Consider the following 142,928-nt stretch of genomic DNA (forward strand, 5'->3'; position numbering starts at 1 on the left):
TTTGGTTACGATTGTTTGTTAATCAAGATATAGATCGAAAAAAAGTAAGATATTAATTTTTTTTAAATCAAGTGTTTTTTATTATATCTGTTAAATTTATATGCCAACTCACTAAAATAAAGTCATGTAACTTCTTATATGAAATTTTACATATAAAGTTATCTCTTTTTATCTCCAGATAAATTTATCTGAGATTTTATAGGTAGAAAATTACCCATATGTCCCCTCTTATAAAATCTTCACCCATATCTTTTTATTTCACCTGTTCATTTTATTTTCTTTCATCTTATTTCTCACTCATTTTCTTTCTTGTTATTTTTCCTAGTTTTTGTGTCGTTCTCGACCGCTGTTGCATCCATCGCAACCTATTTATTCTTTGGTCATCGCCTCCACCACAGCCTACTTTGCTTATTGTTGTCGCCTTCGTCAGCACCTTCTTCGTCTCCGTCAACACCTACTTTGCTTTCATATCAAGCTGCTATTAAAGTATTTTTTTTTTGTGTGTGTGAATAAGAATTGTTGCCCAAAAAAATACCTAAGAGGGGATGAATTAGGTTTTTAAAATAAATTAATAATTTTAACTGTAATAACCCAAAATTTGGAGACAAGTAAGAATAATTAATTTGGGTGTTTGAGGATATTTTGGAGTACTTAAAAATTTTGGAAAAATATTTATTTGTGGTATATTTGAGGAATTAAGTGAAAATATTTAATTATGTTATTTTGAAGAAATAGAAAATTAAGGTGATTAATTAAATTAATTGAAAGTATTTATAAAAATAATAATGTTAATAAAATAGTTAATAAAATCAAATTAAATTAATTAATTAATATATATATATATATATTTATATGTGTGTGTGCGTGTCCCATCCCTGGCCATTTCAATTTGTGGCTTAAAAGTCACTTAAGTTGATATATATTAGGGAGGCTTGGGCAGCAAGTATTTGAAGGCCAATTTTGGCCATTTCAATGGCCAATTCGGCCACTTCTACTGCTAAAATAGAGAGGAGAATTGAGGAGAAGAAATGGGAGAAAAAGGGCACGCGATCAGCAGTTGGGAAGAAAGAAAGTTAGAGAAAAATTAAGAGATTTTGAAGATTCAACGGTGTTTAAAGTGATCAGGTAACTGGGTAATATTAGTATAAATATTATATGTTTAAATTATGTATTTTTCACAGTTAGATTATGTGTTTTATGCCATAGATTTAATTAATTTGAGCCGTAATCTTGTTATCTCCTATAGAACATTTTACTTCGCATCGGGAGCACAAAAGAGGCAAGAATCGGCCAAATAAAGGCAAGCTCCTAACCCCTCTCTCATGTTATTCATTTCCTGTAAGAGTTTTCGTGGTTTCTCATATTTTAAACCCTCCCTCACCTCAATTCGATTCCATGGATTAATTATGCAAATACGCGTGGTGACCATTTTATAATATGCGAGTTGATGTTGAAACTATATACGTGACTCATGGAGATATTTATTTCTAACCGTCACGGGGTTTTGTATCGCCCCTACTTTCCTTGGGAATGATGCCGAACCCTTTGGGGGCTAAGTTCTTAGAGAGTTGGGGAGATTCAATGTAATTGTGGCAGTTAATTGATTAGCTTCCATCTAATATTTAATATTATCAAATAAGTGAGATCAACTAATAATGTGAGTAGCAAAGTGCGTTACCCATAATCTCGAAAGTAAAGTGGTATAAATACTTACGTTGTATAGGGGTTCATACCTTGACCCCGGAATCGTATGAAATATCAATATGTCTGCCTGCAAATATTGGGGCTAATATCTTATGCAGTAAATGGGTTGGGAACGTACCAATATGGTTTCAAAAATGTAATTTACATAATGTGGAAAATATGAGCTTTTGCCTGGACCTATCAGAATAAATATTTCCATAACCACCGTGTAAAGTCCCTAGCATAAACATGGTGGTGTGAGTTGCATATGATCATGCATGATATTTTATATATGTTTATCAAGTGAAGTTTATTCGTCCCCTCGGCCTCTGAGTGAGGGCACTGCTATCGCTGTGCCAGCGACGTCTGGGCAGGTTAGGCGTGTGCTGCCATGCCAAAGAGGGTGACGTATGGTTAATGAATAGTATAAGCTTTGATGTTATACATGATATTGTTGAGCATATTAAGCCTAAGGGCTATTTGTATTTTATTAAGCATGTGCATGATATAAAAGGTAATGTGAACATGAACGTGCATGTCGATGCACGACACACAATATGAACTCGACCTGATTGGCCATTCCCATAATTATGAATATGATGCCCATTTATTTCAGATATGCTTGCTGAGCCTCGTAGTTCACGTTGTTTTTAACATCATTCCAGATTAAGGAAGTGAAAGTTCGAGACCAAGTTTAGTTGTATCAAATCCTTGCAGATAGTTATGTGTGCAGGGCTCTCCCGACCTAAAAGATCCTTGGAGGTGAGTGTGGACAGGGGCTCATATGGAGCGTTTTGTTAGCCTTGTGTAGCTTATGCTATGATTTGTAAGTAAGAGCCCCTAAAATATGAAATTTTGTCAATGTGCTTCTGCTGTTGTAAATAAATATCGATGTGAAAATTTATGGCCGTCACATTAATTTTTTTGAAAATTCTTAAATTTGTGATCTTAATATGTGATGATTGCAGTAAGATTAATAACAATAAAATCACACAACCATAAGGAACAAGATAAATTTACAGAGGTTCGACTCTAAAGAGTCTATTCCTCTCTCTCAAGACTTAGTTTAAGGTTCCACTAGAGAGAATCAACATTATTTTTTAATTGGAGTTAGAATCAACATACAATCCCTTGCCAAGTCAGAACCATTAGCATATTATTAGCGAATACAATCTTCTTACACAACAAGTGAGTAAAAATAATAAACTTACAACCAAAGACAATTACAAGCAAATCACCAACGGTTGAGAATTCCTCCAATCAGCACACTTTCAGCACTTCGAACCTTCTTACTCTTGTTTGAAGGCTCTATCAATTTTGTTATCTCTTGAGCCTCCATACTCACCTTATATATATATATATATATACATCTTCCAAACACACTAGTCATTAAAAAAATGGTTAATATGAAGTTTGAAATTTAAAAAATGTTTAAGTTTTCTCAAACAATAAGAAAACATGTCTCACATTTAATTCAAAATAAATTTATTTTTACATGAAAAATCAAGATTTGAAAATTCAAATATAAGTTTTTGAGACATGAATGATTAAAAGAAGAAAACATGTCTAAAAGTAATTTTCTTTAATTCAAAATAAATTTACTTTTTGTATGAGTAAGAAAAAAGATATCTAAAAATAATTCTCATTTGATACAAAATTTGAAAATTTAAATATAAAGTTTTGAGATATAAATGATTAAAATAAGAAAACATGTATAAAAAAAATTATCTTTTAATTCAAAATAAATTTATTTTTTGCATGAGTAAGAGAAAACATTTATATCATAAAAATATTTTTGTTAATCATCAAAACTTAATTAATACGATCAAGTTGGCTCAACAATAATTTTTTTTTGTGTGTAAATATTAGTATTAAGTATTGATTTTATTTGTGAAATTTTTTTTGGAATATTGATATTTTGGTAAAAAAAATCATCATTTCAGTGCTTATCATATGTATTTTAACAAATAGATAAAAAGAAAAAGTACAATACTCGGTGCATGTCAAAAAATTTAACAAACAATCTAATAGAAATTTTGAAATGTTTCATAAGATTATCTTGATCATTTCATAACTTAGTTGGAAACGTATTCCAATCTTATTTTGTTCATTTTAATAAATACTACCTAAACAAATTATCTTACTAATAAGCACTAAATAGTATTTTGATTAATTATAATTAAAAATAATTATCAAATCAAACTTAGATGAATTTATCAAACAAATATTCGTAATTCAATCTAATTCACCACGACTCCTTCTTTTGTAACTCATTCTTTTTATATTTTATAGTAGAGTAGAGTAACGGTGACCATTATGTTTAGGAAAGTAATAATTTTAAAAATATATATTTATTATATTCTATATTTTATATTTAAATGATTTTATTAACTAATAATAATTACATCATATTTTAAATTATTTAATTATTTAATATTTTTTTAAATTATTAAAATAAAATATAATAAATACCCCTCTCATAAAAAAAGATATATTTATTCTTGCTTTTAACGTCATCTTCTATGATATTGACATATAAAAATCAATGAGACTGATGAATGGCATTAACTAAGGCCATCTATCAACGTTGGCCATGGCCCGTTACTGAGGTCAATATCTGAAGGATTTGAGGGCAATACAATAGACCATTCTTTGCGTCAGGCGCTGTCTCAAAACTGTGAACAGACCAACCAAAGCATTCATTACGTCCATTACATAATAATACCATCATCCCCTCCACCTAAGGCCTCAAGGCCTAAGATTTTTCCATTCCCACAACCCAATTGAAGCAAAGCACAGATACCCAATAGCTTATTGCCTAACTAAGAGACTAACACAAAATACTACTTCAAGCATTGAGGCCACATATGTTGCCTGCACAGTTCTCCAAGCACCTCTCCATGTTTGCCCCATCTGCAATATTCATTCAAAGCAAACCCAATTAATTTCATATAATACACAACATTTAAACTCGATATATATATAAATATATATAGTAGTAAAATCTCAATAATGCAATGCTTTACAGGGCGCTAACAGCTGGTCCATAAAAATGAGCCTAATAAATCTCAGGGGGGCCTCCTTTACCTAAAACGGCTTCCCAATGCACACCACAGATATACTATTTTCACACTTAATTATGATATTTTTAGTAATATTTAAGCACTGATATAATACATTAATTAATGTATGAGAATCCCTAAAAGTACGTATCTGAGTGTCATCAAATAACTATATATATACATATTTTGTCATAGAGTTTGTTAGTTTAAATTAGTAGATTAGATGGTCTAATAGCTCAAACTGGACTTTCAAACTTAAAGAAACTCTGCGATCATATTTTAGCTGGAACTGAAGTTGCATGGATGAGAAAAGGATGAGTGAGATCATACCGTAGCTGTATCTGATGCACTGCTGCAAAGAACAGCCAATCTGGCAGTAGTATTCGAGATCTGAGGGGAAGCTGGTGGCGCACCGCCCCAAGCAACCCAAGTAGCAAGGCACCCTCTGAGTAGGGTTCAGCCCATATTCAAGCACACACTGGTTGTAACAGCCACCCCAGCAAGCGTAGGTCCCTTGTTGGGCTGAGGCCCCCGGAGGCGGAGCCACCACCAGCCACCACCCCAACACCACCGCCACCGCCACCGCCACTCCCCAGGTCTTGCTGCCACTCATCATCATCATCCTCGCCGCCGCAGACTGGTTCAGCCGGTTAAATTTACTCCGTGGGTTGCTTTGTGCTAGCTGTGAACTGGGACTGGAATGGGTGTACAAAGAGGAGAGAATTAATTTATAGGCAGAAATAACCTAAATTTGGGGCTCATTAATGGGTAACGCTGGTACGGAAAGAGGAAAAGTTTACCGTCTGGGGTTGGGGAGTTGGGAGGCTCGTTTACTTATGAATTTTAGTACTCGGCTTCCATCATTGAACTTTTTTTTTTTTTTTACTTTTTTTGTTTTTTAAGTTGATATTTTGGTTTAATTTTTATTAAATTAATCATTTTCCAGCTATGTTTGCAGCAGGGCCGACTCAAACCACTGAGGCTATGGCTAGGGCCCCCCCCAAAAAGGAGGCCCCCAAAATTGCAGCAACGACCAGCCTTGAAGCTTCACTGCTTTATGGGGCTGCTGCACTACCACTGAGACGGGAGCCCCAAAACCTTGGCGGCAGCCAGCCTGCACCAGAAGCTTCACTGCTTAAGAAGGCTACAACACTGCTTCAGACTCTCGTCCACTTCTCTCTCTCTCTCTATATATGGTTTTTCTGTGAATTGTATTTTTCTATGAAATTAATGAAAATAAAATTGAAATAGATGAAATTATCTATTGAATATTAATTATTCAAAATAGATTTGAATAATTTAAAATTTATAAATATTTTCTTAATGCATAGATATCTTATAGAATATTATTAACAACATTTTTGTTACTGTACCTTCAGTAGAAATAAGTTTTTTAAAATTAATAAAATCTTATTTATGTTCAATTACATCACAAGAAAGATTAAGTAATATTTTTATATTGTCAATTGAAAAAAAAAATACTTTATAAATTAGAATACAAAATTTTAATTAATAATTTTGTATCTCAAAAAAAAAATCAATAAATTTAATTATTTTTTAAAAGATCCCTAAATTAGTAACCGCCAAGGGCCCAAAGCCCTTGAGCCAGCCCTGGTTCGCAGTGTCCCAAGTGAAAAGGGTTTGTCAAACTTCAAAATATTTCGAACTGAATCCAAAAGATTAACTTAATTAAGTAGTGTTTTTTAATTAAGATATATATATAAAAAATGAGATATAAAAAGTATTTAGATAAAAATATTTTGTTATTATATTTGTTAAATTTATGTGATGACCCTTGAAAAAAAAAATTCGTGACTTCTTATCTAAATTTTTCTAGATAAATTTATTTTTTTTCATTCCAAGTAAATTTATCTTAGTGCTTATAGATAAAAAAAAAATTATGCATGTGTTCGTCGGTACATTTTAAAAAAATTAATAAATAATTTAATAAAAATCTTAAAATATTTTTCAGTTTATCTTGACTATTTTATATTTTAATTCAAAAAATATTCTAATTTTATTTTACTTATTTTGACAAATGATGTCTTAGTAAATAAGAAACTACTAATGATCTTCTTTAGTTTTAATATTAAATTAAACATTTTTGTATGTTTAGTTAAGGCATAAATATATTTACATATATATATTTTTATAAATAAATACATATATACACTGGACATACACACACATCCACGTAAAGACACATAAATGCATATAAATTATAAACACATATAAACATATGTATATATAAAGTTTTGATTTTATAAATAACGTTGCTTAATTTATACTAAACAATACTGATATGGCAACTTAAATCATGATTTATATATATACACATATGTTTATATATATAATTAATTTTTGAAAAATATTTTACATTGCAAACAAACACCAAAAAGTATGATAAAAATGAGACTAAATTACAAGAGTTTAATTGTAAATTTGAGTAAATTGAGATAGCTTATGTATAAAAGCACAAAAAAAAAAAAAAGTTCACCCAAAGATAATATTTCAAAATTATCCTTATTATATTTGTCGACGTTCAATTTCAACTGACCGTGATTCATTTTGAGTCACGGTGAGTGAATCCGAAATGCCAAGAAGAAGGAAATAAAAATCTCAAATATGAGTGAACACCAACAATTTTCACGTGATTCGGCCAAAACGATACATACTCCATGACCGCACTCTGATTATTCTTTTAGAATTGCGATATCTCATTATTCTCTTTGCCCCCTTATGATATCTTTGACTCCTCTTTATAATGAGAGGCCTTTACAATTTGGATAAAATATAGAAATATAAAGATAATATAATTAGGGACAAACTATCATTATCATCTGCATAAAATCAGGAATGGGATCCTCATTTCGAAGAGTATGATCCGTTTCAGATAAAGTAAGTGGGTCATACTTCTGGCTATTCAGCAGATTTGTCTTCTATGCGAGCTGAATGTTTTTAGGCCAATGAGCTGATTGGTCGAACTGGTGGTTTTATTGAGAGCCCATTAGGCCGATTGCTGAGAGCTCGCTAGGAGTTTTCGCCGGAAGCTCGCAAGGAGTTCGTTTTATGAGTTTTAGAATTCGGTGGTGTATGAGTTTTCTTTGCTGAGATCGTCTGGACTTTCTAGACTCCGAGCGATTAGGGCGGTCCCTTGGACTGAGTCCGACCCATAATGAGTGGTGCAAGAAATACATATAACAATATTAAATTTTTTAAAATAATATAATTTTATACTAAAAAACAAATATTTAACATCAGAAAAAGCTCTTAAATAATATAACTATATAAGCTATACAAATAAAATTAAATAAAAAATTCAAATTCAAAAAATCATGTTACATTGTGTAGTCAAATATACATATATAGGTGAAACTCAACAAAAATGTGATTGTTTAATTTTTTTATTGTTTCAATTACTCCCATAAATTTGTATTTTTGAAATAATTTAATCCTTATATTTTAATTTTTTTGTAACAATCTAAACTTTTTGTTATTTTAATTACATTAATATTTCTATATTTTCGAATCAATCTAATTCTTGTATTTTAATGTATAAAAAAATAATGTGAAATAAATTAATTTTAATTTTTTTACATATTAAAGTACAAATATTAGATTGACTAAAAAATGTAAGTACATGGGGTAATATCAAAACAACAAAAAGTTCGAGTTGCGATATAAAAAAATATCAAAAATATAAAAGTTAAATTGACTCGAAAATATAGATATGAGAATGTAATCAAAATGATAAAAAGGTCGAATGATCATATGAAAAAAAATAAAAATAAAATAATAAAAATATAAATTTGGCCAATATATATATATATATATATGCTGAGAGGGTAGTGTAAGGTGAGTGATAATAAAAATGAGGTAAATAGTAAAAAAAGAAAAATTTAAATTTTTTCGTGAATTTATAAATTTAGCTAAATATTTTCATCTTGACAATTATATCCTAATTAAGTCAATTAGATACAATTTTATCTAATACTTAAAATTAATTTAAAATATGTGTGTCATTACTGAAGAATGTCATTTATTATAAAAAAGTATATAAATAGAATCATATATATATATATATATATTAAAAATAAAATAAAATTATACATATAAATTCCCCTCATATGTGCCCATACTTCATATACATATACACCTTCATGATTCATGTATACATATATGTTTATATATACATATAATTAATTTTTACCTTCCATCCAATCCATTCCATACAGCAAAGGACTTTGGGTGCTGTGCTTCAACTGCAATTCGCACACTCGTGCTTGATTTTTCACAAGAATGGATGGTTGGCTCTCTGTTGCAAATTTGTACTATTGGATTTATGAGTCGTTCTGCGAGGTCCAAAGAGAGGTAAAAAGATGATTTTACTTCTGCCCACTTTATAAATTTGCAAAACGAGCCATTGTCTCCCCTCGTTTTGCGCGTCTCCCCTGCCTGCCATGGCCGTTGCTCGCCTTTCTGCCATGTCTTGCTGCAATCACCCGGCCTTGCCTTCTTCATCTCGCCGCGCCTCGCCTTGCCTTGCCAACAGTCGATGTAGTGACTATCGATGAGGCGAGGCAACGAGGTCGGATGACTGCAGCGAGGCGTAGCGGAGAGGCGAGCAGCTGCCATGGCAGGCAGGGGAGACGCGCAGAGCAAATGGAGAATCCATGGGAGGGGGAGAGCAAGGCGTGGGGGCAAAATGATCCTTTTGCCCCTTTTCGGTAAACCCGTCAGTATGCCCGTCGGGCTCTCTAGCATTTTCTCTAGATTTACATTGCAATGTAAAGTGAGATGCTAAATGATGTGACAATTTATGATTTAAATAAGTGTTCGATATTATTATTATTTCATGCATTCCAACCTCATTATTGAGTGTACAATTCTAATCTAATTAACCTGATTTAAATCAAATAAGATATTCATGATGTTATGAACAAACATGTATGATGTATGAAGAAATATGTAAGATGGATGAACAGGCTGCTTAAGTTATTCCAAAAGAGTATAAGATGTTATTGCGAATGCACCAACAAGTAAATAATGCCAAGGTGTATGTGAAATGCGAACAGTCGAAAAAGATCGTTAAAAATTCAGTTGGGGGAATTTATACTCTCTCAGTGCTCAAATGGCACGCATGTATACGATATAAGGTGTTGTCTCGAATTAAAAATAAAATGAGCTTGATAAAAAATTTAAAAGAGTAAACCTTTTTGAATAAGTAAAAAGGAAAATTTGAGCTCTTAGAGTATAGGTCAAGCGGTCGGATAAGTAATATATTAGTGTCAATTTGATGAATTACAAGTTTGATCCTCATCTTATACAAGGATCAAAAGTCTAATATTTAATTTATCTTATCTAATATAATTGAAAACACAAACACTAAACACTAAAGATCGTAGAATGAACATTTCCAGTACAAAGGGAATTTGATATCAACCACTAATATGCATCGAGTAATGGCTGGTGTATTGAACGAATAAAAGGGCAACTCTAAAAATTAAAAATATTATTTTATTAATTTAAACCTATGGTCTTAAATAGGAAAGGACTATTCATTCAGCAGCCCAGCTACTGCAACGGGTGGTAACAACTTTTTGAAAGCTTTAACTATTTATTACCATTAAAAAGGAAACTTCTGAAATGGGACGATCTCTGACATTAGCCGGAGAAGTAGGCTGGTGTCTGGTGAGTTCAATTAGTGCTGCCCTCTGCCACTTCTTCAACTCGTTAAATTTACTGTGGATGGTACGAGAACTAAATATTTAAATAATAATTTTGTTTTATAAGTTAATTTATTTTTTAAGGATGATATTAATCATTATGCTAAAGACAGTGGCTAATTAGGAGAACAAATGCACCTTATTTAATATCTAAATAGTTTTATTAATTAATAATAAATGTATCATATCATATTCTAAACTATTTAATCAATTAATAAAATAATTTAAATCTTAAAAATAACGAATATTTATTATTAGGCCCAATTCACATTATCCTAAGTAAATTATATTTTTTATAATATTTTTGTCTTGAGCCATTGAGAGGTTCGGCAAAATAACTCCAACCATGTGGAGTTTAAGTTGAATATTATCCTTTAAAATGATTCCTTTCTCTTAATCTCCTTTTGCATTCTCTCTTAAAGTTAAAGTTCCTATTAGCCTATTGCAGTATACAAATGATATTAATTTAAAAAAAAAAAGAAAAGGAAAACCCCAAGAGACTTTGTCTTTGTGGCTCACCAGTGTAGAAGAAAATCGTTTTGTATATAGCTTTATTCTTATTGGGTATTTCCAACAGTTGCCAAAGGACAAAACAAAATATACAGTTCCTAGGAAACAATCTTTCCTGAGAAACATTAACTTCATTTCGTCTATAACAAAACTTTTTGCAGAAAACAAGGTGGTGTTGAGAGGTCGCCGACATGGGTACCCAGCACGCTCCTTAACAATCCATTTTGTGAGCCAGAAAGATCTAGGAGATCGACCAATTTATTGGGAGGGCTCTAAGATTCATCCTTGAGAGTGTGCAATGTGCAGGCTGCTATGAGGGTGAGGGGTGCCCAACTATGGAAGATTAATTATGATTTGCATTAATCTGGCAGTTAATTATCCAAACGGATTTCCTCCAGCTGATGGGAAAGAATTTGGAGGGGTTGGTGTTGAGTATCTGCTGCTGCTGTGCTGCTGAATTGGGTTCAAGGAGGCGAAAGCATCTTCAACTTTGCTGGAAGTATCAGCTTCTTGTTGCCTGGAATTTAGGCTGGGGTTTAATCATTTTTGAAGCAAAAAGATTTAATGTTTAATTAGTAGATAACTTCTCATGAAGAGAGAGAGAGAGAGCATGAATATACACAGATGGCAGAGAAGTGGCACAATGCTACGTACCATATCAGTATCATCATTTGCATGATAAATTCCATTTTGTTAACTCTACTGGATAGAACAGAATGATTTAATCATTTTGTGTCTTGCCAAGATTCTGAGAGGAGTGTAAATGAAATCAGTGCTTTGTTTTGGAAAGGGGTGGGGTATGGGGTGGAACAGTACATAATGAGAGGGAAAAAAAGGGTAAGGAAAGTAATGTAAAGGGTGTTACTCTCCCCTTGTTTGGGAAAACTAGAACATAAATGGGAGTAATGTAGCTTATTTTGTTTGGATGGAGAAGGGGAGGGAACGAATCAATAAAGTGATAAAAACAAAGTGATAACTATTTCCTTCACTTTCAGAACAAGGGATTAAGAGCACGATGACAATGATTGGAGATTCAATCAATCGGTTTTCAAGACAGTTTTTATCACCTCTTAACCATTTATATGTGCAAGAGAGGGAGTTTCATCTTAAGAAAAAACCAAAGTCCCAAAATTGATTAACTGGTGAAACCATAAAGAATTGTAGCTTCCTGGGGCAAGACACTTCACACCAATATATATCCCTATTGTGTGATGTTATAATGTCTACTGACTACAACTACAAGTGAAAATATGTCAAAAGATAGCCAAGCAGGGAATTACCTGGCTAATGGCACATTACTGGGTAATTGTTGCCCTACCATTGCCCCTGAAACTATTGAATCCAGCATAAGAATAAATATAGAAGAAAATTTTAAATGAATGAAAGTTGAAACAAATAAAAAGTGATGGAGGGGGTGATTTGTACCTGGGGTAGGAGGGATTCCATAAGAAGGCATATTTGGATATGCCATAGATGTGTAAGGCGTTACCTGATGCTGCATCAACCGGGCGGAATAGGTACTGGATGTGAATGGTGAAGTGGCAGGAGCCGAGAAATTTGGTAGTGGTCCTTGTAGAGGCCACATGGAAGGAAACTACACGGGAAAAATATTTCTAATATTAGTTACGGCTCAAATGTGATTTTTAGTTCATAACCAATGTGAAGCCAAACTATGCCTGTGGATTGGGTGATTCCCTCAACACTTTTAGTGTTGAAGATGTCCCTCCTATTTACAGTTGGTGCCAACCCCATATAAAGGAGGAGGGTTGCATTAGGTACTGGCACCCAACCTAAAACTTGTTAGATTGAGCATCATGGATTCTACACAAATTGAGGTGGTTGGAGATTTAGAATTCATGTAACTTCCCAACCTAATGGGATTAGGGCTTGTGATTGTTAACCAAGGTGAAGCCTTAGCAGGACAGGTACATGTCTGTGCAAGTCAGAAGCTTTGTACTATACAAACAAAAATCACTTTCTTCATCCAACTTCTGCAATGTTCCAGGATTCAAAGCATCAATGTAAAGTATCAGAAGAATTCTTATACCCTAGCAGATGGAAAGAACTACAAATTCAGGAACATGCATGCAGGAATTTTTTGTCAGCCATTACTAGTTATTAAATGATTTCACAAGTTCAACAGTACCCTATTTTTGTCTCCTTGTCTCCATTCAGTAGTTTTTGTTGATATTCTGGCAGATACAGAATCAAATTACAAAAGAATAAGACCGAATGCATGTACCACTGGAGCTTGAGCTTGAGCTTCTGGGCCTTGATCGTTAAGATCAAATGGATTCCTTGACTTTCCTGAACTGGGAAAAGCTGGGGCAGGCTACATTAAATATCTAATGTAAGAAACTACCATAAGATTATTGGAGTTTGCATTCAACTGATTTGACATAGATATCCTGTAGGTAAGATACCATAGCAGCAGGATGGTGTTGCATGTTAAATCCCACTCTGTAAGGGGCAGGAATTTGCCAACTTGGAACTGTTGCTGAAAACGGTGAATAGCTTGAAGTGAAAATGTCCTATATAATTTGATTCATATCAACCACAGATTTAGGGGAAGAACCTATAGAAACTGCTAGCAGAATGAGACAAATAGCAATTACCACTGGAAGTTCCGTCCTCCCACTAGAGTTTGTTTCCGCTGGAAGTTCTTGTGACCCAATTCCACTGGTGGTAGCTTCAGACATTTTAGAGCTGGCCTGAGATGATTCTTCAGCGGAAGCATTTGAAGAACCATAAGCAATTGGTGCTAGTGACAAAGTCCAGGACTGTAGATAAGAAGCAAACGGCTTACGTCATCTATTGCAGCCATTTCATCTTCAATATACCATATATTAACCAATTTAACACAGTTTCTATTATGAAATTATGGCTGTGATACAGTACCTAAAACGAGCTCCATATTCAACTAAGAACAACCAATTTATGAAACTATGAACTTCAATGAAAACTGTTTTAACCTGATCATATCCAACTGATGGAGTAGGCTGTTGAGTGGCAAAGCCGCTATCACCAGAGGCAGATAAATCAGATTCAACTTGTGGTACAATTGCCAACTGCAGTCCATCACTAACTGTGGCCGAGGAATTGTTGCTACAATTAGGCCGAATTGGTGCCATTTCAACAATTGAAGTTGCACTGCTGACAGCTGGTGGTGGATTGGCTGTTGATGCAGTTAAAGTAGGACCCTCAATATTAGATGACACTACAGCTGCAGCTAATGGAGCATTAGCTTTTCCTGGTGCTTCATATGTGATATCTACAGGTCCAGCAGCAGGAGTTGATAATCCAAATAACATGAATTCCAAAGAATTTAGGTTTGAAGCATTTGATGAAGACTGAACGGAGGACCCATTGCCACCATCAGTTGACAGAGCTGTTTGTTGTAGTTGTTGCTCTGCTGCAGGATTGGGAGGTTCAGGATCAGTTCCAAAATCAATCAAGCAAGATGAGTTTACTCCCTTATGTTCCGGTGATTTTTCATAAATGGAACCTGGATCAGTAGAAACTACTGTTTTCTGCAATGAAAAAGATCTAAAGATTAAGATGCAGGATGCATTTATCTTCATAGAATTACCCAAAAGGAAAAAAAAAAAAAAGATTAAAGAAAGTGAGTTCCAACAAAATCAGTGAAGTTCATGAAGTTCATCGCCAACAGTTAAGTAACCACAAGCCCAATTTGAACTAAGCAGAAATGGCATTTGTTGCCTTCTTCAAGGAGAAAATAGGATGATCCTTCATCTTCTTTACAGTAACTGCCACATGATTTGTCAAGATGGTAAACACCTTATAATTGGCTACGTGTCCATGAAATGGAAATGTGTTTGGAAGCAACCACATTCACTTTTTTAGCAAAATTCAAAGCTCTTAAGGAAATTAGTTTTCAATGAGTACTTATTTTCTTGATGGAACTGGCTAACATAGTTGAGAATTGAGAGGGTGCTAAAATTGTATGTGTACACAACAGCATGCAGTTTTGGCAATTCAAAGGTCTGCAGGGACGAACGGGTTTCCAATTAGCACTTATTTTATTTATGAAATTGATTAATGTAGTTTAGTGGGTGCTAAAGTTGCGCATGCCCCATCAGGTTTCGCATAAGGGAATTCCTTATGCATTGAGATAATTTCACCTAGTTTTGCACAGATAATACCATTTTTGGAAATATTTTCGAGCTGAAAATAGGGAAAAATCATCTTCGTAATTGCGTAAGAAATATTAACAGTGCCTGAGGTAGAACAAAAGCATATTACTCTAGTGAAATCATTTGGTTCTGGTAAATTTATTTCAAATTTCTATCTTGGTGTTGATTTTGGTAATTACTAAGAAAGTAATGAGGCCATATAGAGTTTAGATACTGACAACACTGTATGGTTAGTAGCACACAGGTAAAGCTTTTACACATCTATAAGCAAGTAGAGAGACTCATGAGCATCAACAATGCTCCTGGAGTGGATGATCATTTCAATGACAAAATTGCCACAAAAATAGATAGCAGCCCATTGAAGATGAAGGTCTTATGACAAGTTTCAGCAGAAACAATCATCTCAAATGGGAAGCACAAAGGAGATGTTAACATTATTTGCGGGAACTATTGGATTTTTTATGCCTTGGCCTCTTGAACCTGTACAATGAGATCATCAAGGGCCAACATCAATAGTTCCGGATGGCATGGACTTCTAAGTTTTCACAGGCTACATCAGTATGACAAGTGAAAGTTGCAAATTGATATACACTTATCAAGCATCATGAAAAGAGGATAGCTTGAAAAATTACACTCAAAGATAATATAAGGAAAACAATCAAACATCACAAGAAAACAAAATGCACTCATTGCATAATTCAGTTAATAATATCACCTGACCACGAGCAGAGCACTCATTATTCCTCCTCTCATTAGCTTTGGGAGATTCACCTACCTGCAGAGACACAGCATTCTCGCCCAAAATATCCCTAACTGGGCGCAATACTAGAGTGCTGGTCTTCTCCCTTTTTTGTTGAGTAACTGGCGACCTGCTCCCTGTCCTTGACTCTGCAGTAGAAGGCCTGCGAGTTTCAGATCGCCTGCCACTTCCAAAGTCATCATCTCGAAACCTATCATCAACTATCTCAAAGTTAGCAGGGCGGCTCCTGTGACTGCTGCTCCTTAAATTATCTGGTTTGTATCGAGGACTTCTTTCGTCATCAATGTAACGTCTTGAACTTCTATCATCATTCCATGCTCCAGGATTTAATCTCTCAAAAGAAGACCTGCCTGTGGAGCTCTCCCTGGCACCCTGTAGCAGACAAGAAGAGTGTTTATTTCAAAGATGGACATATCAATGAGAAGATATAATAGGAAATGGAAATTGAAATGGATGAGAAACAATATTATGCATTGCAGGTTTTTCAACATTAAACAGGTCAATATCAAGTCAGAACATATTCTATGTGAAAGTAATACTGCAGTTCAGCAAAAAATGATGATAAGGCACTTACTGCTTTCACCATTGCAAGCTTGCTCACACTCCTTTCACCAGTAAATTTTCTATCCGCATAGACATTCTTAATAAAATCCCGAAGTCTATTTTGGTTACTGAATTGAAAAGGACAAAAAGAAGAAGAAGATGTCATTTTTTGGAGTACCCAATGGAAAACAAATTAAAGAAACATTCACCTTCCATCTGGAAGTGGATTTCGTTGTGGATCCCACTCTTTGAAATAAATTTGTCGTGCTCTCTACGTGAACGGTGCACATATCATAAGAAGAAAGGTTCCATCAACAGAAAGAAAAGAGGAATAAATAGCGACCGAAAAGGAAAGTTATATAAAAAAAGGGCCATAGTAGGTGGGTCGCACACCTCATTTCCCCCAGCTTGAAGGGCACTGACTTCCTCTGCATTAAATTTAGCCATTGACACTGATTTTACTCGGTGGGTGAATTCTCGACTGTTATAAGAGAATAATTGATCAAGCCAAAAAATTTCTACCCAGGTAAAGACCAAAGATGTGACGTGACACTAAAAACAACATCAAGTGGATTCCCAACAAAGCCACGTAAATCAGAACATGCATCGCATAAATGGAAAACGTTTAGGAACTGCATAAATAAGAGCTTGTGTCGACACTTACTGCACACCGCTACAGGTGGTGCAAACAAATGTCCAGAAAGTCGTGCACACATATTGCGGCCCCTGCTTAAAGAACATACGTTAGCTATAGCTTAACAACAAATTAAAGACTTTTAGTATTAGGGATACCCTTCAATGTGGTAATACGATTTCATTTATTAACCTACTAAATAAAAGTTGTACCAATTTTTTGATACATCACATTTCAAATACATGAATAATGTTCGGGAAGGACATCCCAGGAAAAGCAAATAAATAAAGATCGCTCTGTATAGTTGTCTAGGAAAACAAGAAGAAGAAAGTATAGCCACTAGACTTGTCAAAAAAAAAAATAATTAATTAACATAAAAAATGAGCATCCAGTAGTGCATCAGAAAAAAAGTGAAGTTTAGAAATGACAGAAGTTTGGCGGCCCTTCATGGAAATGGCACAGGAAAGGTAATTTCCTGTGCAGTGCACTTATTTCCCGACCGAGTTTAGTATCATTTTTTTTTTTTTTTAATGATCCAGATGTTCAAGTTTCACCCAGATAATTTTAAGAAAAATAATTTTCTTCTTAATTCGTCCTCCTGGTAAATCTGGATGCGATCACAACCTATATACACTTGGAGTGAACTTTCGAGAAACGGCTACCCTTCCCGTAAACTCCACTTTCAGTGAATGAGACCTCTGAATGGGCGACAATAGTGGCGAATCTATGTATGAGCTACCTTAGGCTAAAATCTAGGGCAGCTCACAATTAAAATTAATATAAAAAATAATTTTTAATAATAACATAGTAAAAAAACATTACAACTTACCCTCAAAATTTGTTATATATAATTTTACACTTTAAAAAAGATTTCAACCTCCCTCTACATAAATTTTTGAATCCACCCTCGAACGACAAGATACACTGTGACACTACCTTCCAACAATAATTTTGACTTTCAAAATATCATAAGAATTCGAACCTCTCCAATATTCATGTTTTCTTGGTCGTACTTTACCGTTCCATCATGAGCATGGGGCTAGTCGGGTATCAACTTTTACAAGTCCCGTCATAAGCATGGGGCCAGTCTAGCATCAACTTTTACAAGTCCAGTCTAGTCTTGTATAGTGGCACACGAAATCTTATTTCCATTGTGATTCTTAGCTTGACGATCATCTTCAGCGTAATACTAAAGTTGAGGTCAAACCTTTGGTGGGAGCATCCCTTGTAGAAAAGTCCAGTCTAGTCTTGTGAATCTTGTGACCTGCATAGGTCTAGAAGGGTAACTTCTTCACCTGCTTCTTCGTTTAACTTTCCCTCATAAAAAGATAAAGTAGTAGGAAAGCAGTAAAGCTAACAGAATTTAGAATATATAGAACATAGAACTTGGAAAATCTAGGATGCTGTGGCCTTTCTTAGTCTTGATCCCTTATCAGCTGTCAGCATTGAAAATAAAGAATAATAAAAAAAAGGCATAGTTCGGAAAGAAATAGAGTATAATGGTTCTCAGTAATCTGCTAATACTTCAAAAAGATATCAGCTTAATCTACTTCAATGATCAAAAACCCCCCAATATAAAATCCAATTAGTTGCTTCAAAGGAAACTATCCAACTTGACTCAACAAACTTTTATCCCCGTAGCTTGGCTCAGTACATATAACTCTTCTCTCCTGTTAGCTCTATTTCTAGCCACGTCCTGTAAGTTCAATGAAACAATGCTCTTCTTTAGTGCCCCTTAAAACTGTATCCTTCTTACCTCCCTTTTTTTTCCTTTTTGTGGCATCAAACTAGACCAGTTCACTTCTTATTAGTAGGTCCACGCCGTCACCATCTGTGCTTATACCATCTCAAGTGACTCTCCAATCAATCTCCCGCTGTTCCGACTCCCAACTTCTCAACAATGCATCTATTTCTTGTTTCCATTCTTTTAGTGCTATTCACTCAAATCAACATCATCATTTTAGTTGTGCTCAATTTTGAAATAGCAGCCCTTAGCTAGTTTTCATAGAATTTTTCTTCAACTAAATATAATTTTGCAACTGTACAACTCTCTAAACGGCTTCTCTTTCTACATTATCCAACTCTTGAGTCCAAATTTTGTTGGCTCCCATCCAGGAAGTCCCACATACTAAATAGAATGTCTGGTTGGTTTAAGTTAATTAAAGAGGCAATTAATATCACCAGCATCCTGCCAACTCAAGCATGATAAAAATGGAAAAAAGCAGGATGTTATGTTATCAGCATAAAAACTCTAAAGATATGCAAGGATCACATCAAGAGGAAGTTTTTCCTTCACTTGTTTTAGGCAGTTTTTGTAAGTCGATGACACAAGACCAAGCTAAAACTCAACAGGCTCTCTTAAAACTTGCTCCAACACCAAACACCGTTAAACATGTTACTTTAGTTTTCACTCTCATAATACATCAAACCAGAGAAGAAGCAGCCACTCTATAGTTCATGAATTAAACACACTCTGAAAGTCACGTATCATCAAGGTTATACAAGAAGCTCAGCATTCACAATTCTTTTGCAATTTTTTACCCATCCACATTTCTCGTTCCAATCATAGTTAACGGAAATTGGAACAAAAAATTATATATATTAATATTTATTATGAAACCAAGCAACTCCGTACCAAACTGTTACAATTGATACACCGCCGATTCTCGGGAAGCTTCAAGAGATCGCGGATGATCCTTTCAATTCGTTCTTCTTCCTTCATTCGGCTCGACAGTCTCCCCGCCATGGCTCATGTCCCCAGATCTAATTACAATCAACACACAATCAAATCGTACATATGAAAGTACGATAAATGAAGAACGATTATTACTTGAACGCAATGTCGAAACCTGGTGGAAGATGCGTGTATCTACGCGTAAGGCTCAAGCGATGAAGATTTTGGAGAGAGAAGATAATCTGAGAGACCGTCATTTGAGAGAGAGAGGGGTGCCGGGAAGCGAGAGAAGGAGAGGGAAATCTGCCGGTTTTGACGGTTGGGCTACCTGTTTCTATTTTATACGTTTAGATATTTAAGTTACAGTCCCTTGAGTTCCACCAAATTCGGGACTCTGCCTCCTACATTTTAATAATTACACTAAACAGGCCTTAAAAAATTCATATAAATATATAAAACATTTTGAAATATTTCATGTAACGTAATTCTAACAATGCAACAGTACAATATTTGAATCATAGTATAATTTCTGAAATGTAAGAAAAATTAGAAATAAACATAATTACAAATTACAATATTTATGGCACATGAGATAATATATCTAATATTTATCTCGTATTTATTTAATTTAAATAAATATATTTTATTTATTTATTTCTCAAAATTTCAATTAAATTTTGAAATTATTTAAAGTAGTACTATTAATGAATATTGATTTTTTATATTGTTAAATTAAATCTCTAACCCATGTATATTAACAAGTGATTAGTTTTGAATTGGATAAATTATGTGCATATACTTTTTATACATCTTATATGCAAGATGAATTAATAAGATATTAAATAAAATAAATAAATATTAATTAATTAATCAATATATACGAGGTAAAAGGGCTTGAATAATTGATTGTGTCTATATAAATTTTTTTTTCATCTGTAGTCATTCATCAAATAAAATTTTAAATTATGTCCTTTCTAATTGAATAAAAATTTTCAAATACCCAATACCTTAAAATTTGCAATCTTTACCTAATGTATTTTACCCTTAATTTGATATACTTTGAGACCTAAAAGGTGAAATCCCTCACCTTAAGGGCCCCCGCAACTCAGCCCCAAGATTTTTACAGGAGAGGTAAATCACGGAATCCAGCAGTGAGATTTGAACACGAGACCTGTGACTAGCTATATAGCAGCTAGAATCCAAGACTCTTTGAAATCAACACATGTACGGTCTCAACCACTAGGCTATGCCCGTGAGAGCCTTAATTTTGATATACTTTCCCCTTACTATTGTCACCATCATCATATGGACAAAAATATAATTTGTCCATGTATTTTTATATTTTTTCATAGTTATTCAAACTTTTAATTGTTTATATTATAACTCAAAAATTTTATTTTTGAATCAATTTTACTCTCATACTTTAATTAATTTTTTTCGCGATTTAAACTTTTTTATTGTTTCAATTATACTCATGTACTTACATTTTCAAGTCAATTTAACCCCTTTTACTTTAATGTGTAAAAAAAAAGTAACGTAAGATGAGTTAATTTAATTTTTTTTATATATCAAAATATAAATATTAAATTAATTCAAAAATACAAATAAAATTTGTAATTAAAATAACGAAATGTTTAAGTTAACACATGAAAAAATATCAAAATATAGCTATTAAATTGACACAAAAATACAAATACATAAATCTAATCGAAACAATAAAAAATTTAAATAATCACAAAAAAAAATTAGATATAGGGTTTTTAATTTTTTATTCAAATTTGAACTACAAAATTACAGTTACTTACAATAATAATGGTGTATACCATATTATTAAAATATAGCTATTAAATTACAGGTATTTTTAAAATCGGTTTCCAAACATTTTAAGTCAGTTAAATCCCTTGCCAATATATTTAATAGTTTTTTAGAAAATAAAAAAAAAATCATATACAATAAAATTTATTTTTTTCATTTAAGAGGAGCCATATAATAACGGTAAAATTATTTTTTTGTGATTAAATAAATCAAATCCGACATATTAAAATAATCTCCTTACAACATATCTAGCCATTCTAAACTGATAATAACTAACCCTGTTTTACCTTTTGTATAATTAATAATAATCTTAAGCAAAATCAAGTAATGAAACATAAAACAAACTGGGTCCTAAGGACCAAATCCAACCACACAGTTTAATGTTCCTATGGAATCCCTAAATTGCCCTTGGCGACTCTTCCAACTTCCAGATTCCATTTCACATTCAAACGCACTGGGCACTGGCATTATTCACCATTCAGTCAAGTCCATTTGTGCATCCACTGTTGTGCTACCATGCAACAGCTCCCATTTTAGACTAATAATAAAATCCACATTAGATATTTAACCAAGCACTTGTCCCACAAGTTCCTAAAGACCAATCATCTCTGTACTGAGAACATTAGATCCCATTCACAACTCAGAATCAGAAGCATCAAACTAACCCATCAACAGCAACATATCAACCCATAATCTCTCACTTATATCTCAAAACTTACATCTAGGCTCCCCTATAGACATTTGAGCCCTGGTCTCACATGAACAACTATACTCTTCTACTACCATACCGACCCATTTAAGGATGGTATCCCAACAATTTTTTATTGCATAAATTTCAACATTGCATCCTTCTAATAACATTTTTCTGTAAAAAAAAAAAAATTCTAATAAATATCATTTCCCACTCAATATAGATGTATATAACACAACTAGGTCTGAAGCTATGCATTAAGCAACAAGGCAGCCCCCCCATGGCAGTACAAGTAAAATGAGTAATATATGACCACTGGACATTCTGATTGTCAGACATGCATTTCCAGATCTCCATATGCAGAAATTATGCAATTAAGAGTAATTTCAAATTCATTCTCTAGGTTTCCACTCAGCTAGGCAAGAAATTTTCATACAAGTATCACAATTACCAGCCAATATACCATATTCCTGTTATACCAGCCCCTGTTATGCCATTTACTACACTCAAACTTAAGCATATTTCACACAAAGAGCACAGATTAAGAAGGAATAACCTTCGTATACATTAACATATGCCTATACATATATTTCAGCCAATTCAGAGCTTGAGAAGCTACAAGACCTAATCTCCAGATAATCCAGCGGATGAAATTTTACGGATTAATTTACTTACAGCATTCTATTCCTCTCCTTTTTCCTAAGGACACAGTGCAACTGCTCCAAAGATCCAATTCACATATGATTCTGTACTTCAAGCCCATGGGGTGTATTCTATTATTTGGCCAATTGCTCCTTCAATGTTGAACACTTAAAACTGAGGTTTAGAGATAAAAAGAAACAACTGGAAAAGCTTAAGTGAAGAAACAAGAAAAGGAAAAAAAAAAAAAAAAAATCTGTACATTGATCGGCCACCAAAATTCCACACCCCTTACCGGCAGCAGTGCTACCTTGGTTGAATTAAGCTGAGAATTCCGCTGCTTGGAAAAAGAACTGAGAGCATAGGATGCGATGTTATGTACCTAAACTGCCTTGATAAACGCAATGTGTTGGAGAATCATCATGAATGGCAGAAGCAACAGTTTCTGCTCCTATGACTGCTTGCAGCCATCATGTTAGAAGTTCACTTTGGAATCTACAGAAGATAGACAGTTTCACAAAAGGCCGCCACTGTTGACAAAAGAAAAACCAGAGCCACTCTAGCTGCAAAACAATGTCAACTCAAAATCTATATGACTCAGGCTGCAGAACTAGCAGCTGAAACGTCTAGCTAATGCCACTGTCCCCATCTCACTTCATCTGCTCATCCCACCCATCACTCTTTTGAGTTCTCAAAAGCAGCTTTGATTGCCTCTGCAGTCATGAGTGTGACCACAGCCTTGTGAATTGCCAGATCTGCTCTATAAACCAATCTCTGAGCTTTTTCCCTCTTGAGCTTAGCCATGTTAAGTGCATGCTGAGCTGCACCAGATGCATCTCGCAACCTGAATTCATCAAGATCAGAAGAATCCAACTGTTCAATGCCATGCCTCAGAGATCCTTCTGATTGGTAGTGCTTCTGAGATGGCCACTCGGGCAAGCCCATATTCCACCAATGAACACCATTTCTCTTGCCTACAGATCTCTGATTGTATAAAGCCACTGTTTGTGCATTATTTGGGGATAAAAATGCTCCAATCTTCTTTGACTTGTTCCTATGAAGTTTTGGGTGATGATTCCATTCCGACCAATCATTGCTCAATGAGAAATGTCCAGAGCCACTGGCCTCTCGAGGTGAAAACACCCTTGCTGATGCCTGAAATAATGGGGAAGCCTCTGAAGAATCATAGCTAGTTCCGTGCAGAACCTTTTCATCTCCAAAAGAAAAACCATTTAATCTTCGCCCTGGTACAAAGAAACAGAATAACAATGACTTTATAACTGAAGGAAAGTACTTGCTTATTAATTGCAGAAGCCCAGCACAAGAGAAGCTTACCGAAAGCATGACTACCATCCTGGTCACCCAGGACAGTATGGCTGTGCCCAGTTGGAAATCTCCGCTGAGACCTTTGTTTTGACCCCTTGTTTGGCACTTCCAAACCACGGGGTTTCAAACAGAAAGCAAACATGGGTGGTTTATCCAGTGGTAGAGCCTTCTCATGGCAACCATTGAAGATGGCACTGTTGGCTTTGGCCATTTTCTGCTCCCACTCTTTCAGTTGCAGCTCGTACCTTTCCCATAGTGGAGGCTGAAAAAGCACAAAAAGTTAGAAACAAATGCTAAATAATAATACTCAAGTCACTGAGAAGACTAAAGCAAAGCAGCAGTTCCCCCAAATCCAATCCACAACTGAAAGGAGCAGACATATAACACACTACATAGAAAGGACAAAAGAAATGCACTTGATTTGATTACAATAAGAGTTTCTAGGCCAACTAATCAATTTGAAATTCTCAAACTATTAGAATAAGGTTCCTTGCATAGCTTGGTTTTAGATGCATTATTGATAAATGAAAATTGAAAACTGCACCAAAAATTTACACACACGTGGCTACACATACAAAAAGAAAATAACTATCTGCAATGATTAAATATTCTTGAACATTTAATACAAAAAAAATATAAATGCTCAAGATAGAGTGTGTAGGAATAAGGCCAAGTATAATCCATTTCTATTTAGGGTAGGGAAGCATCTTCAAGAAACTAATAACAAGGCAGAAGAAAGCATGCATCCATGTAAACAACAGTGACTTAACAGGTTTTGAAAGTGTCTATTTATTCACGTAAACAAAAGTAAATTAATTGGCCTAATAGCTGCTGATTGCCAATGCATACAAGGGAAATATAAAATACACTGGCAAAATAAAGCAGTACAGTAAACCTGCTACCTAAAATAGGATCTAATATATATAAAACAAATATATACCAAAAAGCACCACCATGAAGGTTGCAAACCCTGTATAAACCAGCAAGGTCAACCAACTAAAGAATAAACAGTTTTAATATGCAACAAGCATACATAGTCCGACCAAAATGCAATCATCAGATACCTTGCAGAGTACCCTCAGCCAAGCCTTCTATAAACTCCTATTTACAATTCTCTCACTGGCTTCCTCAAATCAACAAGAGGCAGGTCAAGAAAGCAGAACACCGTGCCTTGCCCGACTTCAGGACATGTCTAAAGCATCAATGTCTATGCCAGTTTTTTTTTTTTTTTTGGCTAAATTTGTGACAGAATTATTTTGTTTTACCAATATGCAACACAACCAACTAAAGAAAAAACAGTTTTAATAATTGCGAAGATATAAAACAAGCATAAGTCTGACCAGTATACAATCATCAGATACCTTCCACAGTACCCCAAGCCAAGCATTTTATAAACTCCTCACAATTCCCTCACTGGCTTGCTCAAATAAACGAGAGGCAGGTCAATAAAGCAGAACATAGGTCGGAATTATTTTATGACAGTTGTTTTTTGGTTAGATTTGTGACAGAATTATTTTATTTTACCAATATGCAACTCAAGAACATAGGTCGGAACTGCATTAGGACAATTTGGAGCCCTAAAAGTACAACACTTCTATATGAGCCATTACTCACGCATCCAGAGGATATTTAAACTTAGTAGGTCAATTTACCTTTGAACTTACTTTCACAACCAGAAGGGAACAAGGAGAGAATATAACAAGCATCTCTTACAAGTAATTTTAGTCCAAGGTTTGGAAGTTGAACAAGATAAAGTGGGTTTCCCTGACAAGGAGTTTGACATTGCCCATGGGCATGTTTCATAAACCCAAAGTTGACCTTGGTTTTACCTGTCACATGGTTCCCAATTGTGCCCATAAACTATACTCCCCATGCAAATTTGCTAATTTGCATTGTCCATGCATGAAACCATGTATTTGGCTTACAAATCTTATGATCACTTGCTTTCTTATGCACTGATACAAGTATTAAGCTACTATTCTATCACCAGCTCATTGAGCCACAAATAGAGCCAGAGCAATGTCATGAAGTATCAGACCCTCCAATATAAAGAACAAACAGCACCAAAGTAAGTTCAACTAACTTGTTTTCACCATCTATAAACCGAACTAGACAAGATGCTAAGATACTTCAGGCTTACCGTACCGTTTTATGATAAGTATTGCAGCTGTAACAATTTTGTTTTTCTTTCTATGATAAGCATGGAAGCTGTAACAATTTCAACAGCAATCCAAATGTAGGAGCAGGTAGAAAGAATAAAAAATCACAAATGGATTAAATTAAGGTAGAACTTGAATCCAACCAAGTGTTTTCTCTTTGTACAAATCCAACCACACACTATATCTAGGTAATTCATGTAAGCCATCAACATTTTTTAAATTTTTTTGTCTTTATAAGTATCTATTTTGGGTATAAATAAAAAGATAACCCTGAGCATTAGAGCTCTGAAATCTAGACACTATTCAGTCCCTCCATATAGCAAATTCTGGAAGTCTAGCAAACAGCAACAATTAAAACCAACCTGAGTTCATCCTTCTCCCATTCTACAAGTCTTAAAACCTCTCTTCTTACCTCTTACAACCCTAAACTTGAAAACCTACCACGGCACTAATTGTAAGAAGTCTTTATAGTTGATTCCTAATCGTTTCATATGTTCTGTTTGGTTGGAGAGAAATAGGTTTTTAAATGGGGTGGAAACTTCTCTACCTTTTTGCTCATTCTCTAGTGGCTGTGAAACAGCTGTGAATCAACTTTCAGATGTTATTAACTGGTTGATAGATGCATAGAAGACATGGGCATTTTTGTTTATCTGTTTGATCAACATCTGTAGTCTACTCTTATTTTTTTCATTATGAAATAAAACAAAACAGAAAAAAAGATATCAAGTTTTTAATTGAGTATATCAGGTTAACTGGAGACTGGAGTTTTAGCTTGGAGGTCACAAGAAAACAAAGAGCTTAAGTTGTCAAGGCCAGAGTTAATGCCTTACTGTTAGACAGGCCAAAGATATAGATTTCCATTTGGCACGATCTAGGCTAGTAATTTTTAATTTTTAATTTTTATTTTTACAGATTGTATTAGTCTGTGTAATAGGTTAGTTATTGCTTTATTTACAGTTGTGGGATAGTTTAGAAGCAGTTACCTCTAGTGGAGGAGTGGAAACTGCTCTGTTACAGTAGTGGAATAGCCTCTATATAAGGCTGTAGCCGCTGTACAACTCTTGACCGAGATTATGCTTTTGATTAATTGAAAAGTTATTCCCTTCTCTCTGAAATTCTCTCCTTTTCTCTCTTGGGGTCTCTCTAATTCTCCCTATCTCCCTATCTTTCTCTCTGATATTCTCCCTTCTGTCTGATCCTTCCCAAATTTCCTCTATTTCTCCTATTCTCCCAATTCTATGTTCAAGAAAATCACAACTCAGGCTCAGGACCCTGACACCATTACGCCCAATTTTTTGACCACACTGCTCTGTACCTCTAACTCTCTTCAGAAGCTTCCAAATCAACCAAACAAAAAAGGCCAAGCATAAACAATTTGCTTTCTAAGGTGCTATCAACATAAATCAATTTAAAGTTTTTTTTGGTGCATTTCAAAGAACTACTTTCATTTAAATTGTCAAATATTGTTGCTACCATTGCTACCTCCGAAAGCAACAAAAACATATTCTCTTAGTAGTTTTTAGTATAACACATGCCAATTTTATAATCAAGCAATGACAACCCAGAAAATATCCACAAGGGTAGAAAGATATTAGATCCCCAGCAAACAAAATTAAATGTCAACAACTTGTATAAGAAATAACTTGTTTAGACAAGTTCTTTCAACAAATAAGCAAACTTCTATGCCCTCTTACTATTTGCATCTTAATTCCTTTATCCATTCAAGTTAACTACAATAGCTCTCCAACACTTTGGCACACAACCTTCAACCAAAATAAGCAATTTTCACATCCTATTCTTCTAGGCCTTCTCATCCTAAACCTAGCATGAACCTAACTAGAAGCATCCTGATGATCCATCTTGAGAGTTGTACACTGTGACAATTAAAATAAGCAAAAGAAAAAAAAAGATCCCCAAGCATGAGATTATCGCTTAAAGACTAGCACTTGAAAAATGGATTTGAAAAGGAAAAATACTAGAAAAAAAAACACATTCCTTTTTCCCTGCTCAATTAAAAGGACACCAGTTATCAATTAAAAGAAAATTAAATGGATTACAAAGAACAATATGTTTTTCCCTCTTAATTTTTAGGAAGAATTGGAAAGAATAACTATAGACAATGACAAGTCCCTATTGCAATAATAGTAAAAATTTTAGAGAAAAAGAAAATTATAAAAAGAGGAGGCTATTTAGATAATGACATTAGAGTAGCTTAAAGTAATTAAGATCCCATTCAAATATCTGTCATTTAATGGATTTTGAAAATAATTTATTTTTCCTTTCAAATCCATTTAAAATTTTCTTCATCCTGAGCAATGAAAGTTTTTCAAATAACGATTCCCTGAAACTTGATACAAAAACATATTACCCAAATTAGTTTTTGCACCTCGTGAAGAATAAAGAAGACAGAAGGAATAAAGAAAAAAGCAAGCACAAAATTATGTAGTGTAATCCAGGCATCATTAATACTGTTACCACAAGAAATTATGTAGCATAATCCAAATATCATTAGCTACTCTATTATCACAACTGCTAAAAGAATAAGGGGATCATTTTCCATCTCTAAAGCACCAATCTATTTATTCTATTATAAAAAGGAAAAAATGGGTGTTTCCCTCAATATTAAGCTCTGCCAGGGTTCTAATACTCCCAATCCTTCCTATTTTCTCTCTAAATGTTAGTGAAAAGAAAATAATGGTCTCTCGCAATATTTAACTATACAAAGGGTAAAATTGTAAAGTCAAACAAATATATAAAAATCAAATTGAAAAATGGATGGCCCACCACACCCTCGCAACCAAACCCATATTCCCCTCCTCCCACATCTCTCTCTCTACATTTTTGATGAATTTATTTAGTGCAATCCTCTCTCTCCTCTGCTTTTTTGCTACCTACAGCAATGGCTTATGGAGAACATTTTTGATGAATCTATTTAGCTTTAATGGGGAAATTAGGGTAATTTACTAATTTTTCAACTATGGAAAGAAAATAAAAATGAAAAAATAGCAAAATACTTTTGTGATTTACATTTTTTCGTTTATTACATTTTATTTTATTTTATTGTTGTTTGTCTTATAGTTTGAAGTATTCACATGTTTCCCCTTGATTTGCCAAAAAATAAAAAAAAAATGGGTGATGCCAATTTGTTCATAAATTAGATATAAATTCTTTTTGGATGAATTAGATGTCTACGGCATTATCATCAATAATTTTATTTATTCCCCCAAATTATTGTAAGATGGTTGTAAAACACTTTAATGAGGATATATAAACTTTATAGTGATTGTGAACTCTCACTAATAAAAGAAATATAAAAAGTACAATTATTTAAATTAATATTTTAAGTGTTTGTATTTATAACAAATTGCACACGTGATTGTGAACTCTCATTAACAAAAGAAATATAAAAAGTGCAAGAATTTAAATTAATATTTTAAGTGTTTGTATTTATAACAAATTGCACACTCATTGCATGTGCTTTATGTTTTAGTACTTTAAAATGTTATCATTATGGTGTATAGTTTTGTCTTTGTCACAATTGCTTTTTAGCATAGATTCCATTTAACCCTTCAAGTAAACTATGGTTTGCAGCATGTTTGGCAGGCGAATTATAAGATGGTATTAACACACTATAAATTAAGTTACTATTGGATAAGTAGTAAATATATGTGTATGCTCAATTATTAAGTTGCACATATATTGTGTGCCCCACCACTAGTTTTTTCTAAAAGAAAGTATGAACCAAGAACATAAAACAAGCCAAATAACAACTACCAAGTCATTAAAATGTACCTGTAGGTGTCGAATTAATGGCATTCCATTCCTCTGCCTCTTCAATTGCCAATACTGGTAAATGACTTCAATTGCTTCCATAGGCCCAAGGCCAACCATAAGCTCTTCAATTTCATCTGTTGTAAAGTGATCACACTGTCGTGCATATGCAAGTTTCTCAAACATGTCCATTGTCTTCTCAAACAAGTTTTCAGAGATCTCTTTTTCTTGACCAGGTGAACACTCTTGATTTTCTGAAATCCACCTCTCATCGTCACTGTCCATGTCATATAATACACATGATGGATTCAAAGCCATATCAACATCAGTCTCAACCTGCCGAAAGTACTTAGGGGAGCTGCGAACTAGTGGAACTTCTGTTCCGCTATCATCAGTTTCCTCTACCAGGCGAACTCCAGGAATAGGGATGTTCTTAACTGAAGCAGCACGTATGTTCCGATTGTAGCACTCTTCATGCATCTCCTTGAAAAGCATCCACTGGCTCCTATCAGGGAACTCCAAGACCCAATCCTTTCCTCCTTTCCACATCATAGCATGGGTGTAGCGGTTTGTTGAACCAGGCTGCAGAAACTGATAAGCTTTGTATGAATACTTTGTAGTCCCAGAAAGTTTTACTGCAAGTCTCCATTCATTATGATCTGCAAGTTCCAGTACAACACGTGCCCCATGCTCTCTCCATCCTCTATCCCCAGTTGTGATTAAAATGTTTGCATCACAAACCAATAGTTCCAGGTTTCTGTGAGCATTTCTAGAAACATCTGAGGGCCTCTTCTCATTAGCTTTCCTAATCCGTTGGTAAGGAAGCCCTCTCTGGTTATGAATTTTGTGCTTTGAGTTTACATCAACACCTCCAAAAGGTAATGTGTATTGAACCTGAGTTCGTGGTCTCTTTGGCCCATTGCCAAAGCCATTGCGTAAATATTCCGCTTGTCCATCAGGCCATCCATGAGATATACTTCCCATTGGAGAACTTGAGCTATTTCTATTGCGATGCCACATGCTTCTAGGTCCAGTAGGGTTGGGACCATGGACAAACCTGTCCCGCACATACCAAGCACGATCAGCAGACTCAGGAGCACAAGGCATTTCACCACCAGCAGGCCTTTCAATTTGGTCCAATAGTGGAATTTCAATGCTCAAACCAGAGTAAGACCTGGTATCAGATATATCCAAACTGGTATGGCCGTTTGGAACCACGGGCTTTGGTGATGCAACAACCTGCTGCTCTAATTCTTCACTACTGCATTCCCTCTTCTGTGATTGCACCATTACATAATCTCCAGGATTGCTGGAGCAGGTAGAAGTTCCAGCAACATTTAGCGAGCCATTTTGGAAATCTTGGGCATGACCACCATCATTGAATTCTGAGAGAATCTCAGTCCCCAACTGCGATTTGGCAGAAGGCAAACTTTCAGAAGATGCAGCTCCCATCACAGAATTTCCTGGATTACCCTCAGGAGTCATTTCTGATACACTCTCTGAGTCAACCTGGATCTGTGTGCAGTCATCTACAACTGGACATATGGATTTTTCAGAATTTTCAAGTGAACAAGTTGAATCATGATCTCCAAAACTGATGGAAGCAACATTTTCCATAAGCAGCTTGAGGTGCAAGTTAATAAAGAAAGAAGGTGCAGCACCAAAAGAAAGAGCAAATGGAATAAGTATGCCATGCTTCACATAAGAGTCAGAAGAAGCCTGGTTCATAGCTGCACCATGGAAGTCTCTGAGAAGACCAATGGGCTCTGTACCCATAGACTTCTTCTGTAAAACCTGTTGATAATGAAAGCCAACTTAATTAGTCACTTGGAAGTAAACTTAAACCAAACTGAATAGCAACCTTGCTGCATGCCATGCAAAAACAAGTAAAAGTTGCAAGCTTTTCTTGCCTAGGAAATAAATAGTAGCCCAAAGTCCACAGACATGGACCACAAAAAAAATAAAAAATGCTTTTCATTTCTTTTCTATCCTTTTTCTCATGCTGAGAGGTTCACAAAAAAAAAAAAACGTAATCAAACATGCACACACACATAGAGAGAGAAAATCAGAGAAAGGAAATACCTCAAATTCTGAGCACTGGCTGCCAGTAGAACATACGAGTGTCTTGATGTTATCATATGTGCACTCAGACAGATGTAGTTTCCTGGTGAGCAAGCAATGCCGCTGCAGCTTATGGTCTAGGTACAGCCACTTTGAGAATTTCACTTTTGAGAAGCTGTAAAATGCAAACACACGATGCTTTCTATGATCTTCAACAGACGAAAGTCCAAACCTGATTGAAGTTACTGGCATTTGTGTGTCAACGTACTTCCCCCTTTCAATAGGTTGACCAAATAATGTAAGGACCAGAAAAACAAAGGCCACAGCCTGCTTCAAGCCACCTTCAAACAACAGCAACCTCAATCCAACATTATTATCAACAAAAAGAATCTCCAGCTGAACCATAGGCCAAGTAGTCATAAGAGTACCGTGCTGAAGAAATAATAGTGCACGCAGCAACCATGAGTTCTCTAATCCAAATCTATACCACAGGAGCGGTAGAGAGACTAGCTCGTACCTAAATTGCTTAGATATTACCAAGGGAATATTCAATCTTAACGAGCCTGAAACATCAAGTGACCACAATAGCCCCTCAGGTTCCACACGTCCAATAGAAATACCATATTCTCTAGAACCTTGAGAGCCTTGAACCACAGAGGCAAGAGAAGTAACAGACACAGATAAGCTTCCATGTGCATGGTTGTCCATGCGTGCTTTACATAATGCCTCATCTTTCTTACGAAACCGCCTCCTGAAATAAACAACAGGAAACTTGCAGTCTTTGGAGATGTTAGTACCTTCTTGCAAAAACTTCTTCCCTCCGCAGGCATCAGTAGATCTATCTGACAGTGCAGAACTACAAGGTGGTTTCTTTATATCATTCTCCGAGGGACCCACGTCCATAGACCCATGTGCTTCATCAGTCCTAGTAGACAACTTGTATGATACGAAATTTGGTGATAAATGGGATATTTTGCGTCTTTTTGAAACACCAAGAGGAGAAGATTTGATCCTCAGAGAAGAACGAGCCAACCATGAGATGATGGGCTCAGAGTCCGTGCAGCCACCCATAAAGCTATCATCATCAGTAGTCAAGTCACTTTTCTCCTTGTCATCTTGTTTATTTCCTACTGTAGCTCTCTTTTGCTCTGTCCTGCAAGGAACTTCACCAGGCAGAAGCAAGAGTTTGAATCTCTCACTTTGAAGGTTAATCCATTCTTCATCCCGATCATCATACTTTATATGATGTAGCTTCCTTTCAGGATCATAGTCACTGACAAGCCCATAATACCAACTCTCATCCAATGGCCAGAATACTTTGATTCTCCTGTTCAATACCCAATATGCATCCAAATCCCTGGGCAGAATCTCATAGAAATGGCGTCGTTTCCTCAAGAGACCTTTCTCTCTGTGCCCATTCCTCGGTCGCAATACTCTACTGGCAGTATCAACAGATGCTGACTCCAATCTTGCCAGCGAGTTAGCTCCTCGACCAACAAAATTCTCATTAGAAGGGATGAAGAAAGACAAACCATCTGTACTTGGTGATCCAGGAGATTTGCTTTTTGAGGAAAAGCCAGTGCAGCTTGGATCAAATCGAGATGAGAGCATTCTTGCAGCATTCTGCTCTAAGTTCTCCTCATCCTCTTCTTGAAAATCACCATGTGTCTTGACTGCGCCATCCACCATAGGTTCCACCTTGTTTGCAATGCCTTTATCTCCTGATGCCAAGTCTTTCCTTTTCCTACGATTGCTGTGACACTTTTTAGAAGATGAATCACCGTGACTTACAATCAAATGACCATTTTCCTCTTTACCCTGGCGAGCTGAATTTCCCATCCTAGTCCTACTTTTCTTTGATTCGTCAAGCCCTAACTCGCCCTTAACCTTCGGAGAGACAGTTTTGCCTGACGAATCACCTCTTAACTTAGCTATCTGATCCATGGAACTGGCTTTACCATCAGAGTTGAGCAACCTCTCTTGAGATTCATTGGCCTCCAATTTCTTACACTCCCCGTTTAACTTGGCAATTTGATCAACAGAGCCACTAGCCCCACTGGAGGATTGCCCTGCTGACTTTGAAACTTGATTACTCTTGAATTTCTTCCGCCCCACAAAGTCCCGGCGGCGCTTTGGAATTTGGATAAGATTACCATCACCATCCAAATTAAGTGAAATGCTGTTGAAACCACCGTTATTATCCAATTCCTGGTTAAGTCCCAACTGCAACCTTCCTGACTCAGGTGAACCCGAACTTGTTCCGCCAGTGTGGATTTCATCTGCACTTATCCTACTTTTCTTGCCTGCCAGCTCAAAACTACTCAGTGAGACCTCCTTCCTACTCTTCCTCTTCTTCTTCCTATCATCATCATCATCCTCTCCACCACTCTTCCCCCGGCTATTCCCCTCTTTTCTCGAATCACTTGATTTGTACAGACTATCAAGATCCAGCGATCTTGTTTTCCTCGGATTTTCAACACCACCAGACTTTCCCGCTCTGCTTTCCATCAACAGTCCCTCAATTCAAACACCATACACCAAAACCCCCAATTCTCATATCCCATCATAGGCAATCTTACCCCAAAATTTCAGATCTGTGAGTCACAAACGCATGTGAACAATCAACAAAAACTTTAAATAACAACCATCGATTTAAATTCTAACCCCAACAACCCAGTTATAAACTAACAGATAAGGCATTTCTCGAACAAAATCGAAAACATCCAACAAAAGGCAAATCAAACAACAGATACCTCAATCCAGACAACACGAAACGCAGATTTATCCATACAATCGCGAAGATCAAACGCGGAGACCGTCGATTTAGGGCTCGAACCTCTGATACTCCATTTGATTTGAAACCCTAATCGGTTTGTCGATTTTGGGGTTTGATTTTCGATTTTTTGAATTTATTTTTTTTTTAACCGTAAGCGACGGAGAGAGAGAGAGAGAGAGAGAGAGAACGGGCTAGGGTTTCTTGGGGTTGCCGAATCTAAAGATTGAGATTTGCTGAAAAATAAAACAGATAAAATACAAAAAATGGGTCCGAAAGTACCAAGGACGATCTGAACCGTCAGATTTCGATTTCAACGGTTCAGATTTGTGGTTCTGTGTTGGAGCCTGACCTCAGGGAATAAAGTTCGAGCTTTTGGTTTAGAAATTGACGGTAGAGATCGGCCTGTTAATTGGCATGGACGGATGAGATGCCATGGCTGTTTGGGAGGAGTTCGGTGTTTAAGCGAGTTGGTGAGCAGGTTTATATTTACGAAAAATGTTAATTCCATCTTTTCCAATTATAGATTTGTTGGTTTACCCCTTCATTTTCTGTAAATTACCGTTGTGCCATAGATGTTTTCAAAAAGGTGCAAGCTGTGACGCGCCATTGAGGAGTCTGTAGATCTACTCGCCGGCACGCAGTCAACTCGCTTGGTGGCTCTGACACGTGTCGGCCCACTATTTTATCTTTTAATTTTCTACTCTATTAGATTTACAAAATAAAAATTAAAAGATTAAAATATCCTCACTTGTGTTATATTAAAAAAAGTGTAACGTAATATGAGTAAGAGTATTTTAGTCTTTTAATCCTCATTCTGTAAGCTTGTCTGTCAACCTGTCTACCTCTAAACAAATTTTCCCTCTATTTAACTAACTTTTCTTAAATTGGGTAAGGTAAAACATAAAAACTCATCAAGAAATAAATGTAATAAAATAAAGTTAGAATATCATTTGAATTAGTGATTAAGATAAAATTAAAAAATATTTTAAAATTTTTATCAAATTATTTGTTAAATTTTTTAAAATACAAGTGTCATTTTTTTCTTATAATATGTAAGGATTAAGATATGCTTATCTCTAAAAAAGAGATAAGTATATTTAAAAAAATTAATATAAAAAGTTACATAACTTTTTTTTCTAAATATCACAAGATAAGTTTAACAAATACGTTAAAAAAGATAAACATCCAAAATACTTTCTATATTTAATTTTTTCCATCTCGTGTCTTAGTTAATAAACACTATCTTAATAAGTAATAATGTATTATCAAAAAGATAACAGAAAACTTTATTCAAATTTTGTTTTAATAATTTTAAATTTAAAATGATATAATTTTGTCATCACAAACCAACACTTGAGCTGAGTTATGAACAATATTTTAAAAATCAGACCAAATAGTGAACCGGTCTATTAATTAGGTCACGGGTCAATTGGTTCGATCAGTTAAACTAAAGTGGTCCAACCGAATGATATTATATATATATACCTGCAAGTCATGTGGAGGCATCAAATATTCTCTACCTACAAGTCATGTGGAGGCACCCTTTTGTTTTCTCCATACAGTTTTTACAGCGAGGGCATATCTTCCAACTCTCACTCTTGGCCAATTCTCTCACCATCAAATCATCTCTTCCCCTTTCATCTTCATTCAATCCACGAAACTACTTGCACACGATCTCGTCGTGCCAAGGCACATAGCATTGCATGCAAAACAATTTATGGCAAATCGGGACACTCCAATTGCTTTATCATTGCCCCTTCATCGTTCACCCACATCGGGAAACAGTCACGGGTAGTAGAACTTCTCGAACACCGAAATCACATATTTGCACAGCAACTTGTCCCAACACGCCACCATTTCGACGGACACCCTTGATTGGCACTCGTCGAGTTCCAGCACATTGCTACACTCCAGGCTTGTTTTATACCCTGCAATAAAAATCGGGGTCAACCCGATTCCAGTTCTGATCCAGTTCACCAAGTTATTTCAATTTTGATCGATTTAAATGAAAGTCAAAAATATATATATATATAACCGAACCGGATGACAGATTGGTTCTCAGTTTTAATTGGTCAAATTAGTCAATCCAGTCCAATTTTTAAATATTGATTATGAATGGATGGATATGCCCCCAAGTGTTTGTGCCAATAAGTATCTCGGGATTAACTGCACTACAATAAACTTTGGATATCAAAGTTGGTTCATTCCTCATGTCCAAGTTTTACTTGTGTACATATTATTGTTAATGGTGGCTCTTGTCATTGATTTTTTTTCAGTGAGTGTGATCCAAAAGGATGGATATGTTTTGAAGGTTCCTTGATCCTCCTATGGACTCTATTTTTAGCTCACTTTGATGGAATGTTTGGATCTCAGCTATTTTTTATAAGACACTTTGGGTTAGATTTTAGTTTTGACATATTTTTTGTTTTGGATCTCAACTATAATTTGTTGGGATTGCGAGCTTAGTGCAATCATTGTGCATTGGGGTATATCTTGATTTTTTTCATATAAACACTTTTAGTGTCAGTTTTTTCTTTTAATATAAGTCTCATTTATAAAAAAATAAAATAAACTTACTTTATCGATAATCATACGAAGGCATATTTGAGCCCACGATTTTGTAATAAGCCAAATTTTCAAACATATGCAATAGACTATATGCACCCGAGAGGTTTAAGCTTTTTTTTTTAATTATCTATTTTTGTTTTAGTTTTTTAAAATTTAGAACATGCTACAAATTTGTATTTATTTTTTTATTTTTGTTTTCACTTTTTAATTTCACCCAATATTTCATCTACATTCATACCAAATAATCATCGTAGAATAGTTCACAAAAATGTCAAATTAGTTTATTTAAATGGATTTCAAATCAATTCCCAATTTATTATCACACCAAACCAACAACGAACTATTTTTTTTATTATTTTAAAATTATAATATTATTTATTTAAATAGCTTTCACCTTAAAATCGAACTCAATATATTTTGCATATCTAATAGCAAACATATCCCCTTGTCAACTATAAGGCTAACTATGCGTCAAAATGACATAATTCTAAGTTAGAGAATATTTTTTTTATAATCAAATATTACAAAATATAAAAATTAACGTAAAAAAATATTAACTATCATTAGAAATAATGGTTTTAGTATTGCCGTTTAGAGAGAGAAAATGGGGAAATAATAATAAAATAGATTGAATAAAAAAATAATTGAAGAAGATGAACCGAACTCTTTGGAATATTAGGAAAAATCGAACTCTTTGGAACAAACTCATATGGTTCAATAAGTTATTATTTTAAAATAGTGAGAGATAAATAGAGATTAAGGAAAAGGAATAAAAGTAGAAAGAAGAAAAATAATAAGAGTTGTTGATTGATTATGCAATATGCTCGATAAAATAATAAGAATAAGGAGAATGGTCGCCAACCGAAAATGGTTTCCTACTAGCAACTATTTATTTTTTTATTTTGAGTTTTTTTTTATTTTCATTTTCTATTAAATTTAATCATATGTAATTTGTTAAGGATATCATTTAAACTCTAAATGAGTGATGGTAATTGAAAAGCACAAAAACTTCTAAGGCCAATTTTAAATATAGATGGTGTCATTAAAAATGAGTCAAACGATATGATATGTAGAATATTTTTCTTCGACGATAACATTACTAAACAATTTACTTTGTTTTATTTTTAACAAAAAAAAAATACAAAATTAAAAACAAAAACTAAAATTGACAATTTTTTTTCAAGTGACCGCTTAACAAATTGAAGATTTGAAGTGATAAGGGATGCATCGCTTGAATGTCGACTTTTTTTTTCAATGTCAAGTCAATAACATGTTGTTCATTAATTCACATTTAAAAATATTGATTGAAAATAATATAAAATAACATTACCGTAACTTTTATATTTAAATTCGTTTATATTATGAATGATCATACAATAAATCATGTCTAAAATTAAACTCAAATTAAAGAGTTGATACTTTAATGGTTTATTTTGCATTAACAAGGTGAATTTTTAACCAAACAAAGCCTAATTAAACTAGCATTCAACCATAATCCACCATAAATGTTAAAGCCTTTCATTGCATCAGTTAAATGAAAAGGAAATTAACTGAAACATTTTTTAGCAATTTTATTTATATTATTATGTTTTTATATTTGGAAAAATAATGAAAAACTCTTAATACATTCCATTCCATCATTAATAATCCCCCAAACAAACCCTAAAATAAAGCCAAAAAAATATGTTTTCTCCTTAATATATCGCGATACTTATTTTTTTTTATAACTAAAAATATATAAAATAAAAAAATAAAGACGATACAAAAATACAGTTGTGACATATCATGAGCACAACATAAGCAAACAAATAAAAGTTAACTCACAACAAGGCACATAAAACTAGGCCCTCGATCTACAACACATGTTCGTATCCTAGCACTTAAAATACTCTATCTAATGCACTTTGGAGAGATATTTATACGAAACAACATATTTAAAGTTGATATGTATAATAGATGTCTAAATTTGTAGGTTAACGAAGATAATTATGACATCCTTTTACGATAATACTGTAATATTTTGTTTTTATTAACTAATTAATTAAACTCAACATGCAAATTTGTAATAGAATTAACTAGTTATAGAAATGGCATTGTTTAAAAAAGGGAAAATAGCAAAAATAATCCAAATATTTTCACGAATTTGTAACTTTATCCAATTATTTTAATTTTGACAATTATGTTTCAATTTGGTGCAATTTTATCCAATACTTAAAATCGATTTAAAATAATACTCATGTGACACTCCACGTATCATATAATCTTACATTTAATCACGTGACGTGCCACGTTAATATTAACACATGTCTTCTAAATTAATTTTAAGTATTGGATAAAATTACATTCAATTGAGTCAATTGGTACATAATTGTTAAAATTAAAACGATTGAATAAAGTTGTAAATTCGTGAAAATGTTTGGATTATTTTTACTACTTGCCCTTTAAAAAAATAACCACAAGTGTAGAGTTATTATAGAAACTACCGAATTATATAATTTATATAAAATTAATCTTAAAATTTAAATGTTTTTTGAACATATCACTGCAAATAAGAAGTACTTCATTTGGAATATATTCTTTCAGGGCATTATAATTTTGCCTTTCATGAAGTGCATTTTCAAAAACATTATTGTATATTAGATTGATTATTGCTGTTGTTAGCAAGCTATAGTTAATTTTGTAAAGTTGTTCTTGTTAATTATTATTACCAAGGATTTGTGATATAATTTGCGTAAAATTAAGGGTGTTTATTCAATCTAAACTAAATCAAATTGGATTAGAATTCATAAAAATTATGGATTGAAGACCAGACCAGTTCTTACTGATCTAATATATATGTATATTTTTTATTTTTGAATGTAAAATTTTAAAAATATAAGTATATGTTTATATATGTTGTTCAAACAAAAAATTATTCAAAAAAATATTTAAATAAAAATCAAAGTAATGCAATGTTCTAAATTAGGTTAATTAACCCTTACATCCATAAAATAAATTAAATAATCACCAAATTTAACATTTAATTTAATATCAAAATTTACAAAACAAAACAATAACATAATATAACATTCAACATTTTTTTTTTACATTTTTCAAAATATAATATTCAACTTTATAACATCTAATCGGTCTATCTAGTTTTCGGTATTGAACTGGTCATGAATTAAAAATTACTGGTGCCATTGGATAGATTGAAGATCGAACTAATCGTTCAAACTGAATTTTAAACACTTCTACAACTAAAATTGTGAGATGACTTATTTTATATTAATTATGTATTGTGATTTAAAGAGCAAAATGACATATTATCTTGGTGTGGGTTGGGGTATATGCACTCAGGCACTAAGCCTAATTCTCATATATTTTGAAATTTTAGCATTTTACACAAAAAAAAAAAATTATAGGATTTTAATATGCATATATATGTGTGTGAGATCGAATAAGTTTACAAATATATAAAAAATAAATTTAATTTTTATAAACTTTTTTATCATAAAATTAATTAATATATTTATTTTATTTCATAAAAATACATACCGATTTAACTATAATTTCACGTCGATCGAACAACTAAATTGTGAATCTTTCCCCTCTCCAATTAATACTTTGGTCTGGTTTTCAAAATGTTGGTTCAAAAATAATTTAAAATGGATAATTAATAAAATTTAAAATATATTTATTTATTCCTTTAAAGTAAATAATTTATAATTATATAGAATTGAGAGAATCATCTCATATATTCATTATTGAGATTGCTCAACATAGTCTAAATCTATTCATGTTCAGCCAATTGAGACTGAGTCAATAATGGAAAATATATTTTGTTCTTTTATGAAAGAGAATATGAATATGTCTTATATGAGAGAATTGATTCGCATAAGGAAAACAATGTGTCTTGTTGAGACAGAGATGGATATCACAGACAAGGTTAAAATTGGTTACGTGGACAAGGAAGATGATTCTACTTTTAACGTGACAGATAATTTTGGGTATATTCCTATTAAATACATGTCTCAATTGAAAAGATAGAGAAAAAAGAAAAATATGCGATTTGAAAGACTAATAAATGGTTTAACTGTTCGAGTTTGGTGATTATTGATCCAGTTTGAAAATGTTAGTCTTGGTCACTTTTTTGTGTGGTTATGATGGTAGGCTAGTATTGTGTTAGTGTGTTTTGTGATTTCTTTTTTTTAATTTCAATTGCTTGAGATACGTCATAATGTAAATCGTCCACGTTTTTCGTTTTTTAATATATTATTACTTGTAGAAAAAATAAATAAAACACTCATTTGAAAGAAAATTTTTGATTAATTTAAAATATTTTTAAAATTTTTTTATACTCAATTAAAATTATTTAATGAATTTTATTTAAAATCTAAAAACTAATTTATAAAACAAAAATATATTTTAGTAGATTAAATGCAATTAAATATAATTGCAACAAGAAGAAGAAAAGATGGTTGCTTCAATATATTTTTTTCTATTTTTAATCATAATTTGTATTTAAAAAAGAAAATTAAATTTTTAAATGGTGAAAAAAATAAAATTGAGAAGGAATTAAAGCAAATACAAGGGCATCGTGGCAAAGAAGGTATCGGGCGGTACAGTTAGACGCATTTCTGGTTTCCCTCAAATTCCTTTCCAGCTGTTCCAGTTAATTGGCACCGCGAACTGGAGCCAGATCTAGGGCTTCGGGCTATGTGGTCTCAGGTCGATTTTCCGAGGAAGATTTGAAAGCGGTGATCTTAGGGCTCAGGATCTGGTTTTGTGGTGTCGCGGATTCGAAATCGAAGGTAAATTTCGCCGTGCGAACACGAATTTTGAAGGTTTATTGAGAGGACAACAGTTTTTGTTTGGAGAATAGAGCGAGTGTTTGAGCGAGATCAAATTGAAGACTGCAGAGGGAAGGGGGCGTCGCTTAATTGGTTCAGATCTGCGGTTGATTCGCTGTTCGAGATCCAGTATTCGAGGATTCAAGCAGGTTTTGCAATTGGAGGTGTTTATTAGGCCGTTTAGATTTCTCAATTAGATTCCGAAAATGCCTGTCAAACCTGCCAATTCGTCCTTTCGGGATCGGACTCAGGAGTTTCTGAGCGTAGCGGAGAGGTTAAAGAAGTCATTTTCGTCGGAGCAGAATGGGCCTAGTAGCAGTAGCAATTCCAGTTCACGATCACAGGATCAGCGGGCAGCTGTTGCTATGCAGTCGGAGTTCAACAAGAGGGCGTCCAGAATTGGGTTTGGGATACATCAGACGTCCCAGAAGCTTTCCAAACTGGCAAAATGTAAGCAAATGAATCGCCAAGTATTTTGATAATTCTGTTCGTATTTGAAATTTCTGATGTGGATATTGTCTAAAGACATAAAGGAAGGATGTTTCTTAGGAAAATGGACAAGGTTGAACATTGGCCATAGAACAACAACCACATACCATGCCTTAATCCCTCCAGGCGGGGTTGCCAAAACTTTTACACGATAAATTTAATTCATAGAGGAATTACTCTATTAACCTGTATATTAGATCTACTAAGTACAGGCCTTGTCGGTGTCCAAACTTGTCATGAACCTTTTTATCAACCATTCAGAAAAATGGAAATTAGGTCCACGGCCCAGTCAAGACATTGACACTACAGTTTTGGATCAAAGTATTCTGTCTTAATTTAGGTTAATACGGTATCAACATCTTTATTATGTATTTATTATAGTGTGTCAGTGTTGGAAATTGGCATATCAATATCTGTTGTAGCAGCATTGATGATTAGGAGTCAAGTTAGCCACTGTTTTTCAGATTTAAAATTTTTCCCATAAGTGAATTTGTTGGATATTGTAAAATTTTTCCCATAAGTGAATTGGTTGTTTGTTCTGGGTTTGGCAAGCTTTCTACTTGGTAGAAAGTTTTTGGGGTTAGTAGATCAAAAATCAACTAGATTTTGTTGGATTTTGGAAGTTGTTGGGTCCTTGATTATTCTTTTTCACTACAATGTGGCTACTACAGGGTTTAACTATGGCTATTTTATGGATTTAGTTGTTAATTGAAGGCTAAGCACAGGGGAAAGGTACACTTGTTGAAAATTTAATTGGGGAGGATTTTGGGGGCAACAATTGAGGTTGTGATAATGTTCTATTTTGGTAGAATAGAAGACGAGGGAATAGCAGAAAGAGAGGACACATGTCAGGACTTGGATATGGGTGCAATTTTTTGTTATCTTGCTCTGATAGAGACACCGGACGAACCCAAAACAGGTAACTAGGTAAACCTTGTGTCAGTCTCCTCTTGGCTGCAGCAATCCCTGTCTGTTCAATGCCCAAATATTGGCCTGATCTACAATACAGTAACCCTAGGACACCCTCAGTTGCAACCTGCTGCAGCAGGCTGTTCCGTGTACTACTTAGCTGAATTTCCTTGGAATAATTGCCAAAAAATGGACTAAAATTCATGAAAATATTTATTTGAATTCCTAGCACATCAAATATCAATCTTTCACTGCATAAACCAGTTATCAGCATAAAAATAAGGGAATTCTTCATGTACACATGCTGCCAGCAAGTAGTCCATACCAGGTAATACCTCACCAACACTAATGTTATTGTTTATTGTTGTAAGACTGACCTATTTACCTTATTTGTGCGTAGCCACAATAATACAAAGAATTATCTATTGCAAAATGGAGCCCTACCAAAACAAGACCATATGAAGCATTGTCATAATACAAGTCATGATACACACAAACACAAATCCATGATCTAATAGCTCAACAAGGATTGGTGCCATGCATATACAACATACTACAATATGATTTTGAGGAAGGATTTTTGAGCGTGCATGTCAGGTGGAACACATGTGGGAGGGGATTTCAATGCGATCTGATTCCCTTTTGACATTGTAGAGATTATCCTGCATTAAGTGCATTCACTGTGTGGTAAATTGTTAATTCAAATGAGGTTTTTTTAAAGCTCCCTGTACCTCATGTATACATTCTGATTCCTGGCCATTATTTGTTAACTGCTGAATTATGCGATATCTTGTGTATTTGTATGACTTAAAATTGCTATTTAATTTTCCTGTTTTATCCACAGTGGCAAAGAGGACATCTGTTTTTGATGATCCCACCATGGAAATTCAGGAGCTGACTGCAGTTATCAAGCAGGATATCACTGCGCTCAACTCAGCTGTTGTGGACCTTCAGTTTGTTTGCAACTCCAGAAATGAAAGTGGGAACAGTGACACAAGCAGTCATTCAATTACAGTTGTAGATGACTTAAAGAACCGCCTGATGAGCACTACTAATGAGTTCAAAGAAGTCCTCACCATGCGCACAGAGGTGAGACTGTACTTTGCTGCATATGCATGCTTTCTCTGCATGGGTGGTTGATGAAATGGGGGGCTATGTGACTGTTTGGTTCGACATTATTTTTTGGATCATCTTTAATGTATTGCATGCCTTAGACTAAATACATTGGCTTCTGTTAAGCAGAATTTGAAAGTTCATGAGAATAGGAGACAGTTGTTTTCTTCTACTGCTTCCAAGGATTCTACAAATCCTTTTGTCCGTCAACGTCCAATTGCTGCAAGATCGGCCGCAAATACATCAGCTGCTCCTCCTCCCCCCTGGGCTAATGACTCACCATCTTCATCCCAATTATTCCCTGGGTAAGGCCCAAGATGCCCATCAGCACTTTCATACAACTTGTTGTAGTGTCCTTAGTTTCTTTCAGAGGCTTGAAACTTCCCACTTTTCTTTCCTGAGCAAATGATGGTCAAATGTTGAAAGTGCCCTTAAGAAAAGAATTAAATATGATTTATCTACCATATGTTTCAGTGAGTGCCCTATGCCACAAATCAACTTGATGATGAATATATACCTGCAAATGAAACCTAAACTGCAAAGAAGTATTTTGTAAATGGCTAATTTAATGGGCTGTAGGACATTATGATGCCACCTTTATCTATAATAAACCCTTTTAAAAAAATATATATTTGTATTTGGGCAATTTGCTCATACCTGAAGTTTGATTCTCTCTTTATGATTCTAAAAAAAATTCCTACTTCTCTAATTATATAATGGAGAGCTTGAAAACTTTTGAATTGGTTTTATTTTACAATATATTTTTATGTTGGGATTTATACAGAGGTTCTTCTAATGTCTAGGCTATGTTTGATCACTTATTTTTATTGTTGAGTTTGTCTTTCTAATGCTATTAAACTTGATGATGGGCTAAGTTATGCACTAGCAACACCTTACTCCCGCTGCCTTGGTTATTTTTCTAGTGGGAAGCAAATGGATGAGACTCGGCCATTGCTACAGCAGCAGAATCAACAGCAGCAACAGTTGTCGGCTCCTTTACAAGACAGTTACATGCAGAGTAGGGCTGAAGCTCTTCAAAATGTGGAGTCAACCATTCATGAGCTGAGTAACATCTTCAATCAGTTGGCAACCTTGGTTTCTCAGCAAGGAGAAATTGCCATAAGGTTTTACTTTTACTCTTTGAGACATTATACACTGGATGTTTAAATTCTTTCTCTGCTCCTGTCTATGCCAAACACCTATGATGATGTCATCATTCCTCAATTTAATTTAACCTTAGATCAGTCACTATCGACTGGGGAAAATTTTAACCTTCAGCAAAACTTTAGTTCAATGGACTTGGCAGCGCTTACAAATCTCTGTTACTGTACTACCATGTTTACCAGTTTAACTTGTTAGTTTACCGTTTATGGTGCTGTAATATATTGTATATGGCTAGATGTTGTATGCTTTATGAAGATGGGTTCCACTCCTTTTCCTTATAACAATTGGAGAGAAATTGGAAATGGTTGGGCCACAAGTTCTTTGATTTGAGGTAACACTTGGTTTTGGCTTTCCTTGTATCTATGAAAACCACTGTACTGAGTTAAATGGTTGGGCCACAAGTTCTTTGATTTGAGGTAACACTGGGTTTTGGCTTTCCTTGTATCCATGAAAACCATTGTACTGAGTTAAATGAAGCTACTCTCTTTGTCCTTAAATACATTGTTCTTGTCCTTTTCTTTTATTTATTTTGTGTGTGTGTGTGTTGGGGGGGGGGGGGGGGCTGGAATGTAAGATATGTTTAACAGGAGAGAAATTCATTACATAAAAGCAATTCTGGCTTCCTGCTTTCACGATATAAAGCTTTCTAGAAGAGTAGAGATCTGAAGACAAATTATGTCTCCTAACATTTAGCTGGTGGTTAGTAATCTTTGGGCTCTACAAACATGGTTCACTAAAGTTAGTAAATTCCAGGCAATTGACCCTTGCCACTTTGGTTATCATTGCTGAGATCAGCTCTTCTACATCATTGTCTATTACATGCTGTCCATTGCTTTCTTTGGTTGGAGAATTTACCTATTTTGATGAAGCTTAGCAATTTTCTTGGATTTCCAGGATGGATTGTGCCTTATATTGTGTTTGGTTTCTCACTGAAGGTTATGAAATTATGTTGGCTAATGTTTTACTTAAATGGGTATAAAAAGATGTTAATTTGTTATTCCTAGTTATGGTGGATTTCCTGCCACTTCCTTAATGGGGATGTGGAGGTTTTAAGTCAAAGAGTGATGGGCTTTTGCTTGAGGTACTCTTCTTATTTTTCATTTCCATATTTTTTTTGCAATCTGCAGCTAAAACTGTTATTTGCTTTTGCTATGGGGCCCCTTAGTGCTGTGTAGCTGTAGCTCTAACCAAACTGGTTCTGTTAAATTTCTTAAGTAGTACTAAAAAGCATGATTGCCAGGTTCTTGTTTTTATTATGATGGAACTGATGATGTTAACACTGATATTTGTGATGATGAAACTGATGATATGTAGCTCTGAGAAGCCTGCCAGGGCCTTAGGCTTCCCAGAATGTTGAGTCGAAGCTAAATATTATCCAATGGTTGGAAGAAGAAACTTGACCAAAAAAAAAGAAACATAAGATTGTAGACTTCTTGTAATCATCTAATAGTTCTCCCTCTAGGATAATGCTGATGGAGTTGGGAGAGATTTGACTAGACGTGCGTGATGGATATTTTCGTTGTAGCAACTGAAATATGACGAAGAATTTCTAGCAAAATTTGAAATCAGTAATTTTGAACTGAGTTGCACAAGACAAGAAAATCTTGCTGAATTGGTTTCAATTAGATGGTTTTGGCGGCCAAACTAAGATTTGGGAGGGGAAAAGGGGGTGATGGAGACAATGACAGTTAAAATCTACAAAGAAAGATTGGGGAATTTTATTGTTCCTTTAGTTATATTTACTACGATCATGTCGATATTGGTATAGGAATTACCATGAACGCCAAGCATTGGTATATGTTCATATTAGGCCCTTTTGGAAGTTTGCTTATCGCTCTTTATAGGGAATCACAAGCCCATATAGGATGTAGGCACCCCATTGAAGCTAAGCACTCTTAGAAGTGAATTGTTTGTGCCTGACCACCTCTCTTTTGTTTTATTGTATTGACGTTCTGCCTTCTCCTTGTATTTCAACTTAGCATTAGAGAAGGAAAGAAAGAATTATAATTGACATGTTATCTCATTCATTTTAAATGATTCAATTTGATGTATTTACTTCTTGCTTTCAAGATGCAGCCCTTCACATCTAAACTTCCAGAACTTAAAGATGCTTTTAAGATTCATCATGATTTCAACCTGTCTCAACTGGGGGATGCGTTTATGTTGATTGGGCTGTCGCATTCATTTTGGATTTGAACTTGTGGACTGATTTGTCTTTGGTTGTGGCTGGCAGGATCGATGAAAACATGGACGACACATTGGCAAATGTGGAGGGCGCGCAAGGGGCTCTGCTCAAATATCTCAACAGCATCTCATCCAATAGGTGGCTGATGATCAAGATCTTCTTTGTACTGATTTTCTTCCTCATGGTTTTCCTATTTTTTGTGGCATAGGTAAAATGGGATTATAAAGAGAGAGAGAGAGAGAGAGACGAAGGTCGGTCCTGTAATTTTACTTGACTTGCCAAGAGCCCTATATTATATTCGTTCTAATTCCCACCCTCCCTCCCCCCATGAATGTATTTGTTTGATTCTTAAGTCAGCCAGCAGCCAACTAAGTAGTGTCCAAATTTTGTGTGGAAACTTTTGTATATGGAGAATGCAAATACCATTGGAAGTGAGTTTGTCATGTTGCAGCCTCCCTTCCTTTTGGTGTAATAACTAATAAGTACTCCTTGCTCTTTCAATGCTCCCTTTGGTATTTATTTACTGTTTTTGTTGCAGAAAATTTGAAAATCGTAAAAAAAAAAGAAAAAAGAAAAATCTTATTCTTGAAGGTACATGCTTCATCCCTTTTTATGTGAGCATGAATGGAAATAAAAACTGAAATTTGCGTTAAAAATTATTGAAAACACAATCTTAATTATTAAGAAAATCTTAATTCTCAATCCATTGAACACTTGTTATTAAGTATTTAATATTCTTAATTTATGTACAAATTTATTCTTGAAAATTTTTCTGTCGTCTTAAGCATGCATTTTTTTACCTTGTTGATGTCTCAAATTTTAATTACTACTAAATTTTTAAAAAATAGTATAAAAATAACATAACAAATAAAGTAAACTAAAAATTTAAAAAATAAAAACGTATAACATAATTGGTAAAGTATTTGATAGGTCCCAAATAATTGACTTTCAGTCTTTGCTAGCCACGTCATGGAGATTTGGCATTCATATTATTATCTTCAAGCCATTTTGAGTAAAGAGAAAAACTATAAGCGTGATTCGAGAATTTTGAAACTTAATTATAATAACATTTTTATGATCTGAAAAAGTACAACGTATTTTTATTTAAGTCTGGACTTTGTAAAGTTGGTTTAAGATTTTACCGTAACCTTAAATTACTTATCAATAATGGCTACGAAGGCCATACTTCATACATTGTAGAATAAAAGGCAATTATAAATCTCCATAAGTTAATAGGTAACCAATCACATCATTTTATGAATGCATTATTGGTAAAAAATGTACACTAAAATCTTAAAAAAAAAACATGATTATAATAATTTATAACACACAAATCTCTTACTTTCTTATTTATTGTGTTCTTCATTTCTATCACTCGTTAATTTAAGTATCAAAATAATTTTTCAACGACCTAGAGATTTCATCATTTTTTTTTATTTTAATCGTGGATAGTTTAATTTATCTTAAATTTTTTTTACAATTATATAAGTCCAAACTATTAGTAGACTCAGATTTGGAAAAAACAAGAATAGATCAAAACATTGAAGATGCGTAATTTTTTTGGACAAAAATCCCATATTTAATTGGAAAAATCAAGATTTGTGAATAGGGTAGCACTGATGCAATTCTGGATAACTTCAGGGGTTGATTAGCGAAAATTCAAAAGCTCAAGACCCATCTTGTCAAAGAGACGGCTATATAAGCCTGGCTCGACGTTATCCGTATTACAGTCCCATTTCTTCTTCCTCTTTTTCTCTCCCAGCCTGGGAGTCGTAGCTCTCCCTCGTCGATGGAATTCACATGAAGTCTGCCTTAGAAACCTGATTTTGCCCCTCTATTCTCTCTCCGTGTATGTTGTGCACCTGAAACCCTAGCCTTCAATCTCTTAGAAACCCTAGCCTTTTTAATAGCGGATATGCATTGAATCTTATAATCACCCCGATCGCTTAATTTTGCTAATTATCGGCTTCGTAGTGAGGTTTTTATGTTGGAATGATGGAATATGTGGCCTTATTTGTGAATCGACATAATTTTAATTTGTTTTGAAGTAAAATTGCAAACAAAGAGTTTTTTTGCTTTTGGTTTCTGAAACCTTTATCGATTTGGAAATGAGGATTTGATTCGTTTTCCTGAAATTGTGTAATTTTTTAGTTTGGGTCCGCAGGCTTTGATTAGTTTGTACAAGTTGTTTGTTTCAATTGCGTGTTGGGGACTGGAAGAGATATGGTGGGCGGTGGTAACAGGAGGAGGGACGAAGGGTCGTTGGTGATCAACAATACCAACGTGTTTGCAGCTCTCGAGACTCTCAGGAAGAAGAAGAAGTCTGATAAGGATCGCGGGGCTTCAAAGAGTAAAGGGTCTTCGAAATCCCAAGCAAAGGAATCGGAGCAGCAGGTTTTCTGGGCCCCAGCTCCCCTGACTGTGAAGTCGTGGGCGGATGTTGATGATGAGGATGACGACGACTACTATGTCACTACTGCTCCACCTCGGTCTGCTTGGGGCTTGCCAGAATCTCAAGAGACTAGGGACAAACAAGAACCTTTGGAGGTATGTATATTGCGGTTTTGTTTTGGCTCAATCCGTTGGTTTTATATGTGTATGGTTTAGCAAAGGAATTTTGTTGATATACTATCTTGGTCCTTCATGATAATCTGGTTTATTATTTGCCAATCAATTGATAATTTGATAGCTGTTAGATATCTCAAATTTTAATCAAATGGGGAGGAAGTCTTCTAGAAAATTCAATCCTATTTTGAATAAAGATAAAGATATAGGTAGGAGATTCAATCCGAGTGGTTGCCTATAAATAAGCCTCCCTTATACAGAGATATCAAATGCGAGAGTATCACAGCACAATTCAATAACTAGTATTATATCAGTGAGAGATTAGTTGTGTTATGTAGACCAGAGTTGTAAGGGTTTAAACTTGTATTCGTTCAAAAACTGTATCATGAGAGGGTTTACAGTTTTGTTAGTTTAAGAGTTGTATCACTAATTGTGGATTATCTTCATTATTGTGATTGTGGACATAGGTTGTCGAGATTGAACTATGTTAAATTTTCTATGTTCTATTTTTCTTGATTTCTGCATTCGTGAGATTCAATCCTAACAAATGGTATCAGAGAGCAAGGTTTTAAAGATTGTGATGCTAAAATTTTTGGAGAGGAATTTCACAAAAAAGAAAGAAAGAAAAGAGGCGAGTCATTTGTCACTGGTAGCTGAGATGCCACATCAAAGGAGTTCTGGATGCCATCCATCACTGATTTGATTGCCGACATAACCAACCAGTGCAACAGAGGAGATTGATTGACAACTGTAGAAGATTTGTTGCATAATCCTAGAAGCAACAGAGACCAAAACCCAATGAGACTTGGCCTCCTTGCAACTGTACCAAAGCATACTAGTTAAGAGCAACTCATTGCAAGCCCCTGTTCTGCCTCCACTGTGGAAGATGAGAATCTATTTAGTCAACAAAAGAGAAGTATCCCAATGATTCCAAAGCAGTCAACGGTAGCAAGAAGAGGAGGATCTCATGTGCAGATTTGACTTTTTTCTCGATGACAACAAGAAGAAGCCCAATGATCTGCTGAAGCCCAACAGTCCTCAGTTGTCGCTGTTGACAATGCTACATACATAAGAAGTTGCTGTCTTAACTATCTTAGATTGAAGGGGAGAGAAAATCTGAACTTTTCAGACCCAACAATATCAATCATAGTAGAAAGGAGGAGAACATCCCAATTGAAGCTCCTTTGGCCCATCCAATTGTAGCAATTTCCAATTGGATGATTGTTTTAGCTGATGACCTGTGAGAGTTAGATAGAGGAACACCTATGTTGAAGGGATTAGAAGCCAATTAGCGAAGGAGGAGAGTTGAAAGTTGTTAAGAGTGAAAATTCAAACCTTTTAGACCCAATTGTATGGCTCATAGTAGAGAGGAGCACACTCCCAACTGAAACTCCTTTGACCCAACCAATGTAACAACTGCCGATTGGATGGTTGTTCCAACCATGACCTGTGAGAGATGAGCAGAGAAACACCCTGACCAAACTATTAGAAGCCAACTGGTGAAGAAGGAGAGTTGAAAATTATCGGAGACCCAGTGCCTCACCAGTCACCATGACCTCCAAAATTAGAAGGCTGACTCACTTGTGTAACTGAGCAACAGTTTCTTATTTTTTAATCCATATTGCAGAAAAATCAAGAAGACTTCTAGGATTGACCACTACTGTTGTGCTTTAAACTCTATTTCTGATTGAAGAGATTTAGTGATTTGGAACTTGATTGCTTCTTTTTTGGTCTTAATTTTTTAACCAACTACTCAAATGGTGATTTGGCCTATCTTGTGTGGATATTTTCTAACCTAATTGATTGGTATAGAAATTGGGCATTTTCGTTGGTGTCAAGCTTGTTGGAGTATAGCTTGTTGGAGTATGAGATGTTGTTTGATGAGAAGAGCAATTTTTTCCTGCGGCAGAGTGCAATCCAAGATGATGCAACAAGGTCTAGATGTGGTTCTGAATATAGCATTTTGCGATAAGTTGGAGATGGATTTGCATACTCAAAACAGAAGAGTGGGGTAATTTGCATGACCATATAAATGCATTAATCAGCTATCTTGCCTTATCAGACCAAAAAAAGAAAAAAAAAGCATTAATCAGCTAGCATGTCAGTTGTTTAATGCAGAAGTGAAGCTTGAGGATGAAAAACAAGCATTTCTCCTATTAGAGTCTTTGTCCTGATCTCACAAATTATTGGTGTAGATACTGTTAATTGGGAGAAACACACTGGAGATGATATGAGAACAATTTTGAGAGCACATCTCAAGCAGAGAACATGATCTAGGTGTGGAGAATTTAGTTTGATGGAGCAATTGCGACAAGAGGATAATTAACTGTCATAGAAGACCAAGATCTCCATTAAGAGATTTTTAAAAAAATGAGGAATGCCATTACTGTAAGAAAATTGATCACATTCAGATTTGTTGGACAGCGATGGATGATGTTAATTCTTTTATTAATTTTTGTACTGTTGGAATATAATTTGAATTTTAGTTTTCAGGTAAACTGTACCATACATTTAGACATCCAGAGCTGAAACTTGTGTTGGATATTCTCTTGAATGATCAAGTTTGTAATGTATTGATGAAGTTATTTTTATATTAGATTTGTATTTTATTTATTTATTTCTTTATAGTTTTTGTGTTTAATTGCATAGCTTGTTGGGTTATATTAAATCTTAATAGGTTTTGAGTTTTTTAAATTAGTAAATGATTAAATAGGTTATTTGTGTTAGGTCAGGTTGGGTCAATTTGTGTTAACATGATTTATTAGCTAAATGGGTTACACAACTCGCCTTGTATTATTATCCATGTAATAAACAAGTACTGTTGGGGGTTAGGTGTTTGACATGATTGGGGCAGTAGACCATGCCCCGACCTGACCCAATTAAGATTACCCCATTTAACTCCTAGCCTGCCTCATTTACCTAACCCATTCCCGTTTTCCACTCCTTCTACTCATCCGCTAAATCCACTGACTGCCGCGCTTAAAATTTTGTCTTCTAAACTATATCATACTTTACATTATTTAATTGTAGCATTTTACATTTTGACTACTCATTTAGATATAAAAATTTCAAAAAGCACTACATAATTCCAAAAATATATATGAATCATCCATATATGATAAAAAATCACTACCTACATTCCTTAATTTCAAATAATCATCATATTCTAGTAAAATGTAATTAAGCAATATCATAAAACAAAATAAAACTAACTATTGAGTATCGTTGATTTGTTGTGAACTACTTTTCTTTGTGCGTACTGCATAAACTAATACAAATCAGGTTTAAACATGTATGTTAATACAAGTTGCAAATCATATATCAAAATTTGTACATAAAAAAAAAATTGTAAGCCAATTTCTTGTATCAAAATCTCAACCTCAAAATCCTTTCTAAATATCAAGAATAATGCCAAAAAAATAAAATAAAAATAAAACCTCTTTCAAATGACATACTCTCCAAAAAGAATATAAGCAATATAAAACAACATTTCTCATTAAGAGAAACTAAGAATTTCCGCTAGCACGACTAATGTAAAAAAATATCTTCAGATATGAATGAAGATTTCCTTCTTTACGACAAAAAATAATTGCATCAAATATGTTAAAAATGAGGCCAAATAATGACAACCACGATAGAGGAGAATATTTTATTTTAGTCGTAAAGTTCTTATATAACCATACTGTAAAATGTATCCAATTCTATGCAATAGATTATAACAGAGTATATCCCATTAACATCTAGTATCTTAAATATTCTTTTTGTTAAAGACTTCTAATCTTCATCTCCGTTTCTTTCTTTATTATGATCAAGGTTCTTTTCTGCTTATTTTCCCTTTCAATTGCTGGGTGTTGTATGTACCATATATTAGTTTGTAGGGATAATTCGGAAGCTACCTAAGGTTTTGCTATAATATTTACTTCTCATTAAACTTACTATTAGTGTTACATTAACCTACTGAAAACTATTTTTAACCTAACAGAAACCTACATAAGGTCTAGATTTTCGTGAAGGAAAGTTCTACAAAAATAGTCAACAGACTCAACACGCTTTTTGTGTAGAGAAAAGTGTTGGCAAAGTTGCAAGTAAAAAAAAAAGAATCACTTAATGGGTTGTAGGTATCTAAGCTATACCTCATAGTTAATTTTTTGATACCAAAATCCCTCAAATAATTTTCCTTCTACTTGCAATTTTACCAACATTTTTTTCTATCCTAGGCAAGTGTATTGACTATTTTTGTAGAATTTTCCTCCATGAAGATCTAGACTTTAAGTAGGTCTTTGTTAGGCTAAAAATGGCTTAAGTAGGTTTCTGTAAGGTTAACAATAAGTTTAATGAAAAGCAAAGATTATGGCGAATTTGAATTAGGTTTATTATTATCTCTAGTTTGTTCCTTAAATCTCGATTGGAAACAATAAAAAAATTGAAGGTTGGATTCAATTTTTTATTTTCATCAAATTGATCAACCATTTGAAGGGAAAAAAACCGAATCCAATGGCTAAGCCCCTAAGCTAGATGACCAAATGATTAGCTTCTTCTTTTTGGTTTTCTTTGATGTTTATGCCTTAGAAGAAGATAAAATCATTCACTATTGTAAGATAAAAATAGAAAATTCTCAGCTCAGATCTGAGAACAAGTAGATATGAAGATTAAAAACAAATAACCCAAAAATATGCTCCACCCTGATATGGGAATGACTGAATGAGCAGATCTCAAGAATATAAACAAAATATAACTCAACCAAGATCTAAGGACATATCTTAAGATACACAAAAAAAAAAAGGGAATTGAAATTGTGCTCACACTGGATCCATAGTATTGGGACAGATCTAATCGTCTTAGATCTGTAATTTCTGTCCACAAAAACACAATGGAACTTACAATTTTATATTTCCTTGAGTCTTTGATTCTTGAAAGGAAATGAAGGAGAATCATGTGTCCATGTGATGATTGCGGAATGAATCATTGACAATGAGCTGAGGACAATGACTGATGGAAACTGAGGATGATTGATGGAGGCAGTCGCCACCAATGGTCACAACAACTGCCATGGTTATAAAGGAGATAGTAGAGGGGAGGCTTAGCTCGAAGAGAATGGGAAGGTTTCTAGCCCTAACGGAGGCAATGAGATTTTTTATATGTGGTAATCTTGTAAATAAAACAAAGATTGAGGGGAGGCTTAGCTCAAAGAGAATGGGAAGGTTTCTAGTCCTAATGGAGGCAACGAGATGCTTTATATCTGTGGTAATCTTGAAAATAAAACAAAGATTGAGGTTATTCTCAAAACCTGGGCGCGCATATCATAAATGGGTTTCCTAAAAATTAACGAGTTGATACTTGCTTTCACCCAAACATTTATACCTGATTAAAAGGGTTAAAGAGGGCAAATTCAGGCCAGGCCAGATCAACCTTGATCATTTGTCATCCCTATACATGATTAATTAATTTTGTTGTGTTTGAGTTTATCAGTGTTTTGTTATACCCATGGGTTGATCCAAGATATGTATCCACTGACAAGGGTGCTGCAATTGATAACTAGTGTTATCTAAGTGAGAGAGTAAGTATATTGTTTGGACTTGGGCGAAAAAATAAAAAGTAGATTGTTTGGAGTTGAGGGTTTACAGTTTTGTTCCACATGGTGAGAGGATTTGTAGTTTTGTTCATTCAAAAGATATGCCATTGATTGTTTGAGTGAATTATCCTTGCTATTGAAGTCATGGCTATAGGTATGTTGAGACCAATCCTTGTTAAATTTTTAGTGTCGTCTTTATCTAGATTTCTGTGTGTAATTTGTGTTACATAATCCTAACTAGTGATTTGATAAAACCCTAAGGTTTTAATGGGAAATTGGGGTAAAAATTGAAAAGAAAATGGATACTGAGTGGCATAGCCATGCTGATACAATTTAATTTATGACACAATATAGCAACATGGTTATTTATATAAAAAAGGAGTTATTTCTCGTCATTCTTTTAATTTAAAATTATAAAAACTGCACTTGTTCAAGTAATTCTTTCCCTATGCTCAATTTAATTGCCTATTTATCCTTCACATATGTTTGAAATTATGACACATGGCATAGATGCTCATCTGTCTCCCATAAAATCCCGTGTCATCTTTTGTCTGCTGTAGTTATGACTTGTGGTTGGGTACATGTATGGAAATTCCCTATATTTGCTAATTGAAAGTATACATGCCATTGGTTACTTTTTTCTTAAAAAAAACTTCATTTTCAACTTTTCTCCAATTCGTAACCTTTTCCTTCTTTTCTAATTTTTTACATTTCTTTTATGAATACAATATACATGACACTTTCTCCCTGCCTTCAATGATGTAGACACAATAATAGCTTTCTCTCCTCTTACATGACAACTTATTTGTAACATTTATTATGAATTATCATGTGGGCCTCTTGTGTTTACTGTAATGACTCATGAGGTAAGATCCTTTTCTGTAATTAGAGTTAACAGGACAGGACTTGGTTTAATTCCACAATAAGCTGGCAATGTAAGATCATTATGGGCTAAGATATGACATATCTGGTGGATTTTTTAATATTCAAATTCGTTTTTCATTTGTGAATAGAGGTATATTTAGCTACAAAAGTAACTGTATGCAATCCACTATTTTCGGGCTACGGAAGGTGGAGCAAACGGCTGATTATGGTTTGTGATCAGCAGTATATTTTATTCTTAACAACCAAGACAGCCAATAAATTTGCATGTGCTGTAACTTCATTTACACCTTTGTAAGGATAGTTACTATTTTACTCTTCTTCTCCTTGCTGACCCTCATCATTACTTGTTGCTAATTGAGAATTGTTTATGCCATTGTAATTTTACATGTATGATAAGAGTAGATACACTTGCAGTAAAAGGCATCCAAGTGCATGAGGTTCCCTGCTTTCTGATGATTAGGGGATGGTCATTTTTATAAGAAGCTTTATCCTTGCTTTGCGAAGAGGTCATTTACTTCTTTCTTTCTTTCTTTCTTTTTTTTGCTACCAAAGGGGGTTATTTTCATAATTGAAATCTATGACCTTCCAGTCGTAAAGGAGCAAACTGATCGTTGCTCCAAGGCTTGCCTTTAGTGGACATACTTGCAATAATATATATTTCTATTTTGTTATTGTGGTGATATATCTCATCTGGAACGATATTATATATTTATACAACACTTTCCTAGAAGCAACCCTTTTGTAGATCATACTTGTAATTTTAGCATGACTGCTTTGTTTGATGTTATGACTTGGTATTCACTTCAGTATGGGGAATTATTTCTTTGTGGGTAACTCATTTAGTTGTTTTGCAACACAAGGCTGCTTGGAAAAGTACTATGGAAATTCATATTTGATTTTAAATCATAGTCTTTGCTCTTGGACTACTGACTGCTCCTAACACTTCAATTATTTCATTTTTGGCTGTTCCTGCGCTCCAAAATTAATGCCGTAATGATACTTTTTCATTAATAGCTTTAGCTCTATTCTTAATTCTATTATTTTTCTTACCCCACCCCATTCCCTTCCTCTATGTGCTCTACATGCATCATTTTGCACAAGGCTTCTGCCATTTTTAACTAACTTAATATGTCGATTGCAGGATTTTTATTGATATTTGGGGGAAAAATATTTATAACAATATGTGGAAGACCTTTGCTTTTGCTTTTTAGGACAAAATTAATTAGGATTTATAATATTTTTGTCCACTGCGTGGCATTTCTGAATTGGTTCTTGTACATATTATGCACATGCTTTCAGGTTGACTGACTCTTTGCCAGTTTGTTTGTCCTTTTTTAGGAGTGTCGAGTAAGATTTCCAGATGTGGTTGATGGGGTACTTCAGGATCTAATTGATTATATTAAATTGTTAAGCTTTTGATAGTGACTTTATTTTGTTTTATAGTCATGAGTTTGTTTCCAAGGATTAACAGTACACCTTGTCAATATTGAGGAACAAAAGTGGGTAGTTTTTAAGTTGAAATGGATGAAGAAAGGAAATCAAAAGTTGCCAAAAGATTTGAATGACTTCATTATTCACAAAAGCTACTCTAAATCTGCAAATGGAAGTTAATAGAAATAGGTAAGTTGATTCTCTCATGGATGTTTGCAAAGATCTATGGCCTGTCTAGCAATCACCATTGCAATCAGCAGTTGGAAGAGGTGCTTGGAGTTTCCACTCCTTGAATGATCATAAATCTCACAATTTATGATAATTTACCTGTGTTGGGGCTCATGCAGGAAGATATACATGTAGTGTTGATAGGAAGTTCCAGAAAAAAGGAAAAAGAGGGGGATAACAGGGAAAAGAACTGAATGGTCTTATAAGCAGAAGATATACACACGAGAATTGTACATCCTAAATGGATCAGTCCTGATTGTTGTAAATTTCATGAGTCTGAACCATTGGCAGCTATGCCCTTTTCCTTGACTGGGGTTTATATTATCATGGATTTTTAAATTTTATGTACCAAATGTCTCTTGTTTATGTTGGACTGTGAATAACTTGAAATGTCCTTAAATTTTCATTAGATCATTTTTATTGCGAGAGATGAGATGGAAAAAATTACTGTGAAAATTTTTATCAAATATTTGGAGGTGGTGACTATTCAAGATAGTGACAATTTTCTGACATTTACGAAAAAGCTTCTCTGCAACATTTCCTTTAGTTTTGATGTGATAAGGACCCTCTTCTTTGGATATAGATGATAATGATCTGCCAGTGTCTTAGGACTAGATTCAGATTGTTGTCTGTTTGGTAGAACTATAAATTTCCCTTCTCATTTTGGGCCTGCATTTTCAGTTGTCTGGGACAATTATTTATTGATCAAGCCCTTTCATTTTAAGATTGGTCATGTGCTTTCTTTTTTCCTAAATGGTTTTCACTTATGGAGAATTCTACTGAAGCTCTAGTTTTATATATATCAACAGAATAAGTCAGATACTGGAATTTATGATCTTCTAGTCAGTTGATATATTGGCTGCAATGTTGTTATGGAGTACATTTTTTAACTATTCCCTGTGTTTCGCTACATCTATGCCTACAATCTCGTCCTTTTAGTCATGCATGGAATTTTGTGTTGTGTTTGACATGTTATGTGACAATCTTTAATCTCAGGAAAGTGAAAGTGAAGAGGATATTCTTGATGAAGGTGATGACGAGGTAGAGGAAGAGCCTGACCAGGAACAGGAGGTCCCTGTACTACCGGAGCCTGTGGTGAATGTCCCTAAAGAGGCTGAAAGGCAGCTTTCTAAGAAGGAAAGGAAGAAAAAGGAACTCGCTGAACTTGAGGCCCTTTTGGCTGATCTTGGAGTTTCCCCAAAACCAGGTAATGCTCCAGATGAGTTGTGGGGTAATTATGTCAACATCTTATATTGCTGCTTAATAATGGTATGCCTGCATTTGAGTTTGGCTTGGCCAGTTGTCAGGTTCCCCTTTTGTGTTTCTGCCTTACCATTTGGAAGAATATCATTTTCAGTGTTGAAATTTATAGCTTGTTCCATCTTCACATCTTTGAATTAGCATGCAAATGCTAGTGCTGAATCTTTTGCCCACTATTATCTGATGACTAGAAACTCCTTTGATCTTCTCCTCCAATAGGATTCTGGCATATGTCCAACAAAGAAAAGGTAAAAAAAGCAGAACACACACACACACACACACACACACACAAAATGTTGGAACATATCCATTTTGGTGTCTTTTTGTTTCTGACTTGGATGGGAAACATGAGAGGTTCCTTTTGCAAAAATCATTTCATTTATAAAATTATATATTATAGCCTTACCAAGAGACCTGTTTACTGAAATGTTGCAGATTCAATTGAAGAGAAGAATGGTGGAGAGCTAAATGGAGCTGGAGATGGTGAAAAGGAGGACAATGGCCCTACCGAGGCCAAAGGTGCAAAGAAAAAGAAAAAGAAGGATAAATCTTCCAAGGAGGTCAAGGAATTGCAAGGCCAGCCTGGCAGCTCAAATGTCGCCAATTTAGCCCGAGGGAACTGCTGGAACTGAGCAGGCTGAAGAAGATGCATCTGTTATTGATGTAAAAGAGCGGCTAAGAAAAATAACTACAAAGAAGAAAAAGGCCAATAAAGACTTGGATTCTGCTGCCAGGGCTGCTGCCACAGAGGCCGCGGCTAGAAGTGCGAAACTTGCTGCTGCCAAGAAGAAAGAGAAGAATCATTACAACCAGCAGCCAGTTCGGTAAGAACCCAACCATTCAAACCCGGACATGAACAAAATCTCAGATTGTTCGTGTTTGCCAATGCGGAATAAACTGCAGGTTATGGGCCGATTTTGCGACAGATGACATTTAGTGTTTCTCAATGATACCCTACTGTGGAAAAAGTAAAGGAGAAGAAAACAGTGGTTTGTTTTTGCTCATTAGAGAAAAGATGTTACTTCTTGCTCATCCATGAGATATCAGACAGTTTTGCTTGTAGAAAGTCTCTCTGGATGATATTTGAACTTTAAATGGCTGGTGCTCTTGAGTTTTGATGTATGGCCCGACAACAAAGGTTTCCATGATTCGCCCATGGTCGAAGAAAAAATGGCCAACCACCACAAAATTCCATGGATGGCTTACCATCTACTTAGGGTGGCTTGATCATCTTGCCTATGCTTTTGCCTTCTAATGGCTTGGAAAATCGATCTGAAAATGTTGGGTGCTATTCTTTTCGGACTGTGATAGAAATAGCGAAATCGAGGGACAAAGTAGCCACCAAGGGTGCAAGAAGGCATTTTTACCCTTGTGGGGAAATCTAAGCTGGTCTCTCAATTTTGCGATCTCTATCGTTATTCTATTTTTTATGGGCCCACTAGAAACAGGTGGACTTTCATGATTCTGAGTATACTTGAGTTTGAAGAATGTCACAAACTTCATAAACAAGGGTATCAAAAAGCAGTGTGTTTCTCGGACCTTCCACTCGCCCATTGCGGATTATATAGGTTGGGTAGCTGGAAAAAGTGAAGCTGTTCATCTTTTGTTACTAATACTGCGTACCCACTCGCCCCCCATCTCTTTAAAAATAATTTTCCCAACCCAACTTGGCTCTAACTGAAGTGCGAGCTTTGGAGCTGCCTCCAAAATCACTGTATTTGAATAAGAGAGAAAAGCATGTTGCATGAAGTGACAGTCTAATAATATAATATTATATAATTAAGTTACGAATACATGACACGGACTTTTCATAAATTTAGAATTCAATATAAAGTTTAACTTCACCAATAGCAATTTATTCGGGCATAATAATTATTGAATTATGATATTACGTTAATATAAAAATAAAATATTATAATAATATCGAATATTTTCTCCAGTTTCTGTTACCCTGCAAATAGCAAAACCTGGCAGTTGCAGCATTGGTGCATGAGGTATCCAAATCTGAATTATTTTCAAAAGCCCAGCCACAGAAAAGCATCACAATGCAATAGAAAGGATTGAATAACGAAGCTACGCTATCTCCGAAGTTGATTGGGTAAAAATCAGTATGATGTTTCGAAACCATCCATGGCCGGGGGGGAGGGGTGGGGTGGGTTACAAAAACTACAACCAGCAACAGCTTTCGGGCAGTTTGCCTATCCAGCAAGAACTCTCTCGCCGCCAGTACCTGAGAGATTATAACGGCAAACATCTAACTATACAACCAAGTACTATATAAGCTGTATATATCCTGATTCAAGCATTTGGGAATTTTACCCCCCAAAAAGAAAAAAAAAAAACCAACTTCACACCCCATATCCACAGAATTGACAGGGCCGATCAAGAAGTATTATTTTTGGCAGATCCCATTAGGTAACAACTGCGGCTTCTGAGGAACTCGATCCCGAACCAGTATCTTCGCCAGCCACCTTTTTCAGTTTCAGAGATGCACATTCACCAGAAGTTCAGATTCCGACACGTCACCGATGTCCAGGGTCTCTGGAAGATTCTCGGAAGTATCACCTGGATATATCTGCTGTTCCAAATGAATCAAGATGAGTATATTTTTACTACAGCCTATGAACTCCTGCCATCAAGCATAATTCATCCAAGACGGCAAGTTTAAGAAAATAAAAAAGAATATGATTTTGACTTTTTCTAATCGACGACTTGACGTGTTTGAATAGTTTATTATTATTATTATTATTTTGTTCCACTGAAGGGGGTGATTTCCAGACAATTAGCAAGACAGAAGGTTAAACTGGCTCCAACTTGGAAATAATATAGTGATGGTAACAAGTAATCTCATGCGGGTTAAAAATCAAAGACATGTTTTTGCAAAAGAAACAATACATTATTGGCAAAACACCTTCTGCCAATACCAACTTCTCTAGCTGTCAGTTCCGTCACCCAACACAAGGCCCGCTTCTCATGTAACAAGAAAATATTTTTCACCACAACAGCCTATTTACCATACTTCTCAATAGTATTCCAGAATGACAATTGCTTTCTGAGAATTAAAATATCAACAGCGAGACCACATGGTGCTTCCAAACGTAACTTATAGGACATGATTCCGACACTTTTTACCATGAATTCTGCTCAACAATGCAGGCATTACATGACTTCCCCAATAATCCCTTGATTACTGACGTAATTTTTCAAACAAGGAAAAATCTTCTTCAAAGCTGTTACCATTGATACAACTACTACTTGGACAAAAACAGGACATCTGGTTCTTGGTAAAAAAAACAAGATTTCTGACACCACACCTACAAATAATGAGTTTTACTTGAGAAAAAATAAAATCAGAATGGGAAAATTGCTGCTTATGTAATTCATTGTACGATGCTTTCTTACAAACTAGTAACAAAAGGAGGTTTACATCTCTTTTCCTACAATCAGCTGAACAGCAAGGTTAAAGCATGCTCTAACATTCAGGTGTCTTAGATTCAAAGAAATTAAATAAACTCACAAAGCTTGGTCAATATGTTGACAGTTTAATGACATTTTTGTCACAGAGGTTCACCAAGCAAGCTGCAAACTGTGGGCTGATCAAACAAGTTCACATATTTTAGATCCAGTGACTACAAAAAGCCTTGTTCCCTTAATTTTGTACTAAATGCTAATGAACAGTAAACTCCAGTGCAGCTAGTATCTACAAACTACCAATCAAGAGGAAAAATCAAACAAAATGGATTTCGTGAAGAAAAGGCCTTAGAATGAATAGGATAAATCAGTTTTCTGTAATAAACCATAGAAAGCAAATAATCTACTGAATCTAGTGTCAATTGACAAAAGACTATATGTAATGAATTAAAAGACTATATGTAATGCATTGGCAAAATTTAGCCAAGAAGCAAGTTATAGGGTCAACCAATTAGATTTTCTGGTGATTGAAATTGAACAAACTATACAGTTGAGAATGCAAAAGCGCACGGACAAAATACTGTATTGAAACGAAAAAAGTTCAAGTTCTAGAATTAGTTTGGTACCACAACTACTTGAAACTAATTACCTCCCCAGGCAGGTGTTAGGGGTTTGTCTTGAGAAAGTAGAATTAAGATAGATAACATTACATATATTAGTTGATGCCTCAAGTCACATAAACCTTCTAAATTAAATAAGATCACCAATCACAGCCCAAATAAAGAAGCTGATGTCATCCAAATCTAGGAAAAAGGCAGGTCATTTGGATTCAATTTCCATCTTCAAAAGCTTCTTTGTTCTTTCTAATATTTTCTTGTTATCAATCTACTTTACTTCACAGAAAATCAAATGCAAAAGGGTGGTTTGACTCCCCAATGCTTCTTACATCATCAGAATACTTAAAATAAAAAAAAAATTAAAATAGCAGCAGTAGTATCAAAAGGCCTGGGTTGTATAGGACAATGCACCCATAAAAAAAGGCCCTCATAGATAGGGACTTCACTTCCTAGAAAAATATAAGAGCGGGACACTCCATAACATGGCATGCTATGCAATATTCAAAACCTAACCAATTCAATGAAGCATAGTAGGCAATTCCCCAATTTTTAGAAGTAAAAAAAGTTTACCTCAAGTTGGCTCAACATGTCAATTGAGGCTTCCAAATCTCTCTTATTTGCCAAATAGACATCTGAAAGGGATTCTTCAGATATACCAGGAAATGTCATCTGAAGATATGCCAAATCCATGTCAAAATCATCATCCATGGCCTGTTTCGCTGCATCCTCTTTTGGACTTTGAGATGATGAACCATAAGAATCATGGAAAGTGCTTCCCTTCAGGGTATTCATCTGGTTCTGTATGGCATTTTCAGAGTGAGGTCCAAACCCGATTGCTGCATTACCAGTACTATAAACTTTATTTTCACCAATTGTGCTTCTTTTTGAAAGTGGTACGTAAGAAGCAGCATATGGATTCAAGGAAGATGTTCCTGTCTTCATTTCCTCAGTTCATAGGATACCACTATTAACCTGATGACAACAGGAAAGGCACCTCTTTAATACAAGATTAAAAATAAATCAAAACTAGAAATGCTTCTTATACTTGGAATTATATTTCAATACAAAACTAGCTTACAAGAATTCGGTCTCCAAAGAATGGTGAAAACATGAGAAAAAATTAACAACATCCATAATTTGCATGCACATATCAAAGTAATGGCATGCCTAAGCATAACTTTTAACTTCTAGATGAAAAGGGTGCATGTTACTGAAACTATGCGATGGGGGACAAGAAGGGATGTATTATCCTAGGGAAAAAAAATAGAAATCAATATATTTTGTTACTTGTTTTGGTATATTTTAGTTTATTTCTTTCCTAAATAGTTTTGGAAAGATTATATTTCCATTCTAATTAGGATACAATTTTGATCTTTGAAATGTTTCCTAATTAGATAGGATTTCTAGTCTATATAAATCCTTTTTTTATGTGTTATTAAGCAGAGTCTTGATTATTGAACTGATTCAAGTTTATTGAGTGAGCTTTTGTATTCTTGTGTTCATGTTCGTGAGTCTGCATCACTGACTCATCAGTCTCTTCTTCTAACAACCACGGCATCAGGATTTTCTCAAAAGCCATGACAATAATCAATTTGGCAAATCCCACAAGTAGAGGAACAAACAGCTCATTCATAATATATTAATGCCCAAGACCAACATATGGAAGCCCAATTCATTATCATTTATTTCTCCCTGATTGTAGAAAAAAGATGAAATGATAAATAACTTGTGACCTGAGATGTCTGAGTGCTCCCAGACAACTGAATATAGTTTTTGTACATATCACTCTATGTTTGGCTTTCAAATGAAAAGGTTTCAAGGTATGCGTATCAGTTGCACTTGGTTATACAAATAAGAATAGTACATAAGTACATAATCCACTATGTTTTCTCCAACATATATATCGGTGTTCAAGTATTAGCAGTAAGCAAGTGTTTGAACGTTTTCACATCTGAAGGCAACCAGAAAAATCAAGCATACTTGCATGGACTGAATTTCTGAAACTATGGTTACAGACATCTACTGTTGATCTAACTGTAAGACTATCTTAAATGCTTTCTATAAGTCTTTCACCATCAGATAACAATCAAAATGTTTTAGTAAATGAGGGAGCGATTAAGGAGAGATGGAAGGAGTATTTCACAAAATTATTCAATGATAGTGGTGACACAAGAGTTAGGTTGGGACATTTTAGTAATTCCGAAGGGAATGTGAGCTACACATTCTATCGACGCATAAGTTCAAATGAAATAAGGCAAACTTTAAAAAAGATGAAAAATCATAAGGCAGTGGGACCAGATAATATACCAATAGAGGGCATCTCCTGGCTAACGCAACTATTTAACGCCATCCTTAAATAAAAAAAAATGCCAGATGAGTGGAGGAAGAGTACTTTGGTTCTTATATACAAGAACAAATGAGATGTTCAAAACTGTGAAAATTATAGAGGAATTAAGTTAATGAGTCATACCATGAAACTCTGGGAGAGAGTAATAAAGCAGAGGCTCAGAAAGGAAACAAATGTGTCAGAAAATCAGTTTGGTTTCATGCCTGGTAGGTCAACAATGGAAACTATATATTTACTGAGGCGTCTAATGGAAAGGTATCGAGATCATCAGAAGGACCTACATATGGTGTTTATAGATCTAGAAAAGGCCTATGATAGGGTCCCTAGAGAAGTATTATGGAGGGTTTTAGAGAAAAAAAAGAGTCAAAATAGCCTATATACAAGCCCTTAAGGACATGTATCCTGGTGTAAAGACAAGAGTCAGAACATGAGGAGGGGATACTGAACCATTTACAACTACAATAGGACTACATCAAGGTTCTGCACTAAGTCCATACTTATTTGTCCTAGTAATAGATGAACTCACTAAAGATATTCAGACAGATGTGCCATGGTGTATGCTATTTGCAGACGACATAGTGTTGGTGGATGAAACAAAAGAAGGAGTGAACACTAAGCTTGAGTTGTGGAGAAACAATTTAGAATCTAAGGGATTTAAATTAAGTAGAAAGAAAACAGAATATATGGAATGCAAATTTAGTAAAAATGCAAGAGTGGATGATGTTATAATAAAATTAGAAGACCAAATCTTACAAAGAAAAGACCATTTTCGATATTTGGGATCAGTGATTCAAAAAGATGGAGAAATCCACGAGGATGTCGCACATAGAATTAAGGCAGGTTGGCTAAAATGGAGAAATGCATCGGGGGTGTTATGTGATGGTAAAATCCTATTAAAATTGAAAGGAAAATTTTATAGGACAGCTATAAGACCAGTCTTGCTGTATGGCTCAGAATGTTGGGCAGTCAAATACCAGCATAAGCAAAAGACGAGTGTAGCGAAGATGAGGATGTTAAGATGGATGTGCGGACATACAATAAAGGATAAAATTAGAAATGAAGTTATTCGTAATAAGGTAGAAGTAGTGCCAATCGAGGAGAAGATGAGAGAGACTAGACTAAGATGGTTTAGTCATGTGAGAAGGAGACTAAGAGACGCTCATGTGAGGAGAGTTGATGAAATGGAACAATTAGTCACAAAAAGAGGTAGAGGTAGACCCAAGAAGACTTTGGGAGAGACATTAAAATTTGATATGAAATATATGGATCTAAATGAGGATATGACAAAAGACAGAAATACATGTAAGTCTAAAATTCATGTAGCCGACCCCACATAGTGGGATAAATGCTGGATATGTTGTTGTTTTCTGATAAATGCTTACATGCTAGGAATTTTACCTATTTGGAGAAAGGACCAAAAACATATTGGAAAAAGAAAGAGGATTCTCACATGGTAAAATTGACTTGGATGCTTATTTTTGCTGTACTTCCAAAAAAAATACTATGAGGTAAACAGCAGTACAAAAACAGTTGAATAGTACTTTTATCTGTACTACACCCCTGTTACCTAAACCATAAAAATATAATTAAGACACTCGAACATGGATGTACTCATCTGAGACCTTAACAAACTTTATTTGGAATTCTGAACGAAATAACATATTTGAAGATACAAACTCCGTGTGTAGGGTTAAACCTTCAGACTTCTAATTCCATAACCATAATGATTGGAAGCTTGTCCAAGGTATTGCAAGACATTTTTTAACTCATGAATATAAGTTGCTGATAGCAAGACTAACATAAAAGCGCAGAAAACCATAGAAATCCATAAAACCATACGGGCATGATGTCAACTTCCAAGGACAGTTTCTAGACAAATTCTTGCCACAACTAAATTTTCCCGCATTATCTATAAAAATTAAATGTTAACTTATTGACAAAGCCACACAATTTAGACAACTTCCGAATCAAACGTAGTTAATTTTGTACATATAAGAAATGGGAGGAAAGAAAAAGAGAAACTAATGATATGAAGATCAGACCGGAGGATTGACTGGGGAAAGGAAGGGGGACAAGGGAAAACACCGAATCAGGTTTCAAAATAATTAATTAAACAAATAAAAATAATTATAACAGATTAAAAATAAAAAATTGGTTTAACCAGCTGTCCTTTTTTGGGGCCACTTGGCCAGTCTAAGCTAGCGTTGCAGGTCTCACCAGTTCACTTCAGAACATTCAAATAAACGTAGTACAAATGTATAATCAACATTTTCATTTTTGTTTCCTAGTTTTATGCATCTATTTGTATACTGTGCACACAAAGAGCCTATACAATAATATATATATATATAACACATTTAACGTCTCCAGAGATGATTCCAGTGAAGAAGACAGTAGATTGTTCATACTTTTCCAACTGAACATAACTCGACAGCGCCATTAATAGTAAGTAAATTAAATCAGACCAGAAGCCATCTTGGTTCTTGAAACATACATCGTAGGAAATCCATTGATAAACGAACATATCTGCGCACGCATACAGAAGCAAACAACTGAAGCGAATCATATTATACGCTTGAAACATACCAGTGATCTCTAAATTAAACAACAAAACTTATATTTCATCTACAGCGCTAGTTCGCGTCAAATGAATATTAGGATTCCTGTTAAAATCATAAAAAAGATCTAGAATCATGCGATCCTGGAAACTGATCGAGAGCCAAACTCGCGAGATCGGAAGCAGAACAAGAAAGGGAGAATTACGCAACGCGAAGATCGTGACGATCACAGCGGCGGTGTGTGAGAGATAATTAGAACTCACGTGCAAATGGAGTCGGGCGGATGGAAGTGATCCGAGACGTCTGAAACCCTACCCTCTTCGCGAACGCTTGATTTCGAAGGATGCTCGCTCGTAATTCACCCTCTCTCTCTCTCTCTCTCTCTTTACATATATAACTCTGTCTCTTTCTGTTTTGGTGGGGGAAGAGAAAAGGTGAAGAAGCGAAGCGAGACGGTTTATGCTGAGATCGGCTTTCGTCGGTTCTCAGGCCGGTGGGCCCCACCATATTTTTTTTTTCTACAATTGGTTTAACATGTAATAAAAAAAAAAAAATTATATTCATAAATAAGTTTGATAAATAATTTTTGTGGATTAAAGTGATATATATAAATTTATAATAATTTTATATAAAATTAACAATAATTGAAAGTAATTAGTAGATTAATGGTTAATTTTAGATATAATTTTAATCTAAAAATATTTATATTATTTGTTAATAAATACATCTTATTTGATAATATTTTTATTCATTATTTAAAATTATTTTAAAATTAAAAATCACTGGATTCTTTAAATAAAATTTCATAAATTTTAGCTAAAATTTTAAATACATTTTAATATTTATTAAATCAATTAAAAATTAACATGTGGCAATTGTCTATTGATCTGTGAATCGATAAGATCACAAATTATTTATCTGTCAATAATCGTTCGATCAAAATTTTTAAATAAAAAAAAAATAATAATACTAGCAGACATTGATTGATGAACTCATCAAGTTCGTTAATCTAGTGAGATAATGATTATCATCAGCGTTTGATAGTCCTATTTAATATATTTTTTATATAAAAATATATGATGTTGTTTATATTTTTATATATTTTTTATATTAAATAAAATAAATAATTAATATATATAAATTAGAACCCATAAACGGCATTTTTCTCAAACCGGAACCGGTTTTCTAGAACCGGCGAGTTACTCTCTCCGATAAATGGGGCCAAAGTAAGCCCTAATTCTGGTTGCCCTTCTCGCAGAGTAGCTCACAAAGTACAGAATTCTTCCCTGTGTTTCTCACCAAGCTCGTTGTTTGATTTTAGTTTCCTAAGCCTTCTCAGGAACCAAACGGCGAGTTATCTCGTTCGTTTTCGTTGAAATCAACGACATAGTTTTGTTATATTGGGGCTGGAACAGGTAATGCTGTCACTGGGCAATGAATTTGTATGGAATTGGTATAGGAAGTACTTACCGTGGGATTCTTAAAAAGGTTCCTGTTTTGCATCAATTTATGCCTCTTTGTTCGTCATGTGCTGTTCAAGTTTTGGATTTTGCTGAAGATAGTTGTGCCTGCGAGTCATATTATGTTGAATTACAGCGTAGAATGCAGGGCTATGCAGCCTCGGGTTGCGTATCGGAAGCTCTTAAGGCTTTGAATTTCATGAGGAGTGTCCCGGGGAAGCCCACTGTGTATGATTATAATGCTTTGATACATTGTTGTTTGAAATCGAAACAGGTGGTGTTGGATGAGTTGGTTGATGTTTATATTGGGATGAAAAGGTTTGGGCCATACCCAAATGCATTGACCTTCAATGCCCTTTTGAATGGGATGCTTTCTCACGGGAACATCAAATATACATTCATTTTAGTAGAGGAAATGTGTTCAAGTGGATTTGTGCCTTCATTTAGATTGTTGTCAAAATTGTTGACAAAATCGTTGAAGCCCGGATACTTATTGGATGCACTTAGTGTGTTCAAGTTCATGTTGAGATTGGGCTATTTTCCATCTGAAGACACCATGAATTTGTTAATTGTTTGTCTTAGTAAATCTGGGATGATCCCTGAGGCATGCTTTGTGTTCTCTGTTCTTCTTGAAAAGGGCTATTTCCGAGGTGCGTATACTTACAATCCAATTCTATGGGCTCTATGTAAGACTGGCCACAGCTACACAGCCTTGGTTTTGTTTTATTCTTTGAAGAAGAAGGGTCTTGCACACAGTGTGTGCTCATATACAGCTTTGGTTTATGGTTTTAGCAAGGAAAGGTTATGGGAAGAAGCCTTTAAGTGTTTGAGTGAAATGCAAATTGGTAGCTGCAAGCCTAACGTAATAACATACACTGCAGTTTTAAGGTTTCTCTGTGATGATGGGAAGATTGAAGAGGCTTTAGGTCTTTTGGATAAGATGCAGAAGGAAGGATGTGATCCAGATTTAGTTACGTACAACATAATTCTCCGTGAACTTTGTCATCAAAGTAGAATTGCCAAAATTGGTGAGTTCGTCCAGATTATTGACCAAAAGGGATTGCATCCTGATGAGTTCACTTATGCTGCTTTGGCTGGAGGGCTGTTAAAAGGGGGGAATATGGGGATTGCCACTAAAATCTTACTTCACATTGTTTCAAGAGGATGTACTGTGGATGTTGCAATTTGTAATATATACTTAAATATTCTATCTCATGAGAATAGGTCAAGTGAATCATTATCCTTGATTAGGAGTATGATGGAAAAAGGTTTAGAACCAAATAATATATCATATAACACAATTTTGAAAAGCTTCTGCCATGACAACATTGATGATGCTCTGGAACTCTTTGACCATATAGAGTGGGGTGCAAATGGACCTGATGTGGTTTCTTTCAACACAATTCTGTCTGCAGCCTGCAAACAGGGAAATTCACCAATGATTCGAAGGATTTTATACAGAATGGAGTATGAAGGCATCAAGTTGAATGTGGTTGGTTCAACTTGTTTGATTCAATATTTTTGCATGGTTGGGAAGTTTAGAGATTGTTTGGAGCTATTGGAAGTTATGATGTCAAATGGTCCTAGTCCCACAATAGTAACTTTTAATACGCTTATGTGTAGCCTTTGCAGGTATTCATATCTTGAAACAGCACATTGGATTTTCAAATACTTGAGAAGCAATGGCTTCTTACCTGATATGATAACTTACAACATTCTTATACATGCTTCCATAAGAGAAGGCAATGAGCAGCTGGTGGTTCAGTTGTTAAGAGAGATGTATGGCCAAAGATTAAAGCCTGATGCATTTACCTTTGGATCCTTCATTTATGGCCTTTGCAAGGAAGGCAAGGTATTAACAGCACTTCTGCTGCAGGACCAAATGATTGAGAATGGCATCACTCCAACTATTTCGATTTACAATACAATACTGGAGGCGATGCTCAAGAGAGGCAAATTTGGGGGTAGTATTTTGCTATTGAAGAAAATGCTGATGGAAGGGTGTGAACCTAATGCAGTTTCTTTAGAGATTCTACACCGAGCAATGGCAAGAGGTTGGATGAATGGGTTTTGTAGGATTGCAAAGCGTCTGGAGCTTGTGTTGTCTGGTAATGATGAGAAGGAGACACATCATGGACCAATAGTAGTAGGCTAATTCACCAAGAGAACATAAGATGGTTAATATCATGTTCTGCTATCACCAAACTGGATCCTCTCAGTTAAATCCAGCTTTTCGTCAAAAGAGATCCAATGTAGATTAACTTTCACACTTTGCAAAAGGTATGAATTATATTGTTCTTGAATCTATGCTTTTTCTGATTTTTACTCAGTACTTGGACATTAGCTTGTCTTTCTGGAACCAGGTCACTTCATTTGAGTTGCATAATCCATTATAAAGACAAATAACAAAATCTAAGATTGCTTCCTTAAATGGGTGAACAAAATTGGATCCATCTAAGAGCTAGGAAATCCAAAATATGCTTTAATTGGTTTATTGGGTTGACAATGTAAGCAGGTCATTGAATTGCATAGACAAGGAATTGTTGCCTCCCTAGTTTAAAGCTGAACTAATTAATGTTTTATGCTCTACAGAATAAAAAGTACTAATACAATACATAAAACTATTCAAGTAATTTGTTTTAATTTATAAACTTTGCATCGTTTGTTTAGGCACCCTAGCTTTTATGTTATCAAAATAATTTTGCTTAAGTTTACCATTTTGTAGTTCCTTTTGTCCAAATTTTTCTACACAGGGTGCTTTTTCTACACCTTTTCCTCAATGGCACGTCAGCACCAGGGGAACAGAAGAATATTGGTTTCAGGTTAAGGCAAACCACCAGTAAAAGCAGTAGTAAAGAGTTAAGTTTTCCTTCTTTGTGGCATGTGGCACATTTGGCATGAAAGGAGCTCCAGTCTTTCAGGGTTTTGACAGTCTATTTTGTTATATTTACTGGCAATTCTTGTTTCACTTTTTTGAGCAGCTCAGGGAGCATGGCCATTCCTGATTTTCTTCCTCTTCTTTTTCTTTTTTTGCTTTTTTTTTTTCACCATATCAATCATCTTCATTTACTGCCGTCTCATGAAATGTCTCCATACTCTTTAGAGGGTTGCATCAGGAAGGGTAAAAATTTTGCCACATTATTCTTTTGCGTGGATTTATATTTTCAATGTGACTTTTAGAAGTCAATTGACATTATGAATGTCGTGCCATCAATCCTAACTTTGTTAAGATGAGATGCAATTGATGATGATGATTTGTTGGTAACTTTTTGTTGTAAGCAGGCTTTTGTCCTTTTGTCGGTTCCAGTCTCTTCCATATATTTTATCTTTATTCAGAAAAAAGAAATTATGTCATTTGATGAACAATACTGTAATTGGTTAATTCTTCTGTACTTTATTTTGTTTCTGAGAGTTTGGTAGTAATGTTGTTTATTTTTACTCTCTTCAGAAGCACAAACATGAAAGACATGTTGGAACCCTGATTTCAAAAAATGGAGGATGTGACATGGTGGGTACACAACAAAATATGTGTTTGCTTATATGACATGATGGGTATGCAACAAAAGACATGTTCAGGAAATGGAGGATCTGACATGGTGGGTACACAACAAAATATGTATTTACTTGTATGACATGGTGGGTACGCAACAAAATATGTATTTGCTTATATTCTTTTTATTATATATCATATATATTTCATGAAAGATTTGGATCAGCAGGATCTGGCAGGTCCAGCAATTTCTGGTCTATCTTTCAAACGTATATTGGCTGAACTCTTGCAAGCATGGCAGAAGCCATCTCCAGTCAAGAGTAAATTGCCTCGCAGCCTTGAGTAGCTGTACAGTGGATCACAAAGAACAGGGAGGTATAGCTTTCTGTTGTTAGTATGCATACTCCTTTGTTACTTTCCTGGCAATTTGTCTTAGATTTAGCATTACACATGACCATGGTCCCCAATTTGAATGCGTGTGTGCATATATGGTGCTTTGGTCTCCTGATCAAATATGCAGTTATTGGAGGGTAGATGGTTTTACCCCAATTTCTTCTTAACCTGGATGGGTAAAAGCTAAGAACCCTTTAAATCCAGCATATATCCATGCTTTTTACATCTTTTCTTGTTTGTTGAAGATCATCCTTGCGATTTTGCCCAATCAGGTTGTTTGATTGTTGAGTTGCTCGTAATCTTTTAACTTTTCTTTTAAAAACTAGTTTGGGATACCAGAAGGAGCTATTCAGCTGTGGAAAACAACCCCAGTTTTTTGGGAAATTGGAAAACATGTTCATATACCAAAAATTGCTAAATGGAAAATAGAAAATCTGAATGTGTTCTCGTGCCCTCTCATCCCTACATGAGCCGTTTTGGCCTAGAGGTTGTGATTAACTGCATAAGAGCCAAGCTTTAATTCCTGATCTCCTTCCAGTTGTTCTTTGGATGAACAATAAGGCAAGCACATAACTTCCCCTTTTGTTTTTTCTTGTCAATGGTGTCTGGCAGGATGGAAGAAAGCAACGAAGATCAGGACCGGCTGTCTGTCTCATTACAGTGGCTCGGGATGAACTGACTGGTGACTGAAGCAGAAGAGTTAAGAGCAAAGCTGACCCTGGGGAGCTCTAGGTGGTGATTAATTGGTCATCGACGACTTCCTAATCCCCAGTCCGTTAGGTAGTACTCCGGGATTGAACGCACAGAGTAAATTTGAAGGAGCAGCAATTCTCCATTGAAATTAGTCCTATATTGAGTTTTGGGTCACCTATACTCCAGTTATTACCTTTCTCGGAGAGACGAGGCCAACAAGCACATGATCTAGAACTTGGATATTTATGTAATCGATTTCACATAATAATAAAATTAAGACTCGTTATATTGTGTGTTGTTTTTTCACTGATTATGTTGTCTACTAGACAATAATTTTGATCAATTAGTAACATATGTTTTATCACTGATTTTGGTTTTTCTTTTTTTTCAAAAATAGTTTTAGTTACCTTAAAGCATAAGCAACGTACTCTAGGGTTTTTTTTTTTTTTTTGGTAAAAAGCACCATAGTTTTTAATGGTATCCAAATCATATGAAAATCTGTGACTTTATAATTATGTCACTTTATATATTAATGTTTTGTTGGGTTCTATTTAAATTCATGTGATAATATCAAATTCTGATTAATTTATAAAATATTAAATATTAAACTCTAAATTTAACCAATCAAATACTAATTTAAGTAAATTTAAAAAATTCAATAAGTTTCTCCCATAAGTCATAACAAGCAGTAATACATTATTTTAATACACCAGAATAAAAAAAAATAAGATGCGTCATAACAATACAAAAATATTATGCGTCCCAAGCACATAACCCATTGAAAAAGGAGTCGGGCCGATCAACTGTTGACTGGCATGCTTCACGTTGTCAAGCTGAAAGGCGTTGGCACGACACGAGCGCCACGAGATACAACAGGACTCTCACAATTATAATAATAAATATTGGCCCAACTTTTTAGATTATCATTTTCATAAGCTAGAATTGAAGGCTTGGATTATTCCCAACGGGTGGAAATTATATTGTCAGATTATAAAGATGTCAAAACGTTGGAACTGATTCTAAAAGATTTACAAGCAAACGGATGCCATGCCCACAGGAGATCCATAGTAACAGAACAGCACGTATCTTTAGAGGAAAAAAAAAAAGGAAAAACTAAGTTATGTACAAATACATTAGAGAGATCAAAAACCCCTGCTTCGTCTCCACTCCATGCCGGACTGCCCTGCCGGCAGCACCGGCGAAGCTCCAACGAACTGTCTACCGCCGGTCTGGCCAACTAAATTGCCATGCTGTAGGGGGTGGGGACCCGGCGGCTGCACCCACCTACCACCCTGCTGCTGCCAGCCCGGACCTCTACTTTGTACCATGTTAACCGGAGTCTGCACTGGCATTGCTACCCCCGGAAGTTGGTTAGCGTAATGCGGCAGTGACTGCCGGAAGTCATGGACGGGAGGCCGGGGAGGTTGCAAAGCAATGTGAGGCTGGGGCTGGGGCTGGGGCTGCCACTCTGGGATATCATCGTCGTCGTCATCATCCCACGTCCTTAGCCCAGCCCCAACATTCCCCGGAGTGGGAACGGGATTGTTCCCAGGCTGCCCATATTTGTGTATAAGCTCTCTAATTTTCTCTACAGGCCTCGGAGCCAAGGAGGCTCGGTTCAAAGGACCCACGCCCGGGCGCCCCCGGGACGGATGGGGATTGGAGGGGCCGGTGAATGTAAACTCTGGGAGGTCATCCTCATCCCGGGCAGCAGCAGGGCCAAACCCGGGAGGAATATCGTCGTCGTTGTCATCATCCTCTACGGGTGGTTGAGATTTGGCAGGTGGGGTGGGGGAAGATGTATAGTCTGCATTCATAGTCAAGTATTTGTCTTGGTGTCGCCTAGACGCGAAGGGCTGGTGCCTTTTGGAGCCGTGTTTGTGGTGCGAAGTGGGGGAGAAAGCGGAACTTAAATGAGCTCTTCTGAATACAACGATGCCAATTAGGCCATTGTCTATAGAATTAAGGAGGTCCGTGTGGTCCTTGGGGAGGTGTTTGCTAAGCATTTCGAGTGTTTTTTGGTGGGGAGGGCAGAAATAGAGCTCAACGGCGGGGGCTGGCTCGGCGTAGCCCAATCTCTCGTCCAAAACGTAAGAATGAACAGCCTGTGGATTAACAAGATATTAGTTTTTGATTTGATTTGCTTCAGGAAAATAACACATCTCGTGCAAGAGGGCAAAATTACCTCGGTTAGATTTGCATGGTCGCCGTCTGAAGATCCCTCCTCCTTCAAAGCAAAGTGAACAACCTGCAAAAAATTGTGTAGCTAAACAGTCGGTACATGGCATTAAGATGAGAGTTCAAACATAACAAGTAAAGAGAGTTCGTAATGTAATGTAATTAGAGACAGAGGCCTCTGATTATGTCCTTTCTTTTGGTCTAATTGTTTTCAATTCATTCGTTAATTTGACCTATTTCTGGGATGAGATTATTATTTTTTTTTTAAAGCCAAAGCTGCAATATTTTAGAATGTCCAAAGCTGTGCTGTGGTTCACTGTGATGTTGATTGTTTCCTGTTGTAACTCTTGCGAAGCTAAAGTTACCGGTTCTTAAACGGCTACAAGTCTAGTTCGACCACTTCTCCATTTATACAAGCAGTTTTTTTTTTTTAATTTCTCCGCGTTTCACTTGGAAGCAGAATGTATTCAGATTCAGCTCATTGAAACTACATCAAGGGAAAAATATATACAACGACGACGATCAGAAGGGCTTTGGTGTTCATTTTATTGTCTGGGTTAGCAATGCAAGCAGGCGACCAGACCAGTCTTTCTTTGTACTATACGACTGGACCGGTTCAGCTTCCAAATAGTTCGGTTAAATGCATCTTTCGCGCGAACAAGAGTACGAGTTCACATACACGAGCCGAGACAGATGGATAAATCTGGAAATGCTGCTTTGTTTAAGCATGAACAGAAGAGCGAATGTTTGGTTTACATGTCACTTGTTTCACACCATTGACAGAAACAAATGTCATGATTTCCCCACTTAGGCGTAGATAGGCACCAACCAAACAACAGAAGAGATCAAGTACTACAAAAAAAAATGGGAGAAGGAATACCATCACTGCACGGCTTCTAGACATGTGAAGCTCTTGAATAAATTTCTCGAACGCATCCAGTCTGACTCTGCCTTTTATCTCAAGGGAAATTGGCCACTCTTTTGTTGATGTTTTCTCACCACTGCACCAGCAATATTAAGGATTTCAGCTTCATTTTGTCCTCCAAAAAACTTAGTAAACACATACTTAAGACTCACTCACTCTATTTTGTTAACAAGGGTGTACTGGAGACCAACATCAGGGGCCAAATATCAATATCAATTTCCCGTTGTGTGAAGAGAACATTATGGTTTACGTAGCAGATAACAATTCCGAATATCATGTTTGAGGCACAAATTTTTTTAATTAAAATATAATCAGAAAGTTCCAAACGGAGAAATAATTATAAGCAGGCGCAAGTTATCTGTTTGTATAATCAAATAATCAGGCAAACTACAACCTGTTTTCCAGATAAACATAAAGCAGGAAGAGTTTCCAAGTCTACAACTATCATGATATTACATTTTAATTCTAAACTACTTCATTCCCTACCAAAAAATAAAGGCTCTGTCATAACTGAAATTATGAATATTCAGGCAAGATTTGAATAAAAGAAAACTAACAACAACAACAACAACATATCCAGCCTTTATCCCACTATGTGAGGTCGGCTACCTAACGCAACCCTCCTCCTTTATCCGGGATTGGGATTGACAGTGGATAACATCCCCTGACGGAGTAATGATAAAATGAAGTTTCAACACCATCTTCATATAGAAAAGTTTCATGAGATGGTGGTGAATGAAGATAATTGATATAGTTGTGTTCCATCACACAATTGCATAAAAGAAAACTAAAAAGTAAAAATGAGTTTCAAAGGAACAAAAGAAATTAAAAAAAAAAACGAACATGACAGACAGACAAATCACCTACACGAGGACAGAAGCATGAAACAACTTACGAGGATAAAACTTTGATGCACCTTACTCTAATTTAAAACCAAAAATAAAAAAACGGAAACTTGAAACACACCTTTTATAAAATCCAGTGACTGTTACCATCGCTGATACATTAAGCTGAAGGACCCCTTCCCAGACCATATCACCTTTAGATGCAGCAGTTGGAGGAGAAGGTTTTGGTTCTACCACAGGACTTCCCCTTGATTTCAACTTCAGTTCAGATTCAGTGTTTTTACCATCCATCTTATCAGACTGTTGTGGGACTGTGTCCTCTGGCTCTTTAGAAGCTAGATTAGATGCCTTATCTTCACGGCCAACCCTTGAGCTTCCCTTGCCTGAGGCCGTCGACTTCTTCCCACCATCCTCAGGTAAATTCTCAAATGGAGGTTCTGAATCAAGAGATTCCATGAACTCATCAAGGGAGACAATAGGAGGAAGGAATTCTGCATCCTTGAATTCATCAACCATCAGACCTTGCATTAAATCTGTCCCATCATTTGGAATGGTAAGGCTACATGATGGATCTTGATTTTCTGAACCACTCTTCTCAGCTACGTCTCGTCTGTCTTTGATTTCATCAGCTTTGGCGGAGGGGTGAGCTTTTCTTCCCTTGCTCTTTGATTGAACCCTATCAAGCGAACTTGATCCAACTGATACCTCCACTGAGACACCATCATCCTGTTCAACCTCCACTTGAAATTCACCCTTGTGTGTTTTCTTCACCAGACGCCTTATGTCTACATCTGAATCAGGTAAAACTACCATTTGTGCCATCTCTTCTGCCTTTGCCATACGCCACTCCGAAAGCTCCTTTGAAGCAAGTTCTTCTGCAGTCATTGAACATAAACGTTCGGGGGAAATTTCACCAGACATAACTCTTTCTCGTAGTTCTGGATTGTTACGATCTTTTAAATTAAACAACAGGGACCTTCCCTTTTCTTTATACTTCTTATTGACACCGCCAAATAATTTGAAAAGTTCTGCTTCAATTTTAAAAGCCAAGCTTTGAGGAGATTTTACCACTTCCTCTATCGCTTCTCCACCTGCCATCTCATTTACCAACCTTGGCTTTTTGGCAATTTGAGTTTCATTTGTTTCTCCCAGACCTACATCAACATCAAAGGCCCAAGCGAGTCCATTTCCCTGTAAAAGGTCATCTTTTACAAAGAAACTGTCACTAAAGGCAACATCTTCATTGGGCAAGATAGTATTATGTTCTTCCTGTCCAACATTCCAACTGTGAGCAGAATTTTCCATTCTTCCATCAGTAAAATGTACCTGTAATGTGCTTTGTCCATCATTATCTTTATCTGCAGGACAAGATTCTTTTGAGGATAAATTCTCAGAAGGATCTTCAGATACATGGTCAATAGCATTAGCAGGTGCAGAAGCAGATTCAGCAACCAGACACTCCTGCCGTGTTTGGTGCAGAGGCATTGCAACTTCATTCTCAGCTTTACCTTCTCCATTTGAAGCTTTCTCTTGCTTCTGAGTAACCAAAGCAAAGGCAGAAGCTAATGATTCCCTCATCTTTGACCTTACAGATTCAAATGACTCAGTCCGACCCTTGGGAGACGGTTCCATTTGTGTTGTTCTACTCTTTGGAGTCTGTAATTTCTTATTGCCAGATCTACCAGGAATGGATTCATTCCTTGCCATTTTCTTATTTGGTACAGGTGTGTATTCTGAACCTAGATTGCCAGACTGCGAAATTACCTGTACACTTCTTCTATTTGCTGAAATTAGTTGGTGAAACCCCAGGCTTCCTGTCATGGGCTCCATTTGGGCCACACTCTTGTTTGGCATCAAGGACCGCTGTCCCCTAGGGCTACTAAACATGGGTTCTCCCATGGCTGTTCGCTTACTGGGTAATGATATATATTGCACACCCAGGTTATTTGACATGGCTCCCATATCACCTACCTGCTGATTTGGCATCACAAACTGCTGCATACCAAAGCTGCTTACCGGCTGCTCCATATGTCCCCTTGGCCCATTTAATGCCGGTACATTGCCGGAAATGGGTTCCACCAGTCCCATTTGCTTGTTTGATATGTCAAATTGCTGCATAGCACTATCATACATACCACCTATCATATCCAGTCTCATGTTTGGTATTGGCACTTCTAGCTTGTTGGGAATGGGATCCATCTGCTTGCCTGGTACTGGGAATGGCTGCGACACAATATTGTTGGACATGCTCCAACAGAAGCATAAAACTTGAGCAATTCCAACAGGGGAGCAATATGTAACACAAGTATTTCCTTAGCTTAGACCACGATCTATGCTGTAATCCAGATGATATAGACAATCTGCAATTGCAAGGAATAAACATTATGCTCTTTCTAGAGCTTGCCAAAAAACAAAAAAAACTATGGCCTGAAAAATAGCTAGGAAAATCAGCTAACAGAATAATCATTTTAATAAATTTGAACTTATCACAAAAAATTCAAATGCACTAATACTGGAACAAGAAATGATCAACTCTTTGGTTGAACTCATCACTAGTTGATGTCAACACTAGAAATTTCGGGCACATAATTACACCATTTTCGTAGATATAGGAAGAATACTTATAATTTATATACCTCTGTATGTCTTAACCAAATAATAATCAGGCCTAATTCACAAAGCACATTCAATTTACTGTTTCTTGGTTTATCACCAGACATAAAGACAACACATACAAAAATACCAACAAGAAAACATTAGAAACCCAACCATCAAATGAGACCAAAGAGGGCAATAATTCAGGCAAAGGAGAGAAACTTGTTGCATACAAATAAGATTAAGAATGTGTGTAGATGTCATGGCATGTGCACAACAAAACACACACAGGAGAGGGTAGGGATTCTGACCTATAAAAGTTAAATATAGACAGCTAAGTAAATGAGGAAGCAACTAACTGTATGAAATACCATCAACAATATGTTAATTAACCATTGCTAGCAATTTGCAAATGTCTTGGAGATTTATGTTTTTGCTGCTTCCCTAAGCATTCAATTACCCAAACGCAATTAATCTCTAACCTCAATCACTCTACATTAAATCATCACTTCATCTTTTCTAGATTCCAAATTTGCTTTCTTATCTTAAACATGGTTAAGCATAAATTTTTCTTTCTTCAAGAAGAAAAACCAAGACCTCCAGCCGTTTGGATCAATCCAAAATCCAATGTCAAGCACCAGCTTTTCAAGAGAGCAGTTCTCAAAGATAGTAGTGAATGTGCCATGACACCTGATTGCATGCCCTTATAAAATTTCTTAATTTTACTTTTTTTTATTAGACATGGCAGATTCCAAGGTTCACCAACTTAAACTGTTTTTATAATAAGTAGTTCACAAACTGAATTACCAGATGATGGCATATATTTCAAAATAATTTGAAGGACTGATATTAAATTTTCAGTTCTCTATTGATTGACTTAGTGTTAATTCCACAATGAATGCTTTGACAAGAGATATTTAAAAAGAATTTCACTCATTTTCCACATCTTCTGTTAGTTGTCAATTTAATAAGTGTAATACTCCTCAACGAGTATGACCATAATGAAAAGCAGCATATACAAAACACCTCTGTATCTAGGAAACAATAGTTGAGAGAGAAATTTTATTAGATAGGTTCCTAAATAAAGCATCCTCCAAATTATATTTCCACTAACAATTATAAAGGTGCCAGCACCAAGAACTACACCCTCCCCACACAATCTGGTATAACTGGGCATGGGTACTGCAGACCAGCAACAAACTGCAACCATACAGACTGACATCAGATGCCTCATCAGGAACCTTTAAGAGGCACTGGAAACAACTTCCTTGCAGGTAGTACAAAAAATAAACAAAAACAAAGAATCAGAAAACATTGTTTGGAAGCTTCTTAGAAAGAACAGAGGTATGTAAAAATTGTGCCCTCATTGATCTCCACTTCAGATGCAAAGAAAATATGGGCATTATTGGAACATTCAATCACGAAGAACAGCACCATTCCCAGAGAATCTGACAAACAGTCGCTTAATCATAAGAGTTCAATTATTTATTTTGATAGGATAATGGCTCCTTCAACTTGCTTTTAGCCAAGTACCATTTAGTGTTCAGGCACTTGACTTTGTGCCCCCATCTGCATGATCCCCTAAAAGAAAACCATAAATAATTTATAGCATCTGATGTTCACATCCTCCAAAACAAGCACTTGCACTTCAAGCCATCAGCTGGAGACAAACAAAACAGAAGTAGCTGTTTAAACACTTCAAGCTACCAATTGCCAATAACAGAGGAAACAATTAAGGAAAAGTTGAATCAGGTGGCCTTCTCTTCTCCACATTCCTATTTAAAAAAAAATATCTAGACACAATCAATCAGAAGAAGCAAATGGTCCACAATCAAGAGAAATCATATCAGAATAGGGCCAATCTAATCCGATCAACTGTAAAAATTGCAATTGCAGAACTCAGGTCCGTAAAGTAACAAGTTCTGCATAAATTCAGAATTTTGTTGGAAGGGTTGGGTGCAAAAACCTCATAGTTGCAGAACATTGCTCCAAAAGGGGATCAAAATTTCAGTTCTAGTTGAAATCTGGATTACTTCTGTCAAATCAGCAAGTTTAATCAGAGATAAAACCACCACTTAATGCTACCAAAATGGCTCACACTGATAGACAGGGTTGAAAAGAATGACAACAGATGATTTTCTAGATTTGATCTTGTATTCATTTCTTTTATTTTTTATGCTGAGTGGGAGACTGTTAGATATTATGTTAGTTATAAAGGCTACCAGAGAATATGACCATGGATAAAACTGATTAGCAAGCTAGAAGGCTTGATATACTGTTGCTGATATAAGTTTTACTATCTTATGAATTTTCTGAAAAAGACTCACATAGATCACATAACAAAGACAGTACCTTGCCCATACACACACAAAATATATTATACCATATGTTTATACAACACAAATATTACAATTATGATAAGTCAGCTGAACCACTTAATTCATCAGCTAAAAATTTTGAGCTTAAAAAAGGACAAAGTATGCACCTTACAAGCATGAAAATCACAATAGAAGCGCAACAGAAATTACCACGTGGTTTAATTTCTGTGTTAATAGTCATACAGGAAAGAATCAACTTAACATTGTCTGAGGAAAGCTAATTTGTAAAATTAGTCAACTCAACTACATCTTCCTTTACAAATAAAGTTTTCAATGACCTCTATCACATTCAACTTTTAAAGACGGACTTGATTGAAGTTTTTGCTAGGTATATTCTTAAAACATTCATTACATAGCTATGCAAATTGCACTCCAATTTTACATTATTATAGACCAATAGAGAGGGTAAAAGTTAGCACTGTGAAATAGATTAACAAACCACAATACCATGTTGCTACAATATCTGAATGGTGAACATCACCTGAAGCACTCATAAAATAGAATTTGCACACAAACATCAATAGCACGTAAGAGATCGACTTCTAAAGAATCTAGGTTACTTCATGTAGTCCATACAAGATCCTGAGGGTTACACAACCTCAATAAAGAAAGACAAGCCAACCCAATTGACATGCAAGTATAAAAAACTTAAAACCCTACATCTTCTCAAACATTTTTTTTTAATATTGTGGCTAAAACATGAAACAACTATTAAAGAAAGGACCAAGGATAGCGAAAACATCATATCCCACCATTATAGCATAGAAGCTTAATGTAAATATAGTCTGCAATACTCATTAACTACTTCAGGTCCACTAGGCACCAACTTTTAAATGGAAAAAGTGGCACAAAAATTTTGCAGGGTATTTGATACGTGATAACTACTTAATATGCCTAACTTTTTATTAACCATTCTGGATGAACATACTCTGAAAAACAATAATAAGAATAATTATACCTCGTGAAATAATTGAATAAAAATTGGAAAAAGAGTTCAGTTAAAATAAGGTAAAACAAAAGTACCATTTCCGTAATTTTTTCATCTTGCTCTTTTAAAGAGAAGAAAAGACAATAGCAGCCAAAAAACCTTCAGCTTCTCTTGAGGAGGGTGTGGGGGATTTTAAAAATGCACAAAGAGCTGGACCCAAAGAAATGTTCATTATTGTATAGAAGAACCAAAAGATGAGCAATAGCAATATTCATGATAAAGTTAAGCCTCGCAACACAAATCATGTAAAATATAAACGGAAGACAAGAAGAATAAACAAAATAGATAAGATAGATAGATACATATATATATATATATATAGAGAGAGAGAGAGAGAAAGGTGCCAGAGAGAAATCAATCCGTATCACACCAAAAGTAAAATTTTAAGCTCATGACAACGTAAATAAGTTCTTCATTCTCCTTCCAGTTTGACACTATTTGCAATCTTCAAAAACCCCCTGGATGCATATGTATAAAACCTTAGGACATGAAAAAATAGAACCTCATACAATTCCAACAAAAATCCAGAAATGTTATGAACCATATCACTTGTCAGAGACATCACAAGCTCAAATCTATCCATCTACAACTAATTAAGCACCAACCCAATCAACTAACGACGCGTCAAAGGCTTGTAAAATCAAACAACCAAGGGCCCAAAACTAGACATCGGAAACCCTAATCATAAAAATAACTGACAAATTCCGCCACACCGCGGACAAATATTCCAACGTCAACCTCCAAGATCGATCCTTTAGACAGAGAGAATCGTCGGAATAACAAAGGACAACAAGGATGGAAACCCTTCGATGCAATCAAGGCAAATAAAACGAAGTCCTAGTGTTGCGGTTTGGCAGAGCTACGGAAACATTCAACTCGAACAGATCTGACACGTGTGAGAAGGAACTAACCTGATCGGAGAGGAGAGCTGCGAGAGAGAGAGTTGAAGAGTGAGGCGGCTAGAGAGAGCGAGCGAGAGAGAGGAGGATCGAACCATTATCTGATAACAGAGATATATAAGCCCTAGAAAGAGGCCCAATCTGACTGAAAAACCGGTTGGCAAAAGGGACCTGGCTTGACACGTGGCGCCGTAGTTCTTGTGAAAAGCGGGCCGGGCCCCACTTCGCTATTGGGTCAAGATGGTTCTGGAACCATTGGATCGTAATAATGCTTCTTTGACGGCCGTGGAAGAAGCAAACTCGTCGAATAAAGGTAAGGTTTGAACTGTCAGAACCCGGATCCGAATTCGTGCCCATTTGGATTAAAATAATGTAGATAGACCAATATGTACACATTCAATCTATTCCCGATTAATTAATTGTAATTCTTATGAGAGGAGTTGGAACTAAAGTGGTGGACTGATGAAAGATTACAATAATTGTCAGGTCAGGTTGTTTAGAAAGGGAATTAATGGCGAGGCTTAATTTTTTATTTTTTATCTGATTACTCAAATTTAAAAAAATATATATATTTTTAAGTCAATTTAATTTATATATTTTAATATTTTTTATTATACGATAAGCCAAACTTTTTATTATTTCAATTATATCTCTACACTTATATTTTTAAATTATATATTTTAATGTGAACAAAATATAATATGTATTTTGTCATCTCACTTTATATTTTTTTTTACACATAAAAATATAAAAAATTTAATTAACTCAAAAATATAAATTTAAGATCTAATTGAAATAACGAGAAATTTATATTACCTAGAAAAAGAAAAAGTCAAAAATACAAAAATTAAATTGACTTAAAAATTAAATTTAATGATATAATCGAAACAATAAAAAGTTGAAATGACCACATAAAAAAAATAAAAATATAGAGATAATTCTTTTAATAATAAAATAGCTTTAAGGTAAAATAATATTGTTTATAATGATTTTTATATTTTTTATGCAAGTTATTTTAATTAATTTTTACCCTTTGTATGAAATATAATTACATTATTTTTATGTTATTATATTTAATTTGATTAAAAAGTAAAAATATGTTATGAGAACAAATATGAAAATGAACAAACTGCTCTCCTTGCCAACTTGAAAGGGCTCTGCACATTGGCCTTCTACTACCATTGAACAAATTTTCAACATATTACAAAGGATCCCAAGGAGCAGCTACAAGACTTCATTCTAAGACGGCACGCACGCCGCCTGAAAGGGGCCAAAGGAGTGAACATTTGGCCTTTGGGCGACAATCAGCATAAGCATTAAGGTCAAACCCAACCCAGAATGTGAAGGCTAAGCCATGTCTGCCCTGCTTTCACCCTGTAGCAGGCTGGTGGTATTTGGTCCGGAAAGCGAACTCACAGCGCTCTCACCAACATCACCCTTGCAAAGGGGACACATCGAATTGATCTTCAACCACTTGTCCACACAGTCCTTGTGGAAGAAATGAGAACATGGCAACTCCCTCAGCTCGTCATTGTTTGCATACTTTGCCAAGCAAATGCAGCAAACCTGTAAAATGATAGAATAACCAGCTGTTTAGGAAGCTAGAAAGTCGAGGGTATTAAGGATCTGGTAATCCAAGAAAACACACAGTAAAAGCAGGAAGTCTATGTAACATTTGTGACTTGACCGACCATCAATATCTATATTACAAAACAATTAGCCCATGATGAATTGCTTGTCATGAAACTATTACATGCTTGCTTACGCCAGTTAGATCCATGAACAGGCAATAACTCTTCATCCACGATGAAGTTCTAGCACCCACACTTTCCTCATCCAAAACTAATATTGCTTCTTTTCTTTTTCTTATTTTGCTTTCCTCACTACTGATTTTGTATGAGATGAATAAGAGCACAATGCATTTAACTAAGAAATTTGGCCCCTGCTGGGCATGAATCTCCCCAGTCTCTAAGATATACTATCACAATAAGCTATATCACAAGTACAAAGGACAATGTTAAAGCTTTAAAAGAAGCATTTAAATGATTGGCCCCAAGTGCACGTGTTTTTTTTTTTAAGTAAAGAACAAGGAACTGGTTCATAAAGTTCAAGTGATGTGTCATTAAAGAGTGACCTACAGACCAGGGGAAATTGAGGACAGATAAGAAATGGGCATACCGCATCTTCCCCTGATAGCGCACGTTCCTTCTCTGTCCCGACGGCAACAACCCCACCATCACCAGTACCAGAGTTGGTTTCTCTACCATTGCTGTTTTTTGTTTTCTTAATCTTGAACTTGTAGGTTGGCAAAGAATTGATTGATTCTGGTGTGGCCCCTCTATTTTGAGTTAGATCTTCTCTGAAGCCCAGGACAGAGATTATACAAGGGAGGCAGCAACAAATTGTGGCACACAGAATAAATGGCATTGCATAGCCAATACAGCTAATGGAGAGAAACACTATACACAACCTGGAAACAATAAAATGCACAAATAGTTTGAGTTTCATAGGATAAAAGGATAATGGTATGGATTATAAAAATTCCTATAATACAACTGATCATACTTGTACAAGTTGGGAGCTTCAGAGGAAGAAGAGTGCCCGCCAAAAATCCAAACATTGCCAACCACAAACCACAGAGCGAAGAAGCAATCTAAAGCCATCTTGAAGTATTCCACAAGTGCCTTAAGTCTGCAAAGTAGAAACCCAATCATTTAGGTAACTTTCTAACCAGCATGTGAATTATTGAACATTCCATGACTGCCTTGAGACTGCATGGTAAAACTTGGTAAACTTGGTCACTGTAATTTCTTCACCAGCATTACATTAATTTGAAACTTTAAGCATTTAACAAGAAATCTCAATACTGTAGGATTTATGAATTCGAATGCCCCTCTTGAAACATGGTACAATTCTATCAGTTAATCATTAATCCAAAGTGGTCACAAAGTTTATATACAAATTTTTGAAGAATATTTTACTATGGTCTAGGAGCTCAGATAGCTTATAGAATCAGAAAAGGTAAAAAAAAAAGTCACAATCTACGATAGGATTAAATTCCACATCTTTGCAGCTCAAGATTATTACATAAAGGTCTTTGAATATGAAAGCTTGCTTCTGCTCTTTGCTTTCTGCCACATATTTGTCATGACCCAAAGAATAATAGAAGGGTATTATTGTAATAGGATTGTAATGGGTTGTTAGATATTTTTACAAGCTGTTAGAAGCACATGGGTGCTGTTAGGAGATTGTTAGAAATTAGTTAACTAGCTACTATGCCTATATAAAGGCCCCATTGTAAGAGGAGAGGATATGTATGAATTGATTAATGAAATTCTGATTCTCTCTACAGTTCTCTCCCTTCTCCATCTGGTTTCTCCCTACTATTTCTCCCCCCTTTCCTTTTAATATCTCTCCCTCTTTCTACTGATTTTCCCATTCCTTTAATTCTGATTTCTTCCCCAATTCCTCTTCTAACCTATCACGAACCCTAGATTCGTGACAAATGGTATCAAAGCCAACGATTCTTGGCTATGGTTCCGATTCGTTTGAAGGTAGTGATTTCAGTGGGTTTCTCACGACCAAGTGAGCTGCAACTCTAATTGAAAGTTCTTATCCCAACTGGTGAAGCAAACCGATGGCAATCAAGCACTGCCACCTTGATCGGAAGCTCCGACCCATACTAGTGAAACAAACTGATGGCCTTAGAGAGCGACCCACCTTGATCGGAAGAAGGTTCTTACTCTTTCTAGAGAGGCGACATTGAGGCTGAAAGAAGAAGACGCGGTTCTCTCAATTCTGATTAGAGCGAGGCACGAAGTTAGGCCAAGAGGTTGGTCGAACATCAATTTAGACGAAGAAGATTGTTGAATCCGCAACCATCGCGAGCAGAGCCGATTCTAGCGAGCAACAACAGGTGGTGTTGGTCAGTGATTGGGTGGTAGCTGCATGGCTATGGTTTCAACTCAAGTTGAAGGTAGGGAAATCCGACTCAGTGATTAGGTCCAGATTGAGAAAACTTGAAGGCGACTTGGTTGGGCGGTGTTCCAGCGACTCTGGAGATCTGAAAGGTGGTTAGGCGTTGGAAGTGTTAATCTCCAAGCAAGCGAGCCCCCTTAGTTCGAACTTGGAAGGCGCAACAGGTGAGTGACCCTTGGCCAATAATTGCAGTAATTATTATTTGAAATCGAAGGGAGAAGCAGGATCTGGTGGTTTCGATGCTGATGTGAGGCGATTGTCGCTTGTGAATCTAGGCCCTCATGTTCGAATCTTGAGAGGGAAGCAGGTGGTATTTTCGAAGCTAGAATTCGGCTGTCGAAATAGATAGCAGCAATATCTAAGAGACTGTTTCTTCGCGTTGGGCAATTTTCGACGAGCCAGAGTAGCATCGATTGAACAAGGAGGCGAAGCTGAGCAAGCATTTCAGCTCAGGAATTGAATTCGACGCTGGTCAGGAGAGTTCCGATAGTGAACCCGAGTAGATTTTGAAGGCAAAATCAGATTCAGCTACGATTCTGGTAAGTTAGTAGCCGATCAAGGTTCAAGTATTGATAGGAGATTGTTGTGAAATTCAGAAGTGTATCCGACTTGTGGAGACGAATAGGTCGGCGTCACCAACACGATTCCAGCAAGTATATGTCACAACTCATGGGTAGTGAGAAGGGCATTATTGTAATAAGGTTGTAGTAGTTAGTAGGAGGTATTTTGTGAGTTGTTAGGAGCACATGGGTGCTATTTTCCATATTTCAGTTACTATTGAATAGTTTATAAATAGACCCTAAAATGTAGAGAAATGCATGTTGATGAATGAAGTGATTCTTATCTCCCTAATTCTCTCTCTCTTGTTTCCTCTCTAATCTCTCCCTCTAACTCTCTCTTTGAATTCTCTCTCCTTCCTTTAATTCTATCATCCAATTTCTCTCCCAAATTCTAATCACAACCCTAGGTAACCCTAGGTATGTGACAAATGGTATCAGAGCCAATCATTCCTCGACTGTGATTATGGAGACTTTAATAGCTGAATTCAGATTCGATTCTTGAAAGGTGGTGATCAGGAAGTTCTTGGCAGTTAGCTAGGGCGATTCATGCATTTAATTCCGACGAGCCAAGGCGATTTCCGTTGCTTCAGGCACGAACAATTTGGCTTGGAATTGAATCGAATTGAGAGGCGAAGTCGTGTGAAGCAGACATCAGCTTGGTATTGAAGGCGACATTGGCCAAGATAGTTCCGACAATGATCGGACTTATATGTTGAAGGCGACGCTCCTCAGCAAGGAGATCTAGGCATCCGATCCTAATCCTAGTCGCAATCTGGAATCGGCGTTAAACTCAAGTGTCATTGATCGCGTCCCAGATCTGGTCGTTGCAGGTGACCAGGGCGAGAACGAAGGCACGACTGAAGTAGACTAAGGCATCAGAGAGAAGCAGATTGGAGCTATCAGAGGCTACAGCGATCGCGATCGAGTCCAAGCAATCTCGAATCCGTTGTGAATCGAACGCAGAACAAGAGGATCAGATCGGCATTGCGGCCATAGGCTATTCCTCTCAGTGACGAAATCAAATCAGGTAAGGAGGAGTTACGTAGCGGAAGTTGCTTCAAAAGCAAGACGTTGGTCGGTGATTGGGTGTGGAATCGAACAAGTTACGGAAGGAGATTCAAGAAGCAGCAAACTCCGGGAAATTCTGGAGCAAATTGGACGGTGATTGGGCATGGGTTGGGGCGATTGTTGAATCTGATTGACTGAAGGAAGCTAGCAACCGATTCGGAAGCCTCTTATTGATCCTTGAATCACTTTGATTCTGGCAAACTAGTTGTATGTGGTTGAGGCGAGAAGGCTGAACGCGGTCAGGTGCGGAAGGCAACCGAGTAGTGAAAGAAGGTGCCATCGGGAACAGTCCAAAGGAGAATTCCGCAAGCAGTGATTCTCGTTTGCCTTGATTTTGATTGTGATCCTCAACTTAGATTTGGAAGTTGAGCGAGAGGTGAGTCCTAGGCGAATTCTAATTTGACTCGGGCGAGAAGTGAAGAAGTCTTGCGGCTGTAAATTTCAGCTCATATTTGAATTGCCAAAGCGAAGCAGGTGGAATCCTTGGCTATTTGACCAAGGCGACTACTGTGAGGTGGGTGATTCTCCTAGGCGACTACTATGAGCTGATTTCGGACAGAATTTCGGTGACTTGGGAAAGTAAGAGTCGGCAATTCACAAGAAGTTGCAACGGGAGCCAATCAAACTGTTAAGAAGCTGAAATTTGGAAGGCGACAATCCTTAGATACTCCATCGTAAATAGGGCAGAGGTTTTGGGTGAGTTGGAAGCTGATAGTAGGCTAACTTGAAGGCCGAACAAACTCGATCAGATCTCGGAGATTGATTTGGAGGACATTCAGCTGCAGCTAAAAAGCTGATTCAGGTTTAGGCTATTGCTAGGGCAAGGTCTGAGGCGGATTAAGGTTGCTGAATTGGAAGTAACAATTGTATTGGCTTGGGTTGCTGAATTTTAGTATAAGAAAATTTTGGAAGAGATTTTTGGAAGCTGATCAAGAGGCGGTTGCAAGGTGTAATTTCCAGGAATTGAATTGAGGAGATGGCCGAAGGATTAATTGCTACAACAAAAGAAATTAAGGACCTCCGTAGGCAGCTGGACGATTTTTTGATCCTGCATTCATATAAATTTCAGACTGCTAATCGGACTTTGTCAACTTCAATTCCAAGTGCCGATTTGCCCACTCTTGCTCCATTGGCTATTCCAGTGTTTGACATGGATAGGCCAAAATAGTGGATTCGGCAATGTGAACGGGTGTTCTACCAACACCGAGTAGCTGAAAAGGAGAAGGTAAAAATGGCCGCAGCTAATCTGAGTGGAATTTCATACGTTTGGTTCCTAAATTGGAGCTGGGGAATGGTGGAATTGAGCTGGCCGCAATTTGTAATTGACTTGTGTAACCGGTTTGGAGAAAGGACCAAAACCTATATGATCAATGGAGCTTTTAAGGCTGTTCATTTGGAGGTGCAAGAAGCTGATGAGGAAGAAAACGAAGCAGTAGAAGGGATCGAAGAATTAGGGGATGGCAGTCCAACAATTGGCAGCATCTCAAGCACTCTCACTAGTACTGAAAATCCAGCCGCTAAAATCCTCAATATGACACCGTTGGAGGAGGTAACTGTTGAGGATAAAGCTGAGATGTTAGCTAACAGTCCAGGAGCCAAAGATCTTAGAATGGAAACGCCCACAACAGCCTTAGATTGTGGAGATTTTAAATCTATTTCCCTTGAAAGAATAGGAATGGAAGGAGTGGCTGAATTACCTACTCTGAATCAGGTAACTCCAACTGAGAAATCGGTCAATTGGAGGGAAATTTGTGCCTTAATCAAAGTGGATAACCAATGGAGGGCAGATCAAGCATGGTTAGAGGTTAAGGGAGGATGCTTGCATGAAATTGATTACACTAAAACCTTCCAGCAGTATGTTTCTGATTTAGAGCAATGGAGGATGCAGAAGGATAAAGTGAAACAAGATGAAAGGAAGAAAGGAAAGGATTCTTTGTTGAAGGAACCAACACCCTTGTTGTTTTGCTTACTCATGTTTCGTTGGTGTGGCAGCAAGACATACTACTGTTGCTGCTGAGGAGAAGGAAAAAAGAAAGCAAAAGAGAAGGGAAAAACAAGATAAAAAGAAGGAAAAGCGAAGAAGAAACCAATGGGTGAGGATGGGCATTGGATGAAGAAACAATGGCTTGGTTGTAATAAGTTTCTTGGGGACAAGAAACCTTTCAAGGGGAGGGGAATGTCACAACTCATGGGTAGTGAGAAGGGCATTATTGTAATAAGGTTGTAGTAGTTAGTAGGAGGTGTTTTGTGAGTTGTTAGCACATGGGTGCTATTTTCCAGATTTCAGTTACTATTGAATAGTTTATAAATAAACCCTAAAATGTAGAGAAATGCATGTTGATGAATGAAGTGATTCTTATCTCCCTAATTCTCTCTCTCTTGTTTCCTCTCTAATCTCTCCCTCTAACTCTCTCTTTGAATTCTCTCTCCCTCCTTTAATTCTATCATCCAGTTTCTCTCCCAAATTCCAATCACAACCCTAGGTAACCCTAGGTATGTGACAGTATAGAGACTACTTGCAGCAGACGAGTTAGGAGAATTGGTAGCTCTAGGCGACTCTAGAACCTGCAATTAATTGCCACCTCTTGGATCAGCTTCAAAGGCGACTGTTGTGAGGTACATACTGAAGAGAAGTGATGGATTTAGGATGTACAAAGCGCCTGTTTATTGGCCTTCGAGTTGTCCTGCTCGTGAGAAGCTTGCTAGGGGCAGTAGTGCAAGCACGAGGACATTGGAGTCTCAATCGTAGCAGAAGGGTGCTGCATTTTTAGGGGGACGACCTGATTGTGAGGCCATTGGGAGCAGTGCATATATAGAGCAGATGAGCCCTAAATTGCAGCAAAAGAATGCTTCATTTTCAGCTGGAATGGAGCCTCAATGGCAGTCAAAGAAGGCTGCATTTTCAGTTGGCAACAACAAGGACAAAGGAACAAGCAGTGGGATTCATGAAGAGTGCAAGGAATTTGGCCGTATGTTCCGCGAGAAGTTGCGAGAAGCTACAGGAGTTTGCAATGATACTAATCAAGAAGTATCATTACAACTTTCCCATTGAATACTTCGATGATTATCACGAAGTTTTAACAAAGAGGAATTCTTAAAAATAGAGCAGCCGGAGGAGAAGCTGAAAGAAAGAGCAAACAAGGAAGCAAGGAGCATTGATAATTTTATGGAAGAGTTGGAGCATGAATCATAAATGAAGGAAAGGCGGAACCAGGAACCAGGAGCGTGGTGAACACCGCAGTGAAAATTCTGCCCCATCCAACCGAAATGATGAGCTACCAAATGATTTTAAACCAAATGGGAAGCCTGGATCAGTTGATAACGGAGATCTGCAAGCTACCAAGCTTAATGTAGGAAATTTGTCTCCTCAGGTGGATGAAAATTCAATTATTAAACAAGCGATAAATCATGTTGGGACTAAAGAACCATTGGCTGGAACTGAAGAAAACTTGTCAAGGGTAACTAATGATTCTGAAGAAGCAAAGAGAGGTTATAAAGACAACTGTTTAGGCCAAATTTTGCAAGAGAAAGAAGCTAAAAATTGTGTTGAGAATCAGTCTACAAATCAGATTGAAGATGAGAACTGCTATGAAGATGACCTACTTGTAGCTGAAATATCTTCCAATGTTGTGAAGGTGTGTAGAACTGATCCTAAAATGTTCCACAATGTTGCTGTAAATTTTGAGGTTGAGGAGCAACAACAATTGAAGGATGAAGGACTGCAAGTTTCAGCCGTTGCCTGTGACCAGAAGCAGCTAAATTCAATGAAGGCACTAGATGAGGATATATTGACTGGATTTGGCATCATATTGGATCCTCAATCTATGGGTACAAGCTATCTTAACTTGGTAGCTATCACCAACCCACGGGAAATGGTATGTCACTCCTTGGAGGAAGATGTAACTTTGATTGCACTGATTATCATTTTTGTTTCAGCTGAAAAGTATCCAAGAACAAAGAAGAAGCGGCCTAAAAAGGGAATGATAAAAGAAAGAACAACCAAGCTAGAGAAAATTGGAATTGGTTGAGGAGCAATAGCTAAATTGTTGTAAATTCTTGGAGTCAAGAACTCTTTCAAGGAGGGGGAAATTGTCATGACCCAAGGAATAATAGAAGGGTATTATTGTAATAGGATTGTAATAGGTTGTTAGGATATTTTTACAAGTTGTTAGAAGCACATGGGTGCTGTTAGGAGGTTGTTAGAAATTAGTTAATTAGCTACTATGCCTATATAAATGCCCCATTGTAAGAGGAGAGAATATGCATGAATTGATTAATGAAATTCTGATTCTCTCTACAATTCTCTCCCTTCTCCCTCTGGTTTCTCCCTACTATTTCTCCCCCTTTTCCTCTTAATATCTCTCCCTCTTTCTACTGATTTCCCCCTTCCTTTAATTCTGATTTCTTCCCCAATTCCTCTTCTAAACCTATCACAAACCCTAGGTTTGTGACAATATTTTCTGTATGTTGATAGCTACAATCTTGAGTTGATTGATAGCTGTATTTTGCTATTACTGATCCTGAAGAAATCTTTTCTTCTTCGTGCAACTTTTCTAAAGATTTTAATAAGTTTCCTTTTTCAACTCTGTATTTCCAGCCACTGTGCTTCTCTTTTTATGGTGCTGCTACATTTGGATCATAGTCTTGGCCTAATATTTTGCCTACCACCTGTTGGTGGACAGTTCTAAACAAGTTCACGTTTCATCAGAACTCAAATTGCTTTGACAAAGTTCAGATAATGGGTTTGAAATTGAACTCAGTTAATAAGATGCAATTATGGTGTGCTTAAAGGTAGAGAATAAATTAAGAGACTTGTAGTTAGTTGTATTCTACTTTTCCTGGTTTAGATATCTAGGATCCACTCTATCTCTTCCATATGTCAATTGCTAGTCACAGAATTAGGGCACTCAATCTAGAAGGAAATGATTTTGATATTTGACCCATAATTTTCCCATATAGCTTAGAGGAGACAAAATGCTTGAATATTTCATGTATAGTTCTTAAGGTTGCCTAAATCAAGGTAAGATCATGTCTTTAATTCAAATTCCTAACTTTTTAAGCCTTCAAAACGATTTTTAAAGGGTAATTATTTAGTGACTCCACAACTATTAGCTCATAGGAAAATTCATTCCAGAGCATGTTCCACCATTAATCCATAAAGAGCTCTCCCCTGTTTCTCCTTCCTAAGCCTCTGATTCTGTCACTTGATCCTAGCAAATAGAAATAAAAGCAAAATGTTGCCAATGGATCATTACACCCCCTGAGCCCCTAGGTTTTATGAAATAGAATAGCCAAGAACTGTACTTCAGGTACTGACAATCCATTACAGAGCTTAAAAGCTATGAGAAACAACTCATTTTCAATTGTATAGTCATGTATGGACAAAAAATGCAGCCACAGCTCACCAATTCACCCTTCGCCAGCTAAAGCCAAGACAAGACCAATAGTTGTAACAAAGAATGTACAAACAATTTCAATTACCTAGAAAGCTGGATGACAGTATCAGCTAAACAGAAGGGTTTGAAGCAATAGTATGGATACAGATAAACCAGACAGATAAAAGCTGAAATAGGGATGTCAAAGGGCAAACAAAAATTCCAGTTCCTGGAAAGAATACACACCTTGGATTTGGTATTCTCACACCTTGGGCACCTGCACCTCTTGGTGCTGCGCCTGTGGACTGGCCTTCCCCCTCTAAAGTCTGTGTACTGGAAAGGGCAGACACGGTGGATACAGAGACGACCGAAGAGTTGCTCGAAGTAGAAATCTGACGGGGCTGAGATGACTCTTGTTCTGAAGTCTGGTTGCGGTAATGCCATCTCCAATAAAGAAGAGGAAGTGTTGCAACACATCCTGATGCATAACCCATAATCCACCCACCTAAAGGGGCGTGTGGATGTTCATGTCTTGAAAAAAACAAAACAATGACAGCAGCAAGAATCTGGCTAATTGTTAGGACCAATTCAATAGATATCCATAACCCAGAATTTAATGGACTCCTGCGACGACGACCATGCCTGTCCCCTCTTCTAACGAGTGATGAGTTCCTTGAGTTCAATTCATTGGAAGAAGAAAGAGAAGTTTGAAAAACTGGGTTTCTCACACCCAAAGAAAATTGGTCTTCATGTTGCAGGGTCTCCAAGCCATTTGTGTCATGGGATGGGCCAGATGAGGATGCCACGCTGCTGCTTCTTACATTAACAATGTGTTCAGGATCATTGAGGGTTTCCACTCGCTCCATTGACAATGGGGAATTCTCAATCTTTCTTTCACGAAGGAGTCCTAGTAAGAGAATGGCCATCTAATTCTGCCAAAAAAAGTAGTTAGCAAAGGACACATGGGATAGCATAAAGTGAAATCCACCTTCACCTCCCGTTTCTCCACTGTATGCAATTTAAGACACTTGCAACACCCGCTTTCCAACTTAATATTTGAAACCACGAGATGTTGATAAACTGCAGCTCCTCATTCTGTTTAAGAACCAAAATGTATTATCATCAGATTCAGCATTCTTCACTTTTTCCCTTTAGAGGCACAGCCCCAATCTTTTTTGTATGAAACAGAAGGACTCAAATTGACTCATAGAAAAATTTTCAATTAGTCCCTCTAAATAAAATCTACAAAGGTTAGAAGTATAATGATGGGAAACAAAGCGATCTTCAGCCAACTAGAGACTCAGAAAATGAATAATCCGAGTTTCAACTTTCAAATTTCCAAGTTCTTTCTACCCACTTCTTCTAGCCAAGAAGAGCCGGTGGAGGACGGATTTCAACAGATAGAGCTAATTGCCAGTGTTAAATTATTAAACCACTAAAACCAGATATTTTCATGACCAACGTCAATAAGAAAGATCGATAAACTCAATACCGGCAGATATGGGGAAAAAGAAACTACCGAGGCATATACACGCAATAAAAATCATCACTACCCGCACAGAAATGAAAGACCAGTGGAGACGGCGAGATTGAGCCATGAAGGCAAGGAATCGCCGATCAGCACTGGACCGACAATTCAAACCCTAAACAATAAGAAAGTTTTGACTGTCCACAACAAAGATCGAGAGCTTGAACGGAACAGAAACTAAATCGTTGGACACCAGAAAAGAACTCCAAGAATCAAATTGACAGAAGCAATTGATAGAAGGTCAATCAATTGGATGCGAATTTGTATGAATTTCCGTACACAGAGTGAGAGAGAGAGAGAGAGAGAGCTGACCAGCGGGCAATGAGGTTACAGTAGAGGAGATGGAGGAAGCGAAGCATAAAATCGAACCAAAGCTTCGTGATTGTGAGTGTGCGCGACTCTCTACCTAGGCTGGGTTGTACTTCTCTATTGCACGCGCCTTTCCTTTACGTAAGATAATAATAATCAACACTTCCCATTATTATTAGTATTATTGCATAAAAGTACGTGTTTAATGTCGCTTTTGCCCACTTTTCCCCGCTGCTATGTTTGGGAGTATCAGCAATGAATAGGACCGAGGAGATGAGAGGTTAGCTGAATTAATCAAATTTACTCGATCGAATCCATCGGTTAAGTTTGGTTATTTAGATTCGATTAGTAGTTTGATTTTTTTTGGTTGATTAATCGAACTAATTGATTTGCTACTTACTCTTACTTTAATTTTCTTTTTCTCTGACTGTTTTTAGAGTTCTATTTTTTTTTATTCTATCTTTCAATACGACCATCCCACCATCGTCTCCGCACCTGTCACCACCACCCTCTCTCGGAGATGAAGACGGAGACTCTAAGTTGCCAAAGAGTCGAGAGATGAAAGACGAATAGATCGAGTGAAGGGGCAAAGCCGAAGTGTTGGCTCTACATCTTTGCCTTCGTCTTTGATTCGTTTGACCTTTCATCTTCCTCCAACATTGACCTAGCATCTCTCTCTCTTCGATTTATACCACTATACTCGCTCGTCAACGCTGATGGTACTTTCAGTAAATTTTTCGACAACTTATTGTAGGTGGATATTTTACATTAAAACTTAGATTTATTAAAATTCAACTATTAGATTTTTTTAATTTTTGAGTATGTGGGTCACTAAAGCAAAGCAGATCTAATGGTCGATTTCGATTATCAAAATTCGCTGTGGATAGTGGCCAACGACTTTTTTCTAAAAACGTGATTTGAGTTTTTTTATTATAAAATTAATTTTTAAATTTACAAAAAATCAATTATTTGATCAAACTCATTTTTTGGTATATAAACCACCGTGGTTAAGGGAATTCGTTAATTGATTCCAATTATTGGAATTGCCCACTGACTAGGTGGCTAGCAACAACAATAAGGTCAGACTTTAACTATTTTGGTTGGTTAATTTTTTTTAAGGGTAATAAAATGAAAGCAAGGTTAATAAATTTTTATCTTTCTTTTTAAAGAATTATGAAAATGAATAAAATATTTTATTATTAAACAACTAACAAACGTCAATTATACTTTAACAATGGATATATAAGAAGGATTTTAGAAATGTATTTAAGGATAATATTGTCCAATTAAGGATTTTATACCTTAATTTGGGAGACACAAAAAATGTTATTTTGAAAGGGATCAAATTAAAATTCTTCTTACCTAATTCCTTTTAATTTCATTACTCTAAAACCTTTTTAAATTTGTAATTCTTTGTCATTCCATTGCTCTTTCTCAATTATACTCTTATAGGGTTTGCTCGAGAAAGATTTAATAATGGAATGAGAATGAAGAGGGCAACATGAGTAGATGATCTTAGTTCGATTTGGACCAGGAATCATCCATCTATGGTACTTCAATGAAAAAATAGAGCATGAATCCGTACCACAGTGACAACCAACACTTCATCTATAAATAAAAACCAGATTCAGCCTCTTTTCAGCAGGAAACCAGAACTTTGTCACTTTGCTTCTGGTGATTCCAGAATTCTGATATGGTAGCAAACTCCGCTCTTCTTTTGGCAAACATAGAAAGCATACCAATATACCATTAATGTTTGGAAACATGATAAACTTTTAGCACGAAGGATGAAGAGAAAATCTTAATAAGCCTTTCATCATTGGCTCTTCAGACCATGGAAAGATTTCAAAGTGAGTATGTTATCCAATACAAGTCTTCTGGCTACGAATGCATCAGGAATCAAGGGAAGAAGAATCAATCTTTTAATCTATTAGGGCTCAAATTGAGGTCGAGAGGCTTTCGACAGACTACAGATGTTTATAAACATGACCAGTTGCCTGTATCTCTGCACATACTGCTCAAATTGTTCTCACTTCTACAAACTCATCGTTACAACGATACAGGTCTGGTTGTCAATGGAGCTGGAGACCATGTTACAACAACTGTAAAAGCTAAAGAACAGAAGGAAAAATCTAGATGTTGGATCAATAATGCTCCCTAATTATGAGAAAGTAAAGAGCAGTTACAACAAATATATTGCCTCTGGTGCATTAATCAGGCTATGCTTTAAACTTTAGAGCAGCGATTGAACGGGTTTTGGGGAAGATAAAGTCGTCACACACTTGAACTGTCATGACAACAACAATTTGTGTTAGATAACCACGCAGCTAAATGGAGTGACGATTTTTTTATGGGATCTCTGAAAATTGATGCTATTTCTTTTTTTCTTCTTTTAACTTTTAAGCCCAAGTAGCAAGGGGTTGGAGAAATTGATAGCTCGGCTGCAGCTACTTCAACAAATAGAACACTCTAATCTAGAAAAAGGAAGTGCAAAACCATGTTTGGTTGACTCAAGCATATTAGAAAGACAGAATCACTAGTCATTGGGAAATAATAAGAACGTCTTTTAATGCGCTTTTGATACGAACTCAGCCAGGCCCTTGAATTCCTAAAATCCACACATGCTATCAATACTTTTAACCGTAAATTTTCTTAGTTATTTAATTTTACATGTGACTCCTAATTACCCAGTTTATGTTGTTTATCATTGAATAACTCCACTATGTCTTATCTCAACTATTCAAAAATTCAAGTGAAAATGACCGAATTGAAACATCAAATTATTATATAAATAAAGCAAGTTATTATATATAATCCAGTGCAGTTTTTTACCTTTGGTTGCTTATACTTCTCACGGATAGCATTCAGAGAGCATCCTCTAATGTTAAGTTGCAAATCTTGCAAAGCAAGAACAATGCCTTGCAGGTCTGATGTTTTGTAACCAGTATAGTGCTCTAGAGTAGGATTCTGCATGAAGTTTGCAAGAAGTCAGTTTCTGTTGTTGTAAGGGAGACAGATAAAGATAACTGAAGAGGGATAAGGAATGCAGACCCAGGGGTGATCTGACTGATCGAGTGTGCATCTGGCTAAAAATACTGCAGATGCAGCTACTAAGGATGGACGGAACTTGAGAAAATTATACTCAACAAGAGTCAACTCTGCTAAATAATTAGCTAAAAATTCAAGCTCAACACGAGGAACCTGCAAAACAATGAAATGGGATGAAGAGACAAGTGTAATTGCTACGAGTTTAATTTGTTGGAAATTGGAGGGGGCAATAAACACAATTGAACATACCTTGGAAGAAGCTAGTGCTGCTTGAATGAATCTCCTGAAAATCAGGATGGAATAAGTGTATTTTAGAAGAGCTTTAAATGGAGTAGTCAAATCATGTTGAAACAGTTGTTGATAAAGATGGCTGATGGTGGGAATGCCAGATACCTGAGGAACTTCTTTGTGGTCGGAACAGATAATTGAAACCCGAGAAAGTTCAGCACTTTAGTCTCCATTTTTAATACCTGACAAGGAGCCTCAGTCAGAAGTCTCCATTCATCCACATACATTGAATACATGAAAAGAGAGAACTGGTGAAGTTTAGAGGATAGCATTTGAAATTCATAAATTAAGTGAAGATGATTTGCAAATTTAAGGGTTCAGCCAATGGGTAGTAGAAGCAGAGGTGGTTGTTCTCATATGTAGAAGGCCAATGGCCAGACCTGGGAATTATATGATTTTCCCTAAGCATAACAGGGATGTTGAGGCAAAGGGAAAGCCAAAGGATAGGAATTTAGGTATTGCAAAGGACAATGGAGAAGAGTCTTGACAATTCATGGTTGATGGTTTACATTTTAAAAATTAATAGAGGAAAAATGAAGTGAGGATGTAGTTGAAATATGCTTTAAAAGTAAATGATGATGATTCTTAGAATTGATATGCTATTCACTGCAATCCCTGATTCTAAATATCACAAGTTTTTCTTTGCATAATACGGATTGAAAATTGAAGCTACCAGGACCAAGCTTCAAAGAGCAGTAAAGAACGTACCTCCTCCCTTGTGTAAGTGTTGTCAGTGATGAAGCAAAACTCTTCTATATGCGGTGCACAAATTTCTTCATATTTTCTTCAAGCAATGACGTGCAACAAAAGAGTAAAAATCCTTCAGTAGTACAGAAGATCCAAATGCCATCTAAATATAAATAAGCCAAAATCCATGCAAAAGACTTTTGAATGCATAAACTACTGAAAGTTGGTTATTATTAGTTATTACCAAGAGAAAAGGCAGTGTTAATATGACAGATGGTTCCAGCTTTCCGCTTTAGTAAAATTTGCATAGGCCAGAATCACCCAGGCACATGCACACGCATATTAGAGAGGTCTTTTTCACAATTTTCTGACATCAAGATCATTGAAAGACAAGCCAAGGGAGCATAATAGTTACTTTAAGTACACATGACTGGAACTTTTAGCAATTTCTATGTAGATAAATTATTGTAGTCTTGCTACAGATGCAGCACCATATTCTTAACTGCATCTAGTCATTAACATGATGCTTTAGGGCTAAGAAATTTCAGAAGGTGCAAATTGGCTCTCAGATCCAAGCAAATTATCAAATGGATTACTGACATCAGATTAGGGAAAATAGCTGAGAGAACAAGCTGAAGAAAGGAGTCAGAACTGAAAAACACAACAAAAGGCAGGATTCAGACATATACTGTTAGAAGACACACTAAACTAAGATCCTGGCATATTAAACTAGATGCCCTTACAGGATTGGTTTCAAAGAAACCCTATTACATTGTAATTTCAAATTCACCATGATAAGCTTTTAAATAGGACCATGGGCCTTGCTGAAATTAAAATACAGGCATTATTATGTCCTTAAGTGAGGTAGACACAAATAGTTTTTTTATCCAAATTCATCAACTTCAATGCAAATGATATTCTTCACTTTCATCCATCGCTTGATAAATCTTGCAATCTAGTGCATATACCTGCAACCATGGGGAGGATGCCCAGGAAGGGGGGAGAAGAAGAGCTCAAGTAATAAAAGAGTTTATATTTATAATTGTGCAGAGAAAATTTAATCATCAATAGAATTTAATCAGTACCTATCATTCAGGAACTGTGAGAGATTTTTATGATATTTCACGATATACAATAAAAACGCAATGACATCATAGAACTTACGAAGCAATTAGCATGCAAGTAACACCAAGCAGTTGAAGTCTTTGTTTCTCAATGTGATTTTGAGATAGAAATTGATCAATGAGATGGACTGTCAAGTAAAGAGTGTCAGGGACCAGCTTATATTCTTCAGAAACCTTTAAGAGAAGATAAAAAAAATATCAGTAAACATTTTCACCATCCTTCACTAGTTAAAAGAACCCAAGGATATTATGCACTTCATCATCATCCACAGAATTATACCATCGTAAGTACCACATGAAAAAAAGAGTGCTAGAAAGGGAAATGGGAAATGTGTGTGCATTATGTGAACGTATCATAACTACACTAAGCTTCTAAATAGATGTCATTAACTAGGAAACATAGAATCCATTGGATTAGACCACTTGGGAATGATATAAAGGCTTAAAAAGTTAATGACATACACCTTGACCCTGGTGTTTGTTTAGATGGAAGCAACAGATTCTTGCACAGCAACAACATATTAAGACTTAACATCTTAGAGTAAAAAAAAAAAAAAAACAACTATATGCCTTCCTAACAGATGCATGTACTGTTATATTATAGAATGTATAAACCAAAGCCCAAGTGACAGTACATGAGACAAACCTCCACAAGCCAATCAATCAGAATCCCTCGCATGTTTGGAGTAATATCTTGCTGCACTGTTCCCATATAATTGACTGAAGGCCTTCGATCAAGCTGAGAAAGGAGGACGCTAAAAAAAAGTAAGCATATAAATAAAGACATTCATGGTGGTTAAAAAAATTATCAGATGATGGAGTCCTATAGCAGAGGTATAATAATATCTTGAAGTTATAATTAGAGGACAGCTAGGTTCATGTATATGTATATATATATATATATTGACCATATCCAAGATGTGCAGCCAGAACTGAATCAACATTGAACATTGACAACTCCTAGTTATGGGCAGGTGAAGAAAGTGGCAACTAGGAGTAAATGATGATGGCAGGTTGATTGCTATACAAACCTCCATAACACGTAAATTACTATAGATGTCAGGGGCATATAGGCTGCACATTTGAGGATCCTTACGGTTTGAATCAACATCAGCAATCTGCAGATCATCAGAAGCTTCTAATTTTTCACAAAATTTGCCTTCTGCAAAACACAAAAATAATAGCATTCATTATTCCTGGCTATTAAATTTTTTCAAAAAGAACATGGCAGGAAAAAAAAATTCATAATTTTTTCTAGCCAAGAAAAATTTTTAGATGACACTACAACCTTTGCATTCATTTCTTTTTATTTTCAACATATAAATCAATAAAACTAGTTTCCTCCAGTAAAACATTAAAGTTGAAAAAGCCTGTTATTTCCCTCGGTTTTAGACTTCAAGAAAACCAAGGTGCTCCATCTCAGCAACTAAAACATTGTTCAAATCTTTAGCTTGTCGAGGAAACAAGCCAGGCTTGAACATGTGTTGAGATACAATAATTTCTAAGCTGAATTCAATAGGCTTGTCCATATTACAAAAACCAAGGTACTCAAGCTTTGTATTTTGAAACTCATTTTAGATAGCCTCAGAAAACGAACAAGTCAAGCTTGAACAAATTTTGAAGCACATTAATTTGCCGAGCCAAGTTTGAACAGCCAACTATTCACAGAATTATGATGGTAACAGATATAAAAAAACAATAAAATAAGTAAAACATAAAAATACGTGGTAAATAAATGTTAAAAATTGTTGAAAACACAAATTAATTATCAAGGTTTTTTTGCATATGTAGTGGACAAAAAATTATTATCAAGGTATTAAGCAAATATAGCATTATGGGTCAATAGTGCTTATGAGGGTCTATGCTCAACTTGTAACAAAACATGAATCCAGCAGTTGAAGAAGTAATCACTCACAAAATGGAGATACACACCATTCACATTTCACATCAACCAAGACAGCATCTTCTGTTAGCTCATATGTTGTGACCTGATGGAGAAGATCTAAAGGAGTATCTTACCTCTCTTGAAAGGGCTTTTCTGTTGAGTATCCTTACTGGCAGTTTGCTTTACAAGACTCTTGCCAGCTACAGCAAATTCTCTCATGTTAATAGAATTATTTTGTCCATTTGTTACATCTTCTTTCAATTTTGCTGGTAAAGTAGTCTGTTTTGACTCCTCGGTCTCTAGTCTGGATATTTCTTCAGTTATTTTTGCTTCTGCAGCCTCTTCAACCTGAGAATTTTCTACAGAAACAGATGGTGCCACTTTTGCATTCTTCTTCCCATTACCTTTATTAGCCTGCTTGCAAGATTGACAACCAAAAACTTTATTGCTGAATAAGTTCAAGTATAAGATAATAGAAATGAGAAGGTCCATTTTGCATGTTCAAACAATGAACATAGCAAAACTTCTGAGTATCCATTTCTTTTTGGCTACAGACAAAATCTAAAAGCATTCAAGTAGGGAATACATTTAGCCTTAGAGAGCGAAACTGGCACCTGAAATTTGGCAGCACTGGTGCAGTTGTTAAGTGACTTATCACATAATATGTTAGTACCATCCCTGAGAACTGCCCTTTTCTTATGCTGGAGACAAGTAGTAACACTAATGGAGGCTTTGTTCTCATCTGAGGCTAATCTTTTTGAATTTTGGCGAAGGATTAGCTTCTGGTCCTGCTGTTTCTTTGAAGGCTTTGATGGAGGTAACCCTCCTGATGTGGTTAGGCCTTTAGCCCGTGCTCGTGTAATTCGAACAGGGGGATCAGCAAATCTATTAGCAGTTATATTTTCTTTATTCATACTTGCACTGTGCATAGAGTTAAGCTGAAACACTTTTCACCACACCAGCACTTCCATCGTCCCTCTGATGCGCAAAAAAAACAAAAAGTGAAGAACCTGAAAAGGACATTTCAGCAATTAGAAACAGGTAAAGAGGCAGCAATAATTTTTTCTAGTTTAATTTGAAAGAAATGAAAATTTCAACTTGGAAAAGTCTATGGTCTAGGCTATATAAAACCTTTTTCATGGTGTTCCTTTCACTCAATCGGAGACTATGCTGTCTCCTAGGTTCAGTAGCATCACCTTTGTTGTTCCTTTTTATTAGTTTCCTCAATTTTGTCCATTTCACCCAACTCCATACAAGGTGCAGCATTAGGGCATTATTACACAAGAACAGAGCCTCCTTTTTTTTTTAATTTTTCATTTTCAATCCTAGAAGATACCACCTACACCATCTTCAAATTTATTATCTTTTAACCCTAAGATCTCTACATTTAGTCTTCTTTATCGCCCATATTGTATGTTTAGAGGCAACTAGAAACATTTTACAGAAATAACTTCCCTCACTCTTTATAACAACAGTTGAAAACTTAAAATGCAATTCCTTACTTCATTCTTCTATAGTTCTACTTTAATCCCATGGAGGCATCTATGTCAACATGACCCCCCTCATAGACAATCAATTCAAAAAAGTAGAGTAAATAAAATTTTCCTCACCTGCATTTTCCTCTAGCAAGAGCTTTAAGCTGCAAATAAATAATGACCTATCTTCTTAGCTCTGTAGCAGCAATAACTGAGTCCTGCAAGGCATTTTTACAATTTTGGTTTACAGCTTTATGAGAAGATACATAAATTTATCTTTTCTTACCTAAAACTATAGGCAAGGAAAAAACTGATTATCCATGTAACTGCCACAAATTTCTCCATGGTACTCATTTTTCTTAAGTCAGTCAGCAGCTTTTTTCTTTCTTTTTTCCCAGTAAAGGGTATATGTGCCTCCGAGAGTGAAAAGAAAAAGTAATGAATGATAAATTTAACTCATGAAGGCAAAAGTAACATGCTACAGACTGGCAAAAAAGGAGTAATTCTTCCATTTTCTTCAATTGATATGTGAATGCCGCACATGTTTTCACTTCATATGAAAATGCTCCATGAGTCAACTGATATAGAGATTATTTTTATATATAATATATAAGGTGGGATAAGGAACAGATGAGTTGGATCAAGGGGACTAACCATTAAAGCCAAAATCACACAAGCATCATAAAAAATTCTTCCAGAATGGACCATCAAATATCAGATAGGGATGTCAATTGTTGGAAATGATTGGGTTCAAATCCATCCACGCCCTTCCATATTCCATTTTCAGAACTCAAATCCAAACAAGAGTACGCCACAAAAATAAAATAAGCGAACATTTTGACAATGCAGCCAGATCTTTTACTGTGACTTTCTCAAACCAACAAAAGTCAACTAAAAAACTCAAGTCGCAGCAAAAAAAAAAAAAAAAAAACACAACACAAAATCACGATCAAAAACTAGAAAATTTCCGCTTAAGGATCCAAAATGTAGGCTAAGAATAAGTAAAAACAAAAAAAAGCTGACAGATCTGTGATGCGAAATTCCAATAGATATACATATACATAACACCAATACATCTGTAGCGTCATTTAATAAAGCCAGCACCAGAAAAGTAAATGCAAACGCAAATGCAAATGCGTCTTTCACATATCCATCTGAATCCGCGTGTGAGTGTACAAATTCATATATCTAATCCGTGGATACTGCATATATACATATATCACGTAATTAAGCTGATGAATGCGATGCGATGCTAGTTCGCCAGCGGAGGAAAGCAAGAGTTTAGCTTACTCTGCATTTGGAGCCCCGAAGCCATTCGACGGCTGTCCGGCGAGCAGAGCTAGGGTTTCCCTGCGACGGACATGCCAATCTGCTCCAATAGATAGAGAGCGCAAGAGAGAAAGAGATAGATCGAGAGAGAGTGAGAGAGAGACAGGAGTGTGGTGTTTGTGAATATAAAGTGGGTGGGAGCGTCGAGAGCGGGATGGGGTACAGTTCAAACTTACCGAAATCTAGAAGCTGAGAAGTTGCTATCTCCACTCCAGGTTTTGCTTCTTCCGCTGTAGGGATATGGAATTTGCTCCACGTGATTATTTGGATATGAATGGAGCCGGCTCCTCTAAAGCTCACACCCAATCAGAGTTTGCCACGTCATCCTGAAAAGTACCTTGTAAACAAAAAATTGTTTAAAATGGTAATTTTAATTCCATTTTCGTTTTCATAATCGTTGATTTTGGCATATTAGTTGTCGCTAATAAATTGATTTTAGCAAATATTTTATTTTTTATTTATTTTCAATTCAAACAAATTTATAAAATTGCACTTATTCCTAAAAACAATTAGAACACTCCAATTTTAGAAAACATAAATATACATTTTATTGGATTTACAAAATATTTTTTTATTATAAAAAAACTCAAGAAATGTTCATTCAATGCACAACTAACGGTTGACAATGTCTTGCCTTTTTTAAAATCTACATCCTGCCACACCTTGATTTGAATAGATTTGGACCGGTGAATCGTTGTTCAAAACTCAAAACATAACTCGTCGAATAAACACATATTATCGACAACCGTATGAAGACATACTTAAACACACGACATTGACTATCTAAAAATGTTTTGGATTCACAAAACATTGGCCCCGTTTGTTGTAACTTAATTAAAAAAATTATAGTTTATAACTTCTTAGATTATAGTTTATAAAAATTAGAATAAGTTGTGAACCTGTTTATTGCAGCTTCTTATAAGTTGTAGTTAAATAGTTGTGATGTTTGATATCATAAGCTATAAAATAACTTATTTTTGTATAATTGTTCATAATACTCTTAGTAGTTATAGAATGATAATTTAAAAATTAATTAGTGTATATGTATAAGTTTCAAGTGTTATAAAAAAATTAATTAGAGTATATAGAGAGGAAGATATCTGAAAATGGAGATGGTGGTGGAGAAGAAAAACCCATGATTGTGTAGACACGAGGGTAATTCTTTGTTAAAAATAAAGGTAAAATTGTCACAAAAATGTAATTATTTAAGTAGAAGTTGTAAAAGCTGGGGTACCCCAACTTTGAAAAAGTCAGCTTCTACCCCTTCTAAAAAGCTAACAGAAGGTATAAGTTTAGAATTCTATAAATTAAAACAAACACTACATCCCAACTTTTTGAAACTAGAAGCTAAAAATTGCAAGTTTTAAGCTGCAACAAACAGGCCCATTATTCAGTAAAAATTAAAAACTATCTAAAAATAATTAATCTCAATTATGCTTAATCTCACAAAACAAAATTGATATTTAGATTTTAACTTTTCTTAATAACTTGATATGAGCTAAGATTGATCGTCAATAAAAGGAATATGTCAAATAGAATAGAGTTTCAGTAGTATCAAAGTTTTGAGCATCGAGAGTTTATACGAGACACTTACCAGTACCCTAATTAATTTTTTTCTTACAAGTGTTCCGTCAAAAGCCACTCACAAAAAGGAATCACTCATTATTTTACATTTCACATTATAAATTATTGTTATATTTGAATAATAATAAAAAATACCCACATAATAAAATACATAAAAAAAAAATTAAACACACAAAATGGGTACAAATTTTATATAGTTTAAAGTTAGCTTGGAAGGGCCAGTTTTTGAGGGAATGCAGTTGACTGAACAAGTCAATGCAGAAGAGCTTAATTAATTAATAATAATTAAATTATATTATAAATAAATATTATTAATTTTTAAAAGAAGGAAGCCTGCGCCCTTGGGGCAGAAGTGGAAGGGGAGAAGGCATAGGATAGAATAAAGTTTGTTTGTTTGATCGTCTCCGTTTGTCGCAGGCAGCCTGCCTCTATAGTCGGATCGTCGCTTATTTTAGCATTTATTTATGCATGGGGATGTGAGCCCGCAGCTTCAAATGCTTCGTTCAATGTTCAGTACGCATTGAGTTGAGATTATAATATTTTAATTAAAAAAATTTAGTCTCCATTTAAAGTAGATTAAGAGGATGGATGTTTCGCTTACCAACCGTTTTTAAATATGGCTTTTAAGATTTTTTATTTAAAAATTATGTAAAATTTTAAAGTTAAATAGCATTTAAATTAATAATATATTTAAATAAATATAATTTAATGTGTTATTTATAATATAATTATGTGTTTACTTTTTAAAAAATGATAAATTATCGAAACTTAATAAAAAAATTAAAATAAAGTGTTGTTGAATAATATAAATAAAAAGTATAAAAATATTATTTTTTAATAAAAATAAATTATAAATTAGTGTCTAACTAATAAAATATTTATCATTATATATTAATAAATTATAAATAATTATTAAAAAATATATTAATATAATATTATATGTTAAAATTTAGATTTAATTTATAAAAATGTTAAATATATATTGAGTTATTATATAATTTTTTTTATATTTTATTAATTCATATAAAATAAAGAGAGAAGGGTTGAGGGATGGAGGCGAGAGGGGATAGAGATGGAGGTGGCAAATCAGAGAAAAGGTATATGGCAAAATATATATATATATAAGAGCCTTTTTTAATATAAAAATTATAAAAAATAATTACTTAACTTAAAATAAACATAAATTCTATAAAATATTCAAATAAATATAAATATAAATTTTATGGCTGATGAACAATGATTTATTAATTAAAAGTAAATAATAAATTTAAAAAAAAAATCTCATCTCTAACTTAGTTAGAGAAAGTTAGAGACCAAATTTTTTTCGTTTCTAACCTAAACACATTTCTAAATTGGAGATGCATTTTCAATATTTTTTTAATATTACAAAACAAACTCGAAATATTTCAAAAAATTATAGAAATGATCCATTTTTTTTTATAGTATTTTTCGATGTTTAAGTACCAAAAATGTTTAAAAAATCCCGAAATGACATCGTAAAGTATTTTCATGCATCATAAAGTTTTGCACAAGGAAACAAGAGTCTTTGTTCAGAACATCTTTCTTGAATGTATAGCTAATCTAGTTGGAAAATAAATGAGACTCCTGCATGTGGATAGATATAGGGAGCGCGAAGGGTGAATCCTTGCCAAAGATAAAAGATTTTTTTTTTATTATAAGATAAACATCACAAGAAAAATAAAAAATATACTATATTTTTAGTGTAAACAAAAGTGCCATGACTTCATTTACAACCCAATCATAAAAAAATAAATAAAATAATTATAAATGCTCTAGGACATAGTTGGGTGGTAAAAGAATAAGTTCTAAAGTTATATTGAAGATTGTCAGTATGGGATCGATTCTTGAAGAAAACAAATTTGGATCTTTCTGAGAGTGATCATTGGTAAGTGTCAGTAAATACAGCTTCAAATCCTGATCACTCAGGCGCATCCTTGATTTATCTCCTTTGTGATGACTTTAAGGCAAGTTTAACGAGGGCGCAAATAATAACGCGTAATTTAAAAAATAATTATGAACAGACGAGTCTTGGTAACATTGATAAAATTATTATTTTTCTATAATTAAGATGTGTTGTAAAATAAAAAAATTGAAACCCTAAAACCAAAAGTCTCAACTCGTCCATGGTTTATTGATGCAAAATGGGTTTTTGTAATCCACATGGGTAGGTAAACTACAGTGCACAACCACTTGGTTACACTCTCTAATAATTGCCCATCTAATCTTTAGGTGAGGAAATGAATGCCAACAAGAAAGGACAGAAGAAACAGTGTTTTTAAAGACAACCAAAGGAAAGTCCCATGGTCTGGTCCCCCTTCAGGAATTGTCAGGTTGGGTTGTGATTCAAATTCTCTAAAATCTCATGCCCCCTACCCCAATAAATAAAAAATCAAATCCCACACATATCTGTGTACAACAATTCATACCAGATCTTAATTTTATTAAATGAAATCGGTTATATGAGTTATATTTCATCTTTTATAAATAAATCATATTACATGTATATCATTTTTATATATTTTGGGCTACACAAGAGGTATTATGATCAAAATATTCTGCGCCTCTCCATGTACCTCACGCGCCTTTATGCGCCTCATGAGGGATATTTTTGTCATTAATATACAAATCTTTGTGTAGACCAAGGTGTACACAAAGGTGTACCAATAACATTTTTCTTTATAAAGCTATTGTAAAGTATATGATAGTGAAAAATTTATTTCTAAACTTTTTTGTTTTTTTTAAGGGTTCACTTCTTAAATTTTCCTTTGTTCTACTGTGACGTTGCAGATATTGCAAACCATTTCATAGAGGGTAAATTCCACCTAAACCTCTTGTGATTTAGATTATTTTTACAGACACCTTAAATAATTTTTACTAATATTTTGTGTTATTTTTTTCTTTAAATCAAGCCCCTTTCATTAGGTCAAAATTTAATTTATCTTGCAAAATATGTTTAAAAAAGTATATAATAGAGACTTAAAATACTAAAAGTAGACCATAAAAAATGTCTGTAAAAACGACCCAAACCACATGAGACACGTGGGTGAAATTTACCCTTCAAAATAAAGTTAAGGTGCAATGCTCTACATCAATTTTGTTTAGATGTTCCACAAGTTTGCTTCTTTCCAAAGCCTAGTGTACTAACTTTTAACTTTTTCCAAAGGTTCAGATTGACAAAAAAATAATATAACATATAAAGCCTTAGTCTCACTAGATATAGTTGTCTACACAAATCCTAACTCGCCAATCATTTCTCTATAACCATTCTTATCAATCTATTTTCTTGAATAATCAACAAACACTACAGACAAGCAAATAACAGGTCATATAATCCTTGGCACAAATCAACAGCGAGCGTGCGCGCACACATATACTGTAATGTACACAAAGTACAAATATGGACATAAAGCTTGCCAAGAAAGGGGTTTTGATTTGGTTACTTGGCTTTGTTTCAGATCTGAAATATGCTGCTTGGTTTTGGTCCCTTTTTCTCATTCCCATTTTGGTAGCAATACAAATGCTTCTTCACATCATCACTTCTTCCACTGAGGCAATCTTTGAACCACAACCTGCATGCAATAGACTAAGATACAACTGCGCCAATCCACCATGTAGCAAATATAAATTAATTGACAATTTTGCATGACATTGGAGGAAATATTCATATTCGATGTTTTGCAGCCAAGAGTAGCATTGCAAAGCCTTGGTTGGGATCTACGATAAGGTTGCTCTTTTGCGATTGGAATGTCATGAGTTTGAGTTTTGAAAATATTCTCTTTGCGAAGTATAGGTAAGATTGTGCACAAAAACGACCATTCCCCAATGCTCACAAAGCAAGGAGTCCTGGGAATTGGGATGTGGGATGCCCCTTGCATTGCAAGAAAGAGAATACACTTTTCAGCATTCTCTTGGCAAAACAAGCGTAATACTGCATATAAAAACAATCATTTCCCAACCCCAACAAAGGAGGGAGACCTGTGCAATGAGACACCCTTTGCATTGCAAGAAAAAGAATACACACTTCACAACATGCTAATTGAGACTAGAATTACAATTGTCCTCAATGAAGTATCAAAAGGCATGACATTTTTTCGTCCTTAAAATTCTCTAATACCGTTAATATATTTTTCATCCTTTTTCTTCTTTGATCCTATAGAAATATATGTAGCTACACACGTGCACATCAATGCCAAAGTGAAAAAAGTCCAGCGACATGTTGAAGAGCCAGAGGAATTAAGTTTTATAGAAGCATGCTTCCATATGGTTAAAGGGAGTGGCACCAAGAGAAAATTAGTGAAACTAAGGGTCTGTTCACCGAGCAATGAGAACCCCCCCCCCCCCCCCCCCAAAAAAAAAAAAAGTGTTTTTGGGGGAATAAGAGCATTTCTGAGTTTTTCGTGATGTTTGATGACAAAAAGTGTTTTTTGAAAAAAGAAAAAAACGTTTTTACTGACAGCCAAAAAAGAGAACGATTTTTCTGTTGTGAAGAAGAAGAAAAAGTTTGGAGCTTCTAGTTTAAAGCAAAACCAGAAGCAGAAAACAAAATTAATTTTAGAGAAAATTACCCCAAACCAATATTTGAAATTACAAGTATTAATTTGAAGGAATTAAATTAAAAGCATCCATATTGTATCTTTATAAGAAAAGTTGAAGAATGCAATTATATAACAAGCTCCACAACACAACAGCATACCTTCCCGGAGTTTTCTTTGTTTCCAACAATTGTTTGACAGGCCAGCCTCCATGATTCCGGTTTCTGTACAATGCAACTTGATCTTAAAATTAAAGTAGCTAAATACTGGCTAAAGTGAAATCCATAAGAATGTACACTCAAAATGTAGTTTTTACTAGTCTCCCAGTCTTAGTTGTGCTAAGATTTTAACTTGCCAACAGCAAATGGCTACAAAATTCCCCCATGTTTCCATAGCCCTGCTCCATACACTTCTACCAAGAGATGGATTACACACATTCTCCTAATAAAGCAGCTGGTAATACCACCTAAGCTAGAGACCATAGTTATCAGGAATGTGGTACAAGCCATGGTATGGGGTACATTAGTATGCTAATTTTGTGGAATGGAGAGGGTAGTCTTAATTGGTTTGGTATTTCAGGTTGTGGTCTGTTTGGTAGTTATACTCAAGTCCAAATTAGGTAGATTGGTACTTTGCTATTATAGAAGTTGGTTTGTTTTCAATTATTTTCAATGCTTCTGTACAACTTATGCAATGAAGGAATCCTATGCAAATGATGTTAGGTTTGAATATAATTCAAAATGCAATAAAATATACAAGATAGTGACATAGGCAAGCTTTCTTTTCTCTAATATTATTTGAAAATTATTCTGACTTTAAGTTTCTTCCCTAGTTTTTAATTGTTTTAACTAAACTTATGCACTACTTGGGATCTCTATTATTGGGCATTCAGATCGCCTCCCTTGTCGTCCCGGAATGCAAAAGAATCACAATTTGGAGCATGTGATCCAGGTTGCGGTTTCAAGGGGATGGGCAAGAATCTGGTAACTGTGATTTTGTCATGCCCCCAAATTCTATGAAACAGAAACTACTAAAGAAAGAGGGCAAGAGCAGAGTATATGTACCTTCTTCAGATAGCGGAGTTCAGTATTTGTCCTTTCATTTAAAAGATCTTTTCCATTGACAATCTACAGCAAAAGAAGAATGATTTTGCACAAAACTATAGAACATTAAGATCTGAACTAGAAACATAATTAAGATAACACACTAACTACTCTATTGTTCCATTCCCAGTCTAGTTTCACTCTTTTGAACATCAGCCTTTAGTTCAAACATTCAAAATTAGTTGAACTTGGAAGCAATGGCATTATAGAACTTCCCTGTTACATTTATTGATGATTGGATTATATAAAGTGATGTGGCCAAAATATTGACCCTATAACATGTGGCACCTTGCTGCTTACATCGTCAAGACAAGACCAGCGGGGCACAGTAAAAGTCTCCTGCAGCCAGGAGGACACGGCGACAATAACTAGATAGCAACCAACATCTCTCAAAATCTGGGGATAAATATAAAGACAGGGATTCATCTTCTGAGAATTGGACTCCAAGCCATACGTGTGATAAGGAGCTATTCACCAACTAGCATAAACTCCTACCTACATTGGGCCTCCATAGCTATAAAACATCATCTCCTATCACATTCTCTCTACCATCTAAGTTCTTTACTACTATTATGTTGTCTCCCTTTTACTCTCATAATTTCCTAATGACTTGAAACATCGGAGAGCCTTCCTGAGAACACCCTGGGGCAGTTCTCCATTGTGATTGCAGATCATTCAACTCAGGATTCTTCTGGCCAACGAGTATTTAGCCAGGAATTCAACCAGTCAATACCCTAAGTCATTCCATTGGTCCATAATAGTCTTACTAATTATTGGTGACATTTTCATGTCATCATTAACTTTAAGAGCTTAAACAAAATAATTAACAGCTGAATTTGAAAATGTGCTGACCCTAAAGATTAAAAACACAAAAACAAAAGTAAAATCAAGATTATACCTCCACAATGCATGTTCCACAGCTTCCTCCACCCCCACAATTCATCACCTTCCCCTGTTCACGGGGTTAATTCCATTTTTCTTATTAGTTTAAACACAGATGAAGTGATGGCTAAAGCTTCCCCTGAAACAATTTCCTTTAACAACAGACATATGCCCAGAGTAGAAAATGTAGAAGAAACTAATGCACCCAGATAAGCTAACTTACTATTTATAGAAGTTCCTAGCACTTTTCTAGGAGTGGACTCTTATGATAAGAAGATACAGTAGCGGTTAATTAGATATCAACTACTCAAGCGATTATTCAAATAATAACAACTCTTCATAAATAATAGTTAAATTGGTTAATTAACTACTTAATTACTAGCTAACTTGGTGATTTTTCTAAAGTTAGAACTCTTTGTAAAATGATTAGTTATATTGGTGACTATTCAAATGATGACGCATTTTCATTAAAAGTAATCAAGCTAGTTAATATTGTGATTGTTTAGAAATACTTACGTAGGCGGCATAGAGCTCAATCTTGTTGTCCAACATGATGTTCCTCAGGAGCTTCTCTCCGCTCACGGCCGTCGCTCTGTCCACCGGAAACTTCCCGTCGCCACCCGCCTTCGGCTAATCCACACCCACCCAGCAAACCATACCATCAAAACAAACCATTTGAACAGGAAATTCGAATTCATAAAACCACATATGGGACATATACAATCATTTGATGTTACTCCTATCCAAATTTGGTTAATACGTGTGCCTACCCCAATGAATTCGAGCTCGATTTGGGCAGGTTCCAGGGCCGATTCCAGCGAGTTCGCGGCGAAGGAGACTGACTTGCCTCTCTTCCTGGAGGTGAATGTGACGAATCTGCGGCAGTTTCTGTAGCCGGCGGAGACCTCCGGCGGCCGGAGTGGTGGGGGGTGCAGATGAACGGAGGCCATTCTTTATCTGGCTGGCTAGCCTGGCTTCCTTCCTCTGCTCTGGGACTTTCTTTGTGGCTCCAAATGCTTCTAGTGAGGGTAATTTCGTAATTCAAACAAAGTAATTTTCCTTAATTTGTTATTTTAATCAAATAACTCAACTAAAATATAACACATGTGGACTAAGCAGGGCCTGGAAATGGGCCGAGATCCTATCTGCGAGAGGCCAACTGCCCCGATGTGAAGCTTTGGGCCAGACAATTGACTTGTGGGGGCCCAAATAAATATAAACCACTATTTATTATTATTTTTATTACTATTTATTTATAACTATTAGTTAACAACTTTACTTCAACCACCACAATTATACCATTCTTAATGTGACGCTCATTGAGATGACTATTTTTGTACGATTTTTGATATTCGTGCCATCAATTATGTTGGAGAAGATAAATTGAATCTTAGGTCTTTAATCTTTGCTATGATAAAAATCGAATTTATAATTCATTGGATTAACACTAGTATATGGTTCGGATACTAGTGCTCATCCGATCAATATTCTAAAGACGGAATGTAACACTCATTAATTATTATAGGTGATGTGTAATTATTTACTATTTAGTACACATCCACCCTATCATTTGTATTGTTATTTAAATCCTCCACATCAATTGGTAATTTTCACGATGAGCAAACATCATATAATAAATTTAATGTTTCATTAAAATTTTAAATAATAGTCTCAAATTCAAATAGATTATATTTCTCCTTTTTTTGAAAAAAAAATGATCAAATAATTCTTAATCACGATCCTATTACCCATATAACATACAAAATGAATCTCCAAACATTTGATATATTTTTTTTTGAATAAAATCTCAATTATAACGACGATTTCATTTGATATCTTATAACTATAATTATTTTTTTTCAATTTAGTTCTTCTATCACTGTGAACCTCAGTTAGATTAAGCCATTGCTGTATTTTTCAATTTTTGAAATTTTATTTAATAAAGTATTTTTTAAATACCTTCAACATATCTTACTTAAAAAATATAAATGATTCACAAAATTTGTATTCCTAATATTTAAATAGTAATTGACGTTTAAAATAATCTTATCACTACACAAAATTCATTTTATTTACAATTATCTAAAAAATTAAAATTTAAATAGTTTACGTTAAACGCAATCAAATAAATTTTAACTTTTTTATTTTTTACATGAGTAACATGTAAGAGTATGGAAACGATCAATTTGGTTATTGAATTGATCGAAATTCACTAACTGATTAAATTGAATTGATAATTAAAATCGAACCAAATCAAATCAACTAATTAATCTAAAAAATCGAATTAATCAATAAAAAAAAAAAAATCAAACCCAAACTAAACTGACTAGATCAAATAAATGTAAAAAAACCAAAGAAAGTCAAAGTAACCTGATAAAAACACACATAAAATGGAATAAAACACATCGTTCTATAAACATTAAAAAATATGTTTTAAAGTTAAGTCAATTTGGTTATTCTAACCAAAAAATCGAATCGAAAACTAAACTTTTGAGAAAAATTAACCGTTTTCGATTCGATTAGTTCAGATAAATCGAATTTTTGCTCTCCCCTAATAATATGAGCTCACTCTCTAATTATAACTGTTGTATCATATTTTTTGGTATATGAGAAATGTGTTTGATGAAAAATCATATGAAAATCTCATATTTCGAAATAAGTTTTGCATATTTCAAAACATGTATGATTAGTGTTTTGGCGCTAAAGGTCAAATGTTTTTAAAATCCATTTTTTATCTCATCATGTTTCAAAACTGTGTTTCTATGTTTCGAAACATAGTTCTGTAATGTTGATTCGAAATGCTCTTCAATATGATGTATTTCGAAATATAGTTTCCATATTTCGAAACATCAGTCTGCCATGTTTCTAAATTTGATTCAAGATGTATATTAAAAAGGGTTCAAGTTTTGCTTGATTTATATAATGTATTTCGAAATCTATTTGAAATTTAAGCCTATGTTTCGAAACCTGTTTAGTATATTTCGAAACTTTTGTCTGCAGTGTATCTTTGTTAAACATGTTTTGAAACATATTTGTGAAGTATATTTCGAAACCTACTTTTCATATTTCGAAACATCTGTCTCTGTCAGAAGAATTTTAAAAATCTGTCATGTCTTTGCACTTTATTTGAAAATTTATTTTAATAATCTATTTTTGAAATTATACCCATACTTTGATATTCAAAATACAGGTATATTTTAAGTAGAGAATAAAACCTAATCATTTTGTTTTTTAAAGAGAGGTCTTCCACTCATTTTGTCTCTTGATGCATATCTTAAAGGTTGTATGTTTTGAAACACGTTATGTGTGTTTCGAAACCTCTGTGTAAAAATGAGTTGTTTCGAAACCTGATAAGTATATTTCGAAACCTACTTTCTTATCTTGTCTCTAACGGTTATAATTAGCCAAAAGTCTATCCATTTAATATATATCAGCTCTTTGAAGACAAGAAGACCTTTCTCTCCAAAGTATACATAATTTTCTACACATCTACGAGAGATCTTTTGCCACAAGCATAAGTGAACAAAGCTCTTATAACGAACTCTCAAATAAGTTCATCTCAATCATTCCTTGGTGTGCATTGTGGTATTAACAAGAGAAATAAGTTTAATCCAAAGCTTTCATGCCTTCATACTATCCTCATTCCATACCAATAGATTTGCTATAACTATTTGGTAAGGTGTTTTTAATTACATTCAAATTGTTGGGTTGTATAAGATAAGTGTTATTTATCTTGTTGTAAGGTTTGAGTTGAACTCGTAAAAACTCGGTGTGTAAGGTTTTAGGGTGAACCCTGGTAAAACCCTTAGTGTCAGCTAGTAAAAGTGATTGTGGTTTGCAAATCCTTTAAGTGGGTAAGCTTGAAGGTAATGGAGTAGGCAAGTGCTGAACCACTGTAAATCTTGTATGTACTTGATTTCTCGTTTCTACTTGTTGTTATTCTTGTTTATGTTCTTAAAAGAATCATTTTTGAAAATCTAAAGGAGTTTTGTTATTTGAAAATCAGTGAGTAATATTTTGAAATATACCTTAGTAGGTTTCGAAACATACCTGCCAATAAGTTTGATTTCGAAACATACTCATCTATATTTCGAAACATACTTAATAGAAATGTTTGTTTCGAAATATAACTTCTCAAGTTTCCAAACATAGTATCCTGCAGGCCAAAGTTTTCAAGTTATTTAAAAATTTACCTATATCCAATTCAACCCCCTTTTGAGATATACTTGCCATTATATAGAACTAACAATAACTAGTGTGTAAAGACTATTAATTCAATATATTTGATTTAAAATTATCTCTCCTAAATCATTTTGATTTAATTTTGCATGTTATAGATGACAATGGATCGAGTATAAATTATCACGTCTATATTTTTGTATTTTTTTATTTTTTTTTTATTTTAGTCAAGTAATATGTATTTAATATTTTTAAAAATATAGAATTTGAAAAGCGTTATAGACATAGATATTTTCTATTGTATTTGTTAAATTTATTTGACAACTTACTGAAAATAAGTCACATAACTTTTTATATGAGATTTTATAAATAAATTTATTTTAAGAGAGAGAGATAAATTTATTTTAGAATTTACAAATAAGAAAAATGACATATATCCATCCATCTCATAAAAGTGCAATTCTTAGTATACTTCAAAAAAATTAATAAATTAATAAAAATCTTTAAATATTTTTTAGTCTTATATTTATCATTTCATATTTTAATTTAAAAATATTTTAACCTTGTTTTAATATAAATTTATCTTTCCAATTTTAACAAAGATTACATACAAAAATTTAAAAATTAGACCACAACTGTAAAGGTCACTTAATAATATTTATTTAAATATTTTATTTTTTATTTACCTAAGGAAGCGCGAAAGTGATATTATGTTTAAATAATTTAGGAAGATCGAAACAACATAAATAATTATCATAAATTAACGTAACTGATATCAAATTTATAAAAATTACATTTAAATTTAAGAGTAGTGTCGTTGGTCAAACACAATAGCAAATTTATTAATTAAAAATATCGTCGCTATTTCGCTCAATTTTACAAATAAGAGAACAATTAAACCGTGCAAGCCAATCCTAATACAAACATTCTTATATTTAAGTTAGATACTAAAAACTTAAATGCAATATTGAAATCAGTATAAGAGATATACCTTATTTAGAATGATGTTTCATCTATTTACAGATGAGTATGGAGTTTTGTGAGATTTATTAAAATTAAAATTTTATTGATAATATTTATTTTGAAACTCTTAGATCTATTAGAATTAGAATTTTTATAAATAATGTATTTCATTTTTGCAGAACTCTAAATTGAAATGATCGTGTTTGCACTTTATTTAGAACCCCAAAATTAAGAAAAAATTTATAATACAAGTTATGAGCGCTATTATATTGGTTGCATCAAGCAACAATATGTTACCCCACGTAGGCTTTTAAGGGGGGTGGTGTGTGGACCCTATCAGCTCATGAAATTTTGTTAATATTAGATAAATATTATGTTGTTTGATACGAATAACATAATAAGGCGCTACAAGTTATAGGATCAAACTTTTTTTTATGGTCTTCGGAAGACATGAATTATTGTAAATTATTATTAATTTTTTGTAGAATTATTGTAAATTATTATTAATTTTTTGCAGAATCATTATGAAATTCTAATAAATTTATTATATTACGATAATTATTTTTTAAATTTATTTATAAATATAATATTTTCTACATTAAAAAAAAAAGGGGGGATAATTTCAAGGTATCCTAACACATGCTGGTACCCTTCACTTTAAGGTGCACTGCACTGCACCTACTCCACAAAGTATTTTGTACTATGAGTCTGGTTGACGGCGACGACGTCGTTTTAGACTTCTAGTCTTCTATATCCTAAAAATTGCAGCATTAATTGTTACTTTTCGACGCATTTCATGAGCCGAAAGTGATTTCACAACTAATTTTAGTTACGTCTTTTATGATCTAATTTTGGTATTGTTTTCTATTTATTATATTATATATGTTCATGGTCGGGCCATGAGAGTTGGGGCCATAGGCTATTTAAAATTTAAAATTCCTTTAAAAAATAATAAAAAAATTTGGCCCCTGTTTAATACTAAAATATTTATTCTTAGAAATTTATTAGGTCCCTTTTGGATAAAAAATATTTTTAATGTACAAATATTTAAATATCTTTACTATTAAATTTAGCAAAAAAAAATTTGTTGGGACCCTCTTTTAGGGAGCCTTAGGCATAGGCCTCATTAGCCCATACCTTAACCGCCCTATTTTATAATTTTAATAGTCTATAATTTATTTTTATTTATAATGGTGGTTGGAGTCGATCATTACTAAATTTGTTAAAATATAAGTGGTTTAATAATTATCTTTAAACACGAGCTTGTCTAAAACTTGCTCGTACTTGTAAAAAGAAGCTCGATCCTTTAGCCTCAATAAGTAATCATATATAATAAAATAAAATATATTTCTCTTAGAATTTGTCCATTTATATAGGCAAATTATCAAGCAAGGGAAAACCACAATCGTGCACCGTAAATGGTCAAATCTTAGTCGATGGAACATCTCAAACAAATAGAGATTTAGTCTTGTATCAGGGTGAATCTGATTATTTGAGTCAAATCTTTTATTCAAGTTAAAACCTGGATCCCAATTTTAATATTTTGGGACACACGACGTCTCTAGGCAACTTCATATATAAGTATTTTTTGTATTTTTATGTAAGATATACTTATTAATCTTGCATTTGATATCAAGAGAGCAAATATTTCTCTCCCAATTATGACACAAACTAAGAAACATGAGTGTCGACGTTTGATTTCGGCCGACCGTGATTCGTTTTGGGCCGCGGTGAGTCAATCCAAAAAAAATACCGAGAAGGAAGGAAGAAAACCCCCCCAAAGTTCCAAGCGTGTACACCAGAATCTTTTACGTGGTTCGGCCAGAACGATGCCTAGTCCACGGCCGCCATCTGATTATTCTCCCAGAGTGGCGGTATCTGATTATTCTCTTCTGTCCTTCCTCCTTGCTCCTCATGGCCCCCTTTATTTCCATTTTTCTTGAGGGACTTTTACAATCTAGATAATATATAAAAATACAGTGTTTGTATAATGGGGGACAAATAGTTCTTACCGCCTTCGCAAGACCGGGAGTGGGATCCTCATTACGAGGGGCATGGGCTGTTACAGATAAAGTGATCGGACCCTACCTCTGACTTCTCAGCAGCTTTGCCGCTCATGCGAGCTGGAGGTTTTAGGCGAGCGACCTGGATGGTCCAGCGATCTGGAGGATATTTCAGGAGCTCGTTAGTCGATTGCTCCGAGCTCGTTGGAGGATTACCGGGAGCTCGCCATACGCTCGCTTTACGAGTTCCGGATCTTTGATGGAGGCTGGACCTTCCTTGACGAGGTCGTCCGGGCCTTCTTGGCCTTGGGTGATTGGGCCGGTCTATTGGACCGAGTCTGGCCCATGCGGGGTGATGCGGGAAATACATATAACAATGAGTATATAAACGGGCCGAGCTGAGCTGAATTAGATTTTATCCGTGTTGAGCTTGTACCAAATTTTATAAAGAAATAAATTCGACTCGATTCATTTCAAGTCATTTATATATTTTTATATTTATGTTTAGTTTAAATTTGTTCTGTTAATTTAAACACAATGAATCTAAATGAATATATCATTTTCAAGCTCCTTTATTATTCACGAATAAATGTATAGAAAGAAAAGATTAATTATATAATTTTGTTATATATAATATATTATATGAACTACAACGTATAAAATACAAATATATAATATTTAAACAAATGATAAACAAATTAAATATTGGGGGGAAGACAAAGGCATTAAATATTAATTATGTATTTGTCGCCGTCACGCCCATTTTCTGCATAAAAGGTATTAAAAAGCGTCAGTTTCGCATCGTACGCACTGAAACTATTATCGCCGGCGGCGCCGCATCGCCGCTGCTACTGCTCCGATTGCCAGCTCATCACTATTATGGCGTCTTCTTTCTCGGAAGGGGAATCGCAACTTTTTACTGGACAAGTAATGTCAGAATTTCAACGCGGTAAGTTTCAAGTCTGAAACTTTTTCACCAGCTTCCCAACCGCTTTAACTACCCCTCTGTGTGTGTGTGCGTGCGCGTTCGAAGTCTCACCTAAGCTGCTGTTTTCTCAACTGTCTCTTTTTCCTCATTCTCTCGCTTTCTAGTGTATACAGTGACTACCTAGTAATCTACACGAAGCCATTAATACAGAGAGAGGGAGAGAGAGAGAGAGAGACCAATTAATACAGAGAGTTCAACAACCACCTCAAGCCTTCAAAGTTGTTGGCCGCACCAACCCAACGCCACGCATTACGAAATTTCCCCCTAATTTCTTTATATTCCTCTGAGATCTCTCCAAATTATTCACATTTTCTGTCTTAATTGCGTTTTCCACAACAATGTGGAACCCCTCGGCCAGCGCGTTGTTTCCGAGAAGAGGCGAAAACTCGGCCGAAGAGGACGAAGAGGCTCTCCGGTGGGCGGCGCTGCAGAGATCTCCGGTGTACGTTCAGGCTCGGACCTCGTTTTTCCGGAACGTCACCGGGGAGGTGTCACTGGTGGATGTTTGCAAGCTTCAAGATCAGGAGCAGAAGCTTGTGTTAGATAAGTTGGTCGCTGCTGTTAATGAAGATGTGGGGATGTTCTTCAATAGGATCAGGCAGAGATTCAATGCGTAAGTTCCATCTTGGACGGTTTAATTTGTTATTGTCTTCTATTAGTTTTCAGTACTTGTTCTTGTTTTGTGGGTATTTACAATTTTGTCGAACCTTTGGTAGTGTTGGATAGCTCCTCAAATACAAGTATGGTAAGATTGGAGTCTTCCAATAAAACCATTTTGATCGTGAATGAGGGATATACATAGGTGCAGGAGGCCTAATGTCAATAGAGTCTTAGCATATATATAGGTCCCAGTCCCATTAGTTTAGTTGTTTATTGACCGCACCAATAATCTGTAAAATGATGTATAGGTTACTGAGGTTATGTGTTTAGAGTGTGTTACACTACACAGTCAGATAAACAGAGTCCCCGGAGTGTGTGACTGTGACCAGTTATCTGGAATATTGATGAGGAGGGTATCCAGTTATGTCCATGCAAAAACAGTGGTAGGCATGCAAAACTACAAATTCAGTGGATTATTCCATTATTATGAGATTATGGAGACAGGCAATAAGGTTGAACTATGCTAACTTTTTGTGTTTTCCTTCATCTTAATTTCCGTGTGATGGGCACAATCCGATCATAAGAAGTGGTAAATAGTTTTTGCAAGTCTTCTATTAGTTTTTAATATCTGTTTTTCATTTATTGCAGTTCTTAGCAGTGGGTGTTTTCCATTTGTTGGAGAACCTGTTAGGTTGTGTAAAAGAAAGTGAGAGGTTTTGAATGCCATGTTTCTGTTGTTTTTGGTTAGGTTCTAGTAAATTTACTGGAAATTTTCTTATATGTACAGTCTATTAGCTTAAAATAGTTACTCGACAAGATCACCCAGCTTTTTGATATTCTCCAAATTGTATTATACTATGACTGGTTTGCATTTTTTGAATGTTTGTGTAAATAACAATTAGCAATATTATGTTAGGATCATTATCTTGGACATGATAATCTCAATTCTGGCTACAATCACTGTATTTGGTGATGTTAAACAAGGACCATTCTGACCCATAATTTTTCTCACAGGGCTGTGTATGAGCTTTCCTAAGTCCTCCCTATATCATTGATTTGTTCTTAAGAATCACCTAGGAAACAGTATTCCTGATTGTTGAACAGAACATTTCCTCTGAAATGTTGGTAGATAGAACTTTTCTTGCAGAAATCAGGTGGCTCTGAATGTTTGTGCATCAGTGATCAATATTGGTACTGGAACTGCAAAACATCTTTGTTGTGCTGTGCATCAGATGCTATCCCAATGTCAAGTACGTCAAGGTAAAGAGGCCGTTTTAGCTCTTTCATGGGGCTTTTAACACTGGAGGAAGCATATAATTGAGAGGTCAGACATCATGGATTAGACACCCTATGAAACTCTCAAGGACAAGTTACTGTGCTGCCAGTGAAAAACTAGTTATGCACAAAATGTGTTTATAATGAGCTTTAAGCTTAGGAGTTAAACAGTATGCATTTATCTTGTGTCAGGGACCTAGGCAACTTTCCATGGAGAAGTATTTCCACCTAACTTCCATGTTGCCCCAAAGGATGTGGCTTAGACAACAATTTGCTCCTATTAATGGAGCAGAGATCCTTTGAAGATTTCACCGACTATCTTTAATTTTAAAAGTATAACAAACCAATGATATCTCCACACCCCATCTAAACTACATAAAACATCACACACACACACACACAAAAAGATAGATAAGTAGAACTCATAAAATATAAAAACTTGTAACCCATGAAACATGGATACATGTTTCCTTAATTTGTGGGATCCCATAAACAATGGATCCATTGTCCCTATTTCTACAGTAAATAATGGATCCATTGTTCGTATTTCTATGCTCCTTCTCAAGCTGGTTTGAAGATATCTTCCATAACAACCTTGCTCACTAATCTTTCAAATTGATTTTTGTGTAACCCCTTTGTAAGAACATCAGCGACTTGATCAACTGTTGGAATGTAGGGCATACAAATTATCCTAGTATCAAATTTTCCCTTAATAAAGTGGTTATTCACCTCTACATGTTTTGTCATGTCATGGAGTACTGCATTATGGGCAATGAAAATCGCAGTTTTATTATCACAGTAAACCTTAGTTGGTAAGGGAATGGAGACCTTTAAATCCTCTAGAAGTCTCTTTATCCACATGACCTCACAAATTCCATGGGTATCTGAACGAAATTCTACTTCAACACTACTTCTGGGCATCACGTTTTGTTTCTTGCTCCTCCAAGTGATGAGATTATCTCTCACAAAGGTACAGTATTCTGATGTAGATCTTCTATCAGTAATACTGTCTGTCCAGTTTGCATCTGCATAAGCCTCTATGTGAAGATGTCCATATTCTCTGAAGAGCAAACCTTTCCCAGGAGTTCTCTTTAGGTACCTTAGAATTCTGTAGACAACTTCAAAATATTGTGAACCTTGGTGAGTGCATAAATTGACTTACTACACTTACTACAAAATGATATATCAGGTCGAGTGTGGGATAGATAGATGAGTCTGCCCACAAGCCTTTGATATTTCTCCTTTTCTACTACATCTTTGGTTTTGACATGTTGAAGTTTCAAATTAGGTTCGATGGGAGTTTCAGCTATCTTACACCCCAGCATTCTTGTTTCAGTGAGTAAATCTAGGACATACTTATGTTGGTTGACAAATATTCCCTCCTTAGATCTTGCAAACTCCATCCCAATGAAATACTTTAGGGGTTCCAAGTCCTTGTCTCAAACTCATATGCTAGTTTCCTTTTAAGTTCTTCAATCTCTCCCTTGTCATTGCCAGTTATTATTATATCATCCACATAGACAATTAAGATAGCTTTCTTACCGTCACCAAAGTACTCGAAGAACATTGTGTGGTATGCTTGGCTTTGAGTATAACCATAACTTTTTACTGTCTTTCCAAACCTTTCAAACTATGTTCTTGGAGACTGTTTCAGACAATATAAGGATTTTTTTAAAATGCATACCTTGTTGGTACCAAGGTTCTTCTCAAATCTAGGAGGGAGGTTTATATACACTTCTTCCTCCAAATTGTCATTTAGGAAGACATTATTTACATCGAATTGATCTAGAGGCCAATCTTGGGCCACCGTGAGAGAAATGAGGACTCGAATAGAGTTAATCTTTGCCATTGGAGCAAAGGTCTCTTGATAGTTAATGCCATATGTTTGGGTGAATCGCTTGGCAACAAGTCTTGCCTTATACCTCTTACGCTTCCATTTGCCTTACATTTTACAGTGAAGACCCATTTACAGCCTACAGTTGTCTTGCCTTTTAGTAGCTCCACAATCTCTCAAGTCTTGTTCTTTTTAAGAGCATTTATCTTCTCTTTTATTGCTAGTTTCCAATTCAGATCACTTAGAGCATCCTGAATTGTTCTTGGTACATGCAAGTTATAAATATTTGAAAGAAATGCCTTGTGGCTATTGAATAGTTTTTTTATAGGACAAAGGCAATAGGATGTTTAATACAAGATCTTACTCATTTTCTAATGGCAATTGGGACATCAAGATTAGATAGATCAAATGAGGAAAAATCTAAAGAGGTAAGTTTAGAGTTACCTTGAGTGGAAGAAGGACCATCATCTAAAGATGTCAACTGCTCAATTACTGGAAGAATATTCAGATCAATAGCATTTCTCTGACATTTTCTTCTGATATAAAACTGAAACTCAAGTTTCGGATTAATTTGATCCGTTTCTAGTAATTCTCCCACTGGTTTCGATTCCAACATGTTTGTCACTTGTGAACTAGACATATTCTGTTTTTTATTGTTTTGAGCATCAGTTTTCTTGTATCGTTTATTAGAGTGGAGTGGAGTGTCAATCATATCAAACATATTTGGAAGAGATTTAGAAATTTTCAAAAAATTATCTTTTTCTACAGGTTTAGAAAAATTATCTTCCTCTACAATATTCTCCCCTTGAAGATGATTTTTGGTAAAATAGGGTTGATTCTCCATGAAAGACACATCTATGCTTATGTAAGTTTTTTTTGTCAAATGATTAAAGCATTTGTACCATTTTTTTCTGGGAGCATAATTAACAAAAACACATTTTTCAGCCGTTGGATATAATTTGGATCAAAAAATTTGTGGAATGGAAACAAATCAAGTGCATCCAAAAATTTTTAAAGGTAGCTCAAAGGACAATCGACACATGGGAAAAGTATTTTTTTAAAGAATTTAAAGGTGTCTCAAAGTTTAAGTCTCGAGTAGGGAATGTTCCTTCCACATTTAGTTCCGTATTATTTAGGAACATGAAGTACTAATTGAAAATCAATACTTTCAGATATTTTAATAAGGCATTTGCAACTAATAGAAGAAAAACTGTCATTTGTTATCCTTACTCTCTCACTACCTGAATAAGGAGTATATGAATCGAAAAAATTGGGTAAGCTAGTCATGTGATTAGATGCCCCTAAATCAATAATCTATAGAGCAGATTTAAAGGAACTTAACAAGACTAAAATATTTCTACCTAAATATACCAATGAACCATTAGGTGTACCAGGTAACGAATTGGACAATAACAATGTTGAGAGTTGATTAAATTGCTCTTTGTTGAAGGAACTAGATGTGGAGGGAACGTTCGACATGATGGCAATAGGGACCGATAATCTGTTGACTAGTAAGTGACTACACATTGTAAATCCAGTCATTCTTCGCCTTTTAATTTGAGGCTGGGTTTGCTGGATCTGTCTATCAGATTTGATAGTTGGATTTGGGCTAGAGTCAATATTGGTTGACCAAATCTGAAGTGGATCATAATTGGGCGGGTCGGATCTGACCCAGGAGTATCAAATCTGGGTCAAATCTGGGCAACAAAAAGATCTGAAATAGGCTGGCAATCTGTAACGGGTCTGGAGCAGCCCAACAAGTTTAACCAGATCTAGATCACATATGAGTTGAGATCTGGGTTGGCTGGTCAGCCAACAATGGAAGACTTAAGATCTGGGCCAGATCTTGACGTCAGTGGCCAACAGGAAGGCGGCGCAGCCGATGATGGACGGCGGCTGTGGTGGCTGACAGATCTGGCGAGAACGCGGCCGGCGGTGGCAGTGGCGCGGCTGGAGCGGCAGCGACCTTAGGACGAGGGTGGCCAGATCCGACTCCCCCTTCCCTCACGCCTCTGGCGAGGTCAAGGATGAAGCGGTTCAGTGGTCGGATCTGGGCGACAACAGCGGCGGTGGCGATGGTAGCCGGCGACGGCGGGATCTGCGTGGGCGAGGAGCAGATCTGGTCGGTGATGGCAGCGACAGCGTCGTGGCCGGAGAAGGGAGACGGATCTGGTGACGGTGATACAGTCCGATGCAGCAGCAAGCAGGCCCGTGGTCGTCTTCGTCGACGATGACGGTCGTTCCGGCAGCTGTCTCCGACGGCTGTTCGTCTTCCAACTTCTGCAGCGATCTTTGGCTGCTTCTTGACTTCCGACTTCTGACGGTGGAGACCAATTCTTGGGGTATGGCAGAGGGATTAAGGGCGGCCGGATTTCACAGACAACGGCTGTGATTGATGGGCTGCTAGGGTTTCACAGTCAACAGCTGTGATTTAATTCCTAATTCTTGCCCTGATACCATATAACAAACCAAGAAAATATGGAATACAATGATATCTCCACACCCCGTCTAATCTACATACAACATCATATATACACACAAAAAGATAGAAAAGTAAAACTCATAAAACATGGAAACATGTAACCCATGAAACATGGATACATGTTTCCTCAATTTGTGTGGGATCCCATAAACAATGGATCCATTGTCCCCATTTCTACGAAAAGCTTGTGGAGTATCCCTTCTATTGAATTATGAATCACCATAAGTTTTTTGGTCTTCTCTGTATGGTTATAAGCTTTGTGTGGGAAGTTGAAAAATGATATTTTTCATGACTACTTTATCATCTTAGCCTTTTGGTTTGTTTTTTTTCCAGTTCATACTTACTTTCTTCATTGTGATTCTATTTTATGCTAAAGCTTTTTCTCTGCCTCGTTTTGTCTGTCTGCATTTGCATTTTCTTCCTGTAGAGTTGATATGCAATTCCCAAAAGTTGAGGTTCGATTCCAAGACCTGAGAGTGGACGCTCATGTCCATGTTGGAAGTAGAGCACTGCCCACGATTCCCAATTTCATTTTGAACATGGCTGAAGTAAGTTTTTCCAGGCCTTGCACTATTTTCAGCTATAATTTCATCTTTAACATGACATTCTGACCATATTAACAAACTTGCAAAGGCCTTTCTGGGACAATTAAGGATTTTTCCGCACAGAAGAAAGAAGCTATCAGTTATAAACAACATCAATGGTATTATTAGGCCTTCTAGGTAAAGCTTGAACTTCTTTTCTCCCCTTTCTAAACATGCAAATTCAATACCTATTACTTAATGTGCTTCTTTGTAGATTGACCCTTCTTTTAGGTCCTCCAAGTTCTGGTAAGACAACATTGCTTTTGGCCCTTGCTGGACGTCCTGGACCAGGTCTGCAGGTATACTAAAAATATTTATTATGGGTTTTTTATTGGAAAAAGTAGGGGTATCCCTAGTGCATGAGGCTTAGTTTTGTATAGAACCTTACCCTTGCTTTGCAAATAAGTCATTTCCACAACTCAAACCCATGGCCTTCTAGTCATAGAGGAACAACCTTACCATTGCTATCAAGACTCACCCTTAGGTCTTTTATAGGAAAGATAAATTAGAAATTTCAAAGTTGAATACTTCAGGGATGGAGAAATATGGATGTCATGGCTGAATTTTTGGTAGAGTGGGGAGATTTCTGAACAATTGGTGATTAGAAGTTCCATGCATTTGGATGCATAGCTAGTCGCTGCAAGTTGACTGTACTTAATTTGAAAAACATATTAATTTACTTCCTTTAATTTGATTTATTTCTCAGTAATTTGGTTGAATTACTTTCAAGATGTCGGGCAGAATTACCTATAATGGACACGATTTAAAGGAGTTTGTTCCCCAAAGGACTTCTGCTTATGTCAGCCAGCAGGACTGGCATATAGCAGAGATGACAGTTAGAGAGACTCTCGAGTTCTCAGGACGCTGCCAAGGTGTTGGATTTAAGCATGGTAAGCTCCAGTTCATGTTGGTTTTAGGCTCAATTTCTTTACCCAGGGCCTTCTTTTACTTGTTTCTCATGTAATCTATTGCTTCAATCTTGTTCGGGAACATGAAATACTGACACAGATATGCTCTTGGAGCTTCTGAAAAGAGAGAGGGAAAGCAAAATAGTACCTGATGAAGATCTTGATATATTCATCAAGGTACCTGTCTTATCTGTGGTTGTGCATAATTTCTCATTCTTAAAGAGCATGGAGTGGTATTGATAAGAATATAATTCTTTTTGCTTTGTAGGCATTAGCACTTGGAGAAGAGAAGACGAGTCTTGTTGTTGAGTATATAATGAAGGTATACCATTGAAAATGGTGATCTTTTCTAGTTGTGCTAAATATTGTCTTTATTTCAAGACCTCTTCTGGAACAATCTTTCTGTAATTGCATCCATGACACTACCACTTGTAGTTTTCTTCAGAATTAGCAAGGCTTGCATTTGAGCTTGTTTTCTTCAGAATTCTTGAAATGCTTTAATTTGAACTTCCTAGTTTTTTATTGTACCCCAAATAACACAAGATTTGGCAAATTTGGCCTCATTGGTCAACTACCTATGAGGCTATTTATATTGGACTATTTGTTTGCATCTTTTACATCTTTCTGAACTATTTTACAAAGATTTTAGGGTTAGATATTTGTGCGGACACATTGGTGGGGGATGAAATGCTTAAAGGAATCTCAGGGGGCCAAAAGAAGAGGCTTACTACTGGTAACTAGCCTCCACTTGTTTTGTCGATACACTCTTTCTCATTTAGAGGCATGAATAGTTGACATTGATTCCAACATATGCAAGTTTATATTTGTGGCAGGTGAATTGCTAGTTGGTCCATCTAGAGTGCTTTTCATGGATGAGATATCAACTGGACTTGATAGCTCAACAACCCATCAAATAATCAAATATCTTAGATATGCAACTCATGCTCTTGATGGGACTACAGTTGTCTCCCTTCTACAACCAGATCCTGAGACTTATGAGCTGTTTGATGATATTATTCTTTTGAGTGAGGGTCAGATCGTCTATCAGGGACCTCGTGAAGCTGCTCTTGGATTCTTTGCATGTATGGGGTTCCAGTGTCCAGATAGGAAAAATGCCGCAGATTTTTTGCAAGAAGTATGTTTGTGAAATTTGAGTCTGTACCTTCTGTTTTACCAAGATTTAGAGTTAGTTTTCCCTTACTACCGCTGTTATTTTTTAAACAGGTTTTGTCAGAAAAAGATCAAGAGCAGTATTGGTTTTCTGATAGACATTACCAGTATATTACCGTGGCAAAGTTTGCTGAAGCTTTTAATAAATTTTGGGTTGGAAATGCTTTGTCTCAAGATCTGGCTGTTCCTTTTGATAGACGTTATAATCATCCCGCAGCTCTGTCAACTTCTAGTTATGGTGTGAGCAGATCAGAGCTTCTGAAGATCAGTTTTTCCTGGCAGATGCTGCTGATCAAACGGAATGCACCAGTCTATATTTTTAAATTTATACAGGTAATGTTACAGTTTTTATTATGCTTATAGACTATAATGCCCATGCTATACTATTTAGTATGGCCATTATAATGATTCCTGATTGTTGCAAACCAAGCTTATCAGCTGAAATTCACATCCTCTTTATTTACAGAATGAAACAAATATTAATGGAATTCATTAAAAAATACTAATACAGGAGCAGTCTGCTGTGTTTTGCAGCTTTTTTTTATTATTGTTATCATGACAACAGTATTTTTCCGGACAACAATGCATCATAATACATTGGTTGATGGAGGAATCTATCTTGGCGCACTCTACTTTGCAATGGTCATGATTCTTTTCAATGGGTTCATGGAGGTCCCAATGTTGATAGCAAAACTTCCTGTTCTTTATAAACACAGGGATTTGCAGTTCTATCCATGCTGGGTTTATACTCTTCCTTCATGGATTTTGAGCATTCCATTTTCTTTTCTGGAGTCTGCTATCTGGGCGGCAGCTACATATTATGCAGTTGGTTTTGATCCCCAAATAACTAGGTAACACTTTTCATCTTCCCAGCAGAAGTTCATCTTCTGCTGGTGTTATTTCTTCCTCCTCAGAAGTCCAACTAATATAGCAATTCTCTGAATAATCTACAGGTGCCTCCGCCAGTTTATGGTATACTTCTTTCTGCACCAGATGTCAATCGCTCTTTTCCGTGTGATGGCTTCCCTTGGCCGCAACATGGTAGTTGCCAATACCTTTGGATCATTTGCCCTGCTGGTTGTCATGGCTCTTGGAGGATTTATACTTTCAAGAGGTCAATCTGAGAACTTACCAGTTTGTTTTCTGATTGAGCTCTACTTTGTTTGCGCACTAACTTTATTATTATGGCAGACAGCATCCCATCTTGGTGGATATGGGGTTATTGGGTTTCCCCTTTGATGTATGCTCAAAATGCAGCATCTGTGAATGAATTTCTGGGGCACTCATGGGACAAGGTAATCTAACTTATTATTTTCCTTGGTAGAAAGTTTATTCCATTTCTGACCGGTCTTATTGATGTAAAAGACACTAATCGTCTTGAACATGCTGAATAAATACAATTCAGTAGGTGGTGCCCAGAATTAGATACCAAGTGTTATAATAAAGTTAAAAAACAAAAAAACTATTTGGATATTTTTTCCATGGCTTTCTTTATCAAAAACTGTTATCTGGGAACTCACATCATTTACACTCATGTAAGAGGAATTGCTGTATCTTTGGAACTAAGAGATTCCATTATAATGTGATATAGCTCATGGTCATAGGTCATAGGATTTAGCAATTTTCCATATTTTTGTGGTTTTAAGTTTAAATATGGCCTTTTATCATGCACTGACTCTTACTTTCTTGGGCTATTTTCGAGCTTGTCAAAGTAACAAACACATAAACAAGATGTTATAGCAGCATTTTGCTCTTGGTATTATTTTCTTATTACTATAACTAATTTTTTTCCCAGTTTGAGTCAGCAATACTTATAATCTGTGGGTAAACTACTTTGATTATGCATTGATGGATGGAAAATAAGTGTTGCAATGCTTATTACAAAGAAAACTTATTTTTCTAGTATCAGCAAATCAGTTGTTTTAGAACTTCATAAATCCATTCAAAATCCATATTTCCTCCTTTTGTCATCTTAATTCTGTTCATGAGCTAACTCAAATGAAGCTACTTACCAGCCAGGTTGGAATCTTGAAATGTTCTGAAAACTTAGATTGGAAAAAGTTTCCCCAGTGAGCTTGATGAGCCATACAAGCACTTGCAACTTAGAAGCAGCCTTTATCTAATTAATTCCCTTTTTGAAAAATCTCTTGCTGGCTAGTTAAATTTGTTGAAATTGAATAAGTACTTCAATTTTACTTCTTTTTATGGTATGCAGAAAGCAGGGAACTACACAACTTTGCCTTTGGGTGAGATGCTACTGGAAGCCCGAAGTTTATTTCCAGAGAGCTATTGGTTTTGGATTGGCATGGGTGCTTTGCTTGGTTATACAATATTGTTAAATATCCTCTTCACACTTTCTTTGACTTACCTCAACCGTAAGTCTCACACTTGAAATATATCTCAGTAGTCAGTTTCATAGGGAGAAAAATCAATTTAGGATATGGTTTCTGTATTTGGTAAAGGCCTTTTAAAGAAGATAATCCATTATTGGCCACAATTTTTAATTGTGAAAGAGGTTGGAAAATTTTGCTCATTTCTTTATAATGTTTCAATAATCCGTATTTGATTTCTGCAAATAAGTCGTTGATATGCCCATCTTGATCCATATAAAATTTTTATGAGCTGAACTTGATTTCATGATAGTCACGTCAGCTTTTCAAGATGTCTATCAACAATATCTCTCTTATTCAGTAATCTTATTGTGATGTGGAAAAAATAAGCTCAATATCTGTACCCCTAGCTAGAGCTCTAATCAACTACAAACTCTCTTATGTAATTTATTTTTAACAAAAATGGCGGTTTTCTCTGGAACCATCTCCACAATTGTCTTTTTCTTATATAAATCTTAACTTGGGATTGAATTCCTTTTGACATGGACATCAAACCAGTAAAATCACTCTTTGTCCTGTACAGCCCTTGGAAGTCATCAAGCTGTTGTTTGTAAGAGTGACCTGGATGACAAAGGGAAGAGGGGTGAGGAGGAACGCGCAATTGTTGAGCTACAAGAATTTTTGACACATTCGCACTCATATTCTGGTTTGTATGAAAGCCTCTTCTTTTATTGCTGTCATTATTACTTTCTTGAGTTATAAAAAATCTGTAAACTTTTTCTTTCTTCATCTTATTTCAGGAAGAGGCATTAAAACGCAGAGAGGCATGGTTCTTCCATTTCAACCTCTTTCCATGTCATTCAGAAATCTTAATTATTATGTCGATGTCCCTGGGGTATTTTAGCTCTCACTCCTCTGTCACTTTGGGCTAAAACCTCCTTCCCTTTAAAAATCTGACTCCCATAAGCATTTTGTTGCAGGAGTTAAAGAAGCAAGGCATAATAGCAGACAGGCTACAGTTGTTAGTCAATGTTACAGGAGCATTTCGGCCAGGTGTGCTTACAGCTTTGGTTGGTGTCAGTGGGGCAGGTAAGACTACTCTAATGGATGTTCTAGCTGGTCGAAAAACTGGGGGTATAATTGAAGGGAACATATATATTTCTGGTTACCCCAAAAAGCAAGAAACATTTGCTAGAGTTTCTGGGTATTGTGAACAGAATGATGTTCATTCCCCATGCTTGACTGTTCACGAGTCACTTGTTTTTTCGGCTTGGCTGCGGTTACCTTCTCATGTTGACTTGAAAATACAAAAGGTAATTACTGAATACCTGCACTTGGATTTTTGGCTTTCTGCACTTGGATTTTAGGTTAACTATTGAAGTATCACCTTGCAGAAGTTTGTGGATGAGATAATGGAACTTGTTGAGCTCACTCCATTAGGTAAAGCTTTAGTTGGTTTACCTGGTGTGGATGGTTTATCAACAGAGCAAAGAAAAAGACTGACAATTGCCATTGAGCTTGTTGCCAACCCTTCCATTGTGTTCATGGATGAACCTACTTCAGGATTGGATGCCAGGTCTGCTGCTATAGTCATGAGAACAGTGAGGAATATTGTCAACACTGGACGGACGATTGTTTGTACTATTCATCAGCCCAGCATTGATATCTTCGAATCCTTCGATGAGGTTTTTCTCTAATTCTCCAAGCACATATTTTTCAAAGTGAGAATTTGTTTTATTTTCTTCTCCAACAGGCGGATTTTAATTTTACTCTAAAAAACATGGTTTTTCTTGAAGTTGTGTCTTCATGTATAACATGTTGGTTTCACAATATCAACTATGTGATGGAACACAATTATACATATCAATCATCTCCATTCACTGCCATCTCATGAATTTTTTTTATATGAAGATGGTCTTCGAACTTTATCTCATCATTAACTTGCTAGAGGGTTGCATCAGAAAGGGCGTCCAGCACAAAATTTCGTCATATTGTTTCTTTTGCATGGATTTATATTGTCAATGCAACTTTTTGAAGTCAGTTGACATTATAAATGTCATGCCACTGACCCTCACTCACTTATGACACCTTATTTTTTCATCCTTATCTGACATTGCAGCTTCTACTTATGAAATCTGGAGGGAAGCTTGTCTATGCTGGTCCATTAGGTACCAGATCTCGTAACCTGATTCAATATTTCGAGGTGGGTTTGTGCTTCTTTAATTTTGAGTCCGCCTTTCCAGAGTCTTTATCCATTAATCCATATTTCCCATTTCCTAGGCAGTTCAAGGAGTCCCAAAGATCAGACCTGGTTACAATCCTGCCACATGGATTCTAGAGGTCACTTCTCCAGCAGAAGAAATTCGGCTAGGGATCGATTTTGCAGACATTTATCATAGATCATGCTTATTTCAGTATGTAAATTATTCATTTTTATTGGAGAGCAACTACCATTTTGAGGAGTTTTTGCTTGTTTCTTATGCCTTCATTCTGCTGTTCAGGAAAAACAAAGAAATAGTTGAAGAGTTAAGCAACCCAAATAGGGATGAAAAAGACCTAAGCTTCCCATCAAAATATTCTCTGCCATATATCTCTCAGTTTCTAACGTGTCTATGGAAGCAAAACCTTTCATACTGGAGAAATCCCCAATACACTGCTGTCCGATTCTTCTACACTGTTATCATATCATTGATGTTTGGAACAATATGCTGGAGATTTGGTTCTAAAAGGTTTCTCAACTAAAACTTCTCTGAGTTGTTTCATTTACTATCATTCTTTCTGTTACTAGCCTATCATATGTCTCTGCTTCCATGCATAACCTTTGATAGCATGGAGAAAATTGTCATGTTGAGGGTAATCATATAACACTTATTTTTTGACAGGGATACCCAACAGGATATATTTAATGCCATGGGATCCATGTATTCGGCAGTCCTATTTATTGGAATCACAAATGCCACTGCTGTGCAACCTGTTGTCTATGTTGAAAGGTTCGTTTCATACCGAGAAAGAGCAGCAGGGATGTATTCAGCTGTCCCATTTGCACTTGCACAGGTCTGAATCACCTCAACTCTGGTTTTTCATCTAAGTTGTCAATTTCCAAAAGTTGAGTCAGATGTTTCTAAACTCTTCTGGACAGGTTGTCATCGAGTTCCCTTATGTGTTTGTACAATCAGTGATCTACAGCTCTATTTTCTACTTCATGGCCTCATTCCAGTGGAACCCTTTCAAGTTTATGTGGTATTTATACTTCATGTACTTCACCTTGTTATACTTCACCTTCTTTGGAATGATGACTATTGCTGTCACACCCAATCACAATGTCGCTGCAATACTTGCTGCTCCCTTTTATATGATGTGGAACCTTTTCAGTGGATTCATGATCCCTCACATGGTAATGCCCCGTGTTATTTTTGTTGCTCTGAGGTGCTTACTTATTGTGATCCAGCAATTGATCAATAATGCCTTTCATTTTTCCTAGGAAGAAAAGCTGCATATGAGAGGAAATCTCTGATAATCCTCTGTTGCATAATATGTGGAACCTACTTATGATTCTACTGCTTTTGCAGAGGATCCCTATTTGGTGGAGATGGTATTACTGGGCAAGTCCAATAGCCTGGAGTTTGTATGGCCTGCTGACATCCCAATACGGGGACATTGAAGAAACAGTGAAACTCTCGGATGGAGTTCAGACAATGCAGGTAAAGAAGTTACTCGAGGATCAGTTCGGGTATAGACATGATTTCTTGGGCATTGCTGCTGCTGTTGTGGTTGGTTTCTGCTTGCTATTTGCAGCTGCCTTTGCAGTTGCAATCAGATCCTTCAACTTCCAGAGGAGATGAAGAGGATGAACAAAACATAGCTGATTTCGACATTTAACATATACGGTAACCAATCAAAATCCCTTCTAATAGGATTTTATATCATTGGACTGCTTGAATTGTCAGACTACCAATTAGCATCCTTCACTATTGATTAAATCCAGCCAAGTTCAGTCGTCGTAATGCTAGATTCTTCTAACAGAAATGGTTTCGACCACCCTCGAAGTTATAAAATAAGAAGTCACAAATTCTTTTGCTTTAGAAAGTGAAATCTATAAAACCTCTCAGCCAGCAAGAGGGATGATCCATTTTTCAAAGAAATTAATTGTCAGTCTTTTAAGTTACTTCTACGTTAGATTTCCCACTCGCTTTGGTAGGTTGTACACGGATTATTTGACTCACCTGTCTTAGTATTGATTGAAGATTAACGTTATCAATTTCTGTATTACATGCAGCTTTCCAAATACATATTTTGAGCACAAATAAGGATCCTGTCTGCATCAATGACGACTAGAACTATGCAGTGGAGATTTCTTTAGTTCTTCAAAGGGCTGTAGTCAGTTTCTCAGCCAGTTGTATGTGGATTTATGAAGCATGATGAGCAGAGCTGTAGCTTCTGTTATGTTCATGTTTATGCAATTCACTTGCTGGATTCCGTGAGAGGGTTGGCAATGGCAGTCCTCTCTAAACAGGGTATGCAATATGCAACACTATCTTCTCCTCCTCATGAAATCAATAGCAAAGGAAAAGGAAAGAGATGGTTGAGATCAATCCAATGGATGGGTTTTGTCTCTGAATGAATGACATTATGTTCTCCTATATGTTAGTCAATTATTTCTCAAAGTTGAGTCTGGTGTTTAATTAAAGCCTAATCATGTTGTTCTTGTTATTGCTTATTAGTTGTTACATTATTATTAATTATTCAAAGTTGAAATAAATAGTATGCTACCACCGAGGTTTTAACTCCTTGCAATTGACTCATTGTGTCAACTAGGGTTTTGAAGGATCAAGTTTGAGTCATGTCTCTTTTAATTACTTGGGTGGTAATTTAATATATAGTTATGGATTTAAGGGCGAGGAGTCCATGAAGTTGTCGCATGAATATTAATATAGGTTTCTTTCAAATATTTTTGATGACTAATGTGTCGACCTCTATTAGATTATAAGGAAACACATTATGTTTAATAGTTACTTGAATTTCTCTTTTCATTTGAATAAAAAGAAAAAAATAAAAAAGTAAGTTGATATGTTATTTCTAAGGTACATTTTGTTTTAGAAAAATGATGATGTAAAAAATGAACATTTGCACCTATTAGAGAGAAACATTTGCTTATGAATGATTTATTTTTTAATCGAGGATGAGTTGTAGGATAATTTTTTAGTCAAAATTAATGATAGTGAGTAAATTGATATAATTTTAATTTGAAGGGTTTATTTATTTGTTTTAATTAAGAAAATTAAATGACCACTTAATTCAATCTATTTTAAGAGAAAAAAATTATTTATTAAAATAATTATACTTTATTTGATCATTTCACTTAGGGGTGAGTAATATTTTAATTAAATTAAAATGATAATCGTATCGAACAAGTTGAAATTATCAATTTAGTTCAGTTCAAATAGTAGATTGATTTGGTTCGATTTTTAACTTTGACAATTTCAATTATTTTGATTCAATTTAATTTTTATATTAAAAAATAAATAAATAATCGAACTAATTGAGATGTAAACAACGATGCCATTTTTTTACTTTGTTGTTTCTTTGTTTTGTTTTTTTTTTTTCTATTTTTTGGTTTTTTAAAAGTTGGTTCAATTTTTTTTGATTTATCAGTTTGATAATTTATTCAATTGGTTCGATTTAGTTTTTGACTCAAGTTCAATCAATTTAATTTGAACTGTTTGATCAGTTCAATGATTGAATGATTCGAATGTTTATTTTTATTTTTATCATGATTTAAATAAAAAAATTAAAATATATAATAATCTTCTTATGAGTTAAAAGACGATGAGAAGGTGAGGTAAAGGTAAAGATAAAAGATAAAGCTAAAGATGAGAAAAATGTTTGTATGTGAGTTAGAAATGATAGAGAGAAGAGAGAAATTCAAAGGCAGCTTAAAGTCAAGGATGAATTAAATTGCACTTTTGAGTTAATGCCAAACGCCAAAGAAAAGGAGACAGAGACAGAGGAGGGAAAAGAGAGCGAAGGAGGAGAGAGAAATATAATAATAATAATAATTTAAATATAGACATTAAATAGTTTTTTTATAATTTTTAAATAAAAAAGATCAATTTTATTTTTAAAAGTATATAAATAATTTATTTATTTTCTCTTATTGGAGGATTAAATTTTTCCTTGAAAATAATTGAAAAAATGAGAGGAAAATCACCGAAAACCTCTATAAAAGCAGTTCAACTGCCGGTAACTGCGAATTTCATCTCTCTCTCTCTCTCTCTCTCTCTCTCTATATATATATATAGGTAGTACATATACATTTATGAACAGACTCTTCAATTTCCTCCGAATCACCAAAAACCCTAACCCTGGTTCTCGTCGGCAGGTTCCGGGCAACAGGTTCTTCTCCGACCAATCACTTTTATCCCAAAACCCTAACCCTAACCCTAAAACCCCCAATCTCGACTCCGGTGACTTCACTACCATTTCTGACCTCCTCGCGAACCCCAGCTTCCCATCTGGTCCGGTCCTACAAGCCGCTCTGGACCGGACCGGAATCGAACCGGACCCGTCTCTGCTACAGCGGATTTTCGACCATTCTGGCTCTTCTCCTAAGGCGCTGTTGAGTCTATTCTTTTGGGCTGAGAGGCGGCCCGGGTACCGATCTTCAGTGGCCATCTTCAATGCCATGGTCAAGGTCCTTGCTAGGGCTAGACAGTTCGAGCCTGCGCGGTGGCTGATACTTGATCGGCTTAAAAAGCCTATTGAGGGACCTGATTTGAGTACATTTGCCATTCTTATAAGGCGTTATGCTCGTGCAGGTATTCTTCTTTCCGCGACGAGTTGAAATTTAGTATTGCATATGTAACATTCTTAACTG

The 142,928-nt window shown here is 35.5% G+C and overlaps 12 protein-coding genes and 1 pseudogene across 40 annotated transcripts in view; 5 read left to right on the forward strand and 8 right to left on the reverse strand.

Moving 5' to 3' along the window:
* Window positions 1-4,367: 4,367 nt before the first annotated feature.
* Window positions 4,368-5,447, reverse strand: LOC127813397 (protein TAP1-like). The gene is made up of 2 exons (XM_052354351.1): window positions 5,076-5,447; window positions 4,368-4,596 (listed from the first exon to the last, which is right to left on the reverse strand). Exons 1-2 carry the CDS (start codon window positions 5,365-5,367, stop codon window positions 4,532-4,534), a joined length of 357 nt encoding a protein of 118 aa, XP_052210311.1. The 5' UTR covers window positions 5,368-5,447; the 3' UTR covers window positions 4,368-4,531.
* A 5,580-nt stretch (window positions 5,448-11,027) lies between these two features.
* On the reverse strand, window positions 11,028-20,054 carry LOC127812928 (uncharacterized). The gene is made up of 14 exons (XM_052353521.1): window positions 19,922-20,054; window positions 19,708-19,835; window positions 17,103-17,164; window positions 16,832-16,919; window positions 16,648-16,709; window positions 16,470-16,566; window positions 15,851-16,267; window positions 13,954-14,511; window positions 13,597-13,761; window positions 13,405-13,512; window positions 13,224-13,313; window positions 12,407-12,575; window positions 12,262-12,313; window positions 11,028-11,498 (listed from the first exon to the last, which is right to left on the reverse strand). Exons 2-14 carry the CDS (start codon window positions 19,816-19,818, stop codon window positions 11,357-11,359), a joined length of 2,121 nt encoding a protein of 706 aa, XP_052209481.1. The 5' UTR covers window positions 19,819-19,835; window positions 19,922-20,054; the 3' UTR covers window positions 11,028-11,356.
* A 2,739-nt stretch (window positions 20,055-22,793) lies between these two features.
* On the reverse strand, window positions 22,794-35,214 carry LOC127812927 (uncharacterized). The gene is made up of 5 exons (XM_052353520.1): window positions 34,962-35,214; window positions 32,230-34,802; window positions 30,169-31,941; window positions 24,227-24,479; window positions 22,794-24,135 (listed from the first exon to the last, which is right to left on the reverse strand). The coding sequence occupies exons 2-5, from the start codon at window positions 34,714-34,716 to the stop codon at window positions 23,567-23,569; spliced, it is 5,082 nt and encodes a 1,693-aa protein (XP_052209480.1). The 5' UTR covers window positions 34,717-34,802; window positions 34,962-35,214; the 3' UTR covers window positions 22,794-23,566.
* A 6,939-nt stretch (window positions 35,215-42,153) lies between these two features.
* Window positions 42,154-48,745, forward strand: LOC127813480 (syntaxin-32). The gene is made up of 5 exons (XM_052354449.1): window positions 42,154-42,834; window positions 44,627-44,871; window positions 45,025-45,200; window positions 45,819-46,019; window positions 48,293-48,745. Exons 1-5 carry the CDS (start codon window positions 42,591-42,593, stop codon window positions 48,450-48,452), a joined length of 1,026 nt encoding a protein of 341 aa, XP_052210409.1. The 5' UTR covers window positions 42,154-42,590; the 3' UTR covers window positions 48,453-48,745.
* Window positions 48,746-49,964: 1,219 nt separating this feature from the next.
* Window positions 49,965-61,464, forward strand: LOC127813025 (uncharacterized; annotated as a pseudogene).
* A 781-nt stretch (window positions 61,465-62,245) lies between these two features.
* LOC127813026 (polyadenylate-binding protein-interacting protein 5-like) lies at window positions 62,246-69,545 on the reverse strand. The gene is given in 4 exon segments (XM_052353701.1): window positions 62,246-62,694; window positions 62,697-62,760; window positions 64,784-65,185; window positions 69,382-69,545. Coding segments are annotated over 3 exon segments (534 nt in total). The 5' UTR covers window positions 65,156-65,185; window positions 69,382-69,545; the 3' UTR covers window positions 62,246-62,596.
* An 804-nt stretch (window positions 69,546-70,349) lies between these two features.
* On the forward strand, window positions 70,350-75,445 carry LOC127813630 (pentatricopeptide repeat-containing protein At1g63080, mitochondrial-like). Of its 4 annotated transcripts, XM_052354689.1 has the most exons (5): window positions 70,350-72,858; window positions 73,332-73,436; window positions 74,027-74,214; window positions 74,298-74,443; window positions 75,074-75,445. In XM_052354689.1, exon 1 carries the CDS (start codon window positions 70,553-70,555, stop codon window positions 72,731-72,733), a length of 2,181 nt encoding a protein of 726 aa, XP_052210649.1. In that variant the 5' UTR covers window positions 70,350-70,552; the 3' UTR covers window positions 72,734-72,858; window positions 73,332-73,436; window positions 74,027-74,214; window positions 74,298-74,443; window positions 75,074-75,445. The 4 variants fall into 4 exon arrangements, with proteins under 4 accessions (XP_052210649.1, XP_052210646.1, XP_052210650.1 ...); XM_052354686.1 differs by having other exon boundaries at window positions 73,332-74,214; XM_052354690.1 differs by having other exon boundaries at window positions 73,332-74,174.
* A 664-nt stretch (window positions 75,446-76,109) lies between these two features.
* LOC127813016 (uncharacterized) lies at window positions 76,110-86,114 on the reverse strand. Of its 5 annotated transcripts, none has more exons than XM_052353677.1 (6): window positions 85,975-86,114; window positions 83,231-83,357; window positions 79,224-81,462; window positions 78,213-78,333; window positions 77,340-77,402; window positions 76,110-77,259 (listed from the first exon to the last, which is right to left on the reverse strand). In XM_052353677.1, exons 3-6 carry the CDS (start codon window positions 81,347-81,349, stop codon window positions 76,297-76,299), a joined length of 3,273 nt encoding a protein of 1,090 aa, XP_052209637.1. In that variant the 5' UTR covers window positions 81,350-81,462; window positions 83,231-83,357; window positions 85,975-86,114; the 3' UTR covers window positions 76,110-76,296. The 5 variants fall into 5 exon arrangements, with proteins under 5 accessions (XP_052209637.1, XP_052209638.1, XP_052209634.1 ...); XM_052353678.1 differs by lacking the exon at window positions 83,231-83,357 and adding an exon at window positions 83,664-83,732 and having other exon boundaries at window positions 85,975-86,040; XM_052353674.1 differs by lacking the exon at window positions 85,975-86,114 and adding an exon at window positions 83,664-83,732.
* Window positions 86,115-87,097: 983 nt separating this feature from the next.
* On the reverse strand, window positions 87,098-98,917 carry LOC127813580 (E3 ubiquitin-protein ligase At1g63170-like). The gene is made up of 5 exons (XM_052354619.1): window positions 98,784-98,917; window positions 97,190-98,038; window positions 88,528-88,653; window positions 88,141-88,432; window positions 87,098-87,528 (listed from the first exon to the last, which is right to left on the reverse strand). The coding sequence occupies exons 2-5, from the start codon at window positions 97,867-97,869 to the stop codon at window positions 87,310-87,312; spliced, it is 1,317 nt and encodes a 438-aa protein (XP_052210579.1). The 5' UTR covers window positions 97,870-98,038; window positions 98,784-98,917; the 3' UTR covers window positions 87,098-87,309.
* A 1,638-nt stretch (window positions 98,918-100,555) lies between these two features.
* LOC127813755 (cyclin-A2-2-like) lies at window positions 100,556-108,762 on the reverse strand. The gene is made up of 13 exons (XM_052354893.1): window positions 108,578-108,762; window positions 107,423-107,505; window positions 106,427-106,822; window positions 105,947-106,226; window positions 104,959-105,089; window positions 104,574-104,666; window positions 103,968-104,101; window positions 102,825-102,900; window positions 102,222-102,298; window positions 102,078-102,111; window positions 101,832-101,981; window positions 101,613-101,747; window positions 100,556-101,067 (listed from the first exon to the last, which is right to left on the reverse strand). Exons 3-13 carry the CDS (start codon window positions 106,739-106,741, stop codon window positions 101,014-101,016), a joined length of 1,479 nt encoding a protein of 492 aa, XP_052210853.1. The 5' UTR covers window positions 106,742-106,822; window positions 107,423-107,505; window positions 108,578-108,762; the 3' UTR covers window positions 100,556-101,013.
* A 4,694-nt stretch (window positions 108,763-113,456) lies between these two features.
* On the reverse strand, window positions 113,457-117,746 carry LOC127812564 (photosynthetic NDH subunit of subcomplex B 3, chloroplastic). Of its 2 annotated transcripts, XM_052352990.1 has the most exons (6): window positions 117,509-117,740; window positions 117,255-117,368; window positions 116,755-116,808; window positions 115,818-115,880; window positions 114,915-114,977; window positions 113,457-113,790 (listed from the first exon to the last, which is right to left on the reverse strand). In XM_052352990.1, the coding sequence occupies exons 1-6, from the start codon at window positions 117,686-117,688 to the stop codon at window positions 113,755-113,757; spliced, it is 510 nt and encodes a 169-aa protein (XP_052208950.1). In that variant the 5' UTR covers window positions 117,689-117,740; the 3' UTR covers window positions 113,457-113,754. The 2 variants fall into 2 exon arrangements, with proteins under 2 accessions (XP_052208950.1, XP_052208951.1); XM_052352991.1 differs by lacking the exon at window positions 116,755-116,808 and having other exon boundaries at window positions 117,509-117,746.
* A 7,429-nt stretch (window positions 117,747-125,175) lies between these two features.
* Window positions 125,176-140,843, forward strand: LOC127813089 (ABC transporter G family member 32-like). Of its 6 annotated transcripts, none has more exons than XM_052353834.1 (25): window positions 125,176-125,484; window positions 131,490-131,610; window positions 131,696-131,784; window positions 131,861-131,945; window positions 132,377-132,536; window positions 132,655-132,731; window positions 132,823-132,876; window positions 133,197-133,287; window positions 133,388-133,689; window positions 133,779-134,057; window positions 134,259-134,575; window positions 134,678-134,838; window positions 134,916-135,019; window positions 135,940-136,099; window positions 136,638-136,760; window positions 136,855-136,949; window positions 137,035-137,367; window positions 137,449-137,739; window positions 138,174-138,257; window positions 138,335-138,468; window positions 138,556-138,783; window positions 138,937-139,108; window positions 139,194-139,448; window positions 139,624-139,941; window positions 140,331-140,843. In XM_052353834.1, the coding sequence occupies exons 1-24, from the start codon at window positions 125,210-125,212 to the stop codon at window positions 139,894-139,896; spliced, it is 4,263 nt and encodes a 1,420-aa protein (XP_052209794.1). In that variant the 5' UTR covers window positions 125,176-125,209; the 3' UTR covers window positions 139,897-139,941; window positions 140,331-140,843. The 6 variants fall into 6 exon arrangements, 5 of the variants coding, with proteins under 5 accessions (XP_052209794.1, XP_052209796.1, XP_052209799.1 ...); XM_052353836.1 differs by having other exon boundaries at window positions 132,823-132,875; window positions 133,221-133,287; window positions 133,372-133,689; XM_052353837.1 differs by lacking the exon at window positions 125,176-125,484 and adding an exon at window positions 130,390-130,922.
* Window positions 140,844-142,327: 1,484 nt separating this feature from the next.
* The window catches only part of LOC127813572 (pentatricopeptide repeat-containing protein At5g11310, mitochondrial), a 6,388-nt gene continuing 5,787 nt past the window's right edge, over window positions 142,328-142,928 (forward strand). For all 16 annotated transcript variants that reach the window (XR_008026145.1, XR_008026135.1, XR_008026139.1 and 13 more), the window contains exon 1: window positions 142,328-142,869. Coding sequence is in view for 1 of the 16 variants with exons in the window: in XM_052354600.1 (XP_052210560.1) it covers window positions 142,371-142,869 (499 nt within the window). In the remaining 15 variants the exon portion in view is untranslated. The remainder of the gene's footprint in view (window positions 142,870-142,928) is intronic.

This window comes from Diospyros lotus, chromosome 11, assembly GCF_014633365.1.
Source record: "Diospyros lotus cultivar Yz01 chromosome 11, ASM1463336v1, whole genome shotgun sequence".
NCBI lineage: Eukaryota > Viridiplantae > Streptophyta > Magnoliopsida > Ericales > Ebenaceae > Diospyros > Diospyros lotus.

Excerpts from the sequence above, each read along its gene's own strand:
- LOC127813630 (XM_052354686.1), top strand. The coding sequence starts at position 70,553 with ATGAATTTGTATGGAATTGGTATAGGAAGTACTTACCGTGGGATTCTT.
- LOC127812927 (XM_052353520.1), bottom strand. The coding sequence starts at position 34,716 with ATGGAAAGCAGAGCGGGAAAGTCTGGTGGTGTTGAAAATCCGAGGAAA. Across the intron at positions 31,942-32,229 it reads GCCAGTGCTCAGAATTTGAG|GTTTTACAGAAGAAGTCTAT; the intron begins GTATTTCCTTTC and ends CATTATCAACAG. Across the intron at positions 24,136-24,226 it reads GGATGGTAGTCATGCTTTCG|GGCGAAGATTAAATGGTTTT; the intron begins GTAAGCTTCTCT and ends TCTTTGTACCAG.
- LOC127813480 (XM_052354449.1), top strand. The coding sequence starts at position 42,591 with ATGCCTGTCAAACCTGCCAATTCGTCCTTTCGGGATCGGACTCAGGAG. Across the intron at positions 44,872-45,024 it reads TCCTCACCATGCGCACAGAG|AATTTGAAAGTTCATGAGAA; the intron begins GTGAGACTGTAC and ends TCTGTTAAGCAG. Across the intron at positions 45,201-45,818 it reads TCATCCCAATTATTCCCTGG|TGGGAAGCAAATGGATGAGA; the intron begins GTAAGGCCCAAG and ends TTATTTTTCTAG.
- LOC127813755 (XM_052354893.1), bottom strand. The coding sequence starts at position 106,741 with ATGCACAGTGCAAGTATGAATAAAGAAAATATAACTGCTAATAGATTT. Across the intron at positions 106,227-106,426 it reads CCAGTGCTGCCAAATTTCAG|GCTAATAAAGGTAATGGGAA; the intron begins GTGCCAGTTTCG and ends TCTTGCAAGCAG. Across the intron at positions 102,112-102,221 it reads ACCACAAAGAAGTTCCTCAG|GAGATTCATTCAAGCAGCAC; the intron begins GTATCTGGCATT and ends CCTGATTTTCAG.
- LOC127813089 (XM_052353834.1), top strand. The coding sequence starts at position 125,210 with ATGTGGAACCCCTCGGCCAGCGCGTTGTTTCCGAGAAGAGGCGAAAAC. Across the intron at positions 125,485-131,489 it reads ATCAGGCAGAGATTCAATGC|AGTTGATATGCAATTCCCAA; the intron begins GTAAGTTCCATC and ends TTCTTCCTGTAG. Across the intron at positions 136,100-136,637 it reads TTCTTTGACTTACCTCAACC|CCCTTGGAAGTCATCAAGCT; the intron begins GTAAGTCTCACA and ends TGTCCTGTACAG.
- LOC127813580 (XM_052354619.1), bottom strand. The coding sequence starts at position 97,869 with ATGGCCATTCTCTTACTAGGACTCCTTCGTGAAAGAAAGATTGAGAAT. Across the intron at positions 88,654-97,189 it reads GTGAGAATACCAAATCCAAG|ACTTAAGGCACTTGTGGAAT; the intron begins GTGTGTATTCTT and ends TCTACTTTGCAG. Across the intron at positions 87,529-88,140 it reads CGCTATCAGGGGAAGATGCG|GTTTGCTGCATTTGCTTGGC; the intron begins GTATGCCCATTT and ends ATCATTTTACAG.
- LOC127813397 (XM_052354351.1), bottom strand. The coding sequence starts at position 5,367 with ATGATGATGATGAGTGGCAGCAAGACCTGGGGAGTGGCGGTGGCGGTG. Across the intron at positions 4,597-5,075 it reads GTGCATCAGATACAGCTACG|ATGGGGCAAACATGGAGAGG; the intron begins GTATGATCTCAC and ends TGAATATTGCAG.
- LOC127813016 (XM_052353677.1), bottom strand. The coding sequence starts at position 81,349 with ATGTCCAACAATATTGTGTCGCAGCCATTCCCAGTACCAGGCAAGCAG. Across the intron at positions 78,334-79,223 it reads GTCACTGGATTTTATAAAAG|TGGTGAGAAAACATCAACAA; the intron begins GTGTGTTTCAAG and ends TTGCTGGTGCAG. Across the intron at positions 77,403-78,212 it reads CTAGAAGCCGTGCAGTGATG|GTTGTTCACTTTGCTTTGAA; the intron begins GTATTCCTTCTC and ends AATTTTTTGCAG.
- LOC127812928 (XM_052353521.1), bottom strand. The coding sequence starts at position 19,818 with ATGGCGGGGAGACTGTCGAGCCGAATGAAGGAAGAAGAACGAATTGAA. Across the intron at positions 16,710-16,831 it reads TTCAAGCTGGGGGAAATGAG|AGAGCACGACAAATTTATTT; the intron begins GTGTGCGACCCA and ends CCGTTCACGTAG. Across the intron at positions 16,268-16,469 it reads AGCTTGCAATGGTGAAAGCA|GGTGCCAGGGAGAGCTCCAC; the intron begins GTAAGTGCCTTA and ends TGTCTGCTACAG.
- LOC127812564 (XM_052352990.1), bottom strand. The coding sequence starts at position 117,688 with ATGGCCTCCGTTCATCTGCACCCCCCACCACTCCGGCCGCCGGAGGTC. Across the intron at positions 116,809-117,254 it reads TTGAGCTCTATGCCGCCTAC|GGGAAGGTGATGAATTGTGG; the intron begins GTAAGTATTTCT and ends CCCCGTGAACAG. Across the intron at positions 113,791-114,914 it reads ACAAAGAAAACTCCGGGAAG|GTTGTGGTTCAAAGATTGCC; the intron begins GTATGCTGTTGT and ends TATTGCATGCAG.